This window comes from Triturus cristatus, chromosome 1_1, assembly GCF_964204655.1.
Source record: "Triturus cristatus chromosome 1_1, aTriCri1.1, whole genome shotgun sequence".
NCBI classification, from domain to species: Eukaryota; Metazoa; Chordata; class Amphibia; order Caudata; family Salamandridae; genus Triturus; species Triturus cristatus.
Window position 1 is genome coordinate 81,885,801 of NC_140579.1, and position 144,179 is coordinate 82,029,979.

Consider the following 144,179-nt stretch of genomic DNA (forward strand, 5'->3'; position numbering starts at 1 on the left):
ACAATAACAAGCTGTTTCTGCCCACGCAAGAACTCAGAGTACAGGCGTTCAATTGGTGTCACAACACCGTACTAGCAGGGCACCCAGGAAACCAGAAGACCCTCCATCTCGTGCAACGACATTTCTGGTGGGAAGGCATGGTCGCAGATGTAAAGAGATGGGTATCGCACTGTGAGACCTGTGCTCGGGCAAAGGGAGAACACGGCAAGGCCAGAGGACAACTACTGCCATTGCCAACACCGCCTCAACCTTGGCACACGATAAGCTTGGACTTCGTTCTCGGCCTGCCCCTGGACCAAGGGTTCAACGCCATTTTAGTAGTGGTGGATAGCCTGACGAAGATGGGGCATTTTGTACCCTGCAAAAACCTCCCCACGGCAGGACAGACAGCACAGTTGCTCTTGACGCAAGTGGTGCGTTTACATGGTCTCCCCAGGGTTATTGTTTCCGACAGAGGCCCGCAATTCGTGGCCCGCTTCTGGCGCATGTGGTGCAAGGCTCTTCAGGTGACTGCCGCTCTGTCCACCAGCTTCCACCCTCAGACCGATGGGCAGACCGAGCGTGTAAATCAGACACTGAAAAAATATCTGCGCTGCTTTTCGGAGGAGGCCAAGGACTCTTGGGTTTCCTTGTTATGGTTAGCAGAACTGTCGTACAACAACACCTGGCATAGCTCCATTAACGAAACGCCATTCCGAGCCAACCACGGCTTTCATGCTTCTACCTTGCCAGTGGTCGTTCCTAGAGAAATTCAAAACCAACCCACCGTGATGGAACAAGTCACCCGTCTCTTGCAACTCCATTCGAAACTACAGGTCAATCTGCAGCGGGCCAAGCAGCAGTACAAGAAATGGGCCGATCGCCACAGGCAAGAAGGACCGAGTTACCAGGTAGGAGATCGTGTATGGCTCTCCACCAAGAACATCCGCTTTCGATGGCGGAGCATATTCCATCCCAGATACATCGGGCCCTATACAGTGGTGCGGAAGATCAACCCAGTGGTCTATCAGTTGAAACTACCGGCATCCTTGAGAATACATCCCATGTTCCACTGCAGCCTTCTGAAACCAGCCAGGAACGTCAGAAGCCGAGCCACGCCGCCCGTAGAGCGAGACGGCCAGTTGGAATACGAAGTGAGACGAATCGTGGACTCCAAATGGAGACACGGAAAGCTATGGTACCTGATTTCCTGGAAGGGGTACCCGACCGAGGACGACTCGTGGGAACCCTGCACCAATGTCCACGCCCCACGGGCTACTCGTCTGTTCCATGCCCGCCACCCGGGGAAGCCAGGGCCAAGGAGGCGCTGGGGAGGGGGGCGTACTGTCAGGATTTGAGAGCCAGGGCGCCTACGTAGTTGCGCGGAGGAACCCAGCGGAACTACATGCCCCAGCTGCCCCGGACCCAGGGGGCGGGGCGAAAGACTTTATTAACACGAACAACGCGTTAGGACGTTGTTCGTGATTCTGGATACTGAGAGACGCCGTCAGCGTCCGACGGCAGTGTTGGTGAGCAGCTCTTCTGGGACTGGGAGAGTGTTCCGAGAACTGGAAACTGGTCTGAGACGGCCGGAGTCGTAGGAGGGTAGAGCTGGAGAGGTGATTCCGGGTGCATCCTTCTGAGCACCTTCAACCCCGCCGCTCGCGTTACCCTTAGCGGACATCAGGAGAGGGGCTCCGGGTGCTGCGGGATTGCGCACCTTATCGTCGCGAGCCTTGCCCGAAGCAGACATCCGTTATTGGCAGCAGGTAAGCCGTGTGTGTTAACACGGCCGCCCGAACAGTAGCAGGAGCTTGGGTTTTACTATAAAGACTGTTCACGGCCATCTGGCAGCCATGTGGGTGGAGCCGGCCAAAAACGTTCTGTTTTGTTAGTTTGTTTTCCTTGAGGCAGCGGCCCTCTGGCAGCCAATAAGGCGGAGCCGGGCCCCCTGTTATAGGAGTTCGAGACATTCCACTAGAGGAGGAGTACCGTGTTATCTTTCCTGCTTTTCTGGTGATACGGGTCCTCCATGGACTATTAGGAGAACCTTGACTAAAGGGTTCTCTCGTTTTCTTTCCTTCTTTCTTCAGTTGTGGATTACTTGCGAGTGGGGGATAGGAGTGGGTACGTATGAGGACACGGGAGAGTGGAGGGCGCCTGGAGGGTGTGATTGGACCGAATTAACCTTCTGTTATTTGTTGGTTTTTGGCACAGGTCCAGGTGCCGCAGTCTGCGAGATACGACTGGGTATCCTAGAGGAACGATTGGCAGGGACACATAGTGCCAGGTAGGAGGCGGAACTAGTGAGACCACCTGAGAGTAGTCAGGGTCTGAGAGGTTATTAATTACCTGTTTTTGTTTTCCAGGTGTCCCTTCCCACGCTGACCCTACCCTATCCTTCCCTCGCCTGATCACCGCAACGCTCTGTGATATTAGAATCAGAGTGTGGGGAGGTCGGGAGGGGGACCCCATTGAGCATCGCCCCGATCCTGAGGAGAACCGGAAGATCGTGACAGCTGCATACAGGGATAGAAGGGCGAGGGGCCGCCCCTCGAGAGTACCACAAACTGTAACAGCCGTACCCTGGGAGTCGAAATGCACCTGAGCAGGAACAAAGGGAAAAGTCCGCCTGAGCAGGATGGCCACTCCCCGGGAACCCCTAGCAAAGCCCGAGTGCCATACCCTATCGTATCCGTAACGGGCAAGAAAGGGACATTTATTGCCAAGAAGATGGGTCTCCTGCAGGAGAAGGACATCAATCCCCATACGCTGCACATATTTAAGGACTGCCATGCGCTTGAAACGTTCTAAAAGGCCGTTGACATTCCACGACAAAATACGCATGGCGGCCCTAGGAATGGTTGTGTCAGCCATAGCCCCAAGCTGGAGCATCCAGTGCGCGTGGAAGGGGGGTGTCCCTAGAGCGCGACCCTAGCAACGAATCCAGGGGGGACGCAGGCGCGGGGACTCCCCAAGGAGAGAGACACCGGGAAAGCAGGTCAGCGGGCAGGTCAGGACCGCAATGATGCCGTAGGACAACAACCATGAGGAGATCTCCAGCCAACATAATCCTCCCTAGGAGAAGGAAACAAGCCCAAAACAACCCCAACCCCCCACCCTATACTTCGAAAACGGAAGCATCTGTCGCCCTAACTGTAAAGAACAACTACCAAGCTAGAACGCTCGGGCTTGAGCACTTAGTGGACCCCCAACAGACCGGATCATGACTAAATCCCCTGCCCTGGCCGAGAGCTATCCCTGAAGTGGAGCACGGAAGTCCAAATACTGGCACTGGCAGCCCGGTAGACAATTCCCAATCACCTCAACAAACCACCTCCAGCAAGAGAGAGTCAGATAACTGGACTGCGGGAGAGGTCCGAGGTGTCCATTTGAGCAGCCGGCGGAGTCGCAGAGCCCAACCGCAGGGGGGATCCGGCCCGGCGATCAGTAGCAACGGGACTGGCAGGGGCGACCGAAGAGGCAGGTGAAGCTCCATAAGCCCGACGCGGCCGTCCCATGGAGCGTGTGGCCACCACCTCCCCCTCCGAGCGCCCCCTGGGCACTGTGCGCCTCCTACGACGGGGTCTGGACAGTCTGGACACAGCCTGTACCCTGCGGCTCATCGTCGGTGAGCCCTGTCCAGATCGATGCAATGGATGTTCCTCCGTCAGCCAAGTCCAAGCTGCTCGAGGCGTATAAAAAAATATGGCTTTGTGCTGAAAGATGACCCGGAGGCGGGCCGGGAACTGAAGCTGGTATTGGAGGCCCAGAGTCCGCATCTTCTGTTTCACCTCCGTGTAGGACCGCCGCAGCTCCTGGACCTCCCGAGTATAGTCCGGGAAGATCATGATATTATGATTCTGGTAAGTAAGAGTTTCAGCACGTCTGGCCTCGCGGAGAATTGCGTCCCTGTCCCTGAAGTTAAGGATTTTAAGGATGAAGGGGCGGGGGGGTGCCCCCGGAGGCCTAGGAGCCAAGGAGCGGTGGGCCCTCTCAACAACAAACCAGGCCGACAGGCTGTCCGCAGGCATCCAGGCTTTAAACCAGCGCTCCAAAAAGTCGTCTGCCCGGCCCGACTCGGCCCCCTCCGGAAACCCCACCAGGCGGAGGTTGCTGTGGCACGCCCGGTTTTCTGCATCCTCAGCCCGGCGATGCAGCTCCTTAGAGTGGGTGGTGAGCTCCCGTACTTGATCCTGCAACTGGCGGATGTCATCCTCATCAGTCGAGATTCTCGATTCGGCCTCAGAGATGCGGGCGGTAGCATTGCGCAAGTCCTGTCGGAGGAGGGCAACATCCACCTTGACCTCCCCTACCATACCCTCCAGGGAGGAGCGGGATGCGTTGTTGGCCTGCAAGATGGCAGCCAGATCTGTAGCAGGGGCCAATGCTGCCTCCCCGGTCGGGCCAGTCCCCCTCTCGGAGGTCGTAAATTGTTCAATCCTGGTTTGGGCGGCCGCAGGTGTCGGCCTGGAGGCCCTGTCCTTGCCCATGGTGGCCCCACCTCAGTCAGTGGGGGACAGCCGCACCCGCCGGTGGGCCCGCAGTAGATCTCAGTGAGCCCACCAGGACCGGGGAACTGGATGGCAGAAGGAAGAACGTGTGGCCGGGGCCTCCACTCGCCTAGGCAGCCCGCCGGCACAGGCCCAGCAAATCACCTCCCGGGGCGCTGCCCGATATGACAGCTGAGCCGCCCCCAGGAACCGCCGCCGATCCGCGGCCCGTCGGAGTCCAGGGTGGTACGCCGCCACCTTCCACTGCCTACGGTCAGTGCCGTCGTTGTCAGTGGGGCCTCAGTGCCCACTCGCCCCTGACTGGTGTCCAAGCGCTGCAGGGCGACTCCCCGGGGCGTGGCCGGATGGGGGGGGAAGATGGAGCCAGGCCCCCTGACCGCCGGCCGCGGCCCGATAGTCGGAGACAGCCTCACACCCCGCAGCGCCCCCTCGCGGGCCGGGCCAAGCACCCTCGGAAGGGCAGCCTCAACGGAGGGGGGGGGAGGTAGGCGAAGGGGCGCCAGTCCCTCCCCAGGAACCACCTCCAGGTCCCCCGCACCGCCCCAAGGGCCCCGCTGCCCGCCTCCATGGCGCCGCACTCACCGGGAATATCCTGATGTCAGGCCGCCCCCCGGAATCAGCTCCACTCCCTCACCGGCTTGTAGGGTCTTCCAGGCGGGGGTGGCTCTCGCTGTCATGCCCCGCGGTCCTGACCCAGAGTGACGAGGGGTATATAAAGAGCAGAGACGCGAGTAGACGCTGCTTAGCGTTCTAGCTCTTAGCCCTTTTCCGTCTCTACAGTGATTTGCCTGACTTCCAGTCCGTTGTATTTCCTGTTTCCGGTTCTTATGCGTTTGTGAGTTGCGAGCCGTAGGAACCCTGCTGTTTTGTCCGGCGTGCCGCTGCTGGTTTTCGGTATAGCGGTATTCTTGTATGCGCTCTCAAGGTGGTTGGTGTGGCTTTGCTCGTGAGAGCACCTGTTACCAAGTAAGGCTTCGCAATTGTGATTGAGCTCAAAAGAGTTGTGGGCGTCCTTCTCGATGTGAGCTATTTCTTTGTTTTACAACCGGCATCGAAGTTCTGTTTATCCAGCTGATGTTTAAAGCTTACCTGTGTTGTTCCTATGCCGGTGTGTCAACACGCCCTGAAACCCTTGTAAATACTCGCTCCGAATCTCTCTACGTGAAGGAGTGAGGTGTTATTGTTCCCACGTTTCATTTCCCCCCGAGGACGTTTAAGGTGGGGTTGACTAGCGTGGACCATTGTGCTACAGTTAAGAGGCAGCAGCGAAGAATCCTGGTAAATGCGCGTAGTAGTTACATAAGGAGTGCAACATATGAAAGTTCTTCTTGCGCTACTAATTCATTGTCTTCTCCTATTGGCCCCTTAGTAAATCTCTATACTCAGTGGAGTATTTGAAGAGAACGTTTATTCGATACCTCCCTCACTTCATAGGAGAATCAAGGGTTGAGCCTAATCGTTTGCTATATCAGCTTCATTTCAAAGTCTTTGATAAGTTATTAACACAGTTCCTGTCATAGGGAGCACTAGCGTTTTGAAATAACTGCAACCAGTTGGGAATCCCCATATATCGAATGGTGACATTAATTTATGTAGGCTTTCATAACACATTGTTAATACCCTAATGTTACTTGGTTGTGAGTCCATTAATATATGATTTGTTTTACAGCTGAGATTGCCTGCCCCTAAACCTGAAGTGGTCTACTTGTACAGCCAGCCTTCTTTCCCCCGCCTTTCCTTGTTTTGTTTCCCTGTTTTCCCCTATTGCGTCTTCCGTTACTCTAGAGTTTGATAGAGTCGGGAGACCGTGGGGGACGACTGAGGACTTTCTCCAGGTTCCTGACGCTCCTGTGGAACATAACTGACGACCCTTACACTCGCCTCGTGGTGGGTGGGGGGAAAGAGCCCCCCGTGATCGCCGCCACCAAGCGTCCCCCTCTTTGCCGCCGGAGGCCCGGGGCCCAGACACCTCGTGGGCGCCGCGGGTTCAAGTAGCCACCGTCTCCGGGCTCTGCTCCAGGCGCGTCGCGTCCGCGCCCCGGGCCCGCTTCAATGTCGTCTAGCGGCGCCCGGGAAGGACCGGATCCCTTCAAACTTGGCCCCAAGGACGCGGGACTATTCCGTGCCCCGATGCGCCCGCCAGAGACCGGCCAGGGCAGCTAGGGACGGAGCAGGCAGAGAAAAACGGGGCCGGGCGCTCGGAGCCGCACTGCTAAGCAGCCATGTAGGTCCGGCGCCCCCTAGCGCCCCCCAATCTCTCTTTTTTTTTTTTTTAAAGTTTTTCAGACTTTACTTCAGGGAGGTGAGTCCCCAGTACCAAGGAGGAGGGTATAGCTTGTCTGGTGCAGGCTGAAAATATTAGGCTATTTAATGTGTCCCTTCATAATCTCTAGTTTGTTACCTAATTTCTGTGAAAACGGTGCTGAAAAATGAACTAAGTAATCCCATTTTTTTCAATATTCTCTCAGATCATTTCGAAGCAGATATTACCACTTTCAGTAGCCACTGCATCAGTATGGGGTAATATTACATGGAGTAACACTTGGGCTGGGCATTTCAAAATGGGGGCACTAAGGAAATGTAATGAATACCTTTAAACTTCTGTAGACACAGTTCCACCCTGGATATGGCTGGAGTTGTACTCTTGCAAGGGCAGGAGTAAATTATTATGTGAATAGGGAGAGATGGGGAACATCCTTTAGACCAAAGCCAGAAACATGCTGTGCCTTCACAACACCGGCAATAGGAGAAACATATCATTAGCACTCATTTGTTTAGCACGCAAGTTGTATCAACGTCTTGCTTTAAGAGGGTGCATAGGTGGAGTGGTGTTGGATTTAAAGTCCAACACCTTCCCTACTGATGCGCAGACTGGAGTTGGTATAGTAAATGATACATTCCATAATCCAGCGCCTCCCTAAGGTAAGTCATTGTGACAACCTGCGTGCTAAAGGAACGTGTCGTAACAAAGCATTCGTTCCAAAGCCGGCGTTGTACAGGCATGCATGCTAAATGCATGCGGGATAGTGTCGTACATCCAGGAGAGAGCACCCCCATTTATATTGGTGGCCCATAGGCAGTGCTAAATTTGTGCCGGTGTTTGCAGGTGCTCGGCATTGGCACTTATTTGTAAACACCGGCATTTATTTTTAGAATCCTACTCATGGTGGCGCTGTGTGTATGTGTTTTCAGTGGAGTTTGTTACCAAAGCATTTTGCTATTTAATGTACCTTAAAGAGTTACGCAAATAGGACATGAACCAACAGTTTAAGTTGACAAGTGAGTGGTGCCAGTTGCAGTAGACTTGTTTGAAATACCGTGGGCCCTGGCACTTACTTTTTAATAAATTAACTGCTGCATATAGGGGTTTCACCAGATGGAAAAATCTATACCTCTTTGCTGAGCATATGATAGGGACTAGACCTGCAGAGCTTTCAAGTTGACTTGGGCCATGTGTGAGGATTGGTTTCCCCATTATAAATCAGAACTACAAGTCCCAGGATGCACAGAAAAAATCTAGACTGGAGGAGCTATTCATCAGAGTTGTCAACCGTCTTGCATTTTGCAGGTTTGTTCCGCAATCTTGGCTCCTGCCCTGCTGCCTACACAAAGGCACTGCACAGAGGGACGTCAATTGTCCCGCATTTTGGTTTCCTGCCACTTTTACCCTGTTGAGGACAAGCAACTCTCACTCTTTCAGCCATTTATGAGCTGTAAAAGAGATGCATGCCATGGCTGGAAGGGAGGAGCTGCAGTACAGAAGGGATCCTGCACAATGAAGCTTCAGGAACATGTTCAGCTGCTGGGATGCAATCCAGCCGGGAAACAACCTTTACAACGCGGTCATTACACCACGATACCTTTACAACGCGGTTGTTACAACGACCGTGTTGTTAGTACGTGATGCATTTACATCGCAAGTCTTTACAACGAATTCCACTAAGAGGCGCTGAGGTATTGGAAATCAATTCTAACACCTTCCCTAGTGTTGCGCGAACTGGAGTAGGAATAGTAAATAATACTATTGCTAAGTCCAGCGCGCCCTCTAGTGGAAGTCGTTGTAAAGACTTGCGATGTAAATGCATCGCGTACTAACAACGCAGTTGTTGTAACAACCAGGTTGTAATAGCGTGTGATGTAATACATCGTGTAGTAAAGTGCTTTATTCAATCCAGCCACCTGCTGATAAGCAGCCCTGAATATGTTAATGAAAAAAACATGCTGGGGATCTGCCCAAGGAGTAGGTCCCTTGTATTCATCCCTTCCACAAAGCCTGTTTCAAAGTGCAGACATATGGTCACATCAGTAAACAGAGTCAAAGAGGGAGTATGATTTGTCCAGGATAAAGCAATTTGTTGAAGTAGAAGACACAAGACTGCAGCACACTGCTACGTGATGCAAAGACTACATTTACCGCCATACTGCATTTTGTTGAAAATACAATGAGACTAGGAACTTCCCCCTACCCTGGGTAAAATTCAGCCCATTTTTTTGTCTCATTTTTATTAGAAGCTTTTTTGCATTGATTCTAAATATTGCCAATCTTGCCAAATAAGGTGGAATACGTTCAAAAAGGTTTTTGGCCAAGAGCACACAATTTAGCAAAATTGGAGGCAGGGATTAAAAACTATGTCCCCCATTTCCTTAGTTTCCAGTTATACCAGTCAGGAACTGCACTATCAAGTGATCCTTGTTGAAATAATGGTTTCACTTTGTCTTCTAGTGATCTGGATGGTATACACCCAGAAATCTGTTTAGTTAAGTCGCCTACCGCTCTCAGAATCCTCTGGTGCACCATACCAGCTATTTTAACATTTTACACCAGTGCTTTAAATGGGCCGGTAATCACAGGTACAGAGTACTGGCACTTCTTATTTTTATCCCTCTGAGTACCGACACTTCTCTACTGCCGAGGAGAGTACCAGTACTCATGAGAGGGTAGGTTAATTAGCTGCTAGTAGGGTGACCAACTGGCATGAGTACAAATTCAGGACGGTGTGTGTAAATATTCAGGACAAAGGGGCTCATTACGATAGCGGGCGGATCACAACTGCCGGGCCGGCAGTGGCGACCGCTCCACCATCGTAACGTGAAATACCCCCCACCATATTACGATGGAGGTGGGTACCACGGCGGACGCAAAGTCCGTCCGCCGCTTTTCCGCCGATAGCAATCGTTCTCCTTGCCTGGCGTAGCGGTCAGCATGCTCAGAATGGCAGCGCTGACAAGCAGGCTTGACCGGCACGATTATGATGCCGGCGGTAGGTAGCCTTTCTGTGGCGGTTGAACTACCGTTGAAAGGCATGCAGAGAAGGTCTTCGTGGGCCCATTGCGGGCCCCCCTTGTGTTGGAGGGTGGTGTGGGTGCATGGGGGGTACCCATGTTATCCCCTACATTTCACTGCACCAAGTGGCAGGCACAGTGTAGTGCCTGCCACGTAGTGCAGTGAAATGCATAAAATGCTCTTTTTCGCTTCGCGGCGGTGCTGCTGTCAGCACTCTCCGCTGCAATGTGAAGGGTACGGAATCCTACCGCAGCGGTGGCGGTCCCTTCCTAATCGCATTGGGGGACTGCCGCACGCATGGCGGTCGGACCTAATCACCGCTACGGTGGCGGACAGATCAAATCTGACCGCCATCGTAATGAGCCCCTAAGGGTCCAAATTCAGGACAAAAATTCAGGACAGAAGGTCCAAATTCAGGACAATCATTTGAGACTAAAGATTGGTTTTACAGACACATCAGAGGAGGTCACTCAATAGTATATAAGTACGTAAATAGACAACCAACATAAGTTCAAGTCAAAATTAGTTCATATTAAGTTGCTATAATCGTGGACTTCACAGTTTTCTCTGTATGCATGCAGGTTTGAGCAACTGGGCAGGTATTGTTGTCGTATTTCATATGACTGATGGATGCAGCTTGAGTGCCACCTCACCCTTTCCACTCTGCAAACTCCACCGACTGAGATACATCACTTATTGGACCCGATGTTACAAAGCTGCAGTTTTTGTAGTCACTGTTGTTTTGTTCTAGGGCACGGCTGCAATTTCTGAGTCGTTGCATTGATGTTGCTAAAATGCACCTTTGCACTGCAACATTTTACAGTGTGACTGTGCACTTGCTTTAGTACATGCTGCGGGGTGGTGATTTTTGGCACTGCTGATGGTATCACGTGCCACGGCGCCCTTGCACTTGTCAGATCTGCTGAGATGCCCAAGTTTCACCACTAGGGAGGCTAATTTAGACATCTTGTTAGTGCCCATGTGTGCTGCTGTTGTGTGGTCAGAGTGTAAATGGATAACGGATACTAAGCATCGGTTTTTGCGCCTCACTTGCGTTTCTGTCTCTTCCAGGTATCACCACTGTTGCTGAGGTTGTGGAGTCTTGAGAGTCTGACACTTGAGGGGGGGTCGGAGTATGAGGTGAGAGGGTGTTCATGTACACTTTGGCTGTCGTGGTGCCCTTTGAGGTTATCCTGTCACTGCACAGAGAGGCCCATTATCATTCTGTATGTGATAGTTAGGCCGACATACAGAATGTTAATGGGCTAATAGCAGTCTTTGCCGAGTTGGGGAGGGGCTGCTGCAGGCCAGTGATCTGAACTTCACAATCTCCTGAGGCGGAAGCCGGGAGAGGACGAACTATTTTTAAAATTGTATTCTGTGTCACCAATAACTACTTGTATTTTATTTGCGCACTCACCCTTCAGGCACCTCCTTTTGGGCCAAAAGTACGCTTAAACAGCGACCCCCTCGCTGCACCGATTCCGCCCAAACAGACAGTTCTGCCGCCATTACCGGCGAGGAACAGAGGCCACGCCTACCTGCAGGCCACGCCCACTCACCTTGGTATATAACGCTGCCGACAGCTCGACCAAGACAGAACTTCACAATCTCCTGAGGCGGAAGCCGGGAGAGGACGAATTATTTTTAAAATTGTATTCTGTGTCACCAATAACTACTTGTATTTTATTTGCGCACTCACCCTTCAGGCACCTCCTTTTGGGCCAAAAGTACGCTTAAACAGCGACCCCCTCGCTGCACCGATTCCGCCCAAACAGACAGTTCTGCCGCCATTACCGGCGAGGAACAGAGGCCACGCCTACCTGCAGGCCACGCCCACTCACCTTGGTATATAACGCTGCCGACAGCTCGACCAAGACAGAACTTCACAATCTCCTGAGGCGGAAGCCGGGAGAGGACGAATTATTTTTAAAATTGTATTCTGTGTCACCAATAACTACTTGTATTTTATTTGCGCACTCACCCTTCAGGCACCTCCTTTTGGGCCAAAAGTACGCTTAAACAGCGACCCCCTCGCTGCACCGATTCCGCCCAAACAGACAGTTCTGCCGCCATTACCGGCGAGGAACAGAGGCCACGCCTACCTGCAGGCCACGCCCACTCACCTTGGTATATAACGCTGCCGACAGCTCGACCAAGACAGAACTTCACAATCTCCTGAGGCGGAAGCCGGGAGAGGACGAATTATTTTTAAAATTGTATTCTGTGTCACCAATAACTACTTGTATTTTATTTGCGCACTCACCCTTCAGGCACCTCCTTTTGGGCCAAAAGTACGCTTAAACAGCGACCCCCTCGCTGCACCGATTCCGCCCAAACAGACAGTTCTGCCGCCATTACCGGCGAGGAACAGAGGCCACGCCTACCTGCAGGCCACGCCCACCCACCCCCTCTCCCGCTTTTAAAGATGTGCATTCACCGGACGCGCAGCGGACGGGCGCAGCGGGCGCGCCGTTTGCGCGCCGAAGGCGCGCCAAAGGCAAGCCCGTCTTCGCCCGTCCTCGCCAAGTCCTCGCCTCTCGCCAGCCCCCCTGCCCAAAAGTCACACGTATACGACAGTGATACACTGTGGTCACTCAACCCTGGCCTGAGATGCGATAAGCTCGAGGGCTGCATTGGTCGGACCGCCCTCCACTGTAAAAGCTGTAATCTGGTCTTACCTGCACCACGCCATATCAGCCAGAAAGAGAACAAAAGGAAGGAAACGTCACTTACCATCATGCAGCTGAATGTTAGATCCCTGGTCAAACACCATGCGGAGGTAAGAACGCTATTAATGGATGAGAACCCAGACATAATGTTTCTGAGTGAAACCTGGCTTAAAGATGACCTAACCAGTATTCCCAATCTTGCTATACCGGATGGGTTTGCCATGACCTGTATTAATAGAAATTCAAGAGGAGGGGGCATCGCCGCCATCCACAGATCCTCCTTCACCTGCTCCTTTCTAAAGGAAAGCATTGCGGACTGTGAATCCGCGCGCTTCAAAATTGCCACTAATCCTAATTGCACTCTTTCAGGCCTGTTTATCTACAGACCGCCGGGGCCTTCCGCGAAATTCACGGAAGAGCTCATTGAGGTAACGCACGCTATGATTACTGACTCGGCCAACTTCACTATCTTAGGAGATCTCAATCTCCATATAGACAACTCATCAGATGCTAAAATCAGCAATTTGACAGCAGACCTAGCCGCTCTTCAGCTAATTCAGCTGATACGAACCCCAACACACGTAGCGGGCCATCTGCTGGACCCAGTGTTCACGAATATTCCGGAAGCCAGTGCGGATGATCCTACACCCATGGCCTGGACGGACCACTCACTAGTAACCTTCTCCATCCCTAATAACCACTATGTCATAAAAAAGCCTCCAACTTCCTGCCTAAAACGACCTTGGCACAAACTCCAACAATATGACCTTGCAGTGAGTTTGGGGAGACCTAATCTGGAGGATATAGATGATATTGAGAAATCATATATATCCTTCCAGAACTGGATTACCAAGGGACTGGACGCCATTATACCAGCGAAGTGGACCATGGGGCGTAGCACCCCTTCCAATCCCTGGTACAATGAGAACCTCAAAATAATGAGGAAAGGCTGTAAAAAAATGGAGCGACAATGGAGAAAGGAGTACAAGCAGGAAGATAAAGATGCATATTTGACTACTCTTAAAACATATCATAAGGCAATCCGGGTAGCCCGTGCTACCTTCTACGCCACTGAGATAAAGGCTAGCCCTAACCCCACGAAAACGATCTTCCAAATCGTGCAAAAACTACAACTCGGTAACAAGCCGGCGTCTCACATTACCTCCACGCAACAATGTGAAGACCTAGCCACCTTCTTCACGGAGAAAGTGAAAAAAATTTACAACGCCTTCACCCAGGATAGCCCAGAGGACATCAACCTTCCCACTACCATCCGCGGAGACTCTAGTCTCACACGCATACCCGCCATCTCCGGTGAAGAACTCTCTAAACTCTGTAGGAAGGTGAAATCGGGCGCTCCCACAGATCCGATGAGGCCTACTCATTTTCTGGAAGCCTTGGAACTCTTCCTCCCACCCTTGACCTCACTCCTTAATCTTTCTTTTGCCACGGCTACGGTCCCCACCTGTTGGAAACAGGCTTGGGTAACACCGATCATAAAAAAACCCTCCCTAGACCCAGCTAAACCGGAGAACTACCGGCCCGTTTCGCTGCTCCCATGGGTCGCGAAACTGGCGGAAGCCCACGCTAACAAAATACTAAGTGAGCACATGGCAAAAAACAACATCCTGGACCCCTCCCAGCACGGGTTCAGGCCGGGCCACAGCACGGAATCCGCGCTCCTAACTTCCACAGAAAGTTTACGGGAAATTATGGATTCCGGCGAAAGTGCCGCGCTGATTCTACTCGATCTCAGCGCGGCCTTTGACACGGTCTCCCATGCCATCCTATTGAAACGCCTAGGAAACATAGGTATCACAGACGCGGCACTCCAATGGTTCAGATCATTCCTAACCAACAGATCGTTTAGGGTATCCGCCCCCCCGTTTATCTCCCAACCCCAAAACATAGGACAAGGAGTTCCACAGGGCTCTGCCCTCAGTCCCTCCTTGTTTAACCTATACATGCAACCCCTGGCGGAGGTTGCCAAGAAATGGGGCCTCACAATGGTGTCGTACGCCGACGACACACAGCTGGTCATCAGCATCAACCATGCCCCCTCCCCCGATGCCACTAGATTCAGGGATGGTCTGACCGCCGTTGCTAAATGGATGACGGCAAATTGCCTTCAACTCAACGGCGACAAAACAGAGGTGCTGATAATGGGGAAAAATAGTAACAACTGGAATGACCTCTGGTGGCCCCAATCACTGGGCCCAGCACCCCCCCCTAAGACTCTAGCGAAAAACCTGGGAGTATGGCTAGACTCTGCGCTTAGCTTCCAGTCGCACACAAAAAAAGTTGCCGCAACCTGCATTGGCCTACTGAGAAGCCTCACCCCCATCTTAGGCTATTTTGACTCCAAAACTCGACAACTCATCGTTCAATCTACCATTCTGTCCAGATTGGACTACGCGAGTGTCTTGTTGTTAGGAGCTAATAAAACTGAAGTTAAGAGACTCCAACGGATACAAAATTCGGCGGCAAGGGCCATAGTAGGTCTCCCTAAAAGATGCTCGGCGAGAGCAACCATTCACAGACTACATTGGTTACCCATGGAAGCCCGCATCCAGTTCAAGGCCCTCATATTCGCCTTTAAAATCATGAGGAACGAAGGCCCGGAGCTACTCCGCTCACTGCTGACCCCCTACTCTCCCAAACGGAACCTCAGGTCCATGGGGCAACACCTAGCTATGGTGCCCTACACTAAGTTTTGCCGCATCGGAGGGCGCTCCTTCAAACTACTGGGGGCCAAATTATGGAACTCCCTTCCCCTCAATATTCGATGCATGGACAACATCCTAGCTTTCCGCAGAACTATTAAAACCTATCTCTTCCCCCCCTGTTAGGTCCCTCCCCTCCCCTTGTTCAGTTGGTTGTGTTATGGTTCCAGCGCCGGGACGCCCCGTTGCGAGGGCAGCTGTTTGCGCTTTACAAAACTGTTAACATAACATAACATAACAGGAGCGCGAGCTGGCCCCTGCATTGGGAGTTATAGAACTCTCAGGCCATTTGATGGGGGACAGCTCGCTTCAATGTCTGAAATTACTGACAACAGGCATTCGTGGAAGAATGTTTCACGGACAACGGACAAGAGGCCCAAATAACGGTTGGTCCGTGAAATTTACGCATGGTTGGTCACCTTAGCTGCTAGTGCTGGTGAGCACGAAACGGTCGGAGTGGAATCTGTCTCTGACAGCCAAAGCGCATCTGTTGCCCCGAGCCGCCGCTGAACTATCCGCAGGGGCTAATTTGCATAGTATCCGGAAGTGTTCACCATCACGCTGTGTTTGACAAAGAAGCGTCTATTCATGGCCCTGTGCTGTCAGTCACATCTACACTATCGTTTGCATTTGTGCAAACACAGGAATCAAAGCAGCCCAGTGAAGTGGATGGCATCAAACTGCCTGAAACTCAATGCAGGTAAAGCAGAGGTGATCATATTTGGGAACACCTCTAACCCCTGGACACCGGACTGGTGGCCAACTGCAATGGGTACGATTCCAGTCCCTGTGGAGAAGGTTAAGAATCTGGGGGTGATCCTTGATTCGAAACTCTCCTTCAGTGACCAAATCAGCTCATCAAGTTTCTACATTTCTGAGGAAAATGAAATTCCTCCTTCCGGAAGACAGCCTGAAGATAGCAGCCACAGCGCTCATTCTGTTTAACCCTGGGCGTAGTTTGCGAAGTAGCGCTACGTGTAGCTACGCAAAGTGCATTTTGCACTACGCAAGCTATGCGTAGCTTCGCAAACTGCGTAGTGCACTGTGCAAGATGCTGCTCGCACTGATTGCACAGTGCCGGATGCTTGTCCGCACTGTGCAATCAGTGCAAACTGCATCTTGCACAGTGCAAGCGGTCGTTTTCTGCCGCTCGAGTAGATTTCTACTCGAGCGGTAGCTTTCTCAGCACGGACTGGTAGTTTCTCATCGCGAGCAGTCGCGAGCATACGCGACCACTCGCAATGAGAAACCTGACCTCCCCGCGTTGAGAAGCTCGCCGGGAGGTTTATTTTCCACTCTCCCGATCGGCAACTTGATGTTGCTGATCGCGAACGAGGAAAATGTCTCGCCGAGATGTCATTTTGCTTGCTCGCGGTCGCCAACTTGACGTTGAGGACCGTGAGCAAGCAAAAAATGACCGTGCAATTCGCGTAGTGCGAAGTAGCACAAACTTCGCAAACTACGCGAGCGTAGCATAGTGCTTTGCCCAGGCTTAATTCTGTTGTGTCTGGATTACTGCAATAGTCTCTACATGAACATCCAAAAGAGACACCTGAACAGATCGTACAGAATGCGGCAGCCAGGCTGCTAACAGATACACCCAGGTTTGTCTCTGTGAGGATGGGACTTAGAGATCTTCACTGGCTCCCTGTCAAACAACGGGCACAGTTTAAGGCTCTGTGTACAGTTTTTAAGGCCCTTATGGGTGTTGGCCCTGAGGTTCTGAAAAATGGGATACAATGGTATGTTCCTGGAGGAGCTTTGCGCTCCTCGGAAGCTAAACAAGTGATTGTGCCTCGTTTTAAAAAGGCCAGCTGGGGTGGCAGGAGCTTTTGTCACTGTGCTTCAAAGGCTTGAAACAGCCTGCCTTTGCATCTTAGAAACTCAACTGAGCTCCTCCTTCAGGAAGGAATTGAAAACATGGCTCTTTACATGAACAGTTTTATCTTATCTACGTCCAGGTAGGCAGTGTCAAGCGCCACGACACCCCAGAGTAACAGAGCGCTTTAGAAGTCTTAGTAACATTAACAGTGACAGCGGCAATTACGAAAGCCAAGGGACTTTCTAATAGAACTCTAAGGATGCGCTATGTATTATATTTTTATTGTTTATGTTTACATTTCTTAGATTTTATTAAGACCTATCCTCTCCTTTTCCCTCGGCTCTCTACTTTTTCTCCTCTTTCATTTCTTCTGTTCTTCAAAATTCTTAAGATGCTATTTGCTTGAATCAGATTATTATAGCACTATATATACTGTACTATGTATGTTTGTTACTTACTTCCTGTTCAATTATACTTCTGTTGTATATATAGTGTTTATGCATACTCATTTTTTTGGGTGGCACTTTTATGTAGCGCAAACTCGATCCGAAGGTATCAGATCGCTTTACATGACCACCGGTTGCATTACAGACGTGCACATTCATTTTTCAGGCAGAGTGGGGGATGCGTCAGTCTCCTGCCAGGACTCGAACCTGGTTCCCCAGTTTCAAGGTCAGTCGCTTTGGCCATTACGCCACATGCTCCTTTTACAATACTGTATGTTATTGTATTTTATTAAACAAAGCATTATCAAAGTTTTTTTTAAAAACAAAAGAAAGCCGAGGGAGGGAGTTGAAAATGGCTTTAATCCAATCTGAGTGTATTGTGTGTGTCTGCTTATGTCTGTGTGTTTGCCTGCTTATGTTTGCTGCTCTTGACTGAGAGAATGGGGACACTCTTGAGAGGTATTTTAAAAGAAATGTGTGCAATGCTTTTTGTGTGCATGTCTGCTTGTTTCTTTCTGTGTGTGAACGCTCCATAATATCTAGTATTCTGCCAAAGACAACAAACAACAGGAGTGACGCTGCAAATGTTACAAAAAGGGAAATGTTAACACATCATTGCGTTTGACTTTCATTTTGTGTAACAGGTTAACCTGTTTAGTTTATAGACACGTATTTCCTGTGTTTTGGTATGTGCTGCAGCTGGTATAGAAATCTTTAAGTATCATCATGTCTTGCCCTTTGCCCCCCGCCCACTCACCACACCTCTAGCTCATTTTAATGAGTACCTGCGCTTCTTTATTCCCATTTTAAACACTGTACTACAAGTTCCAGAATGCACAGGACAAACCACAAGCGCTGAGTGAACTTCGCGCCCCTGGTTCTCCGTACCCGTTGCTGACGTGCTCTCACGTTCCGTAACCGTTATATTGAGTTGCAGTTCGACTTCCGGTTCCTCCCAGGCAGATGTGGCTTGGCTAGAGTGACAGGCCGTCTGCGCAGTGGGAGACAGGAAGCTGGGATATAGTGACCACACCGTCATCCGCTTCAATCAACACGCATGCACAGACGTCACCCAATGATTACACTGACACTTTCTTTGTGGGTGAAGAACTGCTGCAGGTTTATTTCATACAACATAAGTATGACAATAAAAATGGGTTATCTTACGGGCGATCCAGGGCAAGCAGCCCCTAGCTGCTCCGCCCGCCTGGTGAGCCAGCACACACGGTGGGTCGATGCCCGGCAGTGTGGCACATATTTATTTTCAGATCATCCACTGGGTCACGTGATCTGTCTCCTACTCCCGCCCCTTCTGACAGGGGCGGAGCGTGTTGTGGCACACCCCCGGTTGGTCAGGCCCCCCAACCGCCCGAAGGACTAACGCCCCCCACCCCCAACGGCCCGCCTCCACCTCCACACTATTGGGAGGTCTCCTCCCTGGGCGTAGCCTCGCGCGCGAGGCAGAAGAGGGGGAAGGCTGCGACGGGCGGCCACTAGAGAGCTGCCCTGCTGATGTCCCACTGCGTGGGACGCGGGCAGCGGCACTCCCAGGATACAAACAGCAGAAACGAAACTGGTCTATTACTGCATCATGGCGGCGGCAGCCCAGTCTCAGAACCTGGAGGACGAAGTCACTTGTTCGATTTGTTTGGAATATTTCAAGGATCCGGTGGTCATAGGCTGTGGACACATCTTCTGCCAGCCCTGCATCTCACGGTGCTGGCAGGGGTCCGAGACAAACCTCGCCTGTCCCCAGTGCAGAGAAATATCCCAAGAGAAAATACTTCAGCCCATCCGGCAGCTGGGAAACCTCGTGGAAATGCAAAAAATTCACCTCCCCTCTTTGAAGCCGCAGGAGAACATGTGCGAGAAACACCAGCAGCGGCTGCAGCTCTTCTGTGAGGATGACCAGGAGCCCATCTGTGTGGTGTGTGACCGGTCCAGGGACCACCGGTCTCACACCGTCATTCCTATGGAGGAGGCTGCCCAAGAGTACAAGGTATGTGCGAGGCACTGCTGGGATCGCAGCTCTTTGACCATAAACTCTGTACTGCTTGACTGACTGCGACTAAGAGTACAAGCCGTGTGTGGGACAGCGCTGGGACCTCAGTTCTTTTACTGTAGGACCGTGCCCAAGAACACAAGGCCTGTGTGAGAAACTGCGGGGATTCTGTCTGGACTCACGGGCCTGGTGCTATAATGTGCTCCCTAGAGCACGATGAACCCAAAGAGTAGAATTCTCTTGTCACACAGGGTCTGTGTTGTGCCTCATGACTGTAGGCGTGGTGCCAAAGACAACACGGTGTGTCTGCGACAGACTTGTTTTTTAAAATTTTTATTTATTTTTTTGCATCTTTATATAGCGCGAACTCGACCCGAAGGTAATGGAGCGCTTTACATAGCACCGTATTTACATTACACATTCAGGCACGGGGAGATTAAGTGATTTGCCCAGGATCACAGGATGTGGACGCGACCCCGAGGCTCGAACCCTGGTTTCCTGCACCAGAGGCGGCAGCGCAGCCGACGGACCACATCCGTCAGTTCTCCTTGTCTCTGAGAATATAAAATTAGCTAGCATTCGCGCCAAGAATTTTCAATTCTATTAAGGACACGGAGGCGAGGATTATGCTTCTCTTTCTTATTTATTGCTACTCACAGCAGCCAATGAAAACTTTCCTTATGCAAAACAAACTACATTTCCCATGATGCATGCACCACATCACTTCCTGCAGAGCCCCATAAGAGCCAGTAATACCGGAACCAGTCCTCTTTCTTTGCTCCGAACTATAAGTCCAATAATTATAACAAAGTTCAACAACAGCTTCCAACGTGGAAGGAAATCAGACCAGCTGGGAAGAACGTCAACTTCAAGCAGGATTACGACTAATCCATCTTCTTTTCGGATCCTGAAAAAACAGAGATAGAACAACCCGTAACTTCTGTATAATCAGAGTATATATGCAAAACGGGTGGGCAATAATTACAATACTGTATTTTAACCGGGTGGGATAATCCTCGCCTCCGTGTCCTTAATAGAATTGAAAATTCTTGGCGCGAATTCTAGCTAATTTTATATTCTATTACAGGACCGGAGGCTTCGTATTATGCTAGTTTAACGCTGATTAAAAACAACAAAGGATATGTCACCCACCGGTTTATAATAAAGTTGCTTAAACGTTGACTCAGATGACCAGTCTGCAGAATGCATGATATCCTGTACAGTAGAACCCAACATGAAGGTCTTAGAGGCCATAGCGCCTCGAACAGAATGTGCACCAAAGACCTGAGTGTCTACACCCGCTTCCTGCATAACATTTTTGAGCCATCTGGCTATAGTAGCTGCAGTCACAGGTTTGTACGGTTTTTGCAGAGCAATCAACAATTGTACCACACCATCTGGCCTAATAGCCCTGGTACATTCTTCATAAACCTTAAGGCATTGGACCACACAAAGTTTAGCATTGTCGGGAAAAGCATGATAATCCACACTGCGTGACATTGTGTTAGTTCTAGATGTAAAATTAAACGAAACTCCCTCTGGAGTAAATACTCTACCTGTAATATCCAGAGCTTTAACGTCCGAGGAACGTCTACAGGCCGCTAGGCAGAGCAACATGGCCAGTTTGGCTGACAATTGTTTCCTGGACAACATATTGTTGTCGGGCCATCTGTTAAATAGTGACAGAACCAGCGAGACATCCCACAAAGAAGAATACTTTGGTTTGGGTGTAATAGCTACTCTGATACCCTTTAGAAGTTTACATATTAAAGGATGCATTCCGACAGGTTTGCCCTCGATTTGAGAGTGGCCTGCCGAAATGGCGGAGCGGAAGTTATTAACAGAGCGAAACGCTAAACCTTCCGCCACTTTTTCTGACAGGAAGTTTACAATAAAGGGTAATCCTTCCCCCACGGGATCCACATGCTGTCCCATGCACCAACGAACCCAACATCCCCAGGCTGAAGAATATCGTTTCCTGGTAGAGGGGGCCCACGCTTGGTTGATAAAGCCGGAAGCTTGTTCCGAAAATCCTGGCATTTGCCAACGCTGCCTGAAAGTCTCCAGGCCATCATAGACAGATGCCCCGATAGAACCATCGGGTGTTTCTCTCCATGAGGGCCCTGGAGCATCGTCGAGGACCATGGGATCCTCCTGGGGAAGTCGCAACTCGCCTCCAGTAACAACGGGAACCAAGGCTGCGACTTCCACAAGGGAGTCACTAATATCACTTCTGCTTTCTGGCGCATCACCTGCGTGAACACTCGAGGAATGAGAATGAAGGGTGGAAACTCATAATTCAACTTCTGAGTCCACTCCTGCGCAAAGGCATCCGTCGCCAGCGCCAATGGGTCCGGCCTCCAGCTGAAAAACTTCGTCATTTGACGGTTAAGCCTGGAGGCAAACAGGTCGATCTCGCAAAACCCCCATATCTCCTGCAACCACCAGACCACCCGTGGGAGAAGTTGCCAGTCGCTGTAGTCCCTGAGGTGGCGAGAGTTCCAATCCGCCACCACATTGGACTGACCCGGAATGTACTCTGCTATGACTGAAATCTGATGACTCAGGCAATAGTGCCAAAAGGCCTTCGCTATCTCCACCAACATTGAGGACCTCGTGCCTCCCAGTTTGTTGATGTACTGCACTGCCGATATGTTGTCCATCCGAAGAAGGATGCAACATGAGACCTGCCTGGGAGATAGTGTCCGGATCGCAAAAGATCCTGCGGTGAGTTCTAGACAATTTATGTGAAGATTTAACTCTTCCAGGGACCAACGTCCCCCTGTGGAAATATTTCCGCAGCGCGCTCACCAACCCCAATGGCTGGCGTCGGATTCTATGACCACCTCCGGCAGAGAGCCGAAAATTGCTCTGCCGTTCCACGCCTCGACGTGGGCCAAACGCCACTGGATCTCTTCCCTCACTTCTGGGGACAGAGGGACTACATCCGTGTATGAAAGACCCTTCTGCAAGTGCTGAATTTTGAGTCGTTGCAGGGCCTGTAGTGTAGGGGGCCTGGAATATTGCTTGAATGGATGACGCAAGAAGTCCCACTATCCGGGCAATTCCCCTGAGAGAGACCATTTGTTTGGTCAGGAAGGAGCGAAGCTCCTTCTTGATATCCTGAAGGTTGGAATTTGGAAGGCTGAGCTGGGCCGTCTGAGAGTTTATGACGAACCCCAGAAAATATATTGTCTGCGTGGGACACACAACCGATTTTGGCTCGATCACGTACCCCAGGTTCTGCAAGATACGAATGGTCATGCGCAAGTGCTGAACCGCCAACGCCTGAGACTGTGCCATGATGAGCATGTCGTCCAGGTAGACAATCATGCGAACCCCTTGTTCCCTGAGGTAGGCTATGACGGGTTTCAGAACCTTGGTGAAGCACCACGGTGCTGAGGAAAGTCCGAAAGGAAGGACCAAATATTCGTACCACCGGTTCCGCCATTGAAATTGAAGGAATCTGCGATGGGGACGATCTATGGGGACGGACAAATAAGCGTCCTTCCGGTCCAGACGGACTAACCAGTACCCCTGCTTCAACAGGTCCGCCAGCAGATGGATGCCCTCCATCTTGAAGTGCTTGTAAGTCATATAGTGGTTGAAATCCTTCAAATTGAGTACCAACCTGTAACCACCGCCTTTCTTCTGCACCAGAAAAATATTGCTGCAGAAACCACGAGGGCCCTCGTCGCAAGGTGCTATCGCGTGTTTCTGCAGCAATCCTTCTATTTCTGAATCGATGAAATCGCACTCTAGTTGGGAAAAAGAAAGCTGTCTGGGCCGATGAACCTGACAGGGTGTCTGAAAGAACTCTAGATGGAACCCCTGAACTGTCTGCAACACCCAGGCGTCCTGCGATATTTGAACCCAGTTGTGATAAAACTGCTGAATACGTCCCCCCAATGGAAGAAGAAGTAAGTCTGGAGCGCTCACCTGAAGACTCGGTGTTCTGGAATCCTCCCCGATAGGATCCCTTGTTAAAGCGTCGCTTGTTGAAGCGCTGCCTGGTGGGGTAGAAGGTGCCACCGCGGGTGGAGTCCCACTCTCCCCTGCCGCGTCCGAAATCTCCTCGCTGAGGACCTTGGGAGAATTGACGTATAAACGAGCGTCCCCGGCCTCGTCCGGCCCTGTTGAAAACCCCTGCTTGGAATACCCGTTTGATTCCTGCCTGAGCTTTGTCCAGGGTTGTGAAGGTGCCCACGTATTTCGCCACATCTTTGACGAAGCGGTTGCCAAATAGGTTGCCGTCCGCCAAAGGGCCAGGCTCCGCCGCTGCCAACTCCGTAAGGTTAGTGTCCATGCGCATCAGGATGGACTTTCTGCGCTCCGTGAAGATTGCGCAGTTGGCATTACCCAATAGGCAGATAGCCCGCTGGGTCCAGCCAGCCAATACATGGGAATCAATAGCGGTTCCTGATTCCTCCGCCTCCAGAGCCATCTCCAATATCTTGGCTAGGGGACCGACCACATCTAGAAGCTTGTCTTGGCACCCTTGCCATGCGCGGTCTATACCCTTCTTGGGGTCCTTGGCAAACTTTTTAAGGAAAGTTAGCAGACTAGAGTCAATTTCGGGAGTTTCCGCCACCTTGTCCGTAAGGTCCGGTCGGGGACATTCAGACCGCAGTCTGTTGCGCACTTACTTGTCAAAGCTCTTGCGCAAGTTCTCATGTAGGTACGCTGCCACCTGGGATTGAAGGTGAAAGGCGTAGGGGCCGCCTGTGGAGTCTCCACATTTTTAACCTTCCGAGATTTCTTCCTGGGAGGGGAATCATCAGGGGTGTCCGAGGAGGTGGAACCAGGTTCCGAATCAGTGTCCTGAACCCTCTCCCTCTCTGTCGCAGGGCACGGGAGTGACAAATAGGAAGCAGAATGAGGCCAGGACTTAGGTCGTGGCGCCTCTGCCGGCTCCTCAGTTGGGGTAGTGAAGCCATGATGCTTCGCGAACCTCTCCAATTGCCTAGAAATAGGCCTCCATGCAGTCGCCAAAGCCTGCTGCACAGTTCCCGGAACTGCCTTCTCCAGGGCCTTGTTGACTGACTCCTGCACGGAAGCGTCCAGGGCCTCAACAATATTATCTTCGATGGCAGGTGTACCCACCTCCTCCTCATACAAAGGTGTCATCCTCCTCGTAGTGCACCCAATTGTCCATGGTGGAACCAAATTTGTAGACGTACTTGCTCATAAGGCAGCAGTAAGGAGGAGTAACAGGGGGGGAGCCAACCCTCAGCACCACACCACCGGTACCTAGCTCCTCAGCAAAAGCTGTATCCCAATTATTACAGCCCACAGGGCGTAATGGAGCCAAAAGAGCAGGAAAAGATCCAAGGAGGTGTGCTCCCTCCAGGCCCAAGTCTTTTTTACAGCCAGCCAGGCGTAGTAGATGCTCTCTGTATGGAAATCAGCCTTGAATGGCGAAAAACAAAAGAAAAACTACAGAAAACGGGCAGTTAAAACGTGCGTAGCCCAAATCCTACCAAAATAGCCCAATTGGGCTACGCACGTGGAAACCTGAAGCAAAAAAAACTAAAGTGACCGGCTCCCAGAGCACCGGCTTATTAGGAGAGCCTTCGCGCTACACGATAATGATCTGCCATAATGATATGCACCCACCGAAGGCGGGGCGGTACCGTGCTGTTTATACAAATGAAGAGCTTCGACGCGCTGTTGTGCAATCTATCAGACGCTTGGGAAAAGTGCCATAAACTGGCGCGATGCCCCCACGCATCGAACGCCGTGTGTATGGACCTCGGCTAAGCCCTGAGACCTCCCCGCTCCCAGCGGGAGCTCCGTAGCGCTCAGAGCGCGAAATCAGGCTCGTCCCGCAAAATCGGGCGTTCGTGTCAAAATGCAACGCGGCGTTCAAGGAGACTTTAAATCAAACAATGATGTGTTACATGCTGCCAGCGGCGCTTTAATCATTAAAATAATGTATTTAATATTACAATAATCGAGAGCTCAACTTATCTGTCTGCATGAGCAGCAAAGAAAGAGGACTGGTTCCGGTATTACTGGCTCTTATGGGGTTCTGCAGGAAGTGATGTGGTGCATGCATCATGGGAAATGTAGTTTGTTTTGCATAAGGAAAGTTTTCATTGGCTGCTGTGAGTAGCAATAAATAAGAAAGAAAAGCATAATACGAAGCCTCCGGTCCTGTAATAGAATATGTTGTTTCTGTGTGACCTGGCTGAGGTAAAACAAAGTTCATAGTGTACGACAGGGTCGTAGTTTAGCAATATATGTTTTGGGGGGCATGGCCCCAGTGATGACAAACCTTTATTTACATACTCGAACAGGACGAAGGAGTCGTATTATTTTGCGATATCAATTGAAGATTAAAACTGGTTTGTCACCGGAGGTATTAACAAGAATTGAAGCACATTGGTGCTAGAGTAAACACCTGTGTAGAGATTGGGCTATGCTATTATTGCTTTAATGATCTCGACATAAACAAGATCGTACAGAATTGACGGACTTGCAGAAGTTTTTTGCCTTTGACATGTGGCATATGAGACAAATCCTGAAAGTAGAGCTTGTTTTTCCTGCTTGGTGTAGTGATGCTTTTCATCTGCTGCTGAGTCATTCCGAGTAGAGATGTATATAGACTCTTGAATTCTTTAATTGGAGCATTGGATTCCCGGCTGTACATTCCTAATATGTGTTTGGAGTAGTATTAGATGTTGTGTAAAAAGGAGTTTTTCTTCTATGGAAGATATATACGTATCATATTCCTGCAGGAGGTGGAGCCTATGAATGAATCCCACCAAAACGTGTCAACAAATTGATGGTACACAACTTACCGCTAGTGGACATTCTTACATGATCAAATTCAAGGATGCTTACTGATGTGTATGGTAGAGGTGCGATTTCTTCGCTTTAAATTTCTCCCATTTTATAAATATGGCACAGAATTATAAATATGGCTCAGTGTCTACTGGCCACTAGGAGCAAAAGGCCCTCTGTTTGTCAATGCGACACTAAAATAGGAGAAAAGTAAAATGTAAAGTTAATCATTAAGGTACTTTTTCGTTTTACTTTTCTCCCTTTTAAAAGCCTTCAGAAACATCATTTTGTTCTCATGCTCCAATATTGAGTCCACAAGGACTTTTATTTAAGAGTTAAATACCTCTGTGCTTCACCTCTGACCCATAAAGCTGACTGAGCACTGCTCATTATCAGTCTCTGCAGCCTGATGATAAAAATGTAAAGTAAACTTTGGCCTTACTCAACATTAAAAGAAAAATGCGACCCTGTGCTTATTTAAAAGTGAACTCAAGGCTCCGTGCTACTTTAAAGGTGTCTGAACACCTGGATTATATAGTCTGATCTATCTATATCTACACGTGTGTGTGTATGTGTGTGTGTGTGTGTGTGTGTGTGTGTATATATATATATATATTACCTACTGGCGGTCGCCAGTAGGTAGTTAGTTAGGACCACGTTTCCATAGGAAAACCTCAACATTCTATTTTGAATAACTTTGGCGCCGGTCGACGAATCCTCGCGAATTTCTCAAAATAGGTGGGGCGCTACGCTCCGCTCCTACCCTGAAAGTCTCGGGGGGATCCGTCAAGCGGGGGCTGAGATAAAAGGGGGGTCCCAAAACGCGTTTTTCCCATGCATTTTTCCATAGGACCTTTAGAACGAGCTACAGCCCGAACGGCTGAACAGAATTACTCAAAATTTGGCAGAGAGGTAGTCCCTAGGTCAAGGAAGTGCCTTTTGTAGGTTTGGTGTAAATCTGTTCAGTAGATTCTGAGAAAATAGCCTTTAAATCAATATATATATCTGAGCCCGCTTACGGTACGCTTACCGTACGCTTACGGTAAGCGTACGGTGGCGTGCGCGAGCGCGATTCTGATTGGCTCTTAGATCTTAGTAAACATTCGAATCGGCCGAAACCAGGAAGCGGCGGCCGCCATTTTGTGTATTTCACTCTGAAAAAAAAGAGTGAAAACAAGGAAAGGGGGCAATGAGGAGAGTTACAGACCCCCTAACATTTGTGAGGTGGTCAAAGAAGGACTGTAAAGTACAAAGAAAACATTTATTGATTTTAAAAAAAATCACGGGGTACGCGTACGGTAAGCTTACGGTAAGCGTACGGTAGAAAAAAAAAAAAAAAAAAAATGAAAAGCAGATTTAAGAGTTTAGATATTAGGGAGCTCTAAAAAGAGCCGTTGTGTTTATGAAATGATTTTTTAGTGGTACCTACAAGTAAGTACCGATGCAGAGTCTAAGGTTCAAGAGGAAGACTCTGTTCCCTTCATCATTGAAGTGCACACCATCTCCTCTATAAATGTCTTGCATGTCATAACGCAAGTTGTTGTGGTAAATGGCACCCATACCATAGTCACGGAGGAAAGCAGAAACAGATTTGTTGACGTGCTTTCTTGCTTTGTCATCGCACCGCGTGCCCACCGTGCGTGCACGGCACTAACTGCGTAAAGTGGGCGCACGGTGCGCGAAGCGCACCGCGTGCTCACTGTGCGCGCACGGTGCGCGAAGCGCACCGTGCGCGCACGGAACGCGCACGGAACGAACTGCGTTAAGTGGGCGCGCACGCCACGAATGGCGTAAAGTAACTTAGCATTTAAAAAACCGTACAAATTCACTGAAAAAACCATAGGTTTCACACACGTTATAGTTAGGAATTAGCATTTAAAAAACCTTGCAAATTCACTGAAAAAACCATAGGTTTCACACATGTTATAGTTAGCGGAAATTTTACTGATAAAAAACCAATGAAATTCCCCCGTTATAGTTAGTGCAGGCAACTATAACTCACGCGACCGCAATCTTCTGCTGATGACATATGTGTCTTTATGAAAAAAAAATATTTGTAATATATGTATAGCTAAAAATGTATGGAAGAAGACATGGGCAAATAAGTGTCTAAATACAGTATTAGCATCAGCAGAGGATTGCGGTCGCGTGAGTTATAGTTGCCTGCACTAACTATAACGGGGGAATTTCATTGGTTTTTTATCAGTAAAATTTCCGCTAACTATAACATGTGTGAAACCTATGGTTTTTTCAGTGAATATATATATATATGTGATTAACAAAAGGCATCTATATTCCTGCTAAATATTATGCCACTAATCCATACATGCCGATATTTTAGAAGAGGTAAGGGGGAGATTGAAAAATAAAATAGCGGGAGAATGTATTTCTCCCATTGACTTCTATCGAAGCAGTGGTAATTTCAGGCGGGAGACAACCAACATACAGCAATTGTTTGCTTCAAAAATCGTGAGTCTCGCGCCTGAATCAGGTCTGTTGGTGTGTATGCGAAACCCCAGGTACATGCATTCAGTGGAACCGAGCCACCTGACGCTACTTCAAAGACCAGCCACACAGTACTCATGATGGGGAGGAAAACTAGCCCCCTCCCCAGGCTTTCCGCACCACATTTGCCTTTGAATAGCTCTTGCAGTGCCCTCCTCTTGTTTTAGCTGTAGAGCGAAGTCAGAAGATTGGGGCCAGGTACAGGAAGAGTTCTGGCGATCTGGTGGTTTCTGGGGCGAAGATGACTTTTGATGTGTGGTGGCCTGAGCTAGGACATCCCGGAATAGAGGCTGAAAATGGCGGCGCTCTCCACAACAAATCCACAATGTTAATTTTTGTTGTGCAGGGAACACACTTGCTTGAAAACAAAGGAGATTTGGTGACTAGATAACTGGTTTTACCCTTTAAAATATGCTGCTTTAACCACAAGGGAGAAATATCTGAAGCAGATGGCCGTAAGCATATCACAATAAAAAGGAGCGTACATATGCCCTATTTGAGAAAAAATGAATCTGATTTTACTACTCTTAGCTGACTTTATTTACCAGGTAGTTATGGTATAACATTTGATACCTATGTCAGATTCCTTTAGGTTTTTTCTGGTATTTTAAATTTGCATCTTTTTAATGAGATTTAGACATTTTCAATTCTTTGTCCAAACATTATTATTGTGTTGCCTTGCTGTTGCGTGTGTAACATATGTATGTTTTTGAGTTAAACTATGCTGCTTGAGCAAGCTTGCAAATCAGTGAATTGGGTATTCCCCACAGTTATAGCTCAAACCAAGACGCTGACTTCTCTCCCCCATAACTTTACTCTCCGATTTCAAACACTCTTTATCCACACATCCTTGCATACATCTGACTGAGTTCTCCCTTAAACATTTTAACAAAATTATTCGTGGGGAGACTCCAGCTATATATTATCTTGTACATATTTACCTTCCACTGTTTTCAATAGTAGGTAGTTTTCATTATCCTAATTTCTCTTCACCATTTTAATGATCTATTTACTCAAATCCCTTTCCAATTGACCATATATATTCAGCGTCACAATCCATTGTATAAAGCAAAGATCTGGTCGACGTTTCCTAAGTAAACTTTCAAGTGACGCGAGTTGCAGTGGTATGTCTGGTGTAAGGGTGGAGCAGATACTTGCTGGAACAATGAACTCTCTGGAAAATAGTGCCACAAATGATTGACGACATATATCACATAGATAATGCGACTAATATATTAAGGTTCTTGATTTGTTTATGTAAGTTGACTTCTCTTGGTTATTCTGGTGTTAATGAGGGTTGGTCTTATGTATCATGCTATTTACATTCATATGTCTGAAGCCACTATGTATGTGGATACCTATAAATTAATAACATAGAGGTATTTAAAAAGTGATGCGAGTTGCAGAAGAACTCTCCTCTTAAGCATAGGGTTGAATATGCAGTGTGTTGTGATCTTTTGAATTGTGCTGCATGCGCATGCTATTCCATCTCCATGGCAGCATTCTGTTGAGACAGTTTACTCCTGGAGTAACAGCAGGCTGGCAGCAGGAGTTGGTGGTCTATGCCTCATGACAGAATAAAGCTTAAAAAATCTACCTGAACGTGTCTTCGTAATACAGTGCTCTCTCATTCTCAATAATTCTGTACCCCCGATTAGAGCCCTCGCATGTTGAGAGCTTCACAATTTTACACTTGACTTCAAGGACAGCCAGACCCCCTCTTTCCAAACATTGAAGGGCTTTACCCATATCCTTGCGCCGATGTCATTGTTTCCCACTGTGGGTGTCAATGGACAAGGTGAATGGATGAATACATTCAGATTTTATGTCTCAGCCTTGTTTGTGTGGGAATAAGTCAGAATGATTATGGGGAGCTTTCTTGTAATTCCAGAGTAGGTGCTGTTTGTTGAGAATAAGAGTGGGAACCAGTAGATCTTCCACATCAATGTGCAGCTTATCCATTGAAGATCTGGAGTCCTGATCAGACTGGAAGACGCGCATCAAGCGGGAAGGGCTGCAGCCCAAACTGAGCAGTTATGTGGTCCATAGGAAATGTGGTTGGTTTGCTATCGGTCTGAAAGTGGGGGTACATTAAAAAATTGCTCCCGCATATCACTGGTGTTGAATCATCATGTTTTTGTTAAAATTATTTATAGAAAATGCTTCAGTCGCTTGATTCAAATGAGAAGCAACCTGGAAGATGTGAAGAGATTCGCAACAGATGAGGACAAGAAAAGATCAGAGCTGAAGGTGAGTGTCATTGGCAGGTGGGGTCCCCTTTAATGAGTGAAGCAGCCAGAAATAAAAGGTGCATAGTATAGGACTTTCCTGTTACTAATGACTAGTACAGGGGAAGATGGCGGATGAGTATATATCCCAGAGTATGACCTACTGTAGGAGATGGGGAGCTTACAGATAAAGTATCACTGCAGCTCACCGGGATCTAGGAAGGAATTGAAAGCTTACCTTCTAATGACAAATTAGTCCAATCTAAACTGGTTGGATGGAAACTCTGATGTTGAGGTCAAAGGACTCAACATCAGAGGTCAAAGGATGTTGAGTCTGATTAATCTGCCCAGCAAAGAATAGAAATGAAAGGAGGCCATGATGGCTAGCACTTGCCTTCCATCACAATCCAATTTCACTAAGGGAAAACCAGTGGGTTACAAGGGTGTTACGTATAGTTAATTATTACGTTTTACTATTGTTAAAAACCGTTTACCACTTTCATGAAGTACTAATATGTTAACTTTTTGTTTTGAAAATTGTATAGATTATCAACCTATCGATTTAAAAAAAAATGTGATACCTTTGCACCCGTTTGAGGAATGCCGTCACACTTTAGCAGACTTTTTCCACTGGTTTAATTGTGGAAGGAGTAATATTTTGCAGGGTTGTTTGAAGGGGGTGTAAAGAGAAAATGGAGATCCCAAAATATGCTTACATTGAATATATGAAACATATACTTTTAAATTATGCACTGTCTGAAAACCAGGAGTCGTATTTTATTTAAATTTGGCAGGATTACATATAATGGTGTGCACATGCCTATTTTGTGTAGTGCAGGTATGTTATGTCATTATTTTTATAAGTTTTAATGTATAATGTATCTAAAGTTAGTACTATTTGTTATGGCGGTATTTTTGTAAAAATGTCGGTATTTCGCCTACCACGGTCATTAGCTGATTAGGTGATCATAAAAAAGTTAAAGGCACCCATGTTATTGTGTACACTTTCACCATGTTGTTTGTTATTTCTTCCGATGTAGGTAAGTATTAGGTTTGGCATTTTTGACCTAATTTTTACCACCTTAGTAAAGTGGTAATAGGTAGAGCAAAATAGTTTTAACTCTCTAGATATTTAAAAAAAAAATCTACAGAGCAGCACTGGAGTACTGCTGCCCCCCAAAATATTTTTGAAAAGGTTAATGTTTGGTTATAACTTTTATCCCACTGTACAATAGTGTTTTCTTTTTAAGTTGCACCGTAATTTTTAGTAATTACAGCGCTACTCCATGCACTTGTTTGTGTGTATTTAAATATGTAAAACATTGAAAAACCTCTTTAGCACACTATAGTAATAAAATATAATGTCTTACAGTGTATTTCCAATTTTTTTGGGGGGGGGGATCAGCGCTACTCCAGCTAAACTCCGTATTTTTTAAGCAACATATATATAATCTTATAAATATTTTTCTCTACCTATTACCACTTTAGTAAAGTGTTAATAGGTAGGGAAAAATACCACACCTAATATTTGCCTATATTGAAAAGGCAGTCATTAGCCAATCAGCTAATGAAATGTCATCGCTATATACCTCAGGAGTACAGCGGTACTACCGCGGCCACAGATAAAGAGCAGTGCTATCATGAGTGATGTCATTGACCATGTCATGAGTGATGTAATGTGCGAGGTCATAAGCAGTGCATTGTGGAGGCATAAGTTATAGTTAACTCTGCTTCACAGTTGTACCAGTGAAATATGAGCCTAACTACAACGTCCCTATAACCTTTGGTTTTTTCCAGTGAATTTCTAAGGTTTTTTAATGTTAATACCTAACAATAATGTCCCTGTAACCTTTGTTTTTTTCAGTAAATTTTTCTAATTCTATTTTCTAGTGGAGAAAGGGGGTGGGGCCTCCCATGAGCTCTCAGAAGTCCTGCTGTGTGGGACTTACTGGGGGTAACAGGAGGGTTGTTGGCCCCCAAGGACCCTCCGTATCCAAGGGAACATCAACCCTCAACCAGTAGTGCACCAGGAGGTGCGTTTGCAGAGTGGTGGAGAAAGGAGGCGGGCCTCGGTTGAGTTCTCAGCAATCGCGCTGTTTGGGACATACTGGAGGTAACAGGAGGGGCTCGTGGCCCTCAAGGAACATTAGCAGGCAAGGGGACTTAAACTCCCAACCAGTTGTGCTCCAGGAGGCCCTTTGCAGAGTGATTGAGAAAGGGGGCGGTGCCTACAACTTCCCCCAGGTTGGCCTTTTGTTTTTCTCATTGAGGGGACGAGGCCCCCACTCCGGGCTGATTTCGGGCTTGGAGACCCAATCCACAGGTCTTTGCCAATACACTACAACCCAGTGACCTCTGTTGGGGACTACGGGGGAGCCTCTAGGCCCCCGCGGTGCATGCTGTCAGCTCCCACAAAGCAAAAGCAATCTGCTACCTCCTGAGGGTGGGCAACTCAGGGGTTAGCAGGAGCCGTCCCTGCAGGACCGCGACCGCCCACAACCCCTACATTAATATATTTCAGCCCCCCCCCTGATTTTTGATAAAATGGCCCTGGGAGGTGGCAGAATACGGGGCTGCGGGGGGGAGAAGATGGGGGGGTGGGAGGGGCAACGCCACGGCTGCCCAACCTGCACTCATTTTATGTTTAGCCCTGGAAGGGGCTGCAGGGGAGGCCATACGGGCCCCTGCATTATTTTGGTATGATTTGCCGTGGGGAGGTGGCGGAGTGCGCGCAGGCCTAGCAGGACCACCCGCATACATATTGTTAATTCCCCCGGGGAGGTGGTGGTCCCCAGGCTGCGGGGGTCACATGCCCCTCCCCGCATTCGTTTATAAACATTTGCCCCAGGGAGGTAATGGTCCTCCAGGGTGCGTGGGTGCTGCGTGAGTGCCCCCCACATACATAAAAAACAATGCCCCGGGGAGGTGGCAGTTTTTGGGGCTTTCATAAACCCTAGGAAGGGGGCCCCAAGGACCCCCCTCCTATTTCACTAGCATTGGGTGCTGGCCCACCTGGGAATTAATTAAAAACAAGCATGCAATTTAAAAAATGCTTCTTTGACCTGTCGGGGACCAACTTTATGGGATCTACCCCCTTTTCTTTTTTTCTTGGTTGAAGTGTTGGCAACCAATCGGAGCTCTGCATTTCCCTGTAGGAGCTCGTTTTTCGTGGTCGTCACGGCTGCAGATATCGCTAGCTCTGTTTTTCTTATATTTCTTAACAACTACTGAACAAATTTAAACCACAATCTACCTTTCTGCCAAATGTAATTCTATCCAGCAGTTCGAGCTGCAGGCGTGTCTAAAGGTCTTGTGTGAATTAATATGGTAAAACACACTTTTTTATACACGCCTTGTTCTCAGTCCCCAATTGACGGATCACCCCACAACTTTTTCGGGAAAACTTTGTGAAGATTCGCCAATTGGCACCAAGGTTATAAGTTATAGGCAAGTAAAAAAAATGCTTTTCCTATGGAAACATGGTCATGACTATAAATACCTACTGGCAACCGCCAGTAGGTAATGTATATATCTCTATCCGGTGCATGTAAGCCAGGGGAGGCAATGGTGGGTACCACTGTGCATTGCCATTCCTGTTGAATAACATTGGCTGGGCCATTGCAGAAAGGTGGGCCCACTCTTTGAGAACCCAGTGTAGTACAACGAGGGAAGGAAGTGTGATAACCATAGCCCAACCTCCACCTGTTGGAATAGCTTCATTTTTGTTTCTTCAGTCTGACAATGTCCTGGGTTCTTGTGAGTCGGTGTCTGTCTAGGATGGTTAATTTCGGAGTCAGGTACTCTGGGGTGGAGGTGTTGGGGGGCTGCCGAGTGTCTTTTTAGGTGATGGAACTAACCTTGAAGTTGCGACAGAGCCAGTTGAGCTGAAATGTACACATTTCTTCAGGTGTTTAATTGGGTGTGCTGGAAGGATGCCTTTCGATGGGGACCTTGGGGAGGGGGAGAGGAGCAGGGTAATGTAGAGTAAAACGTAAAATAGGGCATTGCTGCTATACATATAACACAAATGGAAGACTAAGCAGATACAGACACTGGGGGAGAAGAGAGAATCTTTTCTGGGCTCCAAAGAATCCACAGTTTGCAAACGTGAATACTATCGAACTACACCATCAGACTGTAGATTGAGAAGTGTAAAAAAGAAGAAAAAACACAAGGCAGCAGACCTTTTCCATCTGTGCACCCATGATGTGGACCCACATCCCCTATCCATCAGGACCTCCGTATAGTGCTCCAATTTAAGAAAAGAGTTAAAGACTCTTTAAAGAAAAGGACATCTTAATGAATTAACCATCTACAACCCATCAACCTCTCCTATTACTTAACGTTATGCAGAACTGTCCCCATGTAAAGTGCTCTGCCCCTTTTGCCTAGGTTTGCGGCACAGAAATGCCATATACAAGTTTCCTCGTTATCCGAGCATTGTCTCGAAATGCAGTGGGGCAGAAGCCACAGGAGTTATTTCCTTTAACAAATGAATATTTTTCTGTCTAGAGATGTGATATGTGACGTCACTAGTGAAGTAATCAATAACATCATTTGTGATGGCACATCATGAGCTATGTAATGTCATGAGTGAATTACTACTGACTTCTTTATGTTAAAAAGATCTGTTGGTACTTTCATCAGCTTGAACTAATGTCACCTGTTTTTTTCAGGGTGAATATCAAAGCCACGCTGAGAAAATCACAAGAACCTTTGAAGATCTGCAGAAGTTTCTAGAGCAAGAAAAGAAAAACATACTTGGCAAGCTGGAGAAGGAACAGACAGAACATCTACAGAAGATTACTCTGAAAATGACTGACCTGGAGAAACAAAATGCCTCCTTCAAGAATCTGATCGAAGAGCTTGAGCGAGTGTGTCACAAGCAGGATGTGGAGTTACTGATGGTGAGGGAGTGTGAGGGTTTAAAATGTACACATCTGGAAGAGCTGTATTCTCTACTCATGAGATGCGGAGCTCCTGGAGGTAACTGGATTAGAAATCTACAGCAGCATGACTTACCCATGCCCCAGTGCCATGGAGGGAAGTGTGGGAGCAAGTTATGGAGTTAAGGAAGGCAAAAGGGCTCCAAAATCTACCGATCTAGAATAGCTGCATTCCTTCTCAAAGTGAAGTGTGAGCCTTTCCATTCCACACCCAACAGTATGTCTCTTGATAAGGGAAAGAGAGGATATTTATGTCGGGGACAGATTATATTTGACCTGCAGAGATTCTAGAGTCTGAACTCAATAGTCTGTATCGGACTATTGCAGTCTGCTTGCCTCTAGTCAGTGTGTTCAACCTTGATTTGACATTGGCTTCTTTTAGGACTGCTCATCTTGGAAGCATCCTAGACCAGATCATATCATATGTCTGATAGGCATACCTTAGTATGTGTATTATGTTAACATGCCAGTTATAATCGCCTTGGTTTTTCTGTGACCAACTTTAGCCATGTCTTTTATCCCATCTTTCCTACCGCTATCTTTCTTCCCCCACAGGTTTATCCTCCCCATAATCTCCTGCCCTCCCATTAACTCCTTCGCTCTCCTGCCTCACAGCGCTTTGTGCGCGCACACTGGACACTCACAAGTGTTTTCCTCCTATTGTTTGCCAACACTGGGAAGAAAACAATACAAAGAAACGCGCAGGCCGCAAGACCTGCTGCTGCATTATTCCCATGCAGTGCGTTTGCCAACTACTTACCTATATACTTCCCTGACATTTGCCCTCTGTCTTTGAATGTACAGCAAATGTGAGGGGGCAGGTTAGCAATTCCCTCCCTGGCCTTGCCCAAGGGCTTGGGAGTGGGGATGACACCGATGACATCTCTCCTTGCCTAGGGGAGAAGAGAGGTCACTCTATATTTGTATCAAGCAGCTTCCGCGTTTCCTGGTGTTGTGTACACCCCAGGCCCTAAATCTTAGACTCTCTGTACCTGATCCGAGGTTAAATAGTAGAAGGTGTCCCTCACTCCAAGCCCCCACACAATCAATCAATCGATCTATCAATCCACATTTGTATAGCGCAGCACTGAAACCCCTAGGAGTATTTGGTCGCTGTGGATGCGACGTCTTTGTCAAAGAGGCAGGTCAAAAACAAGCAGAAAGAGGAAAAATAACGCGCAGAGTGTGTAGAGAGAGGACAAAATGGAGGGCAGAAGTGGGCAGGAAAATGAGCAGAAAGCCAGCTGAAAAGAAGGCAGAAAACGAGCAGAGGAGGCACAAACCTAAGGCAGCAGAGGGTAGCGGACTGAGGGCAAGCTGGACAGGATAACTGTCGCATGGGGAGCTAGCACGAGGACCTGCTTTACTCCTGGGAAGGCATGTAAACCTCCTATGGCCTTGCCCAAGATTGATAGGTTGAAGAGAACTTACCTGCAGGAAGCATTGTTTTTACACCCACCTCACAATGCCCAAGATTGAGTGGAGTCTTTGAAAAATAATAATGGCATTTGACAGTTTATCTATCCCTCCCTATCACCTTGTTCCAAAAGGGCGTGGGAAGAAGTGCCAGCTAATAGCCACCTATGCAGACCGTTCGCAACTGAGAGCAGGCTGTAGGGGTAACAGGCGATTCATGCCTTGTGGCCTGCTGCTCTCGGGGCTCATGTAAGCGCAGAACAGGGTCACCCATCACCTGCCTCTGCACCAAGTGACAGGCTCCTCTGTAACTCGCTGAATTGTGCTGGCCAGCTGCCTAGCTGCCAACGTTTCAGATTGCTATGTGTGACTTTTTCATAATTCTTCTCAGCCTCCTCGTAGTGTTGCTGGGCGGGTCGGCAGAAAAACAATTAAATTGATTCCTGCCGTAGCCAGCCTTTGCCCACTGGATCCTCCCAATCATAAACAAACTTCAAAACCTTACCTGAAACTCACTAAACTTGTTCAGGCCACACAGAAATGAAAGCAGCTGCCATTCAGCAAGAAGCTCTTGACCATCAATCTGAGCAGAAGTGCTTGATTGCTGCTGAGAAGTGCCAGTACTCGCCTATCAAAAGCATTGTAGCAGTGCTGAGAAGTGTCAGTACTCGCCTATCAAAAGCATTGTAGCAGCCCGAGAAGTGCCAGTACTCGCCTATTAAAAGCATTGTAGCAGCGCCGAGAAGTGCCAGTACTCGCCTATCAAAAGCATTGTAGCCATGCCGAGAAGTGCCAGTACTCGCCTATCAAAAGCATTGTAGCAGTGCTGAGAAGTGCTAGGGCTATCTCTGCCAAATACTCAGTACCAGCTATGCTTGCCTATTTAAAGCAGTGCCCTCAGTGGAATCCAGAATTGTGGGAGAGTTACAGGGTGGGGGGGTCCTTCTATTGGTAGTGGGCTTGTAGGCACTGCTTTTCACTGCCATGGGACTTGCCTGTTATTCTTCCAGCCTCCTGGAATTATGGCTGCCTCCCAGTACCGGTAATTCCAGGGGCTGTTGTAGGCAGGGGTGGACGGATGACAGATATTATTTCGAGCCAATCGTAATGGGGACAGAATGTTGTGTGGCCTATTTAGGCTGCTATAGTTCCTTCTACAAGCAGCAAAGAAATGCTGTCTCCGTAAACTGTTAGTCTCCACCCCAACCACAGGGAAAAATGCTGCAGATAGGAGACAGCTGACCGACCCCTTCATTTCTTTGGACGTTCATTGACTTAGGATTCAGACCACTAGCACCCCTGTATCTACTCCTGTCCATTCCTTACTATCCCTCAAAAGCTTGCTCCCCACTTGCCACTCTAGATCAGGCCTAATGTCGCAACGTCCTTTCAAAACGTTTCATGTATCCCGAAACCAGTGTGCTGAGAACTCCTAATACAGTAGTCTCCACCCGCTCCCTCAACCCTATCAGGTTACATGCATACACCATCGCTAGTGGTCACGATTCCCAGATCCACGTATGAGGTGCTCCTCTAGTCCAAGTCTTAGCTCTGCGTTGTGGACTTGTTGGCCCAATTTTATAGAGGATAAAACAGGGCTACAGATCTCATGATGAAAACACCTGGTCTTGGTGAGCTTCTCGCAAAACGTGGGAGCTCTGAAACTGGTACTTCTGTTCTCTCTTATCAGAGAAGCCTTCAGTTGAGAGGCCAATAATTCAAAGGGAAGAAAGTCTCCGCGCCCCCTTCAACCAGTCTAACCAAGTGTGAGGCGCAAATGCTTAATGTGAGCAGTTCCTCTACTCCAAAAATACCTGAAGACTTGATGTCACCAGAAACCCCATGTTCCAAAATTGGGGTTTTATTTTAGAAGTCATTTTCTCAGTTGTGTTAGGCTAGTTAGATCAGTTCAAATTAACCAAAAATACAATTCCCAGGATGCACTAGGTTGATATAGAAAAGGATAGGGTTCGACTATGGAGCCATCGGGTAGCTTTACATACCCCAGGCTCTGTGGCTCTGTGCTGCTCAGTCAACCGCAACATTTGAGCCACATGTCTCTATATTTCCCTTTGTTTTGTTCCCGTGTGCAGGATACAGGACAAATGCTCGCTACACACTTGCGAGTCACTTCCTTCCTTTGGGACCTAGCACCTCTCTTGTTTAACATCTCTTCTAGGCGCAGACTCCATGGAGCCCCAGACAGTGCTCTTCTCTGAGTTCTGCTCTCCATTTTCCGGGGCTGGCCACTCACCCTTTTATTCCGTGCCCGTGGGGCTGGCTAATGTGGGAGCCCGGTCTGAACTGCCTCTTATAAGCTTCAGTGTGAGAGGGATTAGCCAGGGGTCAAGAACAATCCCTGAGCAAGAGGGGGAGATAGCGTATAGGAGAAAGTGAGGGAGGCCAGGGAAGGGGGGAGGGGATAAAGGGTAAGAGATAGGATGGATACCGAGAAAGGTTCAGAAGTCAGCAAAGGAATGAAAGTGGCGGGGGCAACGAACGTGGACGTAGTGAAAGAAGAAAGTAAACCATAAAGCACGGGGAGAATGAGGGTGAAAGAGGCAGAGATAAAGTAATTCTGTTCTCTTGTACTGCCCCTATTCAAAGATAATGGTGAACCTTTTGCCTCTTCTGTCACGTCCCACAGCGCCTGACTGTGAGAAGTTGGCCTGATATGTAGTGCTCACTATTCTAGTGATCACTGTGTATCATTCCAAACGACCCTTATTGATGATTGGTTGTAAGTCAACCTTTTAGACCAGCTATCCTAGTAGCGTGGATACGAGCAGTCTTAGGCTAAACTCTAGAGGGCGTGTTAAGCCAGCTGTTTACCATCACATATACCCCTTGAACACCAAGTGAAAGGACACCACACAAGTTGTTATGAAAATAAAAGGATATTTATTTATAACAAGACTACCCTGGCTCTTTATGAGTCAGGGAGCTAAGCACACTACAAAACTCTTAGGAAAATACTTCAGTTGCACAATTTACACAAATGCCCGAGGGGCACGAGAAACCACCTACACTAACAGTGAAATGCGAATGGTTAGAGTCTGGAGGTACTGATTCCGGAGTGATCCGATCAGTGGGACTAAACGAAAAAGGAACTGGACACTTGTAGAGCGAACCTGCGATGGAGCACCGAGATGCTCGAGTTACCTAGCCCGGAGGCTGCGGCTGCGTGAAGTTCGTCAAGATGTCGGGAGTCCTCGTGTAGTCTCAGGAGCCTGAAAGAAGAAGTTGCTGGCAGGCGACCAGTGACGATGTTCAGAGCGATCCAAGCCTGGATCGGTGATGAAGGAAAACCTGAAAGCAGAGGGGACTCAGTTCTCAACCGCTAGCCAGCGATCGTGTGGGTACCAGGAGGGTACCGGCTGAAGTCACCTCGACCAGGTGAGTGGGTGACGTCGGACTCGGCTGTTCCTCGGACCAGGAGGCGCGGCGGCGACCAGGATGGAGGGCGAGCTGTCCCACGAAGGTGTCTGCTGTCGATGATGCTGGGCCCAGGAAGGGGCAGCGGATCTTGGCAGTGGCCACCCAAGCGGGGGAGTCAAGATGGCGTCGGGAGTGAACCAGGAGGGCCCGGGGTACTCCTCTGTTGAAGGGGAGCAAGAGCCAGTCTGGAGCAACCAGACTAGTGATGAAACCAAAACGTGGTGCGCCGTGAAGAGGGCCACAAGCCGGTCGGCAAGTGGTCGGACAACGCGGTGAACAGCAAGGAGCGGAAGGGCCCCCACGCAGATCTCGTGGATGCTGGGGAGACAGACTTCGATGCTGGAGCTGCTCAGGGTTTAGGGCTTCTCAAACCCTAGGTGCACTCACTCGAGGGTCCCTCGGTGGGCGTGCTAGATAAGCGTCGTGCAGGTTCTAAAGATAGCCGGTCCCGCAGGTCTCGTCACACCTACGACTCTCAGCTGAGCTGATGAGGGAGGTAAAAGGTCAGAGATGGCAGGGAACTCGGGTCTCGTCGAGCTGGGCAGTCTTGATCCGTAGGAGAGACTTACAGCAAACCGCAAGCGCTTAGGTGGTGCCTGCTGGTGCAGGGTGGCTACTCCTTAGCCACAAGGGAGAGTCTTCAGAAATAGTCAAGAGTTCCTTTCGTGGAAAGTGGTTCGTGATTCGGAGGTATCCGATTATCTGATTATCCAATTTGGGAAGGGGACTCGCTCCTACCTTTATTCTAAGAAAAAGGGGCTGGCCCGTGACTAGGTTCTACCTATGGGTGGAGCCAGGAGGGGGGTGGTTACACCCCTATCCTTTGTCCGGCTTCGCGCCAGCTCAGGGGCTGGGGTGCCCCCGAAACTGGTTTGAGCCGGGCTATGCACAGTGAGCACCGGGGTGCCACTTGCAATCACCTTCCTTTCAGCCCTGCCTACCTGGGATACACAAACCCTGTCTGGGACGGTGCTGACACCGCCCTCGACAGGAAACCCTTTGTCCAAGCTCCCCTCGCTGGAAGGTCCCCCAGCAGCGGGAGGTCAGACTTGTGTCTGGTGGCAGCATCCATTTTGTGATGCTGAGGCTTGAGTCAACTTTAACCGGGGTTCAAGGTTACTTCCATGTCGTGTCCCTCTAAAAGGGGGGAATGCCAACCTTGTCACCAGGACTGGCGAGGGGTTCGTATTCCCATTCGTATGACACCTTACTCGACATGTGTAGGTGAGGCGAGGCCAAAGTTAGCAGATAACCGCAAGGATTATAAGGCATTAAAAGTAGTTGGCCCACGTCACCATGGCACGGCTATTAGGACTTGGTTCCGCAAGCCGTCGACGGGCTCAGCTCGCGCCAGAGCACCGTCCCACAGGATCCCCTGCACTCTGCCTTCAGGATTGATAAGGCCTGCTATAGGAGTGACTGATAGGAATCCATGTGTCCATTTTAGGGGTTAGGTGTAGGAATACTACACCTACAGCAACGGGTGATTACACCACGTGGCCCCAGCTGTCGTGCAGCCAGTTGTGTCAGATTTGGGCGGCCATTCCAGGGGTGGCATAATACCTGCTTCAGCCCCTGGTAGGCCCTGGGTACACCGGTGCCCTGGATACCTGTGGTATGCTGAGACAGGGACTGACAAGGCGGCCCAGTTCCAATTAGTGGATGCACCTAACGTACATGTGCGTTAATTTCGAGAGAGAACAGCTAGGCTGTGGGTCTGATTGGCAGGCCCACAGCCGGAGAAAGTCGTAAACCAATGAAGCAAAAGCAAAAAATCTGGGTGATCATAGGATTGCAGACCCTACTCCCCTACACTGACTACATCATACAATCTAACTGGGCTCCGGCTAGGCTGTCTTGTCTCGGTAGTTGCCATTTGGCACTACCTCGATGTGACGTCATGGCCTGAGAGCCGCGCTGTAAGAATCAAGACTTGATACATTGTAGCAGTGAGCCTCAAGCCTGAGGGAGCAGCGCGCACATGCTACGGGCTGCCAGCTTCCACACACGCCAATAAACAGTTTTAGGCAGCGCTTGAGTGACAGCTGAGACACTATGCACACGCGTGACATTGCATTTCAGTGCAGTGATGCGGAGCACCATACTGAAATGCTTTAGTCTAACTCCTGGTGTGTAGCAGGACTTTAGCTGCTCCATTGTATCTTTACCCATGCCTAGCGTTGGTTTGCAACAAGGTGTGCAAATATTAATATATCAGTATTTTTGAGGAAGACTGGGAGGAGGGAAACACACAGATCTCTGAGCATGGCAGGTGTATTGACATTCCCATATCATAGATACTTTTGATCTCCAGACTGATCATTTCTGGGCAGTGAAGTACTTTGCTGTTTTAAAGGTAAAAAGGGAAATCCTTTTGTAAAGTGCTCTTCATAAGTGCATTGCGCGGCACCACTTCACATATACCAAAGAAGGAGGAAGAGAGTTACTGCTTGTTGAGTTTTAATAAGAATCATTGGACTCACAGGCACAAGATAAACTTCACTTCCTGTCTTCTAGTCATACTTTAGAATGTTATCAATCTGGCAAACTACACCTAGACTCTATATATGGATTGACACTGACTTGTGCTCTCTGTTTTTGTCTCCCTCACTCTAGGATGTGCGGTACGTCTTGTACAGGTATGGTTATTTTCTCAGGTAAGGTCTTGTAAAACACACACCTTTCTCAGCTGTTTAGGTTCCTCAGGTCAGTTGTAGCCCACTTTACTCTAAGATGTCCTTTTTATGTGATCTTGTACTTTAGATTGGATAATAATGTCACCGACCCAGTGTCAGATGATCCCCTCCTCCTATTTTTCTACCTCATCAGACTTATGTAGAAAAATTAAGGTTGCGAGAAGTTCCGGGAGTTTGGAGTTGGGAGGGGGCTGGGGGTGCTCCGGAGGAGGAAGAGTGACTAGAGTGGTATCACCAAAACAATAAGGACAGAAAGTTGAATCTCCGCGAACAGTTCTTAACCAGTGCAATTCTTAAAGTGCTTCCATCCAAACCACTCTTCTTCAATGGCTTGTCTTTGACTGCCTTACAAAGGTGGTTTTCTGAGACTCATTACTATGTAACTATATTTTTGTATTTTAGGAGAAATTTCCCTTTAACTATCTACATGTCACTCTAGCAAATTTAGTTTTCTGCTTCTCTGTAAAATGCCATCATTTAAAAATAGTAAATCTTTGACTTAACTATGCTTTATCAGTCTTATCTCTTATTTTCTGCCTCCTTGGACCCTAAATAATGTAACTATGCATTTAGTGTACATTTTCTTAACGAGGACAGTGTAGTTACTCTCCGAAGAGCATAGATTTAGAGAAACCTAGTTGGCCAGTCAGCGGACAGGGAGCAAGCACATGGTTTGATCCTCAAAAGATCATGTGTAACATTTCAGAAATGCGCCCCGTAGTGTACAATAGGTTCAGATTTCACACTTTAGTAATTCACAAATTCCAAAGAATCCAATTATTCCTCCAAGATAACTATAACAATTTTACGCTTCTCCAAGTACTTACAAATGTAACATTTCTGCAGGCCCGTTTGCAGAGATTACACTTTTCTCATACACAGAATCTCCTTCCCAAATGGCCCACTCTTTTAAAACTGTTAGTCCAATCCTCTTTCGCCCTCTCAGAGGTATGTAAATACCCTCCACGTTATGAGTTTAGACTACTTTTGTATGCTGTCCCACCTGGAAACATACACAATCCGCCCCTTATCCCTGGTAAATGGCTTATCCAGCATATGTTACACCTTTGTAAGTGTGTATTTCCAAATGTAAACAGTCACTAGGTTTGAATATGTGGTTTAGAACTCAGATATTACATTAATAAATTGATACTTTTGCACACCTAGCTTCTGCCTAGGTGAAGACCAGCTTTTGAGGAGGCCTGGCTCAGCGTACCGTGGCGGCTGCTGTATTCAGGGAGACTAGCCAGAGGATGCACAATGGAGGCTACTAGTTCACATGATCATATCTTGCAAGTCTCCATGAATTGCTTCTCTGCTGCATTTGGCATGGTAGATGTAAGCTCACCAAGAGAGCCTTTGAGGGCATGCTGCTGCTTGACTTCCTTCTTGGACTCTGGGAAGTGTATGGTCCTAACGCAACAGAGGTCAACCGAACTATCTGAAAGTGCATGGAGTGGATGCCAGAGGTTTTCTCTCTTGCTACTCAGTACTCCACCAGGCCACTCATGCTCTATGATTCTTGCTCTTTTCTGACAGTCAGAAGCTGGTAAAGGCACCTACATGTTCATTAATTTGCAATAACATATAGACACGTACAGCTTTAATCCATCATTTTGTGTTATCCACAGGTCTGATAGTGTGAAGGTTCTATTGCCGAAGAATGATTCAGTTGAATCAAATATGCAGAGTCTGCAGAGCTTCAGCAGCCATCATGCCTTTATACAGGAAAAGATCAAAGAATTTAAAGGTAAATGCCATGTAATCTATGAAACACTCTGCCGCGCGCAGTGAAGGTTGGCCAGTGCGCCTGGTTTCTCCAGCTCTTCATTATTGCATCTCCATTTATTTTTCAAACTACAGGCCATATTGCCTTGTCCTACAGTGCTGAGCGCCATAGATTTTTCTCTTCGGTCCGCAGCCCCAAAATAGAGAATGGGTGAATGGCTTGCTCACCAAATCAAAGTAGTTTATTTTTTAAAAGTTGTTCTTGGACGCTCAAACTACTGAGTAGATGTACAATGAACCAAGCAAAGCAGTTACTTGAGGAAGGTTCTGCTTACATGCCGAGTGTGGTGTAATTATGTTCAGCTTTTTTCTGTAGTTAAGAACAAAAATTCACATTGAATTAAAAATGGGAAAAGTCATTTTTCTGACCCCCCTTAACTCAAATTTGACTGTTCTGCATAGAAGTTGCCATGCAAACCCCGAGTCTGATGTACTTGTTTTTGGAAAGGTTTATGCACATTCGTCCACTATGGCAAAGTTATTAGAAAACTTAAAAGCATTTTCTGGCAAGGTCTGACATAACTAAGGCTATCCCCCTTTTGTTGTATGTAATATATATTACTTTATGGGCTTTTACTGAGCAAACTGCAATGGGATATGAACTCGTAATTCATTGTGAACTGACAAATATGGACAGTATTTGAAGCTTCCTCTGTGTAATAGGAGTTTCATCATATTGACCGCCCCAAAAACTATTGCCTGGGCACTAGCGCTAAGAGTACGTGTAAGATCAAAGTATGCACTAAGGCTATCTAAATAACGCCACCAGAAAAGGCAAATTATGCCGTGTGTTCTTGTTTCCATCTATTTGACCAAGAAATAAAATGTTGTTGAAATCTGCAACGTATGTGTCAAATGCAGTAAACCCATTACTATGCGGCAAACTCGGCAGCAACACAATCTTGTACAACCACTGGCCCTTAGTATAGTTCAGTTTTGTCAATAATATATTTGTGAAAGGTAAACAAAGCCTAAACATTCTAATTCAAATACGTGGTCATTGTTATCTGTACTTGTAAGAGAACAGCTTGTTCAAGCTGATTACACTGAAATAAACTTTATGAATAGTCATACATAAATATAAATAATACGTAACTGGTAATCTTGTTCCCTGCATGGTGTACAGTTGTCATTCCCTGCCCTGAGAGCCCAACTGCAAATATCTGATACACTGTTTTTTTAATTTTTGGGCCCCAGCCTTACACTAATCTAGTATGTTGACGAAGGCCTTAGCTTGGTCTTTGACATGATTGAGGCCCTGGAACAGGACAGAGAGACAAAGCGTGCCTTCATTTGTTGGACAGTGGACAACCCGTTTGTGGTTGTGGTGATGCTAGCATACAGTGTTGTGTGAATCCGTAGTTGTGGCAAGACCTTTTTAATCTGTCACCAGAGTGAAGGCCTACTAGGCAATTCGTGTAAAGTTCACTGGTACATGCTAACCTAGAAAAGCTCTACTGATTAGTCTTCCAGGGCACAGCTGGTACAGGGTTGGGGTGTAGGGTGGAACTGCAGTCTCTGTTGTATGAATATATGCATGTGGTATTCGTACAGCACAAACCTACCTTAAAGACAGCAGAATGCTGTCCAAGGTCAAAGATGAGCTTAAAATAAAGGAGTGATAAGGGAGGTAGCCTGTTTGTGGACAGTTAAAGCATTAAGATGTAATGTTCTTTAAGGAGGTACGTCTTCAACTCTTTACTAAATTGGAGCTGCGTTGGGGTGATCCTGATGGATGTGGGGATGATGTTCCAGATCCAGGTTGCATTGATGGAAAAGGCCTGTTAACTTGCTTCTTCTTTGTTTTAAATTTAGTCTGAGGTCTGATGGTGTCCTGGATGTGGGTGTGCCGAGTAGCATCAGAGTGGATGAGCTACGGACTACCTAGGACGCACGCTTTCGGACCACAACCCACAGCTGTTGCAACTCACATGGGACATTGGCCCTCCCCCTACGTGGCATCTACAACCAGTAGTATTAGAAGACCATGCATTTTGCGCATTCCTGGTTCATCCATATTAGAATACTTTGTGATAAATGAACACACCGCAGAAGACCCCCTCATAGAATGGGACACCTGTAAGGTGACTACGAGAGGCCACTGCTTAGGAGCCACCTTGAACATCTGGAAACAATTAAATGACACTCAGCCGAATAGAAAAACAACTGCTGAGGGCAAGAAACAAAGCAGTCGGTGGGTAGCCAAAATACGAGGAAGCTAGATGCATTACGAGCCGAACACGCAGAAAGGCTGGAATGGCTTATTTGCCACAACTACGCAGCACACTCGGCGCGCACGCACGCCACAGCAGACCGTGCAGGTAAAATGCTGGCGTGGCTACTAGGACAGGAACATACACATCACCCTATAGGAGCCATACGCACTGAGATAGGGCAACTGGGATTCACACAAAACGAAATGCACAACGCAATGACAAGACATTACGCTCAGCTGTACCAGACCGCAAGATGAAAGGTTGCTCTTAACGTTCCTGGACTCGTGGCGACGGCAATTGAACGCACAAATCACCCCTGAAGAAATTAGAAGTGCAATCACGGCCCTCGCGAATGGGAAAACCCCTGGCCCAAACGGACTCCCAATGGAATTCTATAAAGCTTACGCCAAACCATTAGTTCCCCAACTGCACACACTATACACAGAGGCAATCCGCGCGCAGAGGCTCCCCACATCTACGAGGGAGGCGAGACTGGTATCCCTACCTTCACTGGATAAAGACCCTACAGACATGGGATCTTACAAACCACTAACCCTTCTAAACGTAGACTTTAAAATCCTTGAAGCTACTAACTGACAGGCTTGTGCAAATGGTACCCACACTAGGGCACACAGATCAGAACGGATTCGTACCCTCTAGGAGTATCTCATTATATTTAAGGCACTTCATCAGACTAGCTACTTATTCGCATAACAATTAGCCACATACAGGATTCCTGATCTTCGATCTAGAGAAGGCCTTTGATTCGCTGGAGTGGTGGGTCCTATTCGCAGGTTTGGAAAAATACAAGCTAGTGGACGACTTCCTTAACCTGGTTAGACTACTGATGCGCCAGCTGTATGGGTAAAGACAGTTGCCTACATGTCAGAACCGATAACAGTGTGCAGAGGAACCAGACAGGGATGCCCCCTCTCCCCGCTGCTCTTTGCTTTAGCAATTGAGCCACATGCAGAAGTTATTAGATGGGCAATAAGTGAGGGCATTAATCTAGGAGATGGCACACATGGCATATCATTATCTGTTGATGATCTCTTGCTATACGTAAGAAACATTTATCAAACACCCCAACAATTGGCACAAATTTTAGTCAGATTTGCTATTGTATCGGGACTTAAGGTGAACGCCTCCAAATCTGGACTATACTCCTTAAGTGAAAGCGCCATAGACCCGGGATATGCATTCAATGGAGAACTGGTTCAGTGGTGTGCTACTCCATTTCGTTATCTTGGGATACTTTTAAACCGCAACCTGCCAGACCTGTTAGACGGAAATCTAGGCAAAGCCATAACAGCTGTCGGGTCCCAAATGGCCTCTTGGAAAACTTTGCCACTCTCAGTAACCGGAAGAATAGCACTGTCTAAAATGGTAATCCTCCCTAAGTTCTTATACTACTTTATAAACCTCCAATTATACGTTCCCCATCCTATTTCCGCCCCTTAGAGAGCTTATTCAGAGATTTCTTATGGGGAAACTCCAGGCATAGGGTAGCCATTGGAAAACTGTACTTACCAACTGACCAAGGATGCCTAGCAGTCCCAAAAATGGAGCAGTACTACCTTGCTGCCCAACTGCAGTGGGTGGCCAGGTGGATGGCAGACAGATACAGAGAAGATACGGTGACCATACTCCAACCCGAGCAACAACAAACCTGATGAAGCTCGTCCATCCCTGTGCTAGAATGAAACCTTTCAACGCAATACTGTTGCACGTGGCACATAAATGCTTCTGTAAATCTCTAAATATAACTCATGCATTCACTCCATACGCCCCCGCCCTCCCACTAGAAGGAACTCCTAGGGGCACTAAAGACACTTCAGCGGCAGAATTAAAGCAATGACGGGACGCAGGGGTCCAAGACATAGGAGACTTCTACTGAGAAGGGGTATTACAGCCGTACGCTTTGCTCGTGGAAGAGGGGGATATCCCTCCTGGGCAATTCCTATTGCACCGTTCTCTCATGGCAGCACTTACCACCAAATGGGGGGATTTAACTACAGAGCAGCCATGCACCTCACAGTGATATATATATATATATATACCTTGCAAATTCACTGAAAAAACCATAGGTTTCACACATGTTATAGTTAGCTGGACATTTTACTGATAAAAAACCAATGAAATTCCCCCGTTATAGTTAGTGCAGGCAACTATAACTCACGCGACCGTAATCCTCTGCTGATGCTAATACTGTATTTAGACACTTATTTGCCCATGTCTTCTTCCATTAAATTTTAGCTATACATATATTACAAATATTTTTTTTTCATAAAGACACATATGTCATCAGCAGAGGATTACGGTCGCGTGAGTTATAGTTGCCTACAGTAACTATAACGGGGGAATTTCATTGGTTTTTTATCAGTAAAATGTCCAGCTAACTATAACGTGTGAAACCTATGGTTTTTTCAGTGAATTTGCAAGGTTTTTTAAATGCTAATTCCTAACTATACCGTGTGTGAAACCTATGGTTTTTTCAGTGAATTTGTACGGTTTTTTAAATGCTAAGTTACTTTACGCCATTTGTGGCGTGCGCGCCCACTTAACGCAGTTCGTTCCGTGCGCGCACGGTGCGCTTCGCGCACCGTGCGCGCACAGTGAGCACGCGGTGCGCTTTGCGCACCGCGTGTCCACGTTACGCTAGATGGGCCATGAACGCACGATGCGCTTCGCGCACCGTGCGCACATGGAGGACATATGATGAGCATCGTTGTGACAGGTAAAATATATGTTTTGTTTTGCTCTACTATGCCATGCAAAAATGGTGCCCTTCGGGCACCATTTACACACGGGGTGGGGAGAATGTGGATATTTTTTTTTTTTTATTATTTGCTACCGTACGCGTACGGTAAGCGTAATCGGCGAAATTTCCGAAAAAATTAAAATTGCCTTTTTTCACTTGGGGGATCGTTGGGGACTCCCTCGACATGGCTAGGTGCTTGGGAGCTGTCTAAACAGCCCCTTTACATGTTTTTGCACTTTGTTTTTCAACCCCCTGTCAGAGTGCGAGAGAGAAAATGGCGGCCGCCGCTTCCTGGTTTCGACCGATTCGAATGTTTACTAAGATCTAACGGCCAATCAGAATCGCGCTCGCGCACGTCACCGTACGCGTACGGTAAGCGCACCGTAAGCGCACCGTAAGCTGGCTCAGATATATATATTGATTTAAAGGCTATTTTCTCAGAATCTACTGAACAGATTTACACCAAACCTACAAAAGGCACTTCCTTGACCTGAGGACTACCTCTCTGCCAAATTTCATTAAATTCTGTTCAGCCGTTCGGGCTGTAGCTCTGTCTAAAGGTCCTATGGAAAAATGCATGGGAAAAACGCGTTTTGGGACCCCCCTTTTATCTCAGCCCCCGCTTGACGAATCCCCCCGAGACTTTCAGGGTAGGAGCGGAGCGTAGCGCCCCACCTATTTTGAAAAATTCGCGAGGATTCGTCGACCGGCGCCAAAGTTATTCAAAATAGAATGTTGCGGATTTCCTATGGTAAGAGGGTCCTAACTATAACTACCTACTGGCGACCGCCAGTAGGTAATATATATGTATATGTGTATATATATATTTATATTTATATATATATATGTGTGTGTGTGTATATATATATATATATATATATATATATATATATATATATATATATTATCTACTGGCGGTCGCCAGTAGATAGTTATAGTTAGGACCGTGTTTCCATAGGAAATCCGCAACATTCTATTTGGAATAACTTTGGCGCCGGTCGACGAATCCTCGCGAAATTTTCAAAACTAATGGGGCGCTACGCTCCGCTCCTACCCTGAAAGTCTCGGGGGGATTCGTCAAGCGGGGGCTGAGAAAAGAGGGGGGTCCCAAAACGCGTTTTCCCCATGCATTTTTCCATAGGACCTTTAGATACAGCTACAGCCCGAACGGCTGAACAGAATTACTTGAAATTTGGCAGAGAGGTAGTCCTCAGGTCAAGGATGTGCCTTTTGTAGGTCTGGTGTAAATCTGTTCAGTAGGTCATGAGAAAATAGCATTTAAATCAATATATATATCTGTAAGCGCGCTCCGTGCGCTTACCGTAAGCTTACCGTACGCGTACGGTGCCGTGCGCGAGCTCAATTCTGATTGGTGGTTACATGACTGTAAACATTCGAATCGGTCGAAATCAGGAAGTGTCGGCCGCCATTTTCTGTCTCTCGCACTGAGAAACAAAGGTGGGGAACGTGAAACGGGGGCAACGAAGAGAGTTGCAGACCCCCTAGTGTTTGTCAGGGGGTCCAAGAAGGACCCAAAAGTACGAAAAATAAATTTAATAATTTAAAAAAAAAATCGCGGGGTACGCGTACGGTAAGCTTACCGTACGCGCATGGCAAAAAAAAAAAAAAAAAAAAAATAAAGAAGTAACAATCACATTTATTAAATAAATTAAAGGACCCACAAGGGAGAAAAAAACAAATGTTACTGCGTAAAAAAAGGCGAGGCGCGCACGGCATGGACTGCGCAACGTGCGCGCGCGGCGCACGAAGCACACCGTGCGCCCACAGCGCGCGCACGGTGCGCGAAGCGCACTGTGCGCGCAGGGTGTGCGCATAGTGAAAAACCAGAAAAAAAAATAAAAAATAAATACATAACTTAGCATTTAAAAAACCGTACAAATTCACTGAAAAAACCATAGGTTTCACACACGTTATAGTTAGGAATTATCATTTACAAAACCTTGCAAATTCACTTAAAAAACCATAGGTTTCACACATGTTATAGTTAGCTGTACATTTCACTCGTAAAAAACCAATGAAATTCCACGTTATAGTTAGATCAGGTAACTATAACTTGCGCGACCACAATCCACAATGTGTAATTTCAGATGTCATCATTGATGTCATGAGTGATGTCACTGACCATGTCATGAGTGATGTACTATGTGACGTCATCAGCAGTTTATTGTGGGCGCGCAAGTTATAGTTACCTGATCTAACTATAACGTGGAATTTCATTGGTTTTTTACGAGTGAAATGTACAGCTAACTATAACATGTGTGAACCCTATGGTTTTTTAAGTGAATATATATGTGTGTGATGGGTCAAGGGGGGCACTTAATCAAGTGGTTTGCGACCTCACTGAGACATCACGCTGCTGCTGATCTGTCGCCCCTTAGGCAGCACTGGGAGAATAAGATGGGCCGGCAGCTTTCAACTTCTGAATGGTCCTCAATACTACAGAGCCCTACACGCGTTCCCAGAAACATGCGCTTACCCCAGATTCAATTCTTTAGCATGCACAGATCATATCTCACACCAGCAAAGATTAACCAGTATTTCAAACGCCAAGATGCAAAATGCCCCAGATGCTCACTCATAGATGCAGACCAACTGCACATGCTCTGGGAATGCCCCGCTCTGACAGAATACTGGAAAGAAATAGCGGAGGATCTAGCACATTGTACGAACGGGGACCTCTCCCGGGAATGGTAGACATATATATTGCATCTATATCGTAGAAACCGCAACAATAAGGTAACATCCCGCTTCCTGGATCTAGGGATGGTGGCAGCAAAGAGGCTGATCACTAGGAAGTGGAAGGCCCCACACCCCCACACATAACAATGTGGAGGTGCTCCAGCGCCGAATACCAAAAATCCCCTCACTACGTCATAGACCACAGATCTTTTCCAACAACCACATTCATTCACTCATTTCACTGGTGGGGCCCATAACACCAATCATTCATTCTACCTTTAGATCAATGGTCCTCGAGAGAGCGAGAGAGAGAGAGAGAGGGGAAATTATTTTCTCTTATTCCATGCGCTGGAAATGGGAGGAAAATCAATACCTTTATAACCTAGCAATTCCTCCCATACTATAGGCCATGGATCAGCTTAGTTGCTGGGAAAGCGACACCTAATTCTTCTAAACAATATACATCAATACATTTCAAATAATAACCCGACACAGTTTTAAATGAATTGAAACATTTATCTAAATAAAGCATAAGAGAATCATAAAGCATTCAATATTTTTAATTCGCATATTTACCTAATCTGGCTAAATGGCGTCCTCTATGTCAAATTCGGATCTTTCCTCTTTATGCCCATAAATCGATCAATCAGTTTGTAAATTAATTTGGCATCTGATCAGTTCGTCAGAGTCTCTGGCAAGCAGCTGTCCAGCAGTGCCACCGTCCTCTCCGTCAGCATAACGTCAGGAAATCAGGTAAAGCACGACCAGTGGAAAATCTATCGACCCTCTCTAGTCTACTTCTATTATAGTAAAAACAATGATAAAATGTTACAATACATGTTTTATAACAGATCCAATTGGTTGAACCAGGATCATTCTTCCTGATTCTCATCCATTCAATGTTGCATTAGATGTAGTTCTCAATTTATTAATAAAATTGTAACAGTTTCTAGTCCATTCAGGGCATGTTGATTCCCATGCGGGTTGGAGTCCATGGTGTCATCAATTACAACAGTTCTTAGTTTATGAAAGTTCATTGTTTGAGGATTGGCACTCCTCCCGGTGCGTCCTTCACGAGTACAGTCTGCCTGGGGTCAGGACGAGGTTATTGTTGCTCATCTTTTAGCGCAGGCGCACTTCACTCCGTGACTTCTGTATCTCGTCTGTCCGTCAAAATGGAGATGGCAGCCATTTTGTGGCCACTCCAGAAAGGTCAACTTAAGCAAAAAGACACAAAACGCAATTAATACATGGAAATGACTATTAAAATGTTTTTCCCTCACTAAACCCTCTATGTGTGTGTATTTATCTAGCAAAAGCAACACGCAATGCGGTTTATACTCACAATTTAAAGCACAATTCACAAATCACATCACAAAGCAACATATAACATGCAAATTCGAAATATCTGACATTAATATGCGTACGAAATTAGTTTACGTATCAATCAGGCCATGCAAATGCGATTCCCACGTGTATTTTCTAATTAGAAATGTTGATTAATCAAACACAGCAAACCATTAATATTATGAAAGTTAGTCAGTTATTCATTTTAATTCTAAATGATAATATGGAGGAGGTATACGATTCTTAGGGAAAACCTCGTTTCAGCAATCCCCCCTTTGGTGATTTTATCACCACAAAACACCCAAATTTAGTACCCTTTTACGGAAATTTGAAATGACTTCTTACTCATAACTCAAAATTCAGTTTCTTCATATTCATCTCCTTTTGCTTTCTTATACATATTGTCTTTCCACTCATCTAAGGCTATCTCTTCAAAATCCTTTTCTGGATCTTTTCCTTTTCTCTGTTTATCTCTTTTTATTTTATTATTTGTTTTCTTTTTCCTGCAACACATATACCCTAATCTTATCACTAATACTGCAACTATCACACGTGTTAATGGAAACAGAATTTTACCTATAACAGTACTACCTATTTTAGCTAAGAAATTTTTAATAGCAGCTATTTTCTTTCCCATTCTCGTCCATACATCTTCAACCTCCAGTGGTACAAGTTCATCGTGCAATTCAGTAATATTTTTAATGTAAACCTTTAGATCTTTGCTTTCGTCTGGAATGTAAGTGCAACAATGTTGTACTTTCAGCATTCCACAGACTCCACCCTCTTTTGCCAAAAGAATGTCAAGGGCAAGTCGATTTTGCATTACCATAGCACGCATGGCAACCATTTCAGTATTAACCAATAAGAATCCATGAGCGGTGCTTGTTGACAAGCGATCCACTACTGTAGATCATTTTCTAATTTTATTTGCATTCAGAGTTATTCCCACTGCCGGTATCAATGCACAAAAGATGTCACCCACAATTTCTGCCCAAGATTCTCTCTTTCTACGCACTAAATGACTATTTAAACTATTTACAACTTCTTCTCTGTCCATGTGAAAGATTTTTGGAAACACCAGGCCTACATAACATGTGCCATACCAATGGTCTGGCAAACGTTAATATGCCCTGTTCCCACAGATAAAATATATTCCAGGAAATACTGGATCGCTTCCACCTTTGAATCCCCATCCACCCATGATTCGGTATGTATCATGGCACTCACTATTACCTACAAAAAGGTTATCATATGCAGTTTGATTCCTTCTTATACAAAGTTTTCCTTTCTGAGGCCTATCTAAAGCAATCGTTGGTGTAGACTCTCCTTTTGTCAGATGTTTCTCTATTTCTATATCCCAAGCCGCTTTCTCAACCTTTCCTTCTGATGCCTTTTTGTGCATCTTTTGCCTTCTTTCCTCAACCATATTCAAAAATGTATTTTCTTCCTTCTGCAAACTGCATGTCAAATTATATTTAAACACAGCTTCTAATGTTAACTCACTAGTCTCTAGGAAAAATTCACCTACAACTTTAGCAGGTCTTACCTTATTTAGCTTATTATTAGCAGGCACTAATGCAAAAATGTTATCTACATCTGAAAAATAATACTCTAATTTCCCTAACTCCTAAAATAAGCTAGCTATTACACTACATGTTATTCCATAAGTAGCTGGAAGGTGATAAGTCACTCCCTCTGCCACAGAAGCAGGTAACTGCATGCAGACGTAGCAGTCCCTTACGTCCATAGTCTTTACAGATTCATACAATAATTTTGAAAATACATTATTAGAAAAATCGTTAATAGACCTATCTTTATGTAAATGAACGTTTGTTCCTACAGTCGGTATTACCTTTGAAATTTTACCTATGTTAGTTTTGTTTTGACCATGTCCTTCTATTGTATCTATTGTGACTTTAAATGATATTACAGGAGCTAGGATGCTCCATAAAAGCATTAATAATCCTGTACAACAGCAACATGTTTTACACCATCTTTTCATGAATGTACATCTACTTTTACTACCATCTGTGTTAGCCATTTTACTAAATAGACCGTGTCTTTTGACTTAGCCTCTTCTACTTTGTGACCAGTTTCTACCCCAAAAGCTTCTACTTGGTTCCACTTGTTTTCTACTTCTTCTCTTTTATTATCGTTTTCCACATCAACAGCTTCTTTGTTTATTCAGTTTGGCATCTCATCGTCCTTTGCCTCCTTCTCCCAATCAGGATACAGAATTTCCTGAATCTCCGCTTCTTCTTCTCCAATGTCGGACAAGAGAACTCTCAGGATTTCTGATTCTTCTTCTTCTTTAACCACTTTCAGTAAAGCCTCCTCTGGATTTCCTTGACTGTCTGCCTCTTGGGATTCTTCAGGCAGGGCCACATACGTCCATTCCGGCGACTTATACTTCTGGTTAGGTTTTCTTGTTCTTCCGGACCCTTTGGTTACAACTGTTTCTTCCTCCTTTGATTTTTCCTGACTCGTGACTTCATTCAATTGTTCAGCTCTTGGTGATTTCACTCGAGACAATCGATATCTTAATCTCTTTATTTTATTCGGCCAAACTTCTGGTTTTACAGTTCTTCTCAATTTACTTTCTTTGACATTCTTTTCATTCTTTTCTTCTCTCCAAGCTCTCTTTCTCAGAACTCGACCTTCAGGTATTTCGTTCTCACTCTCTTCTGATTCTGTCCCAACTTGCTTTTCCTTTTCACCAGTCTCTTTATCCACCATTTGTTCCGGTTTCCCTAATTCTTTCCCTCCTCGGGTCTCCGACACGCAATCTTCCTGCTGACTACTTGTCCCTTCACCTAGCTGGATGTTGCAGTTCCCTACACCTCCTTGGGGGTCTTCCGCAATCTGTCCCTCTCTCTCTGTACCTGTCCCTTTTTCACTTTGATCTCTTATTTCAGGTGGAATTTCTCTTGGTCTTTCATCTGGAGCTTCCTCCTCTCGAATTTCTTTTACTGCCTCTTCATTGTCTTTTCCTTCCTTTTTTTAGGTTCCTTTCTAGGACCTTTCTTTCTCTGCTCGTCTTCAGAATCTGAGCTGTCAGAAATCTGCAATCTTCTTCTCAAAGAGACACTTCTGGGGACTAGAATCTGTTTTGGTTCGTTTTCCCCCCTTTCAGGATTTCCTCGTGTTTTTGGTTCTTCGTTGTCTGATTCAGTACTTGACTCTGATTCGTCATAGTACTCTTTCTCCTTACAATCCACTGGATTTGGTATTCTCAGGGTATGGCTGGCATGGATCCAATTTTTCAGGCCAACACAGCTGTTGTCGTGGTCAGCATGACTTGTCTTGGTTTTCCCGCCAGGGAACCAAACAGTTTCTTCTTCTGTGGACCTTTATCCTCACCCAATCTCCTGGGCTTAGATCATGGGCTTGCTTCTTTTCAAGGGTGGTGGCATCCGCTCCAACCTGATGAAACACAGAATGAACTGCGTCAGCCAGGCCTTTACAGTACTCCAACACCATGTCATCAGAAATCGTCATCAGTTTGTTGACTGGTATGTATGCATGCCTCATGGCACGTCCCATGATTATTTCATGAGGACTTAACCCTGTAGTTCTATCTGGGGTTGCACGTATGGTCATCAATACTAGAGGCAAGACATCAGGCCATTTCATTCCTGTGGCCAAACACATTTTCCCAATTCTGTTTTTGATTGTACCATTCATTTGCTCAACCACACCAGAAACCTCTGGTCGGTAGGCACAGTGCAGTTTCTGTTGTACATTTAATGCTTCACTGACCAATTTCACAATCTCATTATAGAAATGCCCTCCTCTTGTCTGATTCAAGAGTCACTGGGAACCCGAACCTGGGGATGAATTCTCTCAAAAGCAGCTTTGCTACAGTCAATCCATCATTTCTCGCTGTCTGGTATGCTTCTACCCACCTGGAGAATAGGCAGACTATGACCAGAACGTACCTTAATCTGTTACATGTTGGCATCTCAATGAAATCTATCTGCATTCTGGTAAAAGGCCCTCCTTCTCGGCCTATGGTTCCTCGGCTCACCACTGTCTTTCTCCCAGGATTGTATTGCTGACAAATTAGACATCTCTGACATAGGCTCTCTGATATAATTCTGAATTTGGGATTGTACCAGGTCTGTTTAAACGACCTGATCATAGCATCTCTCCCTATGTGTCCCTGGCCATGATACATCCGTGCCGTGGTAGACAACATGCTATCAGGCATGACTGGTCTTCCATCTCGATAGACCCACACATGATCCTTTTCCCTTGGTGCACATCCTGCTTTTACCCACTGCCTTGTTTCCTCATCTCCTGCTTCTTCCTGCAATTGTCTCACTTCTTCCCATGTCCCTACAACGTTAGTAAACATTAAGGAATAGGAAGTCGTTTCTTTCTCCTTTGCCCGATTGACTGAATATTGATTTCTGGCACAGTACTGTGCCATGTCGTTGGCATAACGGTTGCCGACAGTAACATAATCCTCCCCTTGGTTATGGGCAGCACATTTCACCACAGCCAATTGTTTAGGCAGCTGTATCGCCTCAATCAACTTTTCAACCACTTCAGCATTCTTTATAGGAGTTCCACTTGAGGTTAGGAAACCTCTTTGTAGCCACAACTGGCCAAAATCGTGGACAACTCCAAAGCCATACTGGCTGTCAGTTATCACAGTCACTCTCACACCTTTCCCAATTTTGCATGCTCGAGTCAGAGCCACTAATTCTGCTACTTGAGCAGATTTTACTCCTTTTAGATAGGATGCTTCCATCACTGCTGAAACCGTGTACACTGCATATGCTGCACTCAACACCCCTTCTTCTGTTCTCAAACATGACCCATCAACAAACATTACATAATCATTTTCTGCCAAGGGTACATCTTTTATGTTTGGTCTCGGTTTCGTACAATACTCGAGTACATCCAAACAATCATTATCTGCTTCATCTCTCACTTCCACATTCTCACCATCCGGTAACAACGTTGCTGGATTCACATTCACACATCTTGCAAGGCTCACATTCGTTGCACCTAATATGACTTTCTCATACTTAGTCAGCCGACTATGTGTCATATACTGAGTACGACTCCTTGTTAAAAGAATCGCCACATCATGAGGTACAAACACTTTCAAAGGATATCCCATCACAATTCCTTCACTCTGCTCCAAACTTCGACATGTTGCAGCTACTGCTTTCAGACAAACAGGTAAGCCTACTACTGGATCAAGCATCGATGAGTAATATGCAATCGGTCTCCTCAATCTTCCATGCTTCTGGATTAACACAGAAAGTGCACATCCATTTCTTTCACTGCAATACAACTCAAATTCTTTTTCATAATCGGGCATACCCAATGCTGGGGCTTCACACAATCCATCTTTCAATCGTTTGAATGCTGCTAATTCTTCTTTGTTCAATTCAAGGGGATCTTTTACATCACTCCTTGTTAGCCGTACCAGAGATTTTGCAATCAGCGAAAAGTTGCTGATCCACTGGCGGCAGTACCCTACCATTCCCAGAAACATTCTCACCTCTCTTTGGGTCATGGGGGCTCTCATTCCTTTTATGATTCTGATTCTGTCTATTGTTATTTTCCTCAATCCTTTCTCAATGTTATGTCCCAAATACTGTACTTCCTTTTTACAATACTGCAGTTTGGCTGGGGACACTTTTAGTCCTCCATCTGCCAGGTGATTTAGTAAAGCTATAGTGTCTACTTCACGAGTTTTCGACGCCACAAGGAGGCCGTCGATGTACTGCACTAATACTGAATTCTCGGGCATTTGCAGACTTTCCAATGACTTTTTCAACAATTGATTAAATATTGAGGGGCTTTCTGTATACCCCTGTGGGATTCGGCACCATGCCAAAATACGATCTCCAAACCGAAATGCAAAAATTTGCTGACTGTCGTGATGCAATGGAATGGAAAAGAACGCATGGCACAAATCAATTACTGTATACCATTCTGCATCATGGGGAATCTGATACAAAATCACTGATGGATTTGGTACAATGGGACAACATGGTACAACGATTTTGTTTACCTTTCTCAAGTCTTGCACTATTCTGAATTTCCCATTTGGCTTTTTCAGGCCCATTATGGGTGAGTTACATGGACTGCTCATTATCTCTCTCAGAATTCCTTGCTTGATCATTTTCTCAATTATTGGAGTTACTCCTTCAATTATTTCAGGTGTCAATCTATACTGAGGAATGTTCGGATAACTTACTCCATCTTTGACAGTAATTTTTACTGGGTCTACGTTTCTCATTAGCCCTACATCTTCTCCGATGAAATCCCAAACCTCTGCTTTTACAGACAGTTTCAATTCTTTAGGCAGTTAGTTCATCTGGATTAAATACTGCATATGTTCCAATATTCTCACATTCTCTATTAGCTATGGTCATTTTATACAATACATCCTCATCTGGTGTTTCAAAAGCTATTCCATCTGGAGTACAAAATATAGTGCAATTCATCTTGCACAATAGGTCCCTACCTAGCAAGTTCACAGGACTAGTGTCACACACCACAAATCGGTGCATCTCAGAAAATTTCCCTATACTAACCTTTACGGGTTCTGTAAGGTATGTCTTTAACTGTTGGTTAGATACACCAACTACTTGGATTGTTTCATCCGAAAGAGGAAGATTCTTAACATCAGCTGATCTAACAGTAGATCGAGTAACCCCAGTGTCCACTAGGAAAATAATGTTATCATCATTAATCTTCCCATCTACAAATGGTCCTGTCTGGTCTACTTCTAGAGTTGCGCCAAGTACGCACTCTTCTTCCTCCCTTCGGCACCGTCAATAATCCATTTCTGAATCACTCTCATCATGTTGCAGCCAATACTGCGAAACAGTGCGAGCGCGTGATGGTTTATTTACCTGTTCTTAATTGTAGAATCCCGAATCCTTACTATACTTCTGTGTGTTTCTGCTCTGTGGAAAAGGCGGCTTTGGCACCTGATTCTGGGAGGTAACCACCTGCTGCTGTTGCTGCAGTTGACCACCCACCTCTTTCTGCACCTGTGGATTCAATGATCGATTTTCATTATTAGTATTTGGAGGGTTCTTACACTCGGACTTCCAATGCCCTAACTCACCACAATTGTGACATGGTAATTTCTTTTTGGCTTCTGATATATTACCTTTCCCTTTCCCTGAACCAAATCTTGGTCTTACTCCTGGATTGTTTGCTTGTTCTACCAACTGAGCTTCCTGTCGTTCGGCTACCTTTACCTGTGCCCACATTGCCTTTTCTTTCAGTTTTCGCTGTTTTGCCTCAATCTCATCGCTGAAATATTTTGCATGTCTCAAAACTTCATCTTTTTTCTTATTTTGCCAATCAACTGTATGCTGCTTTATCATATCACCAATTTCTGGGCGTAAACCATATACAAACCTGTATACGAAATGACTCAAATCTTTATCACTCAGGTTCTCATCTCCACTGAACTGTTTAAAAGCCTGAATTAGCCTCTCATAATATGCATGTACTGACTCCTTGCTTTCCTGTTGGGTTCTGTCAATTTTTACCCAATCAGTCTCTTTAGGAGGTACCTTATTTTTCAGAAATGTCATAACCTGATCATATTTCTTCATTACTTCTGGGTCGGCAGCTCCCGTCTTAGGATCCCTAGGATACTCCTGAGTGGGCCAATTTATCATCAGCTTGCACTCTGTCCACAAATCTGCTGGTACTATTATATCGAATAGACAATTCAAATCTATCCATAATACCTTTGCCAATTTTACAAATCTGTCTACCTGCCGGTACCACTCGACGGGCTTTTCGCGTAGTCGAGGGAAATCATTTGTGAAAGACAAAATGTCCTGTCTTGTCCATGGGACATGTACATACCCTCCCCCTGGAATCTCTCTCATGGGGTATTCTGTTGTTACCTTTTCTTTCTCTCTAACGGGAAATGCTGAAACTGTCTTTTCTGTGATATTATCACGTCTTCTACACCACTTACTTCTCCATCTGTCAACATCTCCCCATTTTTTGAATAACCCAATTATGTCCTTAATTTGACCTATCCTTCCTGTAGTATTCATATTCTCTATATCCTTCTCAGTGAAATCAACTCGATAAGATTTTTGCAGTGCTTTTACTTTGTCAAAATCTATTCCCATTTCGTTTGCAATCTCCTCTAATCTTTCATGCAAGTTTTTCGCTCTCCACGTGGCACTCTTGCAGAGAAACAACAATTCCTCATCCTGGTAATTTTTCAGTAGGGATAGATCCTACTATTAATTCTTCTAATACCATTCGTAATTTGGCCACATCTATTGACTGGGTCTCTTGATCCTTTTTCTGTAACTCTCTGAGCCATTCACTTAATTCTTCTACAGAAGTTCCTATTGGATTATTTACATTAATTTGTTCTGGAGCCTTCTGTGGTTCTAATAATGTTTCCCCTGTCATTCTACTCTTTTCAGCATAAATTTGATTTACAAATGGATTATTTGAAACACTCGGTTCAAACCTATTTATTACCGGTCCCCACGGATTGTCAATTTGACTCAGTTCAGCATTTTCAATTAGATTTTGGCTTCTGTACGGCACTGTTAAACAATGTTCAGTATCTTTTTGTTTCTCAAATATGGGCATTACTGGATCTATCGTTACTGGAACTGTTACGGCTTCTAGATTTTTGGTCAATTCTCTTATTTTCTCAGTTAATTCTATGGTAGTTTTTGCCAGTTCTACTGAATTTTCCCCATTTACCCTACTCTCTGTTTTTCTATCTCTCTTGCAGAATTACTTTTCCCTAATTCTGGTGACATAGTCTCTGCTTTAATTATTCGTAATGTTTCTCTCATTGGGGCACTTGGTGACAATGCTTCTGGTTCTGGTCGATACGGTGGTGGGTTTTTGTAAAACACCTCATTAAGAACATCATCTTCTGATTCATTCACCTCATACCCACTCAAATCCACATTACGCCTTTTCTCAGTGCATTTTCTTCCTTCATTCTCTCCTACCATTCTCACAGGATACATACCCTCAGTCATACTTGCATTCCGCCACCGTTTCATCATGTCGTCATGTGTCTCATGTCCGTATGATCTACCGAACATGTATCGATAACCCTTGCCACTTCTCTGCTTTTCTCGTTCATGCATTTCGTCTTCCCATTCCGTCAATGCCTCAAACTGCGTCGGTCTAGGTCTTGGTTCTAAGTCCATCATTTTGTCTCTGAGATTCCTCAAAACAGCTAAATTAAAGGAACCATGTTCTGGAAACGCCACGACTCCATCGTCCTTGGTGTATTTTACCCAATTATCCAACCAAATACAAGTATGATACCCATATTTCGCTATCATTGTAGCTGCGGGTGTTTTCAGTGGAGGAAGTAACTGTCCTTCCCTAGTCTCAACTACTTTATCTTTCTTAAACCATCTTTTAATTTTTCCAAACCACGATTTCTTCTTTTCTGGTGGTTGGTAATACATTTTCTCAATTTTCGTGTACCGTTTAGTCTTCTTACAATGGTACCACTATTCTGTCCACTCACAGCGCGACTCTTGCTAACGCACCAATCAGGAGCGTCACTATCACAATCCTCCAATCTCAGCGCGACTCACACTAACACTCCAATTAGGGAGCGTTTACGTCACACTGTATTCCTCCACTCCTAGCGCGGCTTTTCACTAACGCACCAATCCGGAGCGTTTTACGCCTCCAACCTACTGTCCAATCCCAGCGCGGTCGTTCTGACGTCAGCAGCTGCTGCGGCAGCTCTGCTCTGCTCTCGACTACCCCTCCTTTACAAGACCGCTCCGTGAACTCTTACTGTAACTTTTACAATTCTGTTAGTTACAACACTAAAACATCTCCATTGTCTGTTCCGCTAACCAAAGAATAGAAAAAAGACCTTTCTCACAAGAATTCCGTCTTTCCCGAGAGCAGCGCTTACCTCTGCCCTACTACGGAATCGTTACTTCCGTTGATCAAGTAGCACATCCCTCTACTTCATCCTTCTAGCAAGCATTAGCTAATTGTTTTTCTGGTATTTTAGAAATAACCTAGAGTTTCGCAATCAACCCGAATGCCTTTACATTCACTCTCATTCATACAAGAAAATGTAGTACATACGCACAGAATCCTGTCTTTCTTGAGAACAGCGAACAGTCTGTCCTACTACAGAATTATGACACTCGTTAACAAAGCAGCGCTTCCCTCTACTTTGTCCTTCTAACAAGCTCAGAGAACACCTGCCACTTTTTCAGTGATAAGCGTTATCGGTATGCCAATTGGTTTCCTGATACTTAAAGACCAAAATTTCACAGGTAACGTTTACTATCATACGCACTTCTCTCACACAGAAATTGTCTCTAATGGCAACACACACGGCAATGTCGCCGAATCGAACCCAGATAATGCGCCGTGCAACTTCACTTGTCACACGTTTCCCCTGTGTACCTACAGGGCTACAACAATCCCGTCTTTCCCGAGAGCAGCGCTTACCTCTGCTCTGCTATGGAACTGTTACAAACTTCTGACTTCCTACATCCCAGAAGCCATGCAAACAACATATAACTCTACACAACTCAACATAGAGTGTTAGTACATAAACCAATACCGATCAATAATCAATAAGCTATTTACAAGCAATCGTCACTAAACCCAAAACAATAGCTAACCATCATTCTGCTACCAGAAAAACTGCTCCAGCGCTGAATACCAAAAATCCCCTCACTACGTCATAGACCACAGATCTTTTCCAACAACCACATTCATTCACTCATTTCACTGGTGGGGCCCATAACACCAATCATTCATTCTACCTTTAGATCAATGGTCCTCGAGAGAGAGAGAGAGAGAGAGAGAGAGAGAGAGAGAGAGAGAGGGGAAATTATTTTCTCTTATTCCATGCGCTGGAAATGGGAGGGAATCAATACCTTTATAACCTAGCAATTCCTCCCATACTATAGGCCATGGATCAGCTTAGTTGCTGGGAAAGCGACACCTAATTCTTCTAAACAATATACATCAATACATTTCAAATAATAACCCGACACAGTTTTAAATGAATTGAAACGTTTATCTAAATAAAGCATAAGAGAATCATAAAGCATTCAATATTTTTAATTCGCATATTTACCTAATCTGGCTAAATGGCGTCCTCTATGTCAAATTCAGATCTTGCCTCTTTATGCCCATAAATCGATCAATCAGTTTGTAAATTAATTTGGCATCTGATCAGTTCGTCAGAGTCTCTGGCAAGCAGCTGTCCAGCAGTGTCACCGTCCTCTCCGTCAGCATAACGTCAGTAAATCAGGTAAAGCACGACAAGTGGAAAATCTATCGACCCTCTCTAGTCTACTTCTATTATAGTAAAAACAATGATAAAATGTTACAATACATGTTTTAGAACAGATCCAATTGGTTGAACCAGGATCATTCTTCCTGATTCTCACACATTCAATGTTGCATTAGATGTAGTTCTCAATTTATTAATAAAATTGTAACAGTTTCTAGTCCATTCAGGGCATGTTGATTCCCATGTGGGTTTGTGTCCATGGTATCATCAATTATAACAGTTCTTAGTTTATGAAAGTGTATTTTCTAATTAGAAATGTTGATTAATCAAACACACAGCAAACCATTAATATTATTAATGTTACTCAGTTATTCATTTTAATTCTAAATGATAATATGGAGGAGGTATACGATTCTTAGGGAAAACCTCGCTCCAGCAGAGGCACCCATGAATGTTTGGGCTAAAACAGAGAGTGTAGCACTCCACAGAGAAGATACGCTGGCCCTTCATAAGAGCCCCAATGCCAACAGCTGGGATGAGATCCTATCATCTCTGTCCCGGTCCACAACAGTGACGAACCCTCCTCACCCCTAGCGATAGTGCCGACTTAATAAGTAGAGGTATATTACTGAAATAAGTCTAAAAGCTGAACATGAAATAATGCAGATCGAGCAGACGGTAATAATGGGGGACCCCTCACAAATGTAACCAACACCACAAAATATTCCTTGACCATATGCACTCGTGCCCTTAAAACACAGGAACCGGTGTGCCCAGGTGATACAACTGATGCCCAGAACGAAATCCAGCATGTAATATCTGTTACCGTTACCCCATGGTTTATTTATAACTGCAGACAGAAAACAGAAGTAAAGCACAAGTTATAGTTACCCTAGAGGAGTCGTGCACCATTAAAAGTAATAAGAAATAAAAAATATAAGAAAGAGTCGCATAACAGTCAAAAAGTTGTAAATGCAACGAGGCAGTGAGCACTGTAACCATGCACTGTTCGGCGAACTGAAAATATGACTGTTCTTTAGGTTCAAAATGTAGTAGATTTAAACAGCTGAGTTATGTACAAAGCAACTATAATAAGCACCAGTTGGATGTATATGTGAAGCTAATGTACAATGTGCCATGTGTGAAAAATGTGTGATGGCTTTGTAAACCATTCAGCTAGTTTTAAAAAGGTTGTAGGCTGGCAACAGGAACCACTGAAGGATGAGGGTGGTGTGATTCTAAAGACATTTCTGGATGAAATGCTTTCACTTACTTTAAAGAGAGAGCCAGGCCATCTTTGCTTTTTAGGTCTCGCTGAGCCCAGCGCATGCGCTGGCTCGAAGAGACATTTTGTATGTGGGAATTTCAAAGTGCTGCTGGCTGGCCTAACGCTTGCGTTCACGCGATCGTGCACGCGCGCAGCCGGCCGCCAGCAGCACTTTGAAAATTCCTGCGTCATCGCGATCACTTTCGCTTTCAGAGCGATCACGATGACGCACGCGCACACACAACTCCCGCTTCTCCCCCTCCCCCACCACATATTGCGTCTCCAGCAGCTCGCGCGCGGCCAACGCTTGTTTCTTTTAACTTTGAGCACGAGGCGCGCGCGCGGCAAATGCTTGTTTAGTTAGGGAATTTTTCATTTAACTTGTGCTGTGAACGTCTCCAGGCAGTGACCCTACAATGCGCACTGCAGATTTCTGAGCGCTGGCTCTTACTTGCCTTCTCCCATATATTCCACATTTATTCTCTGATCTTTAACTTTCTTTCTTTCTTGCACAATTTTTTTCTCTTCATCTTTTGTGTCATTTATGTGATTCCGCCTGTCCCCCTCTGTTTCTCGCGTATTTCTGCTCTGTCTTCTTTTTTTGTCTTGCCTTTTCTGTTTCTCTTAAAGTGCCTGCTTCGTATCTCTGCTTTTATCCTCCTGCACCGCCCGTCTCTCTAGTCCTCCCTCTGTCTCTGTCTCTCTATCTTTCATTGTTCCTGTCTCTCCTCCTCTTTCTCTCTTTCGCCGCTCTTTCTCCTCTAATATATCTCTCTCTTGTGCCCTCTTTTCCACTGTCTATCGCGGTCTCTCTCTGTGCCTCTGCTTCTCTATCTTTTCCAGTGAGCCTGTCTCTCTCTTCTTCAGCTGTCGCTATCTGCCTCTCTGTGCTTCAGTCTGCGCCCCTCTTCACCACTGTCATTCTCCGCTTCTGTCTTCCCCCCTGAATGTCTCTATCTTTTCCATTGTGTCTCCTTGTCTATCTCTCCACAGTCCGCCTCTGCCTCGCTCTGTGTATCAGTCTCCCTGTCTCTGTGCATTGCACTCTTTCTGTCACCGCCACTCTATCGTTTCCCCTGTATTTCCCTCCCTCTCTGATCCGCTATCTGCCTCTGCTGCTTCCCTTTCTTTTCCCCTGACTGTCTCTGCCCCTCTTTCTTCCACTGTCTGCCCCAGATACTCTCTCTGACTGCATGTCTTTCTGTTCCGATGTCTCTCTTTTCTACCTTGCCAGTCTCACTCTTCCACGGTCCATCTCTGCCCCGCCCTCTCTTTTTGACTTTCTCTCTGCCCGTTTCATTTTTTTCTTCCGCTGAATGTCTCTTTGACTGCCTGTCTCTTTCTCTTCCGCTGACTTTATGTCTGCCTGTCTTTTCTACTTGGCCTCGCTCCTCTCGCTCTCTCTCTCTCTCTCTCTTTATGCTTTTATCTCACTCCGCTGCCTGTCTCTGCCTCTCTCACTAACCACTGCCTGGCTTGCGTATCTCTGTGACTGCCTCTCTCCCTGTCTTGGACTGTCTCTCTCCTCTACCCCCCCTTGTGCTCTCTCTCCCCCGCACGCTTTCTCCCCTCTACAGCCCGCCTCTGCCTCGTGCTCCACGACGCAGTCTCTTCCTTTAGCTTTAATTTTTGGCCGAGGCGCCGCCAGCCAGAACCAAAACAAACCGCAGAAATATTTCCAAGCAGTCTAATAGCATTCCCGTGCAACGACTTCACGTCGCACTTACCAAAATACCACGCTGGGGTCAGTACCGCGAAAAACGAGAATACCCTCTCGTTTCCAAGGCAGCGGCTATTTATATTTCTGGGTTTGTGGATTTAGCATTTTATGACAAAAAAATAGGAAAGCAGCGAGTCACAGCAAATGCAATAAAAGCCTGGCGTGGGAGGTCAGATCTGCGTGTGAAGAAAACATTTGTTGTTAATGCTCCAGAACCCTTTGTTTTTGCGTTGAGCTGAGAGAATATAAAACGTAAACATGAATTGGTTTGGTTACACCTTCTTACTTGGTGCTCTTGTAATGTGTGGCTGATTTTGTCGTTCATCTCCGCAATGTGTTTTTTCTGCTGTAATAACTGTAGACACTACATGTGGGGTGAACGCTTTTTATATATCTCTTTCTACAGTACAGATAGAGTGGAAAATGTACCCCTCTTTTTTCTGCTACAAAGGCTCTATGCAGCGTTCTTAAATGTTGGCAATTTACCTTTTCGGAGCTATTGACGACGCAGGCCCTTGCAAAAAATAGATCAGTAAACGGATAATAAAATTGTTTATGTAATTACAAGCCCTGCGGCAGTCACAATCTATCTATCCATCTATCCTATATGCACGCAGATCCATCAGATAGCCTAAATAAATAGCTAATAGGTCTCGCCTTTGGGACCTTATAAGTGTTTAACCATGCAGCTGTTGATGTTGTTGCAGTAAGGATATTGCACTGCATAACTAAATACTTATAAGGTCCCAAAGGCGAGACCTATTGGCTATGCCAATGCTTGTTTTAAATGTGTTGCTTGAGGCCGAGGTTAGTAGCCAGGGTGAAACTTAGTGACTCGCTTTTTGGTGAAGGTTGGAGTTCGAAGTCATCGAAGTTCATGTGATTGAGCCAGGTATGTTCTGTATCTTGTTTGGTGAATCTTGGTGCCGTTAAAAGCAGCTCGGTGTAGGGGTTGAAGATGATGGGAGTATGGAACCCTGGGGACTTTTGGGGATGATCTTTTGGGACCTAGCGGTGGCCTTGTGAACAAACTGACGTTGGTTGGAAAGGCCCTTTAGTGGAGGCCAGCCTTTTGTTTCCATTCCCCACAACTGTTCAGATTGGCTGTTGATATTCAGGTGCAGATGCTGACTCCACTTGGTGTAACTGCTGTGGATGGTCGAAAATGGAGATGAATCGGCTAAGAGGAGCATCACTCTACACAAAAGATGTGTCTGGAAGACAGCCTGAAAAGGACGCATGAAAGAAAAACCAATTCAAACAGGTTCTGAGCGTGCAGAGAGAGAATCCAAATGGTCTGCTTTGCCTGTATAAAAGTGGGATATGCTGACCCACTTGTTCCAGTTTCGAGTATTCCTTGACCAAAGAGCAGGGTGGCTCTGCAGAGTACTCAGAGGACTGCTGTGCAACTACAGTTGGTGTCTGCCGGACAGCCGTTTCCCAGAGATGAGGGGACATCACCTAGAGTCTGGCCTGGTAGGAAGAGCCAGCTAGTCCCGACCCTGAAGCACCTGAAGGCTGAACTGCCTGAGAAGAAACGGGAAGGAAGTACCAACCCTCCAAGAGGTGCTCGCTACCAGGGCAAGGAGAAGCAACTGACCCCAGAGCTGAGTGCGTCCTTTCACCCCGAGGGATTTGCGAAAGGTCGACTGGTATGCTTTTGTAGTGGAGAAGCTGCTACAGTGTGGCACTGCCGAAGTGCGCTTGAGTGGACTGTGTCACTGTGGCCTGAAAGTGGCCTCCACCATGGCACTGTCGTGAACTGTGCCCAGAGCAGAATGTGCCGCTATAACCCTGAAGCGGATGTCCCAAGGCAATGCTGTATTGTGCCTGATCGGATTGTGCTGCTGTGGCCCTAGAAGTGTCCTGCACCTTGGCACTGACCTGAAGTGTGCCTGAGGCTGACTGCTTGGCTGTGACTCTGAAGCGGCTGTACCGTGGCACTGTTGAAGTGTGTCAAAGCAGATTGCACTGCTGTGGTACATTTGTTCTTTCAGTGGGCTGTGCCACTGCTGAATCGGTCTACATATTGTAGTGAAATTCTGTTTTAAAGTGTATTAAAGTACTGCACGCACTGGTTTGGACAATCAGTTAAGGCGCTGCTGAACAACTGTTGAGTTCTGAGGTTGAAAAACACACTCACCACACCACACCCCACACCACACCCCCTTAGAAGCCTGTGACTGCTGGTAGACGCTACCACTGCAAATCAAGTTCTGAAGGGTTTACACTTAGTCTATGTTAGAAATGGGATTTCTGGTTGGCTAGGGCTTGCGCCAAAGCCAGGCAGAAACCACCACTCTAGTCAGGGCTGGGGAGTTACACGCCAAAGATAACCCCTGCTCACCCCCTTGGTAGCTTGGCACGAGCAGTCAGGCTTATCCCGGAGGCAATGTGTAAAGCGTTTGCACGAGCACCCAGCAACAACACCCAAGGCCCACCACAAAAGAAACTCCACACAAGGTATTATATAAAAAATAGCCTTTGTACTATACCAAAACACATCAGATAATATTCACATAATTTACACTGTGCCAACTGGCACTGGGCAGAATTTTACAAGGGACTATTTACACGGGACAGGGCCACATGGGCTACCGTCAGAATTAGCACAAATCACCAAGTGTACATGTAGAACATAACACAAATTAGCACTGTAGAACACAACCAGTAACTACTGGCGCAATAATGACCTCAGCCTCATCACACTAGCATCAGGTATAAAACCTATCCTGCATCCATCCCAGGGGCATAAAGACATTATGCAATTTCTCATTAGTCTAACGCATTAGACCTAACCAGAACTACACTAGGGCACATATCGCACAGGGAAGTACAATCTCCCTAACACCAACCCAAACAGGTAAAACAACCTCCTAGGCAGAAATGACCACATTTAGAGGTATAAAACACAGGGTGCGCAAAACATGCTATACACAGTACATTTCCTAGCACCAAAAGCATGAACACAGGGTGCGCAAAACATACTACACCGTACATTTCCTAGCACCAAAATCACATTAGAGTCCAGGTTGCGCCAGAACCTAAACGTAGCAGCTGCCCACTACTTGCTGGGCAGCTGGGGACAAGGACAGGGCCTAAACGCTGCAGCTGGCACTAAGTGCTGCGCAGCTGGGAAGGCAAATAGGCATGGGCTCTAAATGGCCCCTGATACAGTATCCAAGACGTGGGAGCCACCTAGGCTCTAAAACATACACATGTCCCCAAGCGTTGGAGCCTCTGGGCTCTAAACAAATACTCGCCCCGTTGTTGGAGTCCCTCTGGACTCAGCAAAGTGAAAGGCTGCCCCTAGACGTTGGAGTCCTGGTCATGGACTCGAGGAATAATGCCCCCAAAAGGTTGGAGTCCCACTCGGGAGACTCTTGAATAGCAATGCCCCCGTTGGAGCGGCCCGCAAACAAGGCACCATCAAAAGGGAAGCCCTTACTCACCGGGCTCCTTCTCTCCACAAGGCGGCTCCTGACGGCTCTCCCACGGTCCCTCTCCTGGGACTGGGGCTTCGATGTAGAGCCCGCTGCACTACGCTTCACCCGGGCCCCCTCCTGGGACCCGGGAGTCGTCCTCACTTCTCGGGGAGGCGGGGTAGGCTCTCGTCCTCCCCCTTGGCACACCGGGTCTCCCCTTGCCTCAGGGGAGCCCCGCATCGATAACTTCCGGTCCGGCCGCCGGCCCCGCCCAGAAGCAGGCGATCCTGGCCTGGCTTCCGGGTCGGCGGCCATTACTCGGGTCGCGGCGGTGATTTTCCTTCAATAATCGCGGGGTGGGCACCCGCAATAAAACAAAGGCACCAGCGGGGTGGGCACCCGCCAAACCCGGGAAATCGCGGGGTGGGCACCCGTGCACCATATACAATCAAAAGCGGCAACATGCGGGGTGGGCTCCCGCCTCTCTCCACTCCATCAGGGGGGGGGGGGGATCCCTACGTCGGGACTCCCCCGGGAAAGGTTGCTGCGCCGCGCTGCGGAGCCCCCGTGCTCCTCCTCAGCTGGGCCATTTTAGAAAGCAGAATACAGCGCTCAGGTGCTGGAAGACTATAGCCAAGCCTTGGCAAAAGCAATAATAAAGATCCCAAGGTCCCAGCAGTCCTGGAGGCATCAGGGGGGCAAGGCAGGGCCCGGGGGGCCAGCACACAGGGCCCTCCAGCAGGGAGGTAGCCCCCATGGCAGTCCCTCCTGGGCCCCACCAGCAGCAAGCCCCCCTCTGTCAGGATCCAAAGGAGAACAAGCAATAAAGCGCTCCCCAGGCGCTAGAAGTAAAGTCCTCCAGTATCCAGGGGCTGGGCAGGGCCCAGGGAGGCAAGCCTTCCCCTGGGCCGCAGCAGCAGCACGCCCCTGGTAGATTCAAGACAGAACGCAAGAACATTTTCATGGGGTCACAGCCCCTCTTTTATACACCAAATCCCTTTGTCTCAAAGGTGCAGGGAAGGGGCGAACTAGATACAACTGGTTCCTGAGCACTTTGTTTTACTGAGCCCCTCTCCCTATTCACAGAAAAGGCCAGGGTCATCTTTCGCACCACAGGGGGCGGAGCCAGCATTGTGTGGGGAAAGCCCAGCCCTATTCAGGTCCTAGTTGTACTCCTCCCACCCATCTGGCTGCTGATCTCCCTATTCACCATTGGGTGACTCCTCCTGACTCTGGGGATTCCCTAGCCCGTCACATGACCTCAGCCAGCCAATCGCCAGACAAGGCACTCATTTCACACTGCACACAGAAGTGTCCACTTCTAGAGGTGGCACTTCCACACTAGATACATGCACGCCGCACACATCATCGCGCAGCATTTTACCACACGAGTCCGTACCTACCAAACTCGCACCTGCACTCCCCACGCATCAGGAACTACCAGGGACACATACATTCCCCCATGCATTCCTATGGGAGGGCAGGCCAACTTCACTACACGCACGCACTTTACCCTGGGACACAGTGGTAAAGTGCACAGAAGCAAAAAATCACTAACATCCGGTCACAATAAAAAGCAAAAAGTTCAGGGGGGAACCTGCCAGAAGGGCCAAGTCCAACACAACCCCCTTCCAGCCAAAACGCAGGGCAGACCAATCACCACCGTGATGGGCTTCCCTGCTTTGGGCGATAGAACACGGACGCGGGCCCGCACGGCAGGGACACCCTCCGGTTCTACGCCACTCTGAACCAACGTAGTTCCCTCTGAAACAAACTCTCAGGCCCAAATAGGCTACCCCACTGGTGCTCCCTAGTTGTCCATGGCCAGGACCAGGCCCTAGGCCACCCAGATACCACTGGTCCTTGCCAAACCCAGAGTGGGGGGTAGTAACCCCTGGCATACAACCCATTCTCCACTCTCCCTCTCAGTGTAGTTCCCAACTACCACTGATCCTTCAACCTAGGGTCCACACCCTCAGGCTGACCAGAGGTCACGGGCAAGAATGCCCCACCCTACCTCTACTTCTGGGGTTCCGCACCCTCCCAGGGAAGCACCCACCAGAACACAACTCTCCCACCAGTTCAGGACCTCTCTCCACCAACTGGTCTACCACCTGGGATCCAAGGGGTCAGAGGCGGGGACTCCCTCCCTCTGCACCCCCTTCCACTGTAAAGCAGGGTCTCTTCACTTAAGATGAGCCCCACCTGCCCTCAGGACTACAGCTGCCCTTACGTCCAGATCCGGAAACACCGACTACTGGCTCCCCAACCGAGGGACGTACCCTTTGGTCAGATGCCTGGCGAACCAGAACTTAACGAGGGTGACACATAACTAATGGGTCGTGTGACAGTCTGCCTGGCGCTGATCTCACGACCTCCTGTCCATCTGACAGTGCGTGCAGACCCCCCCAGGACAGAAGTGGCGACACCACGGTCACTCAGTGGCGACTCAGCCATCCCGGCTGGTCCCTGACCTACTGGTTCCCACTGGGGAATCCCTCCCCCTCTCACCCCTCCCTCTGGACTTCCACACCCTCCCAACTGGAGCGGTACCGCCAGACACCAGGACTACTGGAGCTCTGATTACAGACACTCCACATCCTCTAGACACTGGGAGATCCTCCTCAAATGACCTATTGGTACAGCCTAGGCCCCCGACCTGATGTTCCCTAAAGAAACCATCCAGGCCCTGAGACTGGGTTTCGGGCACCTGGAGACACGCAGTCCCACCCACTCCTTCTCCGCAGAGACAGGACGTGAGCCCCTACACCGAGACCTAGCTGGGCTACTCTGAACCTCTTCCACCACGCTGGGCTGGAAGACACCTCAGCCACTCCTTTTGGAATCACTCCCCAATGCAAGCTCCCTATCCCAGACAACTCACACCCAATCAACTAGCAAGCTCCTTATTTCAGAGAACTCACACCAAAGTATTCAGCAAGCTCCTTATTTCAGAGAACTCACACCATTCATCCACACACACACACACACACCCCCCAGACTAGTAAGACAGTTTCTACCGCCCCTGATTTCTCAACCTGACCACCACGTGACACAGGTACTATTACTCTGGGAACTGGGAATGGGACGTTCACATTCATCCAGCGCATTACACATTCATCCCCACCCCTTCCAAGACTGGTAAGACAGTGTTCGAGGCATATGAGCTGCAGATTGTACACTTAGCATAGATCGCCATCTGGTGTTGGGCCCGGATGTTTGCAGTTTGTTTTTGTTCTTTGGACAGTCTTTGGAAGTCACGAGTTCGGTGACTCCTCCTTCGGTCCGTACTGCGCATGGGCTTCGGCTCCATCCTCAGATTGTTTTTTTCCGCCATCGGGCTCGGATGTGATACTTCGTGCTCCGGCTTCGAACTTCTACGGTTCCAGCCTCGACGGAAAATCCTCGTTCTTCGAGTTTCTTCATCTATCTTCATCTCTCGAAGCGGCACTTTTCTCCATCCCGTACATCAGCACCGGCCTTCGGGCCCTCCTCGACTCCGGTCCCGGCCGATGGAAAGGACTCCGTTCAAAAAGTGCCCAAAATGTGGGTCTAAATTTCCCCACACCGACTTTGCCTCTCTCCAGAACACGAGGCTAGAGACTGCCCCGCCTGTAAGTCTTTTCGATCTAAAAAGACCATCCGGGATCGAAGAGCTCGACGCACCATGGCGCACTCATCGACCGCAGCTCCACCGGACATTTTCGGAGACGACGCCGGAGCTTCGGGGCAACTACACACCGAGCAGGAGGACAACGTCGTCAGCGCTTCCGAGGCCAACGACTCCGACGTGGAGGACATCACACCGGCGCAGCGGGTCGTGAGTACTGTACCCCCTCCCACCCCCGCGCCCAAAACCAAAGAGACTCAGGTTACACCCTCGCCTGCAGGCCTGGGTAAAACCAAGCACACAGCTTCTATCATGTTAGAAAAACCCCACTCCCACACCGGAAGGGTGGTGGAAATGGGATTTTTCCAGACATACACTGTGGTAGCTTGGCTCGAGTGGTCAGGGGTCAGGCACCGTGTTAAGCATACGTCATACCCACACAATAACCATGCGTGCATCCGTTCCAAAAACGACACTACACCTTAAAAATTATACTGAAAATATATCTCTTTATCTTCTTTTCTCTTAGTTGCTGATTAAATAAATAATAATACAATCACAGTACACAAAGCTTTTTCTTAAAAAGTGCAGGTCAAATAAATAATAACACTTTACAGGTGCAATAAATAGGATCAGGTCAAATAAATACTGTGAGGGAATAAATACTGTGCAGGAATAAGTTAGCTCAGGACAATAAATACATCACAGGAATAACTTAGATAAATACAATACCCTCAATAAATAATATCAGCCAACAATGACATTTGTAAAATCAGATCACATTTAGAATACTATGGGCTGATTTGGCCCAGTCACAGCTTGTGGTTAGATGGATGGCCTGAGGGGTATACTCCCTGGCTTGGACAAGGCTGAGGCCTAAACTGAGGTAGGTCAAGGGGGAATCTAGAGATCTGGCTCTCCCACACTACACAACCTCTCTGTATTAGTCTCAGCTCACCCCTGGCACAATCAAGCTGGTTCCAGCACCTCTCTAGCCCCTAGGATAGTCTCTCAGGGCTTCACAGGGCCTTAGGCGCCCTCTATTCCACTTACTGCCCTTTTTATGAAGTTCCGACGCCGCTGGAGTCGTGTCGACGCCGTGAGGCGGCCCCGGTTCGATGTCGGCGGCCTCGGCTCAATGTCAGGTCTTGACGACGCCGATAGGCGGTTCCGGTTCGATGTCGGTGGCCTCGGCTCGATGTCGACCTCCGGTTCGATGACGTCGGGCAGTCTTGGCTCGATGTCGACTTCGGGCGGCTCCGGTTCGATGATGTCGGGCGGCCTTGGCTCGATGTCGACTTCCGGCGGCTCCGGAGTGCGATCTCCACTCCCGACCTCCGGTGCTCCTTTCTTCAGGTTCCGGCGACTCCGGAGTGCGACCTCCACTCCCGACCTCCGGCACGATTCTCTTCAGGTTCCGGCGACTCCGGAGTGCGGTCTCCACTCCCGACCTCCGGCACGCTTCACCTCGGTCTCCGGCGACTCCGGAGGGCGGACTTCACTCCCCCGTCGACGCCGCTCACTCGACCTCGGGTGACTTCCTCCTCGACCTCTGGTACTCTCCACGACCTCCGTCGGCGCCCTCTCTCGACCTCTGGCGGCTCCGGGTACGACGTCTGCTTTCCAGTCAGCGCCGCTTCTCCACCTCGGGCTCCAGGTCTCTAGGCTTCTCGACGTCGGACTTCAGGTAGTTACCAGTAACCAGGTCAGGTACTTGCTGTTCTTTCCTTTTAAGGCCTGTTCCTGCTGTCCAGGTCCTTAAGATGGTTTTTCTTGCTTTCTCCCACACAGGGCTCCAGGCTGGGCTCAGTCAGTAGGGACTAGTATCAAGGGTGGGTTTATGGACCCCACTCCAGGCACAAGTTTCCACCCCTGCTGCCTCACTCCTTCCTCCTTCAGGTTTCTGCTGCTCTCTCTTCACCAGTCAGGTGCCAACTGCCAGCTCCAACTGTCAACTCTGGCTTAGCTTCTCAACATTCCAAACCGCCTCCAACTGTCACAGGGTTCTGGAATGTTCTGGAAGGTGCTGGTAGGTTCCAGTGGGTTCTGATGATGTCACAGGTGGCCACCATTTTGTGCTTCAGGCCCTCAGACAGAAGTTCCAGGGGTAGGGAAAATGGCTCCCTGACCCTGCATCAACACTAAAAAGTCTGGTGGTTCCCAAAAAGGAAAAATACTAACAGGGTTTGAGGCAAAAGTGGGACAAAATAAATAATGATGAGGAGGGACCACCCAAAGGGCTGACAGGTCTAACACGCGTCCCCCCCCAGCTGAAAGTGGGGAGAGCTACCCAACCCCTTGGGAGTTCTCATCACTAAGGCGGAAATACCTTGAGAGACCGTCTGCATTGGCGTGGTCCACTCCAGGCCGATGTTCCACCTGAAAGTCCATTCCCTGTAGGGAGATAGACCACCTCAACAACTTGGGATTCTCCCCCTTCATCTGCATCAGCCAACGAAGGGGTCTGTGGTCGGTCTGAACCAGGAAGTGCGAGCCAAACAGGTATGGCCGCAACTTCTTCAGAGCCCATACCACTGCAAAGGCTTCACGCTCTATTGCACTCCACTTCTGTTCCCTGGGAAGTAGTCTCCGGGATAGGAAGACCACGGGTTGATCCAGACCCTCTTCATTGAGTTGCGATAACACTGCCCCAATGCCATGTTCTGATGCATCTGTCTGGACAATGAACTCCTTGGAAAAGTCTGGGGCCCTTAAGACCGGGGCCTCGCACATGGCTTGCTTCAGCTTCACGAAGGCCTGCTGACAAGCCTCTGTCCAGACTACCCGTCGAGGTTGTTTCTTGGACGTGAGCTCCGTGAGGGGGGCTACAATGGTACCGTACCCCTTCACGAAGCGGCGGTAGTATCCGGTGAGGCCCAAAAATGCTCGGACCTCAGTCTGAGTCTTGGGGGGTTCCCAGGCCATGATGGCCTCGATCTTCGCCTGGAGGGGTTGCACCGCTCCCCTACCCACCAAGTGTCCAAGGTACACTACCGACCCCTGCCCGATCTGGCACTTGCTGGCCTTGATCGTCAATCCAGCTTGTCTCAGGGCCTGGAGAACAGCTTGCAGGTGACGCAAGTGATCCTCCCAGCTGTTACTGAAGACGGCTATGTCATCCAGATAAGCAGCAGAGAAACTCTCCATTCCGGTGAGGATCTGGTTTACCAGGCGCTGAAACGTGGCAGGTGCGTTCTTGAGCCCAAAGGGCATCACACAGAACTGGTAGTGGCCATTGGGCGTGGAGAAGGCTGACCTTTCCCTTGCTCCATCAGTCAAAGAGATCTGCCAGTACCCAGAAGTAAGGTCAAAGGTACTTAGATATTGGGCAGCTCCCAGCCGGTCAATCAATTCATCCGCCCTAGGGATCGGATGAGCATCAGTTTTAGTTACTGAATTCAGTCCCCAGTAGTCCACACAGAACCTCAGTTCCGGTTGGGCACCCGGTGGTGCAGCTTTTGGTACTAGTACCACCGGACTGGACCAGGGGCTGCTAGAAGGTTCGATCACTCCTAGCTCCAGCATCTTAGTGACTTCACTATGAATGCTGGCCTTCACCTTGTCTGACATCCGGTAGATCTTGGACTTCACAGGTGGGCTGTCTCCTGTGTCCACGTCATGGACGCACAGGTGAGTCCTACCCGGAACAAGGGAGAACAACGAAGAGTACTGTCCCAGGACCTGGCGGCAGTCCTCCTGCTGTTCAGGAGTTAGAGATGGGGAGAGAATCACTCCCTCCACCGACCCATCCTTCTCTTGAGACGCAAACAAATCGGGGAGAGGCTCGCTTTCCGCGTCCTCTGCTCCGTCAGTCACCATCATCAAGATGACTTCGGGCCTCTCGTGGTGGGGTTTGAGGCGGTTGGCATGCAGCACCCGTAGGGGCTGACGAGGGGTTTTAAGATCCACCAAGTAGGTAGCCTTACCCTTCTTCTCCAACACCTCAAAGGGTCCTGACCAGCGATCCTGGAGGGCGCTAAGCTCTCCTGGTTCGATCACCCACACCTTCTGGCCAGGCTCCAACTCCACCGGGTGAGCGTTGTGGTCATACCACGCCTTCATTACTGCTTGGCTGGCTTCCAAGTTGTCAGAAGGTTGCTTCCACAACTTAGCCATTTGGCTTCGGAAGGCCAGCATGTAGCTCACCACGTCCTGGGGAAGCTTTCTGGGAGTTCTTTCCCATTCGTCTCTCACCAGGTTGAGAGGTCCACGCACAGGGTGCCCGTACAAAAGCTCGAAGGGGCTGAAGCCCACTCCCTTCTGTGGCACTTCCCTGTAAGAAAAGAGTAGACAGGGTAGGAGGACGTCCCATTTCCTCCGCAGGCTTTCAGGCAGACTTCTGATCATGCCTTTCAAGGTTTTGTTGAACCTCTCCACCTGACCATTGGTCTGGAGGTGGTAAGGAGTGGTGAACCGGTATGTCACTCCACACTCCTTCCACATCACCCGCATGTACGCTGACATGAAGTTGGTCCCCCTGTCGGACACAACTTCCTTGGGAAAACCCACTCGGGTAAAGATTCCCATCAGGGCCCTAGCCACAACAGGTGCTGTAATGGTCCTCAGAGGTATTGCCTCTGGGTACCGTGTGGCATGATCCACCAGAACCAGGATAAACCTGTGACCAGCTGTAGTAGGTGGATCTAACGGACCCACAATGTCGATGCCCACCCTTTCAAAGGGGGTGCTAACGACAGGAAGTGGTTCCAGGGGAGCTTTCAGCTTCACCCCTGTTTTCCCACTGGCTTGGCAAGACACACATGTCCGGCAGTAGGTATCGGACGACACTTTCATTTGAGGCCAATAAAAGTGTGGGACAAGACGGGCGAAGGTCTTGTCTTGCCCCAGGTGTCCTGCCAAGGGGATCTCATGAGCCAACTCCAGAAGGAAGGCTCGATAACGTTGAGGGACTACCAAGGCTCGTGACGATCCATGTAGGGGTGCCTTGGGTTCACTGTAGAGGAGGCCATCCTCCCAGTAAACACTGTAGTTCCCTTCAACGTTCCCTGCTGCCTGGGCTGCGGCCTGACGCCTCAGCCCCTCAAGGGTAGGGCACTCCCTCTGGCCCTGGCAGAATTCCTCCCTGGACGGGCCTCCCTCCACGTGCCACTCGGCCGGGATGGGTAGGTCCTCCAGTTCGGTGACATCCCCCACCGCAGACTCCTGGTCCACCACCTCCGGTGGCCTATCCGTCCTACGGGGTGTGGACGCCGAGGCAGGCTCCTCCTGTCCTCGGTTCTTCCCTTGACTGGCAGCTGGCTGGGCCTTTGTTCCAGGCTCCAGCCGAAACGAACTCCCTCTCCGGGTAGTCGCGGACCTTGTGCTCACACAGGCCCAGTCAGGTGTACCCAGCATCTCAGTATGAGTCCGGTATTCCACCTCCTTCCAAGCGTTGTGCTCCATGTCATTCCCCAGCAGACAATCAACTGGCACGGCAGGGCTTACGGCAACTCGAAGTGAACCTGCAACCCCCTCCCATTCAAAGGGAACCTCGGCCACTGGATATTGGCCTTTTCTGCCGTCAGCCATCGCGGCTGGGTGGAGTACATCGGGAATTACCTGCTCTGGAGACACCAGTTGGCTACGCACCATAGTCATACTGGCTCCTGTGTCTCTCAGAGCCTCCCCTCTTTGGCCGTTGATGGTGACCCACTGCCCATACTTTACGGTATTTGCGGGCACCTGGATCTTAGGAACCATCTCCCGTTCTCCCAGGGACACTAAAGTGACACCCGCCCACTCCCTTCCCTTAGTTAAGGGCATCTCCTCCCCGAGCACTGCACTAGCTACTCCGGGGGTCTTTCCTCCAATGGGAGGGGGTGGTCGTTTCGGGCACTTCGCATCTCCCTTGTAGTGTCCAACGCCACCGCACTCGTAGCAATGGACAACCCTTGGCTGCTGACTCTGGCCAGGATTAGGGTTTCTGGGTGGGTTAGCCCTAGGGGTGAATCCTGTTCCCTTTCCTTGGAAGTTATTTTGGGGGCCTTTGGAGAACTCCTTTTTCTTTTCCCCTCCCTCTTTCTTCTGGGGGGCGCCCTGTCCGGCCTTTTGAGTATCCCCTCCAGTCCCCCTTGTGGACACCCGGGTACTAGCCCAAATGTCCGCCTCCTCAGCAAGCTTCCGGGGATTGGTCAGCTTGCTATCCACCAGGTGTTGACGCAGTTCAGGGAAACATTTTTCGAGCAGGTGTTCCTTCAGTACTAAATCAAACAACCCCTCGTAGTTCCTCACTTCACTGCCCTGAATCCAACCCTCTAGTGCCTTCTTTGCATAGTCCAGGAAGTCCACCCAATTCTGTGTGCCCAGTTTGTGACTACCCCGGAACTTCTGTCTGTACTTTTCGGGCGTTAGTCCAAACTTTCTCACGAGCGCCTCTTTCATGGTGGGGTAGTGGGTCTGCTCATCCTGCTCTAGGGCCAATAATGCATCCCTACCAGCTGGAGGCATGTATTTGTACAATCCCCCTCCCCAGTACTTCTCCGGAACCCCATGGGCCCTTAAAGAGACCTCATAGGCCGCTAGCCACTTGGCAACATCGTCGCCCGCACTATAGCTAGCTACTATGTCTTTCGGCAGATAGGGTTTGGGTTCCCTGGTGATTTCTCTACCTTCGCTGCCACCACTAGGAACAGGGTGTGCCCCGACTTGTAGGATCTGAAGATCTATCTCCCTCAGCCTCAACTCGTGAGCCATCCTCTGTCCCTCCTTCTCTTTCTCCAGCTTTGCCAACTCCCATGTGAGCTGTCTTTTCTCCCTCCGGTCAGTTAACTCTGTTTCAGATAAGCCACCGCTAGAGACAGTGCTGCCCTTCCTGGAAATGGTTCTGGGCCCCGCTAACAGGTTCCCCACCTCAGGTTGGTACAACCCAGCCCCCTCGCTGTCAGGCTCACCATCCCTGTCCTCCTGCTCAGCCTTACTTTCTCGTCGTGCCTCCCCCCAAGCCCTCAAGCTGGTCTGGAGTTAACCCTTCTTGGCCCCTTGGGGACAATACACCCCCTCTCTCTGACAAAACTCTCTGAGTTGGGCCACAGTATAAGTTTCCAGGTCTTCCAACACAAACTCCATTTTGCCCACTCAGAATAGAAGACAGGTGTTTACAGAAGCTATGCAGGGGGGTACCTTTTGTAATACCTCCTCCCACCACCAGAGTAAATTTGGAAAAAACAAAACTCAGAATTAGGAAGTCCGCTTTGAGAAAACTCCCGGTGTAGGCCTATGGACTACCCACAGTTATTGTCTGAGTGGACGCAAGCACAGCTCTATCCCACCGCTGAACACCAATTATGTTAGAAAAACCCCACTCCCACACCGGAAGGGTGGTGGAAATGGGATTTTTCCAGACATACACTGTGGTAGCTTGGCTCGAGTGGTCAGGGGTCAGGCACCGTGTTAAGCATACGTCATACCCACACAATAACCATGCGTGCATCCGTTCCAAAAACGACACTACACCTTAAAAATTATACTGAAAATATATCTCTTTATCTTCTTTTCTCTTAGTTGCTGATTAAATAAATAATAATACAATCACAGTACACAAAGCTTTTTCTTAAAAAGTGCAGGTCAAATAAATAATAACACTTTACAGGTGCAATAAATAGGATCAGGTCAAATAAATACTGTGAGGGAATAAATACTGTGCAGGAATAAGTTAGCTCAGGACAATAAATACATCACAGGAATAACTTAGATAAATACAATAAATACAGTACCCTCAATAAATAATATCAGCCAACAATGACATTTGTAAAATCAGATCACATTTAGAATACTATGGGCTGATTTGGCCCAGTCACAGCTTGTGGTTAGATGGATGGCCTGAGGGGTATACTCCCTGGCTTGGACAAGGCTGAGGCCTAAACTGAGGTAGGTCAAGGGGGAATCTAGAGATCTGGCTCTCCCACACTACACAACCTCTCTGTATTAGTCTCAGCTCACCCCTGGCACAATCAAGCTGGTTCCAGCACCTCTCTAGCCCCTAGGATAGTCTCTCAGGGCTTCACAGGGCCTTAGGCGCCCTCTACTCCACTTACTGCCCTTTTTATGAAGTTCCGACGCCGCTGGAGTCGTGTCGACGCCGTGAGGCGGCCCCGGTTCGATGTCGGCGGCCTCGGCTCAATGTCAGGTCTTGACGACGCCGATAGGCGGTTCCGGTTCGATGTCGGCGGCCTCGGCTCGATGTCGACCTCCGGTTCGATGACGTCGGGCAGTCTTGGCTCGATGTCGACTTCGGGCGGCTCCGGTTCGATGACGTCGGGCGGCCTTGGCTCGATGTCGACTTCCGGAGTGCGATCTCCACTCCCGACCTCCGGTGCTCCTTTCTTCAGGTTCCGGCGACTCCGGAGTGCGACCTCCACTCCCGACCTCCGGCACGATTCTCTTCAGGTTCCGGCGACTCCGGAGTGCGATCTCCACTCCCGACCTCCGGCACGCTTCACCTCGGTCTCCGGCGACTCCGGAGGGCGGACTTCACTCCCCCGTCGATGCCGCTCACTCGACCTCGGGTGACTTCCTCCTCGACCTCTGGTACTCTCCACGACCTCCGTCGGCGCCCTCTCTCGACCTCTGGCGGCTCCGGGTACGACGTCTGCTTTCCAGTCAGCGCCGCTTCTCCACCTCGGGCTCCAGGTCTCTAGGCTTCTCGACGTCGGACTTCAGGTAGTTACCAGTAACCAGGTCAGGTACTTGCTGTTCTTTCCTTTTAAGGCCTGTTCCTGCTGTCCAGGTCCTTAAGATGGTTTTTCTTGCTTTCTCCCACACAGGGCTCCAGGCTGTGCTCAGTCAGTAGGGACTAGTATCAAGGGTGGGTTTATGGACCCCACTCCAGGCACAAGTTTCCACCCCTGCTGCCTCACTCCTTCCTCCTTCAGGTTTCTGCTGCTCTCTCTTCACCAGTCAGGTGCCAACTGCCAGCTCCAACTGTCAACTCTGGCTTAGCTTCTCAACATTCCAAACCGCCTCCAACTGTCACAGGGTTCTGGAATGTTCTGGAAGGTGCTGGTAGGTTCGAGTGGGTTCTGATGATGTCACAGGTGGCCACCATTTTGTGCTTCAGGCCCTCAGACAGAAGTTCCAGGGGTAGGGAAAATGGCTCCCTGACCCTGCATCAACACTAAAAAGTCTGGTGGTTCCCAAAAAGGAAAAATACTAACAGGGTTTGAGGCAAAAGTGGGACAAAATAAATAATGATGAGGAGGGACCACCCAAAGGGCTGACAGGTCTAACATATCACCCCACCTTCGGGCCCGGTGTCGAAGCCTCAGAAGTCTCACGGCAGCTCGGGCTCGAGCCAGCCGACGCCTGGTGCCGAAAAACACCATCCGGCACCAAAGAAAGTGATACCCAGCTCGACTCCGAAGCCACCGGTGCCGAAGCCTGGACTCTCGGTGCCGACAAAACACAAACACAAATCTGTCGGCACCGACGCTCCGGCGCCGAAAACTCCTTCGATGCCGAAAAAACCAGAGGTTCCAAAAAAGCATGGCGCACAGAAACCATCGAAACCCTCGGCTCCGAAAACATTGGCGCCAGCGGAAGATTCGGTGCCACTGGACCTCTTTACACCAGACCCTTTGCAAAAGACTCTATTTAAAGATCCAAAGACTGGCCTATTGACTTTAGTTGTCAAGAAAAGACGTCTTGACACACCGGCTCCTCCTCCACCGCCCAAGCGGAAGGACTCTGCTACTTCTCCTCTCAGAGTGCCCTCCCCACTACCTCCTCCTCCGCCTCCTCCACCTCCTCCACCCCCTCCCCCTCCCAGGTCTCCGCCACCCTTACCTCATCGCTCCCCGACCCCGTCCCCAGATCCGGATTACGGGGATCCAGATTATGACCCGGCGGACGCCCCAATGGACCCCACTCCACCGGGGACCCCAGACCCATGGGAAGACTACCAAAACCCTGACATACCGGATATGCCTCAGGACGACCTATACCCATCCAGGCCGTCTCCCCCTGAGGACTCCTTAGGGTTTCACCACTTAGTGCAGAGAGCAGCACACTACCATGGGGTGGAAATGCATAGTGAACCAGTGGAAGACGACTTCCTACTGGACACATTTGACATTCAGGACAAGTCCACATCTATCTTGCCCATGCTTAAAGGTGTCACCAAGCATGCTGCAGAGGTGTTCAAAGACCCGGTCAGGGCCAGGGTATTGAACCCTAGAATAGAAAAAAAGTACAAGGCGGCACCCACAGACCCTGCATACATTAAGGGCCCTGCTCCCTTAGATTCCCTAGTTGTGTCCACAGCTAGAAAGCAGGCTAACTCCCAGTCCTCAGGAGAAGCCCCACCGCCAGATAAGGAATCCAAACTTCTAGACGCGTATGGCAAACGCACCGCCTCCCAAGCTGCAAACATGTGGCGCATTGCAAATACACAAGCGCTACTTGCGCGCTATGACAGAGCACACTACGACGAGCTTGAGGCTCTTATGCAGCACCTCCCCGAAAAACACAAACGCAAGGCTCATGACCTGATACAGGAGGGTAAACTAATTACTAACACCTCCATTAAGTGTGCCCTCGATGCAGCTGACACGGCTTCTAGAGCCATAAATACCAGTGTCCTGCTTCGTCGTCATGCCTGGCTCAGGATCTCAGGGTTCAAGCCTGAAGTCCAGGCGTCCATACTAAATCACCCCTTTGACCAACAAACTCTCTTTGGGCCAAAGGTGGACGAAGCATTAGAAAAGATGAAAAAGGACACAGACACAGCAAAGTCTATGGGGGCACTACAATCACAGGCCCCTAAACGCTCCTTTCGACGCTCATCCTTTCGTAGCACAGGCAGAGGCTACTCCACCGATAGCGCCTCTACCTCCTACAAGTCCCCTCCTCAAAATACCTTTTCAAAGGGCTACCAAAGGGGTGGTTACAGAGGCAACAACAATAAGGGCAGGGGCAAAACTAACACCACCCGTTCTGCAACGCCGCCCGCACAATGACTTCCCTTCACTCCCCCCAGACCATCCCACTCCGGTCGGGGGCAGACTACAAAACTTTATCCACGCATGGGAATCCATAACATCGGACAAATGGGTGACCCAAATTATTCGGTCAGGGTACTGTCTCGAGCTAACATCTACCCCACCCAATATCCCACCAAGGCACCGTCCAATGTCTCAAGAACATTCCACACTACTCAAACAGGAGGTGCTCTCCCTCCTCCAAAAACACGCTATAGAGCAGGTCCCCTTCAATCAGCAAAATCTAGGGGTCTACTCTCTGTATTTCTTAATACCAAAGAAAGACGGGACCCTGAGGCCCATTCTGGACCTCCGGCCTCTAAATGCGTACATACATTCAGACCATTTCCACATGGTCACCCTACAACAAGTCCTCCCGCTCCTCTGTCAGGGAGACTTTCTCACTACCTTGGATCTGAAAGACGCATACTTTCACATTCCAATACACCCCTCTCACAGGAAGTACCTCAGGTTCGTGGTGGACGGTCAGCATTACCAATTCACGGTTCTCCCCTTCGGGGTCACCACCGCGCCACGGGTGTTTACCAAATGCCTAGCAGTTGTAGCAGCACACCTCAGGCATCAACATATTCACGTCTTCCCTTACCTAGACGACTGGCTCATAAAAGCCGCGTCCTACAACCAATGTGCGCAACATACCAACAGCACCATTCAACTACTCCACCGGCTAGGCTTCACGTTGAACTACCAAAAGTCCCACCTCCTACCATCTCACACAAAGCAATATCTCGGGGCCACTATAGACACCTCCAAAGGTATTGCCTATCCAAACTCAGCCAGAATCGCAAGCATACAAGCCTTGCGCAAAACATTCCTTCCTCAACACTCTCTTCCAGCAGGAGTGTTTATGAAGCTCATAGGAATGATGGCGTCTTGCATTTTCATAGTGCCCCATGCAAGACTCCACATGCGTCCACTTCAAGAGTGCCTAGCACGACAGTGGAACCAGGCCCAGGGTCAGCTGACGGATCTGGTGTTGGTGGACGGCCGCACCCATCACTCTCTGCAGTGGTGGAACACCACAAACCTTTCCAAAGGGCGGCCGTTCCTGGACCCGGTTCCTCAGGTGATTCTAACAGCGGACGCATCGCTCTCCGGCTGGGGAGCGCACCTCTTACACCTCAGAATGCAAGGTCTATGGACGCCACAGCAAAAATCGCTCCACATCAACCATCTGGAGCTCTTGGCGATCTTTCTAGCCCTAAAATCCTTTCAAAAACAGATTTCGGGCAAAGCAGTCCTCATACGCACAGACAACATGACTGCAATGTATTATATCCAAAAACAGGGGGGGACACACTCTCCCCAGCTCTCCCGCTTAGCCCAGAGCATATGGAGATGGGCAATTCCCCAAAACATCTTTCTCCTGGCACAGCACGTTCCAGGCGTACAAAACACCATGGCAGATCTGCTCAGCAGACAAACGCAACAACTACACGAATGGGAACTGCATCCACAAGTTCTTCACCCATTCTTCCAACAGTGGGGACATCCTCAGATAGACCTCTTCGCCACCCACGAAAACAAAAAATGCCCAAGCTTCGCCGCCAGATACCCACACCCATTCTCCAAAGGCAATGCGATATGGATGAACTGGTCAGGCAGATTTGCATACGCCTTTCCACCTCTCCCACTAATTCCGTTAGTGGTAAGGAAGCTACAGCAGCACTCCCTCACACTCATTCTGGTAGCCCCAACATGGGCCAGGCAGCCGTGGTACACCACACTACTACAGCTATCGGTGGTACCACATCAAAAACTGCACCTGTCCCCATGCCTCCTAACCCAGAACCATGGAGAAATCAGGCACCCGGACCCAGCTCAGCTCAACCTTGCGATCTGGCTCCTGAAATCTTAGAATTTGGATACCTTAACCTTCCCCCTGATTGCATGAACATTATCATGGAAGCCAGACGTCCTACCACTAGAGCATGCTATGCCGCAAAGTGGAAAAGATTTGTAATTTACTGCCGTAACAATACAATCAACCCTTTAGATGCATCCATACAGCACATCATATGCTATCTGCTCCATCTTCACAGGTGTAACCTGGCGTATTCATCCATACGCCTACACCTAGCAGCGATTGCTGCTTATCTACAAAACAGACAGCATTTATCACTGTTCAGAGTGCCCGCTATTAAAGCCTTTATGGAAGGCCTTAAACGAGTAATTCCTCCCAGGGCACCACCTTCCCCTGTGTGGAATCTAAATGTAGTTCTTACACGGCTAATGGGTCCACCCTTCGAACCAATGCATAAATCTGAGCTACAGTTCCTCACCTGGAAAACAGCTTTCCTCGTAGCTATCACTTCCCTTAGAAGGGTTGGTGAAATACAAGCGTTCACTATACAGGAACCCTTCCTACAAATACATCACAGCAAGGTCATACTTCGTACGAATCCGAAGTTTCTGCCCAAGGTCATTTCCCCCTTCCATCTCAATCAATCAGTGGAATTACCTGTCTTTTTCTCGCAACCTCAATCTGTTGCAGAAAGGGCCTTACACACACTTGATGTTAAGAGGGCTTTGCTGTACTACATACAAAGAACGCAACCTTTCAGGAAAACTAAACAATTGTTCGTTTCCTTCTCTCCACCACATAAAGGCAACCCCATCTCTAAATCAGGGATAGCTAGGTGGATTGTAAAGTGCATACAAATTTGCTATCAAAAGGCAAAAAGAACATTATCTGTTCCACCTAAAGCCCACTCTACTAGAAAGTTAGGGGCTTCTATGGCTTTTCTAGGGAACATACCCTTAGATGACATCTGCAAAGCAGCCACATGGTCAACACCGCACACCTTCACAAAACATTACTGTGTAGATGTGCATTCCAAGCAGCAAGCTAGTGTGGGCCAGGCTGTACTAAAGACACTTTTTCAAACCGCTGCAACGGATACCGGTGGTCGCCGCTAAGGTTGGGTACTGCTATATAATCTATGCTAAGTGTACAATCTGCAGCTCATATGCCTCGAACGGAATATGCTACTTACCAGTATGCATCTGTTCTTGGCATGTAGAGCTGCAGAGTTGTACACGCCCACCCGCCTCCCCGGCTACCTGTATCCGTTCCAGTCCATCTTATTTAGATACAACACACATGGGTTTCTCACTGTTATTACTACGCTCCATCATTTCCCTATTGGCGAAAAACAATCTGAGGATGGAGCCGAAGCCCATGCGCAGTACGGACCGAAGGAGGAGTCACCGAACTCGTGACTTCCAAAGAACAAAAACAAACTGCAAACATCCGGGTCCAACACCAGATGGCGATCTATGCTAAGTGTACAACTCTGCAGCTCTACATGCCAAGAACAGATGAATACTGGTAAGTAGCATATTCCTTCTACCGCCCCTGATTTCTCAACCTGACCACCACGTGACACAGGTACCACTACCCCGGGAACTGGGAATGGGAATACATGCACTGGACACACATCTGCTGCTACCACTGGATCCCACCCTTACTGGTGAATCCAGAAACACATTTCCACAGAAATGACATTTAAGAACAAACTTAGAACAATAATCCCTATACCATGTGATTATCTAACTGCAGAGTTTTGTAGTGCAGTCAGTTGCTGCTGTGGTACTGCGCAAACGCAAGTCCTAATCCCACCGCTGCCACCAATGTTAGAAATGGGATTTCTGGTTGGCTAGGGCTTGCGCAAAAGCCAGGCAGAAACCACCACTCTAGTCAGGGCTGGGGAGTTACACGCCAAAGATAACCCCTGCTCACCCCCTTGGTAGCTTGGCACGAGCAGTCAGGCTTATCCCGGAGGCAATGTGTAAAGCGTTTGCGCGCGCACCCAGCAACAACACCCAAGGCCCACCACAAAAGAAACTCCACACAAGGTATTATATAAAAAATAACCTTTGTATTATACCAAAACACATTAGATAATATTCACTTAATTTACACTGTGCCAACTGGCACTGGGCAGAATTTTACAAGGGACTATTTACACGGGACAGGGCCACATGGGCCACTGTCAGAATAAGCACAAATCACCAAGTGTACATGTAGAACATAACACAAATTAGCACTGTAGAACACAACCAGTAACTACTGGCGCAATAATGACCTCAGCGTCATCACACTAGCATCAGGTATAAAACCTATCCTGCATCCATCACAGGGGCATAAACACATTATGCAATTTCTCATTAGTCTAACGCATTAGACCTAACCACCTAAGTATAACTACACTAGGGCGCATATCGCACAGGGAAGTACAATCTCCCTAATACCAACCTAAACAGGTAAAACAACCTCCTAGGCAGAAATGACCACATTTAGAGGTATAAAACACTGTGCGCAAAACATGCTATACACAGTACATTTCCTAGCACCAAAAGCATGAACACAGGGTGCGCAAAACATACTACACCGTACATTTCCTAGCACCAAAATCCCATTAGAGTCCAGGTTGCGCCAGAACCTAAACGTAGCAGCTGCCCACTACTTGCTGGGCAGCTGGGGACAAGGACAGGGCCTAAACGCTGCAGCTGGCACTAAGTGCTGCGCAGCTGGGAAGGCAAATAGGCATGGGCTCTCAATGGCCCCTGATACAGTATCCAAGACGTGGGAGCCACCTAGGCTCTAAAACATACACATGTCCTCAAGCGTTGGAGCCTCGGGGCTCTAAACAAATACTCGCCCCGTTGTTGGAGTCCCTCTGGACTCAGCAAAGTGAAAGGCTGCCCCTAGACGTTGGAGTCCTGGTCATGGACTCGAGGAATAATGCCCCCAAAAGGTTGGAGTCCCACTCGGGGGACTCTTGAATAGCAAACAAGGCACCATCAAAAGGGAAGCCCTTACTCACCGGGCTCCTTCTCTCCACAAGGCGGCTCCTGACGGCTCTCCCACGGTCCCTCTCCTGGGACCGGGGCTTCGATGTAGAGCCCGCTGCACTACGCTTCACCCGGGCCCCCTCCTGGGACCCGAGACTCGTCCTCACTTCTCGGGGAGGCGGGGTAGCCTCCCGTCCTCCCCCTTGGCACACCGGGGCTCCCCTTGCCTCAGGGGAGCCCCGCATCGATAACTTCCGGTCCGACCGCCGGCCCCGCCCAGAAGCAGGCAATCCTGGCCTGGCTTCCGGGTCGGCGGCCATTACTCGGGTCGCGGCGGTGATTTTCCTTCAATAATCGCGGGGTGGGCACCCGCAATAAAACAAAGGCACCAGCGGGGTGGGCACCCGCCAAACCCGGGAAATCGCGGGGTGGGCACCCGTGCACCATAAACAATCAAAAGCGGCAACATGCGGGGTGGGCTCCCGCCTCTCTCCACTCCATCGGGGGGTGGGGGATCCCTACGTCGGGACTCCCCCAGGAAAGGTTGCTGCGCCGCGCTGCAGAGCCCCCGTGCTCCTCCTCAGCTGGGCCATTTTAGAAAGCAGAATACAGCGCTCAGGCGCTGGAAGACTATAGCCAAGCCTTGGCAAAAGCAATAATAAAGAGCCCAAGGTCCCAGCAGTCCTGGAGGCATCAGGGGGGCAAGGCGGGGCCCGAGGGCCAGCACACAGGGCCCTCCAGCAGGGAGGTAGCCCCCATGGCGGTCCCTCCTGGGCCCCACCAGCAGCAAGCCCCCCTCTGTCAGGATCCAAAGGAGAACAAGCAATAAAGCGCTCCCCAGGCGCTAGAAGTAAAGTCCTCCAGTATCCAGGGGCTGGGCAGGGCCCAGGGAGGCAAGCCTTCCCCTGGGCCGCAGCAGCAGCACGCCCCTGGTAGATTCAAGACAGAACGCAAGAACATTTTCATGGGGTCACAGCCCCTCTTTTATACACCAAATCCCTTTGTCTCAAAGGTGCAGGGAAGGGGCGAACCAGATACAACTGGTTCCTGAGCACTTTGTTTTGCTCAGCCCCTCTCCCTATTCACAGAACAGGCCAGGGTCATCAGTCGCACCACAGGGGGCGGAGCCAACATTGTGTGGGGAAAGCCCAGCCCTATTCAGGTCCTAGGTGTACTCCTCCCACCCATCTGGCTGCTGATCTCCCTATTCACCACTGGGTAACTCCTCCTGACTCTGGGGATTCCCTAGCCCGTCACATGACCTCAGCCAGCCAATCGCCAGACAAGGCACTCATTTCACACTGCACACAGAAGTGTCCACTTCTAGAGGTGGCACTTCCACACTAGATACATGCACGCCGCACACATCATCGCGCAACATTTTACCACACGAGTCCGTACCTACCAAACTCGCACCTGCACTCCCCACGCATCAGGAACTACCAGGGACACATACATTCCCCCATGCATTCCTATGGGAGGGCAGGCCAACTTCACTACACGCACGCACTTTACCCTGGGACACAGTGGTAAAGTGCACAGAAGCAAAAAATCACTAACATCCGGTCACAATAAAAAGCAAAAAGTTCAGGGGGGAACCTGCCAGAAGGGCCAAGTCCAACACAACCCCCTTCCAGCCAAAACGCAGGGCAGACCATTCACCACCGTGATGGGCTTCCCTGCTTTGGGCGATAGAACACGGACACGGGCCCACACGGCAGGGACACCCTCCGGTTCTACGCCACTCTGAACCAACGTAGTTCCCTCTGAAACAAACTCTCAGGCCCAAATAGGCTACCCCACTGGTGCTCCCTAGTTGTCCATGGCCAGGACCAGGCCCTAGGCCACCCAGATACCACTGGTCCTTGCCAAACCCAGAGTGGGGGGTAGTAACCCCTGGCATACAAGCCATTCTCCACTCTCCCTCTCAGTGTAGTTCCCAACTACCACTGATCCTTCAACCTAGGGTCCATACCCTCAGGCTGACCAGAGGTCACGGGCAAGAATGCCCCACCCTACCTCTACTTCTGGGGTTCCGCACCCTCCCAGGGAAGCACCCACCAGAACACAACTCTCCCACCAGTTCAGGACCTCTCTCCACCAACTGGTCTACCACCTGGGATCCAAGGGGTCAGAGGCGAGGACTCCCTCCCTCTGCACCCCCTTCCACTGTAGAGCAGGGTCTCTTCACTTAAGATGAGCCCCACCTGCCCTCAGGGCTACAGCTGCCCTTACGTCCAGATCCGGAAACACCGACTTCTGGCTCCCCAACCGAGGGACGTACCCTTTGGTCAGATGCCTGGCGAACCAGAACTTAACGAGGGTGACACATAACTAATGGGTCGTGTGACAGTCTGCCTGGCGCTGATCTCACGACCTCCTGTCCATCTGACAGTGCGTGCAGACCCCCAGGACAGAAGTGGCGACACCACGGTCACTCAGTGGCGACTCAGCCATCCCGGCTGGTCCCTGACCTACTGGTTCCCACTGGGGAATCCCTCCCCCTCTCACCCCTCCCTCTGGACTTCCACACCCTCCCAACTGGAGCGGTACCGCCAGACACCAGGACTACTGGAGCTCTGATTGCAGACACTCCACGTCCTCTAGACACTGGGAGATCCTCCTCAAATGACCTATTGGTACAGCATAGGCCCCCGACCTGATGTTCCCTAAAGAAACCATTCAGGCCCCGAGACTGGGTTTCGGGCACCTGGAGACACGCAGTCCCACCCACTCCTTCTCCGCAGAGACAGGACGTGAGCCCCTACACCGAGACCTAGCTGGGCTACTCTGAACCTCTCCCACCACGCTGGGCTGGAAGACACCTCAGCCACTCCTTTTGGAATCACTCCCCAATGCAAGCTCCCTATCCCAGAGAACTCACACCCAATCAACTAGCAAGCTCCTTATTTCAGAGAACTCACACCAAAGTATTCAGCAAGCTCCTTATTTCAGAGAACTCACACCATTCATCCACACACACACACACACCCCAGACTAGTAAGACAGTTTCTACCGCCCCTGATTTCTCAACCTGACCACCACGTGACACAGGTACTATTACTCTGGGAACTGGGAATGGGACGTTCACATTCATCCAGCGCATTACACATTCATCCCCACCCCTTCCAAGACTGGTAAGACAGTTTCTACCGCCCCTGATTTCTTAACCTGACCACCACGTGACACAGGTACCACTACCCCGGGAACTGGGAATGGGAATACATGCACTGGACACACATCTGCTGCTACCACTGGATCCTACCCTTACTGGTGAATCCAGAAACACATTTCCACAGAAATGACATTTAAGAACAAACTTAGAACAATAATCCCTATACCATGTGATTATCTAACTGCAGAGTTTTGTAGTGCAGCCAGTTGCTGCTGCGGTACTGCGCAAACGCAAGTCCTAATCCCACCGCTGCCACCAATGTTAGAAATGGGATTTCTGGTTGGCTAGGGCTTGCGCCAAAGCCAGGCAGAAACCACCACTCTAGTCAGGGCTGGGGAGTTACACGCCCAAGATAACCCCTGCTCACCCCCTTGGTAGCTTGGCACGAGCAGTCAGGCTTATCCCGGAGGCAATGTGTAAAGCGTTTGCGCGCGCACCCAGCAACAACACCCAAGGCCCACCACAAAAGAAACTCCACACAAGGTATTATATAAAAAATAGCCTTTGTATTATACCAAAACACATTAGATAATATTCACATAATTTACACTGTGCCAACTGGCACTGGGCAGAATTTTACAAGGGACTATTTACACGGGACAGGGCCACATGGGCCACTGTCAGAATTAGCACAAATCACCAAGTGTACATGTAGAACATAACACAAATTAGCACTGTAGAACACAACCAGTAACTACTGGCGCAATAATGACCTCAGCGTCATCACACTAGCATCAGGTATAAAACCTATCCTGCATCCATCACAGGGGCATAAACACATTATGCAATTTCTCATTAGTCTAACGCATTAGACCTAACCACCTAAGTATAACTACACTAGGGCGCATATCGCACAGGGAAGTACAATCTCCTTAACACCAACCTAAACAGGTAAAACAACCTCCTAGGCAGAAATGACCACATTTAGAGGTATAAAACACAGGGTGCGCAAAACATGCTCTACACAGTACATTTCCTAGCACCAAAAGCATGAACACAGGGTGCGCAAAACATACTACACCGTACATTTCCTAGCACCAAAATCACATTAGAGTCCAGGTTGCGCCAGAACCTAAACGTAGCAGCTGCCCACTACTTGCTGGGCAGCTGGGGACAAGGACAGGGCCTAAACGCTGCAGCTGGCACTAAGTGCTGCGCAGCTGGGAAGGCAAATAGGCATGGGCTCTCAATGGCCCCTGATACAGTATCCAAGACGTGGGAGCCACCTAGGCTCTAAAACATACACATTTCCCCAAGCGTTGGAGCCTCGGGGCTCTAAACAAATACTCGCCCCGTTGTTGGAGTCCCTCTGGACTCCGCAAAGTGAAAGGCTGCCCCTAGACGTTGGAGTCCTGGTCATGGACTCGAGGAATAATACCCCCAAAAGGTTGGAGTCCCACTCGGGGGACTCTTGAATAGCAATGCCCCCGTTGGAGCGGCCCGTAAACAAGGCACCATCAAAAGGGAAGCCCTTACTCACCGGGCTCCTTCTATCCACAAGGCGGCTCCTGACGGCTCTCCCACGGTCCCTCTCCTGGGACCAGGGCTTCGATGTAGAGCCCGCTGCACTACGCTTCACCCGGGCCCCCTCCTGGGACCCGGGACTCGTCCTCACTTCTCGGGGAGGCGGGGTAGGCTCCCGTCCTCCCCCTTGGCACACCGGGGCTCCCCTTGCCTCATGGGAGCCCTGCATCGATAACTTCCGGTCCGGCCGCCGGCCCCGCCCAGAAGCAGGCGATCCTGGCCTGGCTTCCGGGTCGGCGGCCATTACTCGGGTCGCGGCGGTGATTTTCCTTCAATAATCGCGGTGTGGGCACCCGCAATAAAACAAAGGCACCAGCGGGGTGGGCACCTGCCAAACCCGGGAAATCGCGGGGTGGGCACCCGCGCACCATAAACAATCACAAGCGGCAACATGCGGGTTGGGCTCCCGCCTCTCTCCACTCCATCATGGGGGGGGGGATCCCTACGTCGGGACTACCCCGGGAAAGGTTGCTGCGCCACGCTGCGGAGCCCCCGTGCTCCTCCTCAGCTGGGCCATTTTAGAAAGCAGAATACAGCGCTCAGGCGCTGGAAGACTATAGCCAAGCCTTGGCAAAAGCAATAATAAAGAGCCCAAGCTCCCAGCAGTCCTGGAGGCATCAGGGGGGCAAGGCAGGGCCCAGTGGCCAGCACACAGGGCCCTCCAGCAGGGAGGTAGCCCCCATGGCGGTCCCTCCTGGGCCCCACCAGCAGCGAGCCCCCCTCTGTCAGGATCCAAAGGAGAACAAGCAATAAAGCGCTCCCCAGGCGCTAGAAGTAAAGTCCTCCAGTATCCAGGGCATCCAGGGGCTGGGCAGGGCCCAGGGAGGCAAGCCTTCCCCTGGGCCCCAGCAGCAGCACGCCCCTGGTAGATTCAAGACAGAACGCAAGAACATTTTCATGGGGTCACAGCCCCTCTTTTATACACCAAATCCCTTTGTCTCAGAGGTGCAGGGAAGGGGCGAACCAGATACAACTGGTTCCTGAGCACTTTGTTTTGCTCAGCCCCTCTCCCTATTCACAGAACAGGCCAGGGTCATCAGTCGCACCACAGGGGGCGGAGCCAACATTGCTTGAATCCAGTGGCAAAGTAAGCAAGGGACTCACGTCTGAGCATACCCTGCCAACTTATGGCGAACAAAGCAGTACAAAAGGGGGTGGTGATGGACGGAAACCAGAAACCGGTCCTAGGAAGCTTGTTTCCGGTCCAGGGAAGGCATGGCTTGGCAGTTCGGGCTGGACTGTTCCCATGAGGCACAGGGTCAGACTGATTTGCATATGGCCATGTCTGAACTGGGGTGGCAGAGTGGGCTAAAGAACGGTGATGGATCAAACCCAGATCTGTTGACTGGGTGTGAGTGTTTGATTGGTTCTGATGCTCCGTCCATTACCACCCCCTTTTGTACCCAACCTGAGTTAGAGCAGCCCCTCCTCCCAATTAATTTAATCGTGATGCCAAACAGAATTTGTTGGTCTACAGCACCCGGGGCCATCAATTCCTCACCAATTTATGGGACCCACATTCCATATGTCCACTTAGTCCATTGTTGACTCTGCTGTTTTGTTATCAATAAGACTGAGACCAATAGCAAAGTGTTGTTTAAATTATACATGCTATGCTTTTAGTGGGTGAAGCACCAACTGGGCGGTAAACCTGATATTGTTTATTTCATCTGGGCTTTCAGTCAGACGAGCAGGCAGACGAAGTACATCTTCGGATGTCAGTCATCCCCACCGTGTAAAGAAGAAACATTCACTCGGTAAATGCGGGCAGCTGTCAGAAGTCCATAGTAAGCGCCAATCTGGAGTGAAAAACATTCAAATGTATATGAAAATAGGTGCATGTACAGGGACTCGAACAGCATGTCCTGTGGTGCGGCAAGTCCGGCTTTCAACACCAGTAAGACGAGATGCCAAAAAAACACATGGAAATGCAAGCATACAGAAATAAACAAAGGACTAAGTCCTATTCTGCACGTAAACCTCTCAATATAATGCCGCCATGTTTGAACGGTGTCCGAATCTTAAGAAACCAGAGGGTATGTATGTGACAGGTTTGTCTGACTGCCCTGTCTTTTTCTCTATATTAAACCAGCATTTGCAAAGCAATAGGTCTCGCATTTATGCGAGTTTAAGCTACTGGCATTGTAAATGACGATGCCTTTTATGTTTTAAAAACCAAAACATAAAAATAAGCATTGTCATTTAAAAAGACAATAGCTCACTCGTGTAAATGCGATACCTATTGCAATGCAAATGCTTGTTTTAACATAGTTAGAGGTGACAAAAGCCATCTGTTTGTAGATACTGGATCTTAAAATAGTCCTATCTAAAACTTCTTTCACCATTGCTGGCCACCCAACAAACACTGTATTGCAAAAGATCCAGTGCACGTTTGTTTCTTTCCACCTATTTAGATTTCACTCTGTGGTAGGGCTACTAAATGTGGTCTGCTTTTCAGGGCAAGGGGACATGAAGATCCTTTACTCGCCTTCAACATCCAAATTGACACCAACTGTCATATTTTGTTTCTATGCAGTTTCCTAATCTGTTATTCTATTTAGCATTTTAATTCTATTTGTTGGACATCTTCACATTTGAATTAAAGTTACTAATCCTTAACCTTGTATACTGGGACAGGCAGTAGTTTAATAACCTAACTTGTAATATACCTCCTTACTGCTGCTCTGTGTATTTGTTATTTATAAAGCATAACTTCACCTCAAGGTATCTTGGTGCTGGGAACAGTCTTACAAAATGTGGGAATCTGCAATAATAATGAGACCCAGCACTAAATAGATGTGCACTGAATGGAAAGAGGTTAGTGAAATAAGGGCGTTGAGGGTTTCCTAAAAACCGAATGTGTGTTAGTGGTGTAACTTTGACGTGGGCAGAAAAATTATTCCATAGTTGTTGGGAGACTCCTGGCCCATATGGAGCTACTAGGATGATTTGGGCCTGATCATCTTCAGCACTTTGGACAAGCGAGGCAGAGGTGTGAAGGTGTACAGGAGTCCTGTGCTCTGTAGTAGTGAAAGAATAGGCCCAGATTCCGGTTGCGCTGTAGCAGATTCGGGGTGTGACCATGCAAGAAAGAGGGACAGATCTGGATCTCTGACTTGGTGCTTAACCTGTGATGGCTCTGGTCCAAGGGGTTCAGACGGCTCAGAGAAAAGATCTGCTAGAAGTAATTTAGTTGATGGTACATATGGATCATTGGGACCTGTAGATGCTCCACAGGGAACAGGAAGAGTGCCAAAGATATGCAGCATGGTCTTATTAAAGGCCATGATCTGCTGTGATACCACCAATGGTTTGGAACTTTGGGTGCATCAGGAAATGTAGGTACTGGATCAACATTGAGTGGTACCTTTTCACTCTCACAACTTCCCTACTGCTAGAGAGGAAGGATGGTTGAACTCCTGGAGGACTTGGATTGTGAAGACTTGTTTTGCAAGTTGCCTTGGCAGTTGGTCTACATTCTTAACTTGAAGAAGGACTTTGGTGAGGCCTAGGACTTCTTCCTGTGTTTGAAATTTAGCTTTCATGGCCCTAGATCAACTTTGGGTGCATGAGGGCGCACTCATCACATGACTTTGAGTTGTGCCCTGAACCCAGACACTAAAGATGTAACTTGTACAGGGACTGTGACGACCCTGCAGTCACTCCATGGTTCGAAAAGTGCAGTTGTAGGCGGGGGCATTGTTCCATTGCACATTGGATTTCATTTTGGGAGCCAATAAAAGACCAATGCAAGTGGGAGTGGAGCTCTGGATCTGCATGTCAGGGTGCGGAAAGGAACTAATAAGTGTCTCTCTCACTTCCTGAGTAAAACACAGCCTACTTGGAGCTGTACACCACCACATGATGTGCGGGAGGGCTTCTATCTAAAGCTTCCTGATTCAGTTTGTGCCTCGTAAATGTGAGGAGTCTGCAATTAGAATCATCTATCAACTATGAGAGGTCAGTGTAGGCTAGTTATTAGGTAGGAGGGTCAATTAAAAAACCAGGGCAATTTTTTAATTTTTTTAATGTATAAAATTTTGGACGTAACCATGCTATGTGCCACAAAAAGCCGAATCTTATCAATTGGGCAATGGAGGCAGACCTGAGCTGATGGCATTGGTACTATGTATTATACTGCATCCATTTTCAAATAGGTTTATTTTCCTCTGCGTTAGTAGTGCTTATGCATTAAGCATTTAATTTCCACACCTCACTACAAACAGACTTATGATAAAGCCAGTTCTTGCCAATTGTAGGAAATATCGTCCATTATAACTTTGAGTTATGTGATAAGATACCATTGTCCAATTAATTTCTATTTGATAGCTTGCTATAAACCAAATTACCAAGTTCTATTGTGCCAATGCTAGTGTGCTAAAATGTTATTGTATGTGCCATTCTACCAACGGCTATGCTCCAATATGGACTTTGAAATTAACCTTCAGGGCTTTAATTGTGCTTCCTGTAAAGTATTCTTCCCACATGCCAACTTCATCCTACCTTTTTACGGTAAAATCATCAAGTAATGGAACGATATCTCTTGAGTCAATTAGGTCTTTGCATGAAGGACTGAAACCTTAAAATGCTTAAATATTGTTTTTCTTGTATAGATCTTCAGTAGCATATGGTGCCCACTTGGAGAACTGTAGCTTGCTAGAACGTTCCGAGTCTCCATCTGTGTCGGGTTTCCAAATTGTTATCTTTGAGTACAAGAGGCTAAAAAAAAAAAAGATGTGCGAAGCCTCCTTTATATAACTTTTGGGAAGTTAATTAATGTACCTTGCCTTGCCTATGGCAAACAGGAACTTTGTGCTTGTTTATAAGAATTTTCTTGGCTGTAACTGAATGTTTTATGCGTGACGTAGCTTAGAGTTTAGTCACAAACGAATAGAAAGTGAGAGCTGTATGGCTTTTCCTTTGGAGTGGAAGAGCACTTATCTAATACATTCGATTTAAAATTTCTAAAGTAGGACATTGAGAAATTCCAGGCATCCAGAAACCAAAGTATCTCTTCGGGCAGCTGGAAAACTGACTGCATGCATTAATAAGCCGAGAAGGAATGAACCCTTACCTGCCGCTTAGTCTCGGAGGCCATGTCTGTTTCCAGGGGAAAGCGAAAGCACGCCATGCGCACGTTGAGGTGAGCCAAGCCGTACGCTGTCCCCTGTGCTAACGCTGCCTGCCGTGCGCGTACACATGTCCTATCTCCTCCACCTTTCGGCACAGAAAGCGGCAACAACAGATCTCACCAAGGCGAGCAGAGCATGCGCTGCTTCGCTAGGCGAGACCTAAAAAGGAGCTACAAAGTGCAGGAATCCAATTATAAGCATGCTGGCAAAACGGGGAAGAAAGTCATCAAGCTAATTCATATTTGACAGCTTGAAAAGATAGTTCCCGCCCAATACTTACCCATCGATTGACGAGCTATTGGAGCAAAGCGTGTCTCCCACAGTAGCAGCAGCTGCTGCTGTACGCACCGCTGCTCGCTACTGTGGCAATACTCCAGGGGAGTTAACTTTTGAAAAAAGGTGGGACATACACCCACCATTTGCAGGCTCTGATGTTTAAAGGACAAACACAATAGCCTATCCAAAAACGTGGTAGGAGTCGGACCCCACAAATACATCCAACAAATCGCCTGACAGTGCAAGCACTGTAGGCTCGACCTAAAAATTTGAAAAAAATAGGCTATGTCCAAGTAAAATGCCAAAACTGTGTAAAAAAATTTTGGTTTTCTGACAAAAGTCTGCCTGTCCCTGAAAGCTGTGAAGATGGTGATTTCAGCATCACAAACCCTTTGATACCATTTGCAGGGAAAAACAGACGCTTTCTTCTCCAGCACTTTTCTCGCATTTTTCCTCCAAAAAAAACATTCAGCTGTATTTTGGCTAATTTCTGAGTCCCCTTCAGGGAAATCCACAAGCCCTGGGTACCTTTAAAATCCCTATGATGTTGAAAGAAATGGACGCAAATCTGGCGTGGAGACCTTATTTGGACAAAAAGTTACAGGGTCCTAAACGCCAAATAGCCAAAAAAAAAGGCTTAGCAAGGGGGGGGGGGGAGGGGCGGGGGGGTGAAGGGGTCCTAGCAGCGAAAGGGTTAAGCACTCCAACTGGGGTAATATGCTTTTCAGATGGAGTGCAGGGACAATTCGTAGTTGGTTATATAGAAATGGTTTGTGGCCTCAAAAATGTTTTCTTAAATACTACGAAATGATTAAAAAAAAAATGCTTTACTGAAAAATGTTGACAGTAACGATTATTAAAAACATTGCAGTGTGCGAATATATAAAATATTCAGTTGATTGCACTTATTTGTTATTCTCTGACAAAGCCAATAAGTCTTCCTAATATATGTTCATGTCCTGACCACTTGATAAAGCCAGTAGCCCCACTGTTTTTAGGTCTCGACCTGATCCAGCGCTTGCGCTGATCTGGCCGAGACATTTTGTATACAGGCTTTTCAAAGTGCTGCCGTGGCCTAAAGCTGCAGTGCACGTGAACGTGCACGCGCGCAGCGCCATGAGTCTTTCCTCCGTAGCACCGTAGTCACTTTCACTTTCGCGGCCGCGTTGCCAAAGCTTGTGTATGTTAATGCTTTTGTTATTTCAAAGCTTTTGTGAATCGCGGCCGCGTCTGCCTCAATTTCGCCCGCGTGGCCAATGATTGTTTTTTTATTTTCAGTGCGCAAGTACACACACACACCACTGACGCTGTTGTCTCATTTATATTACGTCTTCCTGTGCCGTGTTTGCCCGCCCCCGCCACCGTTCCGAGATGCCTGCTTTAAAAAAATTATTTTTAGCACCGCACACCACTTGCGGGACACCTGGGGATCTGCATGGCCGAGGTTACTTTACTGTTTTGGGGATGTGGTGGAGGCCGGGTGCTGGGCCTGCTCCGATGCCATCGCTGCTGCTATCCCAATTCTAAGGCAGTGCTGCTATCTCTCCCTTGTCCCTTCACCAACAGAGCTTTCATCTGTCCTCCACACCCCCTTATAGAGGGTGCTGCTGCTGAGCATACTTCGGGAGCAGGGCCGGCATCTCGCTCGGCAGAGTCAATCGGAGATATCAAACTCTTTTTAATCATGGGATTGCAGCCACGGGAGTTCAGCGACTGCTACCTGGACAGTACGTGGTTGCTGGAAACGATACGAGCTCACGAGGTGGAGCTGGAAAAAACCAACAAGTTTATTAAAGAGCTGCTGACAGAGGGCAAGAAGAACCTGACCTCTGCGACCAAAAGTAAGTTTAGACGGGTTCTGCTTGAGCAGTAGCAGGGGAGCACAGCTGAAAAAAGCGCATGGCACCAGAATAAGGTGCTCGTTATTTTTTTTTTTTTTGCTGGTGCCTTACCCTGTCCCTCCTTGCTTGCGTCTCCTGCTTTGGATAGTTACCCTTTTTCTGCCTCCTTCCAACTCATGCGAGTTGTTAAACTTACAATACCTCATCCAATTTGTTGATTTAAAAGAAAAAGCTTCATAATTCCCACATGTTTACATTTTTTATATGTCTTTTTTGTAATACTGATGAATCATATCTGAACAGGGACGACCCTCTTCGTTATTGCAATCCACACTTTAACTGTGTTTATATAGTGATGTTGCGCCCTCTGTAACCCTCTGAGATCAGCTTATTCCTTAATGATAGTTAAGAATTTGTTGGAGGCACATCTTTTGTTAGCGTGTCATAAAGATTAAGCCAGCGCTGTTGTCCACTACTACGTTTTTCAGTAATTGTGCATGTATAAGCAGATTGTTTGATAAAAGCAATATAATGAAAAAATAAATATGTGGCATTAACCTGTGCTTCAGAAGTGATGCCTTAAAATGTTGTTTACTTTGTTTATATTTTTGTGAAGCAATTAAAATGTTTAAATACATTGCTTTATCAATTATCGTCTCGGGTTATGACTCACAAACCAAAGTCAGAGATGAAATCATTAGATGAGGATAAAATGTGGAGCAAGAGAACCTTTTAATACTTGTATTCTGCACTTTTATGGTTCAACGAACCGAAATAAAGTTACTTGCTGCTGATTAACTTATTGAAATAATTCTAGGTGTCACACTACTTAACCTACCTACACTAACATTTCTTTCAGCATAATGCCAAAACTATTGGAAAATCATTCATAGGACAAAAGGAGCATTTCAAGAAGGCAACAATAAGAGAAATGGCGTAGCTGAGAGAAACCATCATCAGATAGCTTTGGGACTTCATAGCATTTTGGTAGAAGTAATTTTAACGAAACTATTGGAGACAAAAAACAGATTTTAATAAAAAGTACTTTTGCATTCTGTGCTTTCATGTCCAGTTCCGATTCCGAGATTTTTCCTAGAAAGACACACATTTTGGCTGACAAATGCAAAATGGCAAATTTATACTTTTCAGCCTCGGGGTGAGCGCGCACAAGCCTTTCCGAAGGAGGGCAGTGTCTTTGGAGTATTCCTGGAAAATGTTGACCTTCACTCCTTCCCACAGGATCTGTTTGTTATATCACAAATAGTCCAAAAAGTTTCTACCTGTTGGTATCGGAGGACTTTGTATACAATGGTCCTTGGAATTTTGAGACTTAGGAGTTGACAGTGTGTGGGCTACTTCACGTTCAAAGTCATTTTTTACGTTGATTATTAGTGCCTTCGGGAACCACATTTCGAGAAATTCCACGCTTGATTTAGGGTCCTCTTTAAACACCACAAGCAGCTGCGAACTTCCAACTCAGCTAAGTCTCTTTGACGAGATAAACATAAGGATTTAGACAAAGCAATTACTCTTTTCTTATTTTTGCTTCTGAGTATCCAACATTGTATATTCTGATTTCAGCTTCTGAGCTTCTTCCTGGTGGATCCCTGTTATGTCAGACTGCATTATTTCCGAGTTTGCCTTGGTGTTGTGTGCGAGATCATTCACTTTCAAATGGTTTTTGAGACTCACTGTGATGGTGCTGTTGATGTCTGTTTTAGTCTTCAATCGGCTTCTGTGGATAATGCTGTGATTGGATCTAATATTGCAGGTGGGGAGTGGGATTACAATACCTACAGAAATGGCTGGCTTGTGCTCTGCTGAGAAATGCATGCTAAATGTGCAATAGCCCTTTACTATTTAAGTAACATCCAGTGTTGTCCTTGTTTAATCCTGCCCCAGGACTGAAAGATTGTTCCCTAAAAGCATCAACAGGAGTGGCTTCGTTACTAATGTTCCTAGATGTTGAAGCCTGTTTTGCAGAGCTCAGGACTATCCACGCAAAGGATGCTTTTAAAAAGATACAATCCGATTTATAGAAAATGCAAACTCACGATATTTCAGTATGCTCTCAATTTTAGTCTTTGGAGTTATCTTGATGATGGCAGGTAAATGTATGTTGTTTCTTCAGCAGTTCGTAGACAATCCGTTGCCATTTTGTAAAGAAGATTTTGTAGAGAATGTTGAATGTCATAATGAATCAGCAGCAGCCAAGAATCCAGTGTCACCTTGATGTACACAGACAAAAACAAGCATCTGCAATGCAATAGGTCTCGCATTTACGCGAGTTTGAGCTATTGGCATTGTAAATGACAATGCCTTTTATTTATGTTTTGGTTTTTGAAACATAAATGAAACACATTGTCATTTACAATGCTAATAGCTTAAACTCCCGTAAATTCGAGACCTATTGCATTGCAAATGCTTGTTTACATTTTGGTGTTCGGCCCCTTTGACAATGTCAGAAGGTCTGCTTTACTTAGAATAACACCCTTTAAATTGTTGCATGACATAGTCTGCTATGTGCAGCGGAAAGGGGTTAGGCACAGGGCCTAACCACACACCGTGCACGTTGAGAGACATCTTACTTTACTTGAAAAGATTAGAATTCACTGACAAAAACAAAGGGTTAAGTCACATTATATTTACGAATTGTAATAATATCTTTCTCTATGTAAAAAAAAAAAAAAAAAAGCCTTAAAAATTAAGTAGAAAACCCAAAGATTAAAGGGACGTTATAGCTAGGTGAAAATATCAGTTAACAGCTACCGTTTTAAACTAACAAAACCACTAAAATCCACAAGTTATATTTAGCCTAAATACATTTAACTTGTGCTGTAATGTAAGAATAAATTGCACCCTCGCCAAGCATCTCTATTTACCTCACATATTGCATTACTCATGACATGACCTGCGACATTATTGATAGTTTCACTGCAACATCTGAATTTACATCATGTATGACCGTACTGTGCGGGCCTGGAAGCAGCAAGCTACTCCCCTCCCCCATTCACGTGTGGTGGGGTAAAATGTGGAACATATGGAGGCACTTCACAAATTAAGAGCAACTATAGATGAGGGATCAAACACATTGAATCTTAAAATCTGTATGAAGAGGGACAGAATGGCAGATGCAAACTCGACTCTGGTTCCCGAATAGATTTAAAACGCGAAATTGAACACAATGTGATCACCATCAACTGGGGCAGCAGAAGGACAATAAAGGTTGTTAACCCAGGAACCTATGTAAGGGGTGTACTATACGAAGTCTTGCATTTCAACAAGTATTTTACGTTGATGTGAAACAAACTTATAGTCCGCATAGCAACATGTCTCTGGTAACAGTAGCTTGAATTTTACAAATAAAGTTGTTAAACGGTGACTGTATTTAAAGTCCAATCAATATCAAGAAATGGAAAAAAAATCAAGTAATTTATTTGATTAAAAGGTGTACCTTTGCCACGCATTAAAGGCATTTCCTGCATAGTCGCGTCAGAGAAGGAGGTGGCCTTAGCTTGTGATAGTTAGGATGGTGTTGTCTTGTACTTTGGTACACACTGTTGAGTGCATTACATGGAAGCAATAAAATATTTAGCATCTTCTTGCTTCAAAGTTGTCTTGGGTTCGTTATTCATGCACATTCATCTTTCACACAGCATCCCAAATTGTATTTGATTGAACATTGTGGCATAATATTGAATACAGATTAAATCAGAAAAAGGAAGTTGTACGGACGCGTCTAAGAAGCAGACCGTCATTGAGTGGGAAGGCTACCATTATTCCTCTTCTTGTGCAGGAACTGGCCAAGAAATTGTGAGGCTCACCACTCCACGCTACATAAAGCATAAGTGGAAATCTGCCCTCTAGCTCAGTAAACCGCTGTATGGCGCATTGCTTGGCCAGAACCAGGAGTGACTGGTGACCTTTCAGAGTGATGGGGCGCTGGGGCGAAAGAAGTGCCCACCACCTGCAAAAAACAAAAACAGATTTTCCCTCCTTAGGAACCCAAGCTAAAAAAAACTCTCTCAAATGGCCAAATAAAAACAACCCCTCCCTCCAAAATAAAACAAACAGTACATGCATTGCTCATTATATTAATTAAATACAACAAAATTGTTCTTCCCATGAACTCCACGCCCTATTCGCTGTCCATCTGAAGACTGTGGAAAGGACCCTCCAACCAATCCAGAAGCTGCTCTCATGCTGCACGAGAGCAGCGCCAGGATTGGATGGAGCGGGTTGGCCTCGCGCTCCTTCAGGCACTAGAGGCCTGTGCTTGGTCTACATTCAGCTTTGTAAAACACTCACCTGTCCTCATAAAGAAACCCCCGCTGGACAGCGCTCCGGCTTACTGTCAGCATTTCAGAGCTATACTGGTCAGTAGTAAAACGTTTATTCTTCTGAAGCTGCATACCGTACAGTCAGATTATGATCCATAATCTCTTGTCATTGAGCTGACTGAATCTGAATTCTCAAACTGTAAACATTTCTTTACTCTTGGGACCAAAACTCACAGCTGAATCTGGGGTAAACGTGAATTCCCAAAAACATCTCTGTAATTAAGTGCCAAACCCGTTGTGCCCAGGGAACCTCTTTCTTTAGACACTTGGGTCATCGTGTCGCGTGGCCCTTTAGTTCGAATGGGAGCGGCCCCATCAGGATTTCAAGATCGGTGTCAATTCCCTGGATCCGTTATCTTTTCGACCGACCAATGAGCTGAAAGGTGAGATTGAGGACTCACCAGGGGCATTTGGTATGGAAGGACACATTCCATTGTTAATTTATTAATCTATGTAAAACTGGTAATTCCCACACCCCCACCAGAGTTAGTGATTACCCCTGGCATGGGTAACTCTTGGGGGGGTCAGGGGGGGAGGAGTACTAGGTCTGATACCTGGACACTCATAGTGAGCCTCAACAAAGGTAGTAAACAAGTCCAGTACCAATAACCCTTTGCTCAGACATTTTTACTCCTGCTGCGCATTCAACCTGTCCTCTATGTCTACCTACCAATCTTTCAGGATACTGCCCCCTTCTTGTAACAGTAACTTCTCAATCAGCACTGCTCAAACGATGAGGTGGTCCCACCACTACGGACCAGCAAAATGGCAGCCTACGCCCTCGCCATAAAGAGCACGGTGGGCGCAGTGGGTAGGTGTAGGAAGGTGGATATCTGACTATGGTTACCCCCAACTTTTTGCCTAGTGTCTAGCTGGTTTTTCGACTTAGTTGGCCTGAGATCCTGCCATTCAGGATCTCAGCCTATCTGCTCTCTCTTTAAAATGGACTCCATGTACCCTAGGTACATAACCAATTGGAATTGGATCACCCTGTGAGCCCCCTGTACCAGTGTACACTAGGTACCCAGGGCATTGGTGTTTCTAAGGCCTACCAGGGGCTGAAGCATGTATTGTGCCACCCCTGGCCTGGCCTAACAATTTGACACAACTGGCTGATCACTCAGCTGGGGTAAGTTGGTGTAACCACCTCTTACGTAGGTGTAGTATACCTATACCTAACCTTAAATGGGACACATGTTAACCTATAAGTCACTCCTATGGCAGGCCTTAACAATCCTGAAGGCAGAGTGCTTGGTTCCATGTGAGATAGTGCTCTGGCATGAGCTGAGCCTGTCTGCAGTGGTCGAAACAACTTCCTTCTACCGTTTCCAGATATCGTCATACCATATACTCTTGAGTGCATTATGAACCTCGCGGTTAAATGCTATCTTTGGTTTGGCTTTATCAAAACATGTCGAGTAAGGTGTCATACGAATTGGAATACTAACCCCTCGCCAGTTCTGGCGACGGGGTTAGCATTCCACCCTTCTAGAGGGACACGACATGTACAGATCCTGAAATCCGGGTAAAATCAGACATAGCCTCAGCTTCACAAAATGGACGCTGCCACCACCGACACAAGTCTGCCCTCCTGCTGCTGGGAGTCCTTCCAGCTTGGGAGACGTGGACAAAGGGTTTCCTGCCAGGGGAGGTGCGAGCACCACCCCAGACAGGATTTTGTGTATTGGTCAGGTAGGGCTTGAATAGAATCAGACATGCCTGAGACTCACAAGGAGCCTCGGTGCATATGCCAGTTCAAACCGGTCCTGGGGCACACCAGCCCCGGACCTGGGGCGAGCTGGACAAAGGATTGGGGGTGTAACCACCCCCCTTCCTGGTCCCACCCTTAGGGAGGGACCTAGCAGGTAGTCCGGCCCCTAGAATCCGCTTAAAGGTAGGAGCTGTGTCCTAAGACTTCAGACATCCTGGAATCAACTTGAAACTAAGAAGAAGACGGGAACTTCGACGTTCTGCTGCACAAAAGACTGGAGGAAATCTCCCCTGTGGTCAGGGAGTGACCATCTTGCTAACGCAAGCACCATCCAGCGAGTCGACGTCTGCTTTGCCGCCGCCTCCTGCCGGAGCCCGAGCCCAGAGCCCAACAAGAACTAGACCTCCAGACCTCTCGCAGCCCGATCCTCAGTCCCTGCAAAGAAGGAACCCGTGGAGGCACCGAGACACATGGAGCCAGCCATCTTGAAAGACACTCGACAAGCTGCAAGCGCGACGACAGAGGCTCCCTCCGAGTTGTGCTTTGGGTCCTGAGAAGCCCAACATCCGAGCAGCATCTGCACCAAAGGTGAGCCCTCCAGCATCTCCACAATCTGCGTGGGGCCCCTCTGCACTTCGCGACTCGACGCGCCTGCCCGGTCCCTGGCCCGTTGGCTAGTGGCCATTTTGGCGAACCTAATTGAAAACTACGACGCTGGTCTGGTTGCTCCAGACTGGCCCCTGCTGCCCTCCCAAGGAGCAGCCCCTCTGACCTTGCTGGTCAGAACCACAAGCTTTCTTCGATTCCTGCGACTCCTGCTTTTGCCAAGGCTTGTTTGCTTCCTTTGAGTCGCCGACACTGCCGACAGCGAGAACCTGCATGGGACAGCTCGTGAACCGACTCCTGGATGTCGTCGACCTTCAGGGACCACGTGGCTGCAGAGACAGGCTACACCTCTTCACCTGTTTGCACCCGACATCGCCTGGTACCTACCTGGTGCCACGCCGGTCACTGGCTAGTGACTGTGAACACTGTCTACTCTGCTTTCAGGTCTTCTACACTTCCGATCCACCCTTGGATCCACCGCATCTCTTCTGGACCGACCGCCTGCAGCATCTTTGTCATCAGGCTCCATTGAACAGATAGACGAAACCCGACGCACTTCGAGACCTATGCACCCACTTCCTGTGGGTGAGGTAAAGCTGGCACTCCGGTGCACAAGTGTAGAGTAACATCTCTAATGTCTAGATCTGAAGTCTTGATTTCGTAGTTCAACCAGAAGACCCTTTTAGCAGTAACTTTTGAACTTTTACGCACCCATTGAAAACCTATGGGAGCCCACGTGTAACTTTCCTCACTGCACATGCGACCCGTGGACCTCCTGGTCACTAACTGAAGTTAGCTCCTTGTAGGCCCAGCGATTCTAGAGGCCCTAGGCCTTCTTTCTTTCCTAGTCGTGGTACTTATACCACTATTTTAGTATATGGTTTGATCGGCCACCAGGGCCTATCCATATAAAGTGCAACTTCTGTATATTGTAATACTTTCTTGTTTAACGATTTGATGAAGATCCTTCGCCCCCTTTTTTTACTAGTTTGAGTTTCGCAGACGCAGACCAAAACCTAGAAAACTCTGTAATCAAATTATTTCCAGAGAGTAATGTTGACATCTCCCAGACTCCAGTGGAAAGCGCAAAGAAGGCTTCCGAATGTATATATGATATACTTCTACTTCCTAGACCCAAGAAAAAAACAGTTACTCCGAAGAGGCCTGTGAAAAGAACAGACGCAGCTCAGCCCCTGGCGAAGGAACCTGTAGAAGTCACCCAGAGAACCTTCTGCGGTGCCCTCACCCCCTCCACCAGAATAATTAAAAGTTGAAACGTGCCCCACTCATCCACTGATAGTTCTACTACAAATTTTGTGGAATCAGATGTGAAATATCCATTATTTTCTTTTAAGAAGTTGCCAAAAAGCCATGGATATCCCAAGCCGTTTTGAAGGACGACTCCTCGTCTGCCAGGTTCAGCTCTTACTCCATGGGGGTGTTTAAGCTGGTGTTTACAGTCACTTAAAAACTGTTTGACCTGGCATTCTGCCTTTCCTCGCAAGGCTTATACCTTCACCTCTAACGTGCATATCCTTTCATTTTCACATTCTGGTTTTTCGAAATATATTCTCAGTCTGGTGGCAATGGAGAATTTAAAATGGCACAGACCTATCAATTTGGGCAATTAATCTGTTCCTCAGATTATCAAATGTATATGCATTCCCTTATAAAGCAGAGTTATCATTCGGGCTCAGATAGCACCATATGCTTTAGGTTCCATTGACATGGAATGTTCAGTCCTCTGACAGCAGGTAGACAGCAATGTCTTACTAATCTATAGATCTTGACCAGGAAACGGGAAATCATTTCCAAACACACAGGCAAGTGTCCTCAGGAACCAATTAAATGATACTAGTGTGGTCCTGGTTACCAGTTGGGCAGAGTGGGATTACCAGATGCATTTCTGGCTGAATGATGCAGTGTGGTAAGTGTTCCTGACTCGAATTTACCAGGTATATGAACACTAGCCCTGGTTCTATCATGTGGTAATGTTGCACTGTGAAATTGCTCGAGGCTTTGGCTACCAGGCCTTGCCATTTTTTTCTTTCTTAAAGCGTGGTGAATACACACTCCGTACACCCCACCCAGAAGCCCCCAAATATATTTACCATCTGCTCAGAGCAGGTGGAAAATGTAAGTGTTAAACCCCGCGGAATTTGTAATCAACGATTCCATTGGGTTGAAGTTATAATTGCATGTTACTGGGGCTGGTAGAGGTAAATGTAATGCAGACAGTACAGTGCGGCTCTTAATTAGGACCTATGTTTACAATATGTGTCCCAAATTCTGCATGAGCTATCCCACAACTATCAACGTTAATATATTTTGAAAAATGCACATATTTTACCCCTGAACACCAGCTTGTCAGTTTCCACCACGCACTAAGTGGGTCTTAAAAACCAGCTTGCTGTTTTCAGAAAATATTCTTGTTCTTCAAGACCAGCTTTTCATTTTATTTTCACAATATATTTTAGCATTTTCTGAAAATATAATAATTTTGCTCTGAAAAACCAACTTTTTGTGACAAGATACATTATTTGGCATCAAATATCAGCTTTAGTTCGGTTTTCTATTGTCTAGTTTTAATAAATGAATTAATATCACAATAAAATAAAATCTTAACACAATAAAATCATCTTGGCATTTTTCCTCGGGTAACCATCATTTACAAGTGTTCCACGTGGATAGATATGAATATGAGAGGCAATATACATACAAGGTAAATCATATAGTAGGCACAAAAAGGGAAGAAAAGTCCACATTGCTGTATGTAGTCTTTAGGTGGCTTTATTATAGATGTGCTTGGTTTTCATAAGTGGACAGCCAACGCATTTCGCCCAGACATGGGCTTCTTCAGAGTTGCGTAAAAAACTCTGTGTGAGGGCCGTATCCGGTGGCGTCTCGTCCTCCAGCCAAGCACATCTATAATAAAGACACCTTAAGGCTACATACAGCAACGTGGACTTCTTTTCTTCGCTTTTTGTGCATACTATATGATTTACCTTGTATATATATTGCCTCTCATACCCTTTGAATGAATGTTTAATTTTGTGGTCAAGTGGCAGCTGACCATCTGAGGTGGGCAATATTTTGTTACCTTTGTGACTAGTCCTGGCAGTGCAATCCTCTACAACCCGGCTGCCTTTTCGAGTATTAGATATTTGTTCTCTAAATACATTGAATGCAGTGGGAATGTACTTTTAGATCCACTGGCCCGGAATCCTGTGATGGTGCATAATCGAGCCATCGTTTTCTCAGATTTATTCCACAGATTAACCTTTCTAATGTGTTAAGGCTCTCACACCCTACCGGAACGGCAGCTACAGCTTATAAAAGGAATTAAGCTTATTAGGAAATAAGGCGATCACTGTGTCCAGTAGTAAACAGAGACTTGTATGCATTGACTATTTGAACATATAGCTGTATTGCACATCCTGCTATTTTACAGTAAGGCTTTCAGGCCTAGGGTAATTTTTAGTGATTATTTTGAAAATAGTTCATCTCCTTCTTAGCTGTATGTTGAATCTGGGTTGTCAGGAAGAAGTGGTTTCCTGAACCTCTTTATAGATCAATGCTATCAGCATAGCTATCTGGTTGCAAAAGACCTATTGTCAAGCTACCAGAGCTTGCAGTGGGCTGAAGGCCTGCCCATAACTTACCATTGGTTGGCAATATTGGCGCTGATTTTCTTGCTTCTTGTTCAATGGCTAGCCTTGCTCATCTTGTGTCTGTCCCTCCCATGGATCATTGTCTCTTTGCTTGTGTCGTTCCACTGCTTGCTTTTAAGGGACTACTTTTTTTTTTTCTTTTTGCTTAAGCATTCGCAAGAGTGCATGTGTTTTCCAGCAGTTTCCCTTGTGTGCTTCTCTCACTCACCCACGTGCTTTTTCTCTCCCGCATTGCTATCTCTCCGCAAGTGTTTCTCCCCCTCCTTCCAAGTTGCTTCTGCCATCTAGCCTCCCCCACCTGAGCCCTCAGTGTTGCTTCCCCACATATATATGAAAGTAAGTAATCTACTTTGAAAAACAAAAATTACCCTTTCACCTTGGGTCAGCAAATAAAATCAGAATTTTTTGGCCCTTACCTACAAAATAATGTGCCACATGAACTGCATCACAGCACCTTTTTTCTCTTTAGCCCTGCTGCACTGTGTTGAGTATGCTGTACAACATTGCTAAAAACCATTAGCGATGCCAATAGTTCCTAAAGGTGAGACCTACTGGCATTACCAGTGCTTTTTTTTTTTTAAACGAGATTCAGGCTAGCCAGATGTCTCTATGCATACAAAGTTGCTGTAGGCAAAGCATTCAGAAAAAATATACCTAAAATAAACACTATCTTTCAAATGGATGGACATCTCATAAACCACTTTGGGTGACTCGCGTCATCCCATGATAATGGAACCGGCATCCCCTTTGGTTTATGCACATTAATGTCAGGTAAGCAACACCTGCCTCCTGCTTTCATGCTGCTAGTAAAAACAGGCTATCTGGTACTTTTCTTCAGCATCCTGTCTAAAGAACGGTGAAACGCAGAGCATCAGCACCATACTCCTTGTATTTTTTCTTCCTTACCGCGCAGTTGATTGCTTGATTTTGCTTTCGAGAAAGTGTCACTCATAGTCGTTGAATGTCACTCATATTTACACTGAAATTATGAAAATATCTCACATAAGCAATCTGATACCTTGGCAGCTATGCAGCATGTGGAACCAGATTCTCTTAGGTACAGCTTCATCACTTCTTGCAGCCACTGTTTCTCTTGGAAATGCACAAGGAGAGGCTTCCTGGCCTGCAGCTCTTTCTCCCTACACAAAGTTTAGAGGTGTGGTGCCGCGGCCAGGGTGACTGACTCCGGAATCTGGGGATCACGGCTCGATCCCCGGCGTCGGCGGCAGATTAGGCCAGCACCATGTGACTCTGGGCAATAACTTGCTTAATCTTCCCGACGGCCCCCAGCGCCTAGAGACCCTTACGGGTGATTGTTCGCGCTTTACATATGTGGATTATTATTCTTCTTGGGCACCCACATATTGTGATGGCACTGGTGGGGCTGCCCTTCCCTTCCCCATTGTTTTTCTTTCTGTTTCTCATTTGTTAAGAGTTCCTAAAGTTCACATCTCTCCATCCTTGGTTCTCACCCGGCTCCTGGGATGTAATCCAAAGAGGAGGCGTGTGGTGTAGAAACCCGCTAGAAACTGCAGGTTCTCTGTTGGCTCTTTATTAGATAAACACGGCTAGTAATAGATGGCGAAGTAGAAGGAAATATAAAACCTCCCCAGGGAAAGGGACACCCACCCTGCGCAGTCCACCAGCTCTGCCAACTGTCCTTGCCAGTCACACCATGGCAGTGGAACACTCCAGGTGACTCCATTCTCACACGCCTGTAAGTAATTAAGCATCTGCAGATATAGTAACAGATCACATACAAGACTATGTTAGGTCGTGAGTTGGAGTAGAAAGGTAGAACTCCTAGTGATGTCTGGCTTTAGAACCTCAGGGAAGTATTTTATGCTGTGATGGCACACAGAAAGCAGTTGGGTGGGATTCTGCTGACAGTTTGCAGAACTGGGCTGTTTATGCAGAATACCTCATGTCAATGTTTAGACCTCATCATTCTAAAATGTAATCACGTGGTCAGGACCTAGGGTTGCTTCAGATCAATTCAGGACTGGTCTAGGAACCAAAGGCAACTGATAAAAGCTGTTCAAACCAGCCCTTCTCCGTTCCCCTCGCACTCCCACCTCTGACTTTTCTCACCCTCTCCTGTAGCCTCCGCTGAGCCTGCTATAGAAAGTGATGGAGGTGCCATCAATGCCTCCCTGCCCTAAAAGCCGGCACCCAAAGGCTCCAAACCATGGGGAAATGCCCAGTGGAAAAAACTGGCAGTCCGGCCTTGGCTCCAGTGCCAGCAATAACCGGTGGTGCAGGGCCGTGACACGTCACAGGCAGACAGCTTAGATTGGTGGAACCTGCCCCTCTACATAGCAACCATCCAAAAAAAAAAAAAACAGTAAAGCCCTCAGCTCAGACCTCTTAGCCTGTCATCCGTTGTTCCAGGATTATCCATACCCTGTGAGAACAGATTCTGAGGAAGTAGAGCCTGTGTGTGGACACATTCTGACATATGCACTACCCTTGGAAGTGATGAAACAGTAAACCTATTTATTAGGTCTTGCCTACGCAGCGCGCATGCACTGCATTGGAGACCTTTAGCCGTTGTTTGCTCTTTTTCAAGTACTTGCAAGCAACTGACTCTGGGTGTACCAGCTATAGTCTGTGTTAAAACTTATATCAATCACTCTGTATACATTTGAAGATCTGGCACTGAAGCCCCCCCCATCCAAATTACATGAAATTTCTAATTCTAATAAATACATCATCACAGATTTGAATCTCTACTTTCCTGTTGGCCTGGGAGCAAAAAGCTATTTATAAGTAATATATTACAATGGGAACGTTGATGGATTTCATTAACAACAATGAGCAAATGGGCTATTAAAGTATTTGCACTATGGCCACTTGATTGAGATGGTCCGCTATTGCGATTAATATATCTTTAGTCCTAACACTTGTTCCAGGACTATCCTGGCTAAGGAAGATGCAAAGTCCAATAAAGCAACCTTAGCTGTCCACCAAGTATTCTAAAATAGGATGATAACAAATTTCTTAATACAACTTTAGCATTTCTAATCATCTATTTCACCAGTTCTGTGATAATCCAAATTAGACAATGTAAATGTAATTGCAGATCGCTGGTGCTAGATTAAGAAGGAGACAGTTAATTATGGTAAAAGAAACAAACTAGCACGCCTAGGAAGGCCACTACAGGGCAGCCACTTTATCAGAGTACCCTCATCACGGGAGGCAGAGGTTTGTATCCTGTCCAAGTAGGGACCACAATCCTAGTCAGGGTGAGCTAGATACACACTTTCAATTAACCTATACTCACCCTCTGACCGCTTGTCCTAGATCAGGAATGCTTAACTTAAGAGGCAATGTGTAAAGTATTTGTACATAACACTCACAGTAACACATTGAAAGTAACACAAAAAGGCTCCACGCTGGTTTAGTAAAATAAAGAATATTTCTCTGAGTAAAACAAAAACAACAAAAATCCAAGTAGTAGAAATTGAGATATGAATTTTAAAGAATAAATGTAAAACTAGTGCTTAGAAGTCACTAGTGATCAAAAGGTTACTTGAGGTTGTGAGGGACCGGTACAAATCCAAAGTTCTGGCTGACCCCAATGGACGACAGGCCGGTTATGAGACTCAAGCAGGTTCCGCTGAAAAAAGTACCTTATATGGAGCACGGGTCGACGTCGAGTGCACAATTGGTTGGTTCCAATTCACGCAGTGGGTTCCTGCATAGTCGTCATCAAGCTTTATAGCGATAAAGGCAATGCGTCGTCGTTGGACTGCGCAGGCTGTGAAACTGCTATCGGCGAACTGACTGCGTCGTCGGTTCAGACTGGCGCAGTGGTTACTATGTGTCGGGTTTTTGCAGGAAACAGCTGCAGAACCCACTTCTGAGGCCCAGGACTGGCAGCACCAAGAGCGTTTCAAGAAGTCTTTTGTGTCCCTGAGACATCAGAAAACAGGAGGCATGCCAGCCAGCCCTTGGAGTCATTCTTGGTTCAAGTGAGATCGTTCCAGTCTTTATCCTCAGCAGAGCAGATATCAGCAGACAGCAGGGCAGCTGAGCAAAGCAGAAATGCAGTTCCTCACAACAGTGAGCCAAGGCAAAGTGGCAATCCTTACAGCACAGCAGTCTTGACTCCAGCAGAGTTCTTCCCAGGTCCAGAGGTGTACTGATTTGGTACGATCAGAGCCCCCGCATTTATAACTAAAAGTGCTTTTGATGTAGAGGGTGACTTCAAAGCAGCTCTCTGAAGTGCACAAGGATCCCTTTCCACCCTGTCCTGTCTGCAAGGCTATCTGTGGGTGGTAAATCAGTGCTTTGTGTGCGGACTCAGAATGCAGATGAGCCCCACCTTCCTGTGTTTGTGGCTGTCTATAGGGAATGCACAAAGTGTAGCTGTCACCCAGCCCAGAAGTGTATTGGAGACAGGCTGCAGACACACAGAGTACAGTTAAGGGCAGGGAAATGTCCACTTTCTAAAAGTGCCATTTCTAAAATAATGTCAAAACCAACGTTACCACTAAAGAGGATTCATCATTACGGTCCCAAAGATATGAAACATTATTTAGTTACTCCTTTCTAATCAGGAATTGCAGCTTAAGAGTGTTTTTAAGAAATTCCCAATGCTAGCCGATGAGGAGTAGGCCTCACAGCAGTGAAAAATGTATTTAGCTGATGGTCATTACCAGGACATGTAAAACTTCAAAGTACTTGTCCTATATTTTACTTACACAGCACCCCGTCCTTAGGGCTACCTAGGGCCTATCTTAGGGGTGACCTATGTGTAATAAAACAGGAGTTTAAGGCTTGGTAAGTGGTTTTAAATACCTAGTCAAAGTGGCAGTAAACTGTGCACACAAACCTTGCAATGGCAGGCCTGAGACAGGTTTGAAAGGTAACTTTTGTGGGTGGCACAATCAGTGCTCCAGGCCTTCTTGTAGCATTTAGATTACAGGCCCTGGGTATATGGTATATCACTTTATAAGGAACTTACAGATACATTAAATATGCTAATCAGGTAAACATAAATGTCACCATGTTTAGGGGAGAAGCACAGGCACTGTAACACCAATTAGGAGTGATAAAGTGCTCAGAGTCCTATAGCCAACAAAAAGCCAAAAGAGGAGGAGGAAGGCAAAAAGTTTGGGGTGATCCTTCAAAGATGGCCATCTTCCAACAAACAGTAATGCCATCTTCAGGGCTTCTTGCTAGTGCCCCTACTGACTGGATTCAAACAATATTTGTTAGAGTTTTCTTTAGGTCACTATGGTTTCAAGTCTAAAAGAAAAGTCTGAAATTTACTCTTGTAGGCTCACACCTACATTTGTGATGAAAGTCCATCTGCTTTTGAAATTACCGAGTATTTCAGACATTGTCCTGGAAAAATGTGACAGTCATTTATCCTGTGCAAATCAATCTTGCTTGCGTAACTATTACAAGCGTACATGCATGCAATACTGTAACAGGAATACATTGATGCATGCGTAAACTCTTTACAAAAGCATATTTGCACTTAAATATGCTTTGGATTTTTTTTCTAAACAGAGAAAACATTTTTTACTGCAAAGAAACCCCAAATGTAGCAGAAAAAACAATTATCTACAACCCCACCGATTTTTAAAGTGTTCTCTCCCCATTCACACCCTACAAACAAATTTACTTTTTACCTAAACTTGGCTATATGAAGAGTTGGAATGTACCTTGCAAAGGTTTGGTAACACTTAGAAATACACAGGTTTGTGGGTGTACTACTAGTATCAATGGCACGCCTCCCAACCCCCATTTTCAAGATCACACATTCTTAACCTCTGCGGTTAAATATCTCTGTAACAGAGGGTTCACCGGCAGGAAGATGACATTTTACCAACCACTGGCTCTCTCCTCAGGTAGATGACACAAGGCATTATGGCACCGTATAAATTTAACAAGGAATGTTTTTTTTTTCTAATTTTTGGCTTTAATAATTGTATCATGCTGTTGTGTAATTTAATCATTTTGTTGTGTATATATTTTCATTTCCAGTTCTACACTCCATTTATCTTTACATTGGCAAATCTGTCAATCAAACATTTTTCCACAGAGTGGAGGGGGGGTGAGGCCTTAGAGGGGCAGGACTTTGTGCTGAGCACTGCTTGGGAGGAACTTCTAACCCCTACACCCACCAACAAAAGGCAAAAGCTCTTCAGTCTTCAGTGTTTTCACATCCTGTAATGGACATCGGCCGTGCAGGGAGACACGAGCTGGAAACCCATTGCATGCAGGGTTTTCTAGGCCACCTTTTTATGCGCCACGTAATTTCGGCTCCTCATCAGGTGATGGGAGCCCATATTGTGTGACACACAGTGGCACCATATGTCTTGGTAGGTCTGCATCACATTTACTTATGTATACACAAGAAATTATGTTTAGAAAACATGCTTAACATTTTACAAACATTCCCCTCATCTCCGAACATCCGAACATTTATAAGAGATAATGTCAAGTTAAGCACCTATCTCACTGCTCTATGATACACCCAGTTCAGGGATGCATGATCCAGCACGACCCTTGACCCTGTTGTAGGCAGGTCGCTCCCCACGCCGCACAGCTGCACCAGTTGTGCTCGTGTCCCTTGCTCCTATTTCTCGCTGCTGCGAGTTCGAGGCCCTTCTCCCCCCGCAGGCTCCCGCCTACGCCTCATCCCTGGTGGCACAAAGACCTGGTTGTTCGAGCAGTAGCATCACCCCCACCCACCCTCCAGCGCCTTGAGACCCTCACGGGTAAGTAGTGTGCTCTACAAATGTACTGATTGATCCTGAGAAACAACATAGGGGGATATTCACAAGGACTTATCTCCGATCTATCTCCACCTTAACCCATCAAAAGTGGACATAGTCCTAACACCCCATTCACAAGCTGGTGCAAACTGCAGACATCACCAGTATTCCCGCGATAACTACCCCTAAATTTATCACCACGGCAGACACCACCAACTAACCACAACACCACTTTCACAACGAACTGCCAGATCTGCGAAGCGAACCAAAAACAGGCGATAAGCTGTGGTAGCCGCAGGTATTTAACACCTGCCTCAAGCAGGTGTAAAGACGGACGACTACCTGCAGTAGGCAACTGAGCCCCGCACACAGCCGCACCCGAAGAACAAACAACGCCATGGAGCTACTCATCATGCAGCTCGGAGCACCAACAGGGCCACAACACCCACCGCCACCACCCCCACGACCGCCACCACCCCCAGGACCCGGACCCACCCCCCCGGACCACCACAGAGGCAGCGCAGAGTAAGACAGCGATCCTATCAAAAATGCACCAGTCTCATAAGACCTAACGCCCGAGGAAGTCATTGCCCACTACAGGCTCAAAAGGGCAACCATCCTCTGCATCATGACTCACATCGCCCACAGGCTGTGACACAGCTGTCCCAACACAGTGGAGAACCAACATCCCTCCACAGACAAAGCTGCTGGCTGTGCTGCACCTGTTGACCTCTGGTACATTCCAACCAACAACTGCCAGAGCCGATGGGGTCTCACAGCCAGCCCTATCAAAGTTCATCACACCTGTCCTGGATGCCATCCTCCGCTTCATACCCCAGTACCTTCACTTCCCCAACACTGTGCAGGAACAGCTGGAGACAAAGCAAGGCTTCTACGCCATAGCCGGATTCTCAGCCGTGCTGGGGGCAATCGATTGCACACATGTCCCACTTGTGTCCCCTGTGGATACTGCACACCACTACTGCAACAGGCAATAGTGGACCAACGGGGACTCTTCACCAATGTTGTCGCCAACTACCCAGGCAGTGTGCATGATTCCTTCATCTTCCAACAGTCCGTCATCAACCAGCACTTCCAGGATGGCACATATGAACGGGACTGCTTGTTGGTAAGTGCCAAATCAACACATCACACACCCCAAAGCTACCAACACACAACGCACAACTGTGGGAATGCACATGTGACCAAACCACATACAACATGTCAAACTACACGATCACCTACCAGACACAACACCACTCCATGGACATCCTGGGCTACCCCTGCACCAAGCACAGACATTTCATGACAGCACAGCCACACAACGGCTGAACGTGTGGAGAAGCGAAATGCAGCCATGTGCAAGGATGCAAGTGACCTGTGAGTGGGAATGTACACAACGAGAAGTGAAGCGTCGATGTGCAGGACAGACATGGGAATGCAAACAACTGATATGTCCATGCAGACCACAACTGCTGGTGACTGGAGAGTAGTGAGCAGTGGACCCAACCATGTCACCCCAGGCCGTGGGACGGATAGCAGAAGTGTTGCAAGCTGCATCCCCCCCTGTGTGCGTGAGCGTAGTGGGTTGGCCCTGAGTACGCCAGAGCTGCGCAGGGGTGTGGTGACAAATCCCGTTGCGCAGGACGTGGTCCACTCCCGGGAAAGCCAGCGTCACTGACAGAGCGGAGCCACGCGGCCGGTCACAAGGCCGACGTCGTGAGCAGCAGGGCCTGCGACCCTGTGCATCTGCTGCACCCCAGGATGTTGACCAGGCTTGCCCACCCCAGCGCACCAGTGCCGCACTGCTCACCTGCCAACACCGTTGTGTGTCAAAGTGAGCCCAACACATGCCGGTGCAAGCACCAAGCCCCAGTCCCGCGACCTCTGCACCCTCTGCAGACCATCGCTGGCCCCCCGACGCTGGTCCCCATCACTCCTTACTAATTTACATGCTCCACCGGTGTCCTCTTCGACCCAGTAGGTTCCACATGTGGAACAGTGTCCTGAGTCCTTAATGGCAGTGACCCCAAGTCTGTGGCAGCGGCCACAGCACAAGATTCCCTTCGATGAGTGAGGCATAATTCCATATCGCAGACGTGCGACACATGGTGCCAATAACCCTGAGCGCCATGAGTGACCGTCATCCTTGGTGTCTGAGTCTGTGGCCTGGGGTTGTCATCAGCAACAGACAGGTACGGACTTGGTGTCTGGCCTGGGTCTGTGGCATTCATATCCACCATGTTGCCAGACACAGCTGGCATGTGCCCCCTGCATCATGCCCTGGGGGTAGGCCTCCCATTCTCCCCGGTGACACTCCGCGGAAGGCACCCATGACACATGTGAGGCCCTGCTCTGCCCTCATGACCCTACCTCAGTCTCCCGCAGGTCAGCGACCCGTGGCGGTGGGCCCATGTCGGCCGCTGTGCATCCGGGCCCACTAGCCCTGGCGACTCGAGTCATTCCCCCTTGTTGTACTGACATTGCATTTCTGAGTGCCTGATGACTGTTGGAGTTGTTGCAGCACCAGCTACTCCCAGAGGGCTGGCTTACACTCACCCCACACACAGCCAGCACATGCGTCATTGTATTAGTGGGCTTGCCATCACATCCTGCCAAACCAAGTATTGACTTTTCTCCCTGCACTGTCACAGGTGATCAAGGATATGCACTCTGCTCTTGGATGATGACACCCCTCTGAGACCCAAACACACCCACCCAGAGGCAGTACAATGCGGCCCACATACGCACCAGTGGCATCATTGAACGCACATTTGGCGTGTTGAAGTAACGTTTCAGGTGCCTGGACGGCACAGGTGGAAAGCTCCTGTACAGCCCGGACATCGTGTGCAAGATGATCGTTGCATGTTGCACAACATCTGTGTTCCCACCAATGCCCCATGGATCCCAGTTCCAGAGGTACCGGACGATGATAGTGACGTTGGGGCAGGTGGCCCACATCCAACTGCAGCTGCAGCAGGAATGGCCCTTAGGAACTCCATCATCGACACTTACTTCTCATGAGCACGTCACATTGTGGCCGTCCAGGGCACTCATGGGACAATAGAAGCTGTCCAATTGCATTGCATGTTTGACTAAAACATATTTGCAGGTTACAGATTGTACTTGTACATTGTCATGTTACATTTTCCTGCAGTTTCAGATGTGATTTGCCATGTTGTGCACATTTGCGGAACCAGTTGTGTCCTGTGTTCAGTAGTGGAGGGGTTGCTGTTTGTACCGGGATGTTGTCAATGTCGAGGTGCACTTATGCTTATGTGCGTATGCTGCACGGGGGGTGAGTCGCTCCTGCGGCTCTGATTTGTCTGCTACTTATCTCTTTCATGCGGTGTGCCTTCCGGTTCTGTTCTCCCACGGTGCTTGGATGTTGTGGTGTACATGTTGTCCTCTGCAGCCGGCAGGGTGCCTCCGCGGTACTCCGCTGTTGATGTATTTTTTTCTGTGGCATTTTCCGTATGCTGTTCTTGTGCTTTTTCCCGCATTACGCGTGAGTATTACTGCCCTCGCGCTGGTTGTCACTGTTTACTTATCGCACTTTGGCATATATATTTATTTATTTAATTTATATGGCGCAACAGCTACCCAATAAGGGTTTCCCGGCGCATTGGGATTTGTGTTTTTATCGGCATTGGGGTTTGTGTTTTTATCTCCGTCGAGGTGGTTGTATCACAGGCATTGGCAGCGGTTTCGGCAAACTATCGCATGAGGCCACCTTGTTGTGAATTCCACGTTGACACAGGGTTATTTTCCCACGATATGCTGCGATGTTGAGAGTAGCGTTAAGCTACTCTTGCGGTAGTTATCACACGTTCTTGTGAATATACCCCTTAAACTTTATTTCACACTATGAAGATTTTTATTCCAAGGCGTAGCATCCTTGAGTTTCTATTGGGTTTATCTACAATGATGGATGAATAATGGGGCTTCAGTAATCGTTGCAACAGACATGGTTATGGGGCTAAGCACCCTTCTGCCCCTTCTTTATTTTATTTCACATTCTAACACTCAGATATCAAATAAGGGGCTGTTTTTGCTTCTAGTGTGGAAAAGTAGCCTCAGGTTGTGCCTTTAAAATTGGAGACCCTGTCTGCTTTTCTTCTTAAACTGGACTCTGTTTCCCTCCACATTAACACAGAGGTTGGAGGTATAAACTTTTTAAACAGAGAAATACTTTTTCTTTTCTCTTCTCTGAGTTTTATATAGCGCAAACTTGACCCAAAGGTATTAGAGAGCTTTACATGAGTACTGGTTGAGTAAAAAATTAGCTAGCATTCGCGCCAAGAATTTTCAATTCTATTAAGGACACGGAGGCGAGGATTATGCTTCTCTTTCTATTTATTGCTACTCACAGCAGCCAATGAAATCTTTTCTTATGCAAAACAAACTACATTTCCCATGATGCATATACCACATCACTTCCTGCAGGGCCCCATAAGAGCCAGTAACACCGGAACCAGTCCTCTTTCTTTGCTCCGAACAACAAGTCCAATAAGTATATTAAAGTTCAACAACAGCTTCCAACGTGGAAGAAAACCAGACCAGCTGGGAAGAACGTCAATCTGCAAACAGGATTAGTCCATCTTCTTGTCAGATCCTGAAAAAACAGAGATAAAACAACCCGTAACTTCTGTATAATCAGAGTATATACACAAACGGGTGGGCAAAAATTACAGTACAGTAATTTAACCGGGTGGGATAATCCTCGCCTCCGTGTCCTTAATAGAATTGAACATTCTTGGCGCGAATGCTAGCTAATTTTTTATTCTATTACAGGACCGGAGGCTTCGTATTATGCTAGTTTAATGCTGATTAAAAACAACAGAGAATATATCACCCACCGGTTTATAATAAAACTGCTTAAACGTTGATTCAGAGGACCAGTCTGCAGAATGCATAATATCTTGCACAGTAGAACCCAGCATGAAAGTCTTAGAGGCCATAGCGCCTCGGACAGAATGTGCACCAAAGACCTGAGTATCCACCCCTGCTTCTTGCATAACATCTTTGAGCCATCTGGCTATGGTAGCCGCAGTCACAGGTTTGTACGGTTTCTGCAGAGCAATTAACAATTGTGCCACACCATCAGGCCTGGTAGACCTGGTACATTCTTCATAAGCCTTGAGGCATTGAACCACACAAAGTTTCGCATTATCGGGAAAAGCATGATAATCCACACTGCGTGACATTGTTTTAGTCCTAGACGTAATAGAAAACGAAACTCCCTCCGGAGTAAATACTCTACCTGTAATATCAAGAGCTTTAACATCCGAAGAACGTTTGCAAGCCGCTAGGCAAAGCAACATGGCCAGCTTGGCCGACAACTGTTTCCTGTACAACCTATTGTTGTCGGGCCAGCTATTAAAGAGAGACAGAACCAGTGAGACATCCCACAATGAAGAGTACTTCGGTTTGGGTGGATTAGCTACTCTGATACCCTTTAGGAGTTTACATATTAAAGGATGCATTCCGACAGGTTTGCCCTCGATCTGAGAGTGACCTGCCGAGATGGCGGAACGGAAGTTATTAACAGAGCGATACGCCAAACCCTCCGCCGCCTTTTCTGAGAGAAAATTTACAATATAGGGTAATCCAGCCCCACGGGATCCACATGTTGTCCCATGCACCAACGAACCCAGCATCCCCAGGCTGAAGCATATCACTTCCTGGTAGAGGGGGCCCACGCTTGATTGATAAAGCTCGCAGCCTGGTCCGAAAATCCTGGCATTTGCCAACGCTGCCTGAAAGTCTCCAGGCCATCAGGGACAGGTGCCCCGATAGAACCATCGGGTGTCTCTCCCCCTGAGGGCCCTGGAGCATCGTCGAGGACCATGGGATCCTCCTGGGAAAGTCGCAACTCGCCTCCAACAACAACGGGAACCAGGGCTGCGACTTCCACAAGGGAGTCACTAATATCACTTCTGCCTCCTGACGCATCATGTGTGTGAATACGCGCGGAATGAGGATGAATGGTGGAAACGCGTAATTCAATTTCTGAGTCCACTCCTGCGCAAAGGCATCCGTCGCCAGCGCCAGAGGGTCCGGCCTCCAGCTGAAAAATCTCGTCATCTGACGGTTCAGCCTGGAGGCAAACAGGTCGATCTCGCAAATCCCCCAAATCTCCTGCAACCACCGGACCACTCGTGGGAGAAGTTGCCAGTCGCTGTAGTCCCTGAGGTGGCGTGGGTTCCAGTCCGCCACCACATTGGACTGACCCGGAATGTATTCCGCTATCACTGAGATCTGCTGGCTCAGGCAATGGTGCCAAAAGGCCTTCGCTATCTCCACCAACATTGAGGACCTCGTGCCCCCCAATTTGTTGATGTACCGGACCGCCGATATGTTGTCCATCCGAAGAAGGATGCAACATGAGATCCGTTTGGGAGCCAGTGTCCGAATCGCAAACGATCCTGTGAGGAGCTCTAGACAATTTATGTGAAGATCTAACTCCCCTAGAGACCAACGTCCCCCTGTGGAAATATTTCCGCAGCGCGCTCCCCAACCCCAACGGCTGGCGTCGGATTCTATGACTACCTCCGGTAGAGAGCCAAAAATTGCTCTGCCGTTCCACGCTTCGACGTGGGCCAACCACCAGTGCATCTCTTCCCTCACTTCTTGGGAAAGTGGGACTACGTCCGTGTAGGAAAGGCCCTTCTGCAAGTGTTGAATTTTGAGTCGCTGAAGGGCCCTGTAGTGCAGGGGACCCGGAAATATCGCCTGAATGGACGACGCAAGAAGTCCCACTATCTGGGCAATCTCCCTGAGCGAGACCATCTGTTTGGTCAGGAACGAGCGAAGCTCCTTCTTGATATCCCGAAGCTTGGAATTTGGAAGGCTGAGTTGGGCCGTCTGCGAGTTTATGACGAACCCCAGAAAATCTATCCTCTGTGTGGGAGACGGGACCGATTTCGGTTCGTTGATCACGAGCCCCAGGTTCTGCAAAATATGAATGGTCATGCACAAGTGGTGAGCTACCAACTCCTGAGATTGCGCCATGATGAGCATGTCGTCCAGATAGACAATCATGCGAACCCCCTGCTCCCTGAGGTAGGCAACGACCGGTTTCAGAACCTTGGTGAAGCACCACGGTGCTGAGGAAAGTCCGAAAGGAAGGACCAAATATTCGTACCACCGGTTCCGCCATTGAAATTGAAGGAATCGGCGATGGGGACGATATATGGGGACGGACAGATAAGCGTCTTTCAGGTCCAGCCGGACCAACCAGTCCCCTTGTTTCAATAGGTCTGCCAGCAGATGGATGCCCTCCATCTTGAAGTGCTTGTAAGTCAGAAAATGGTTGAAATCCTTCAAATTGAGTACCAACCTGTAACCACCGCCTTTCTTCTGCATCAGAAAAATATTGCTGCAGAAACCGCGAGGGCCCTCGTTGCAAGGAGCTATCGCGCGTTTCCGCAGCAACCCTTCTATTTCTGAATCTATGAAATCGCACTCTAGTTGGGAAAAAGAAAGCTGTCTGGGACGATGCACCTGACAGGGTGTCTGAAAAAACTCTAGGTGGAACCCCTGAACTGTCTGTACAACCCAGGCGTCTTGTGATATCTGAACCCGATTGTGATAGAAATGCTGAATACGCCCCCCCAAGGGAAGAAGAAATAAATCTGGAGCGCTCACCTGAAGACTCGGTGACTTGGAATCCTCCTCGATAGGATCCCTTGTTAAAGTGCCGCTTGTTGAAGCGCTGCCTGGTGGGATAGAAGGTGCCACCGCGGGTGGAGTCCCACTCTCCTCTGCCGCGTCCGAAATCTCCTCGTGGAGGACCTTGGGAGTATTGACGGCCAAACGAGCGTCCCCGACCTCGTCCGGCCCGGTTGAAAACCCCCGCGTGGAAAACGCGTTTGATCCCATCCTGAGCCTTGTCCAGGGTCATGAACGTGCCCATATATTTCGCAACGTCCTTGACGAATCGGTCGCCAAAGAGGTTTCCGTCCGCCAACGGCCCAGGTTCCGCCGCAGCCAACTCTGTAAGGTTGAAGTCCATGCGCATCAGAATAGACTTCCTGCGCTCCGTGGAAATTGCGCAGTTGGCATTCCCGAGTAGGCAGATAGCCCGTTGGGTCCAGCCTGCCAGCACATGAGAATCAATCATGGTACCCGATTCCTGCGCCTCCAGAGCCATCTCCAATATTTTCGCTAGGGGCCCGACCACGTCCAAAAGCTTATCTTGGCACCCTCGCCAAGCGCGGTCTATCCCCTTCTTGGGGTGCTTGGCAAACTTTTTAAGAAAAGTAAGCAAACTTGGATCAATCTCTGGCGTTTCCGCCACCTTCTCCGAGAGATCCGGTCTGGGACATTCGGACCGCAGCCTATTGCACACCTCCTTATCCAAGCTCTTGCGCAAATTCTCATGTAAATACGCAGCCACCTCCGGGGCAGGCAACCAGTCTGAGGATCTGGGGTGAACGATATCCGAGGGGTTGAATGTAAAAGGCGTGGGGGCCGGCGGAGAAGTCTCCACATGTTTAACTTTCCGAGACTTCTTCTTGGGAGGGGAGTCATCAGGGGTGTCAGAAGAGGTGGAATTAGACTCCGAGTCAGTATCCTGTACCCTCTCTCTCTCCCGCGCCGGGCGCGGTAGCGACTCATAAGAATCAGAATGCGGCCAAAACCTAGTCCGGGGCTCCCCTGCCGGCTCTTCAGTTGGGGTAGTGAAGCCATGATGCTTCGCGAACCTCTCCAATTGCTTAGTAATAGGCTTCAAAGCAGTCGCCAAAGCCTGCTGCACAGTTCCCGGAACTGCCTTTTCCAGGGCCTTGTTGACTGACTCCTGCACGGAAGCGTCCAGGGCCTCAACAATATTATCCTCGATGGCAGGTACCCCTACCTCCTCCTCGTAGAAGGTATCATCCTCCTCATAATGCACCCAATTCTCCATGGTGGAACCAAACTTATAAACGTATTTGCTCATAAGGCAACAGCAAGGAGGTATAATCCAAAGGGGGAGCCAACCCACAGCACAACAGCACCGGTACCTAGCTCCCCAGCAACAGCTGTATACCAATTATTACAGCTCTCAGGGCGTAGTGGAGCCAAAGAGCAAGAATAAGATTCAAGGAGGTGTGCTCCCTCCAGGCCCAGGTCGTTTTTGCAGCCAGCCAGGCGTCAGCAGTGCTCTCTGATGAAAAACGCAGCCTAAATGACTAAAAGTGAAAGCAAAAACACCAAAAACGGGTTGTTTCGACGTGCGTAGCCCAAATCCTACCAAAACAGCCCAATTGGGCTACGCACGTGGAAACGCGACCTAAACCAAAACTAACAGGCTCCCGGCGTCATCGGCATACAAGGGAAGCCTTAGCGCCAATATAATGCCTAACTTTTACCCGCCGAAGGCGGGGCGGTACCGTGTGCCTCAATGAAAGAAGCGCTCACGCGCTGACCGGGGCATTGACGAGGCGGCCGAGTGCCGCGTCTAAACTCGTCCTTTCAAATGCCACGCTTTCGTGCCTCGGACCGCTCGTTGTCCGAAATGCCCCCAACACCACCCCGCACTCTGCGGGGGCCACGGAGCGCCAAAGCGCGTTGCTCAGTCCGCCCAACCCGAGGGTTGCATGAAATCAGGGCGCTCCCGCCTACGCTACCGCTGCACAAAAACGGCTGTCACATTGAAATGCAATCATTACAATATCAATAGTCACAATCAATAATCACATACAAAGTAAAAATCGGAGCTCTTAACTTAACTGTCTGCGTGAGCAGCAAAGAAAGAGGACTGGTTCCGGTGTTACTGGCTCTTATGGGGCCCTGCATGAAGTGATGTGGTATATGCATCATAGGAAATGTAGTTTGTTTTGCATAAGAAAAGTTTTCATTGGCTGCTGTGAGTAGCAATAAATAGAAAGAGAAGCATAATACGAAGCCTCTGGTCCTGTAATAGAATTACAGAAAGACACATTTGTTCTTTGTTAGGCACGGGGAGATTAAGTGATGTGCCCAGAATCACAGGATGTTGAGAGTCCCGGCAGAGACTCAACGCAGTTCCCCAGCTTTAAGATTGGCCGCTTTAGCTGTTAGGCTAAATCCTTTACCAATATTCTATTGATTCCCATATTTATAAATGTTTGGAGTTGTAAGAGCACCACACGTTATCCTGTTGCTCCTACAAAGCTCTGTAGTAAGTGATGTGAACAACAGCTGGGGGGAAGGTTTAACCCCTTCAGTGCCCATGACGAGCTGGACTCGTCATGGGCCGCGGTAGCGCTGTGCCCATGACGAGTCCAGCTCGTCATAGACCCCGCCCGCTAATACAACGGCCGGCACAGGGCGGGGAAAGGGGCGGGCACTGAAGGGGTTAAGGGTAGAATCAAACCAGATGCAACGTATTTGCCCTTTGCTAGAATTTCTCAGTTGCTGGCCCAGTTCTTGCAGGATTTCAGAGAAAGCCATTTTTATTATGTGTGGCTGTCACTGAGAGCCTTTAACGTCAATGTCTCATTCTAAATGCAACATTTCACTGCTGTGACATCAACGTTGGGTTATAGATCCCATGACTCACTGTTGCTACCTCCTGAAGAAATTACAGGCTGCTCTGACTGGGCTTTGTGAGAGATGGCATGTAGGGAGAACAGCTTCTGGAGGAGAGGGAAGGGAAGGCACAGAGAGTGGTGTGTGACTGGAGGTCAGGTACTTTTTTTTAAAAGGGGGGACAGGCCATGTCATATATGCTCCTCCATTACTCCTCCGTCCCTGCATAGCAGTTGAAACGGGTGTACATTTCCTATATGGCCCATTGTGGTTTTCCCTATGTTAGACTATTTTTGCATATTGTAGGCCGCATTTTCTTTTGCACACATTACTATATAAAAGCGTTTGCGTTTGTGCCATATTATATTTTCACACCGAACCTGTGCATGTTTCGTGTTCTGTTTTCTTCCTAGGATTCAGTCTGAACACCAAAGACAAGGTCAAGCAACAATGCCCATTGTTACTTTCTCTCTAGTCAGCCACTGGCATCTAGACATAACACGAGAATGCAGCTGTTCTTTAAAAGCACACATGTCTTGTCATATAACTGAGTATAGGAGTTTAAGCAAACACTGAACGAGGGCTCTGAGACAAGATTGCTACGTCAGCTGAAATGAAGAACATCCATGTGTATATATCCTAAGGTACGGGGTCCGCCACTAATCCCAGAGATATTTGATACATAATCATTTATTTTCGGTAAAAGGGGAGGGGAGTTTAGATTGCTCTCTCATAACATGACAGTACATTTTATCGCATATGGTTTGTTGACTATGCTATCAGTATTTTTTGCATGCATTTGTTCTCTGATTGTGGCAAGGATACTGCATTTTAGAGCATGATAGTTTAAATAAATATTCTAAAACTTCCTTCGTCTCTCTTGGTTATCTTATTGTGGACGGGTATGAGTGAGAGAGCGAAAAGGTGTGTCCTGTTACCACGATCCATGAGAGGGTCAAGAGTGTTGTGTTCTGGGGTGTCAATTCACTTGCTTCTCTGGTAACAAGAAAATTGTGCAAAATTATCATGAAATCAGCTGAGGGGCACGATGGCTGTGATATTAATCTTTTCGGCCGCAAAACACCAGGACATCAAGTTCACAGCTTGCATTCTCTGGGTGTGGTTCCAGAGCTGCGTGTGCCTCAGAATGAAGTTGAAAGCAATGCTGTTGAAAGAAAGATGAGAAAACAAAAGTAGCATTTCACTCGCAAACTGTAACATTGCGCTAATGTGTTTGAATATAACCACACTGTCTTGTTTTATTTATTTTGATGGAATTTGGAAAAAAAAAGACTTCCTTTCGTTTCACTGTCCCGAGACTACACTTTGGAAAGGAAAAATATCCTAAAAGGACATTTCCAGCAATGTATGTTTCTCTCTTTTGGGTCCATTTTACACGGTTTTCAGCAGGTGAGGAGGAGCGAGATAGAGACTCGTGGGACTAGTGTTACAGTAAGATGAAGGCTTGGTTTTGTGTCAGTGCCAGACAGGCTTTACGGTACTTCCGGACATTGTGGGGGGCTCATTTAAGAGTTATTTGCATAAAGGTGCCTCAGTTTGCCTCTAAAATACACAGGTGATACACCACCTTCCTGAAACACCTGACTGCTCTGTCTCTTAACCCCTCTGTGTGCATGTCTGTCGTCTCCTCTCCTGAGAGCACTGACTTTGCATAGTGGTATAAAGTCAAAAATCTGCAATTAGATGGATCAGTTGTTTATTGCACCCTTCTGTTTCAATATTAGATTATAATTTAAAGCCTGTATCGAAAGCATTTGATGAACTAGGTACACAACAGAGAAACAAACTATGTTTGTTCTCCAAATCATCACAGTTGACATTTTGGATAAAAACTCAGGTAGCAAGCCTTTACTGTGACTCACGTATTCCTAGCATATTCCTTTAGTATTATCTAAGTTTTCTGAGGTCACAGTAACAAACTACCACTAAAAGATCCCTCTGCTGCAAAAGGTGTGCCATAACCCAGAAGATGGACCTACCTGGCTAGGTATTCTAAGACATTCAGGCACCTAAGAAAATGTATCTAACCACTTGACCTAAGGGCCTGCTTATTATGGCGATGGGGTTGGTAGCGTTCCCTCTGACATCCAGCCTATCAGTCTGACCGTTGCATTAGGATGCAGGCAGTCGGAGCTTGACTGTTGGGGGGAAAGACCGACACGTCCGACAGGATCAAGGATCCCGTTGGGGCATCGGTCGGACTCCTATTTCCTACAAAGAGGGCGGTGCCTGTGCAGGTACCGATGTAGGGATCAAGATGTCCTTTTCCAACAGTCTGTTCAAGGCACTCCGACTGCCATGTACAGGCTATGAGAAAAGGAATTTGGGGCAACCAAGCAGGGCCTCGTCCCCCGTACAACGGTCTGGGGGGTACCTGTGGTACCCCAGGCACATCTATGCACTGTGTGCCAGGCACTACATGGTTGCTGGCACACTGTGCATGGATGTTCACATGGTGCCTTTTTTAACAGAGGCTTGTGCTGCGGCCCTCTTTCTGGGCCGCAGCACAAGCTGCTGTTGAAAAAGGCATTCTAGGACCACAGGCATGGCAGTCCTATCTGGCAGGTGGAACTTTCAACACGCTGTCGGACGGACACCTGCCGGAAATGACGTGTCCGACCGCCTTTGTAATCAGGCCCCAAAATAGAAATAGGTTAAGTGAAGGACCCTGAAACCTCCGACTGTTGAAATCATCCTATCTTTGCCACATCATGCAAAGGTCAATGAATGGCAGACTCCGGAATTAGTCTGGGAATCAGATGGGATATCATTGGAGCAGCGTAATTTAGGCTCCACCCTCATCATGACACTTTTCAGTTTTTTGTGGTCAGCCATGTATTTCAACCATCAGCGAATACATTGAGAGTGTTTCATGTTTTCCTTGACACACATTTCCCACCAGAGCAACAGGCTCTGCTTGCAAGGAAGTGGGTCCAAACTGAACTGGTAACCACAGATGAGGAGGACTACTGCATTCTCCAATCATATTATATGGAGAACCGGGGTCGGACTGGGACAGAAAATAGTCCAGGGCACTAAAATAAAAGTGGCACCTATTAGTGCACCAGGTAGCTAAAATAGTGGCCCTCGTCACAATTAGGGCAGTTTCCAACTTTTGGAACACTATTGGTGTTTTGTAATGTATGCATGCAGTTGTATTTGCTATAAGCAATGGTTGAGGTAAAATCAGTAAAACCAACAGTAGAAACCTGCCTACCAGACCATAAATGAAATCACATAACTGTCCTCTGAGCCCCAAACCCTTGGCATGCTGCTATTCAAATAAAGGAATGGACCTATGTGTGAAATCTAACAAGTAAGAGGCAAGGTGAAGAAGAAGTGGAATGGTAATCTTGGGTAATCACAAGCGTTAGCGTTATTTAGAAGTAGGTTTCTTAATGAGGCCTATCACCAAAAACTATCGCACTGTTAGCAATGTATTTACAATATGTCGCTACATTGCGATAGTTTCAGGTAGCCGCCATGAAAACTGCCGCTAACACTAGCGTGAAGGCGATACAAATTCTGGAGTTAGCGGGCAAAAACTGCAGAAAGGCCCATTAGTGGCAAAAAAAACTCATGTTAGTCAGCCCAACGTGACTTTTTTTTGGCTCTAGAGGCAAAAATAGCCTATAAATCCACCTCCAAAGAAAAATAGGTAAGAAAACTAATGGAATACAGAATGAAGCAGCCAGGGCCAAGTGCAGCACAGATCAACAATCCTCCCAAGTCCCCAACAGCCAGGATGAGCCAGAGTCCCAGGGGAAAAAGAACTTCAGGGCTATGATCATGAAAAGAGGCGCACCGCTGGGCAAAACCAGTGAGGCATCACTTATCATAGCGCACTCCTTGCAACACCAGGGCATCCAAAACCTTGAAAGCGTGGACAGTCCCCGGGGCACGGAGGGCTCACTGGGCCTGCGTCTGGGACCAGGAGTGGGATGCGGAGGTGCTGTGGAGTTGCTGGTCATTGGTGGTAGACATTGTGGCATCGGCGATCACCCTTACCTGGTGGTGAAGTCTGCCAGGTTGCATGGAGACACATTGCTGACCTGTGTGAGAAGACCACCTGGTGCCCCTTAGAGCTGTGAACGGTAGAGGCGCTCCTGCGCAACAACGTAGGGAGGTCTGCATCGCATACCACATGTGCCACCACTACACCGGGGTGCACGGAGGAGGTTACCAATGGTAGGCCGCACCTCTCTGCATCACAGGCCAGAGGATGTTTCACTGGCTGGATGCTGTGGAGGGTGAGGTCCCTGAGCTGTGCCGAACTTGTGTGGCGGGAGCGCTGCAATTTCACGCCTAAGGGGAGCTTGTTGCATCACCTGCATCAGCAGGTTCCCCACCGGACTTGGCGGCAACTGCTGTACCCAGGCTTATGAAATCCCACCTGGCTAAGGCACCAGTTGGCTGAGTCACAGATCTGGAGAGAGTGCAGCAGATTGCGCCACAGTGTCAATGTCCAGGTGAGGAGAAGGTGGAACACGTAGCGGATGAGGCCCGGGGGTCTAGTCGGGGCTAGGCCTAGCACCTGTTATTTGTTATTTGTTATGATTATTTCTAGAGCGCAGCGAATCACCCTGGGGCATCTCGGCGCTATACCTGGTAGAAACTAAGGCAAAGAAGGTGAAACAGGACGTGAGCGGGAAGAATTGGAGAGATCCAATCGCGGAAGATCAGAAAAGGAAGGTCTTCAGTTTTTTCCTAAACATGATGAGAGAAGAGCAGGAGCGAATGGATGTAGGAAGCATGTTCCAGTAGCGGGGGGCGAGATATGAGAAGGATCTCCCCCCCGAGCGAGCAAGGCGGATTCGAGGGATCTTCAAGAGCCCTAGGGTATTAGACCTAAGATGCTGAGTTGAGATTTGTTTCGTAAGTTTGCGCGATAGATATTGAGGTCCTTTACCATTTAGGGCCTTGAAAGTAAGACAGCAGGTCTTGAAGAATGCTCGTTTCTCTATTGGGAGCCAATGAAAGTGAGACAATAGGGGGGCAGACGCCGTGCCCGGGGGGCGGTTCAGAATCATACGTGCGGCCGTATTTGGGTGATGCACCCCCAGTGGCGGCTCATCCACAATGGTGGAAGAGCATCGCCCCACTGCTTTCGAGCAGTGCAAGAAGAGGAAACATAACATGATGATAACATTCTGATGTACTCATGCTATGTTTCCTATGCGGGCGGGAGGGTGGGTGGGGCTGCTCTGCTCATGGAGCAGGGCAGGGGCGGTGTGGTATGCCCACTCAAGTGCGCAATGACGGTTTGTTCGGCCCTCTCAGGCTGCCCAAAGCAGTCATGCACACATCCCTGTTCACAATGCAGGCTGCATTACAGCCTGTATGGAGAACATGCCCACTCCTCCAGCCCCTGGCTGAACGCCTTGTCACTGCGCTAAAGAACAAACACAGCATTGTGATTGGCTTAGGGAAGGCAGCCTGGCTGCCTGCTTCCTATCCCTGGAAGCGGATTCAGGAGAGCAGGAGCACAAAAGACACAGGACCTGGCCTTGAGGTAAGATTTAAAAGAAAAAAGATATTTACAACACCTGTTCCCCTGCGTCCCTGCCCCCTCCAGTGTCCTTTCCCGCATTTTCCGCCTCCCAGCTGTCCAGTCCTCCCTGCAGCACTGGATAATGGTGGCCGCTGTGTGGCCATGCGCAGCGGGCGTACCACTTGTGTGCCAAAGGCAAGCCTGCCTGTGTCCGTCTGCCCCTGGCCCACACCCAGCACCCTTCTTCTTGGACACTCCAACGCTACGACGCCAGTACCCTCCTCCCCATCAACCCTGGACGCCACACCGCCTGCCATCTACCAACACTGTTGAAACTGCAAACACACCTTCTGCCACATCAGCACACAAGCGCCTCCTGCCATCCAGCCGACTGACAGCACAGCCGCCCGGTTCAACTGCATCCCCTCAAAGTGCGGTCCCTCCACAAACACCCAACAGAAATCTGGGACCTCCTTGATGCCACCTCTTCAGACATCATCTTCTTCACGGAAATCTGGACCAACCTCTGCAACGGACCGGACATCGCCATCACCATCCTCGATGGCTACAAATTCACCCGCAAGGACCACCCCGAGCGGCCAGAAGAAGGCATTGCCATTGTCTAGAAAAGGCACACTCTGACTGACCACGCACCCTAATCAGTGGCGTAACAAAACTTGAGGGTGTCCCCCTGCAAAGCAGATGGAGCCCACCATCTACCACTTTGCCCTACCACCCAGAAATCTAGTATATTTTGATTTGAAACCTCCAACATTTAAATGAAATTCCTCTATATTGTCTTTCGGTAAGTTCTAATGAGAAAGTGGGAAAAGCTTCAGCACTGATGTCCACGTGTGTGTCTCCTGAGAGAGGCTGAGTTGAGCCTTCTTGGATTGTGAGATCTCTCGGTTGAAATTTTGTCTGAAGACGTGGCCCCTGTGCCTCCCTCTGTCCCAGTTTCACGTCCGTCCCCTCTGCAGTCCGTGATCAGGCTGTGAAAAGAGGCATCACTTGTACTGTGCCCACATTATACAATCTTTAGATGAGATCTGCTTCCACCTTTCTTTCTTTGATCCCCTGCTCAACCCCTTGTCAATGTCAATGTCTAACGTTTTTATAACGCGCACAAATCACCTAAAGGTCTCCGGGCGCTCGCAGCCAAGACAGAGACAGACAGTGACTGAAGTACTCAAATACCTAACTTTATTGAGAAAAAAGCCAAGTCTTCAGCTTTCTTCGAAAAAGTAGATGATCCGTTATGGATAGAAGCTCCAATGGAAGTTTGTTCCAAAGCAGAGGAGCTAAGTATGAAAAGGATCGGCCACCATTGCGGACCGTTCGAATACGTGGTTGAACAGGAAGAAGTTTTGTGCTTGACCGAAGAGAACGTCCAGGTACATACCATTGGAGTTTTTTAGCCAGATATTGTGGACCAGTTCCATGCATTATTTTATGTGTAATGCTTAAGATTTTAAAACGTCCTCTTTGGCGGACCGAGAGCCAGTGCGGGGTTTTAAGAGTCGGAACGGAAGGAGTACGGGAAGGGAGATTGAGAACAAGTCTGGGAGCCGTATTCTGAAGGATTTGAAGTTTGGAAAGTAGGTCTTAAGTACCGTAAAAAGGGCATTACAATAGTCAAGACGACTGATAATAAGTCCCTGGACCAATGGTTTCCTTGCTTCAATGGGTAACCGTTTAAAAATCTTTCGCAGCTTACGCATGATCCCAAAACAGGCTCCAAGCACTTGATTGATATGAGCGCTCATGGACAGGGAATTGTCAATAGTAATACCCAGATTGCGGACTGCTAGCTTAGGCGGGGGACAGGTACCCAGCTCTGACGGCCACCAGTCGCAGGTCCAAACCTGTTCCGCTTTCCCAAAAAGGATAACCTCCGTTTTACCACCATTCAACTGTAGCATATTTAGGCTCATCCAGTCATTGATCCGGAACATACAGCTCTTGAAACGAGACTGAACGCCATCTTGGTCAGAATCACAAGTAACAAACATCTGGGTATCATCAGCATAAGACAAGGTCTCAAAGCCATACGATCTGATGATATCCGTTAGAGGTGTTAGATATACGTTGAACAGCATGGGACTAAGAATAGATCCCTGCGGAACCCCGACTGTTACTGGATAGGTACGGGAGACCATCTCATCCACAGTAACCATAGTGAAACGATCAGCCAGATAGCTCTCAAACCAGTCCAAGGCCTTCCCTCTGACACCCATCTCCCACAGACGGTGTTTAAGAATTCTGTGGGAGATGGTGTTGAATGCTGCAGACCGATCCAAAAGGACCAAGATTTCAGATTCTTGATGGTCCAGTGCAAGCCTGATGTTATCCACCACTTCAATAACTGTGGTCTCCGTGCTATGAGCAGCACGGAAGCCTGATTGGGAGGGATCAAGGAGACCATGGGTCTCAAGATGGGCAGTAAAACGTTTATTGACTAGGTGCTCCAGTACCTTCCTTCAGGTGTCCAGACCTCCCACTCCATGTTGAATGCAGAGTGGGCTTTCTGGGGAGGAGTGGAAGAGCCGAATCCACCTACCATAGATGGAAAATGCAGCTGGACGCCAAGATGTGTTCTATCTGAAGCTCTTATGTAGAACAATACTGTGCATGATTGACCAGGCACACATCTTATTTTGGAACAATGTTTGTTTCACAAACCTTTATACAACTTCTGCTCATTCGCAAAATACACAATAGATCTTTACTAGGGTAGTAGGACTGGGAAAGGTCGCTTAAGATGTTATCTTTTTAAAGGAAATACAGCCCCCAATTTGAAACCATACAAACGGTAGGAGGTGCAATGGAATGTAACACGGTTTGAAACTAGGGTACAATATTGGTACCAGAGAAGTCATCACAGCGTGATTGGATAAACGTTAAGCCAGAGGTTGGGGTCTCTCAGGGGCAGATCTGGGATGTGGTCCAAGGTGAGGTATAGCAGTGGCGTCTGCTGCCGGGTCACAGGGGAAGGGTGCTGACATAGTTTGCTGGGATGCCCTGTTCCTCACGGTGGCCAATTGGCGACACCAGGAGGAACAGTGAAGAATGTGACTGAGTATAAACATCAACTGGTCCAAATGGAAGAGGAAGTACAAACATATGCTCAGAAAGTTGCAGGTCACAGAATTAGGACGGGCTTTCCATATTTAAAAGTGAACTGAGTTGAACACAACAAAATTGATTTGAAAAATGTAGTTCCACTGGACAGAATTGAGAAGGGAAACTTAGGGGCAGATTTACAAGCCCCCTTGCGCCACTTTTGGAAAAGTGACGCAAAAGTGGCGCAAGGGGCTTGTAAATCTGCCCCCTAGTGTTTGCTCAGAGCTCCATGTATTCAAGGCCGAACCCGATAAAGACAGGGAACAGAAATCCAGAAATTTTTATTTTTAAAATCATTTTTATTACCATTTTCAAATAACAGGCTACTACCGTGCAAATTGTAATGACACAGATGAACACCTATTTTTGACACACAAAAAATAGATTTTTATATAGCGCGAACTAGACCCAAGACATCGGGTTAAGTGATTTTTTGCCCAGAATCATAGGACGTTGAGCGTCGTTGCCGAGACTCGAACCACATTCCCCAGGTCCGACGTTGACCGCCCTAGCCCTGAGGCTACATCCTCCCCCCAGTATACAGCGCCAACACCAGTATACAGCGCCAACAAGACAGGAATTGTACAGCATATGATAGTGGTGATGGCAAGATTAGTATTTTCTCCGCTATAAGGGACTATGAAGACTATTGACTTAAAAGCTTAAGGTGCCGTAAATTGTCATTTGTAAAAAATGACAACTGTACGTTTAGAAAACGAGGAGCCCCCCCCCCCCCCCCCCACCCCCCGCCAAAATCCAAGTATTGTATTGGGCTATATCAAAGTCTGGAAAATGTGGTTGGGGGCAGAAAAAGAGTGGCACGTCCGGAAGGGGCGAATGTAAGTGCTAGTGACACACCGTGTCATAGGAGTCTGGTCTGTGCCATTCCTGCACTGGGTGTGTTTGTGCTCATCACAGAAGTGTGCCCCATTGAGCTGGGCTCTCCAAGTGCCTCATCCGAAGTTTGGGAAGGTACAGCCGAGGCCACTTACAGTCTGACCCGCCATACACTTTGTGACCCTAAGATGTCTTTTTCAGGAGATGAAAGAACACACTTCTGATGATGGGGGTACCTCTCTTCTATTTGCTCCCCCTCCCCCGCCATAGACTCGGCCTGTCTAATGGACAGCGGGAGGTTGGGGTGGTCAGGCATGGATGCCCAGGGGTGAACAGGCAGTGAGTGAATACTGCAGGGAAGACAGCAAGAGGTTGGGGTGGTCACACATGGACCCCCAGGGGTGAACAGGCAGTGAGCGAATACTGCAGGGAAGACAGCAAGAGGTTGGGGTGGTCACACATGGACCCCCAGGGGTGAACAGGCAGTGAGCGAATACTGCAGGGAAGACAGCAAGAGGTTGGGGTGGTCACACATGGACCCCCAGGGGTGAACAGGCGGTGAGTGAATACTGCAGGGAAGACAGCAAGAGGTTGGGGTGGTCACACATGGACCCCCAGGGGTGAACAGGCAGTGAGCGAATACTGCAGGGAAGACAGCAAGAGGTTGGGGTGGTCACACATGGACCCCCAGGGGTGAACAGGCGGTGAGTGAATACTGCAGGGAAGACAGCAAGAGGTTGGGGTGGTCAGGCATGGATGCCCAATGATGAACAGGCGGTGAGTAAATACTGCAGGGGAGAAAGCAAGAGGTTGGGGTGGTCACACATGGACCCCCACAGGTGAACAGGCAGGGGATAATAAACAGATGTCCCGGGCACTGAAAAGGGGTGTTGCATAACATCTCATGGATTTACAGAGGCCGAAGGAAATGGGCAAGAAAATACAGGGAATTGAGTAGCAAAAAGAGTGGTTTTCAAAATCATGCACACTCTCAGGACACATATTGACTGTGATCCTTATGTCTCGTGTGATCGTGTCCAGGTGTAACCTCCTCCAATTCTAGCTTCATGTTCAGGAATGTCCTCAGACCATTTTTTGCAAATATTTCGTCTTAACTGAGCCTCTCACTTCATATATGATCTTGAGCGCTTTGCTCTTAAACCTTGTGGTTATGCATTAAGCGTGGTGTTGTCCTATTTTTGAAAATATTATGACTTCAAACCTTAAAGGAACGGAAGTGTAGAGGGAAAAATAAAGTCCCCCTAGCCAAGGCTAGCATCTCTGAAGACCAAGCATTGGAAATGCAATTGGTCTTGCATTCGTTTGAGTCATAGCTATTGGCATTGTAAATGGGCATGGCTTTTATATATGTGTTATTGAATGTATGGATGTGGTGTTGTCCTATTTTTGAAATTATAATGACCTCAAACCTTAAGGGGACTCTGAAGTGTAAATAGAAAAGAAAACCATTCCTCTTAGCCCAGGCTAGCGTCTCTGAAGAAAAGGGTAGTACAGAATGCTTGATGATGTCGGCTGGGGTTTTGTGATCTATTGTGACAGTTTTCACTGGACGCCCCTTCATTCTTTTTTAATCACAGCTAGCAAGACAAAGGGCTGAGTTTGCCCATGTTTTGTACTGCAGTGAAGCAAAGCTTTAATTACATTTAGTGAAAAGCAACTCAGTCTTTGCCTTTTGGGCCAGTATTACAGTCAGAGTCTCTGTTGTGGTCTGAGGAAGTCAGAATGCGCATCAAGTCTTTTGTTGGTAGCCCCCGTTTTAGGAAGAGGATGCTCAGGGATTAAACCTTCTCTCTTTTATGCCCCTTCCATATGAATCTTTTCTGAAGCAAAAATGTTTCTCCCATGTCAACATTCACATGTATTATCCTGTGAGATGTTTCAGGGATCATGCACATGCTATAGAATGGTACTAACATTTCTATTGCATTGCTCTGATGCCCAGGAAACCTGGTCCACCCTATAAAAATCATTACAAAAATTCGATATTCTCCTGACCCTTCTTTTGCCCACTGTACCTACAATGTGCTGGATTTATCCAGCCTGCACTTGTCTTGTAGATCTTGTGCTGACCTTATGCAAGCTGTGCTTGCCTCTTCCAGAGACCCAGATTGATTGCTTTATTAAACCAGCCATCATCTAGACCACCATGTTCTCATCTGTGCTTGACTCATCCAGTGCTTGACTCACCTACCCTATACTTACCTTGCCAACTCTTGCTTACATCATGCAAGCTGTGCTTGGCTCTTCCAATCTGCACTGACCAATCATGCTTGATTTACTCAACCCACCCTAACTGATCTGTCCTTCCTCCCCTCCCCCACCTAGTTTCCCTGACCCCGCCAGTGCAAGGCTCACTTGCCCTGTTCTTGCCTGGGCTGCCCTGTGCATGCCTTGCGTACCCGGGTACCCCCGATCCTGATTTTTATCTCATTCTCTTTGTGCAGACATGTTGCTCAACTCATCCTATTTCGTTCATCTCAGTCATTTATTTAAGTCCTTCCTCACATGTGTAACCACTCTACTTCCCTGTAATCACTTCATTCACCCAGTGCCTTGTGGTTTCATTGACGGCCTGCGGAGGGGTTTGAATGACCACGGTGGCTGCGTGCGTGCTGTATAGTAAATGACGACTCTAGACTGTGGTGTAGTCTGCATTGTGGTGAAGATCAGATTGAAAAAAAACACCTGCTTTTCCAGATACTAGAAAAGTATACAGCTCGATAAAACAGAAGAGTATCAGTGAATAAACCAAGAAATTTACAGATATTGAAAATAGTATTAATCTAATAATTTTTTCTTAACAAACTTTCCTCTGTCATGGTCCTATCATTTCTACATGGAAATCTGAGCAATGCTGCAAAGCATGGCCCTGGCATGTTTTTTCTTTTTAAAGGAAAATACACACATACCGATGTTACCATTTGAGGAACAAATTCACATTCAATGTATCCACTACAATAAAACACTATGGGCCTAATTACAATGTCGGCTGGAAAGCCTCCGACCAGCTTTTAAACCGGACAGGGACTCCGACTCGGGTCCGACAGGCTCAAGGAGCAGGTCAGCCAGTTGGAGAGGCCTCATAATCCCTTGAGGATGGCTTTCCGTTGTTGGGATTATGATGGCACTTTCCGACAGCAGTTTATGTTGGCCTTTCCGACATGGAACTGCTGTCAGAAAGTGTCGTTGGGGGCCCTTAGTAGGGCCCCTCCCCCCATGGCCCTCTGTATTTGGCCCTGGGGGGCACCTCTTGTGCCCCCTTTCATATCCCTGCACCGTGTGGCAGGCACCTCATGGTGTCTGCCACACGGGACAGGGGTATTTAAAAATGTCAATTTTTCAATGGGAGCTTGTGCAGCATATAAACCTTGTACCAGGGTTGGGATACTCCAGACCATATTTAAAAGGGCTGCCCTGGCTTGGCACACAGCAGGCTCAGGCTCTTAATGTTTAAATATTGTGTACACTCAGACACAGATCTTTAAGCTGCCTGCCTCTCATGTGGGGCACTGCGTATAATGTTGTTTCTTTCTACAGCTTGCATCATCGGATTCCTTGCTACCTCAGAAAGACTTCTCCCAAAATAATCAAACTGCATAAAAAGTTGACCTTAACTTACTTCAACTTTCGTTCGTTCGTTCGTAGAGGAAGACTAGTGTATTGTTAACCTTGGCTGTTCATTTACGTGAGAGCACACGCCCTGGAGCAGAGTCTGGAAATCGTGTGCTGACAGTGGGAGGATTTGAAGGACGGGACTGCGAGGACCAGCAGCCCCGTAACCGCGAATAGCTGTGTCCTCTTCTCGCCCCTGCTGCCTGCTGCTGGTATTTAATT

The 144,179-nt window shown here is 47.8% G+C and overlaps 1 protein-coding gene across 1 annotated transcript; it reads left to right on the forward strand.

Annotated features, from left to right (window-relative positions):
• The first annotated feature begins 30,533 nt into the window (after window positions 1-30,533).
• LOC146869512 (E3 ubiquitin-protein ligase TRIM38-like) lies at window positions 30,534-111,421 on the forward strand. Its single transcript, XM_085637324.1, has 6 exons — window positions 30,534-30,983; window positions 35,638-35,868; window positions 43,378-43,400; window positions 45,089-45,207; window positions 103,054-103,296; window positions 111,309-111,421. The coding sequence occupies exons 1-6, from the start codon at window positions 30,786-30,788 to the stop codon at window positions 111,419-111,421; spliced, it is 927 nt and encodes a 308-aa protein (XP_085493450.1). The 5' UTR covers window positions 30,534-30,785.
• The last annotated feature ends 32,758 nt before the right edge of the window (window positions 111,422-144,179 follow it).

Coding starts and splice junctions, on each gene's coding strand:
- LOC146869512 (XM_085637324.1), top strand. CDS start 30,786: ATGTGGTTGGTTTGCTATCGGTCTGAAAGTGGGGGTACATTAAAAAAT. Junction 35,869..43,377: donor AGGATGTGGAGTTACTGATG/GTGAGGGAGTGT, acceptor CCCTCACTCTAG/GATGTGCGGTACGTCTTGTA. Junction 43,401..45,088: donor GTGCGGTACGTCTTGTACAG/GTATGGTTATTT, acceptor TGTTATCCACAG/GTCTGATAGTGTGAAGGTTC.